General features: G+C 43.8%; 4 protein-coding genes across 11 annotated transcripts; 1 reads left to right on the top strand and 3 right to left on the bottom strand.

The window, feature by feature from the left end:
- Positions 1-9390: 9390 nt before the first annotated feature.
- LOC111065375 (innexin shaking-B) lies at positions 9391-69895 on the bottom strand. Of its 6 annotated transcripts, XM_022353505.2 has the most exons (10): positions 69778-69891; positions 66668-67591; positions 44038-44197; positions 28390-28523; positions 28126-28315; positions 12680-12834; positions 12226-12290; positions 10099-10265; positions 9840-10018; positions 9391-9682 (listed from the first exon to the last, which is right to left on the bottom strand). In XM_022353505.2, exons 2-10 carry the CDS (start codon positions 67012-67014, stop codon positions 9490-9492), a joined length of 1590 nt encoding a protein of 529 aa, XP_022209197.1. In that variant the 5' UTR covers positions 67015-67591; positions 69778-69891; the 3' UTR covers positions 9391-9489. The 6 variants fall into 6 exon arrangements, with proteins under 6 accessions (XP_022209197.1, XP_022209198.1, XP_022209200.1 ...); XM_022353506.2 differs by lacking the exon at positions 66668-67591 and having other exon boundaries at positions 69236-69893; XM_022353508.2 differs by lacking the exons at positions 44038-44197; positions 66668-67591; positions 69778-69891 and adding an exon at positions 40668-41401.
- Positions 62387-66218, top strand: LOC111065376 (glycerol-3-phosphate acyltransferase 4). 3 transcript variants are annotated; one of them, XM_041595592.1, is made up of 3 exons: positions 62387-62609; positions 62689-62831; positions 64887-66218. In XM_041595592.1, exon 3 carries the CDS (start codon positions 64896-64898, stop codon positions 66147-66149), a length of 1254 nt encoding a protein of 417 aa, XP_041451526.1. In that variant the 5' UTR covers positions 62387-62609; positions 62689-62831; positions 64887-64895; the 3' UTR covers positions 66150-66218. The 3 variants fall into 3 exon arrangements, with proteins under 3 accessions (XP_041451526.1, XP_041451527.1, XP_022209204.1); XM_041595593.1 differs by lacking the exon at positions 62689-62831; XM_022353512.2 differs by having other exon boundaries at positions 62387-62831.
- Positions 69896-112993: 43098 nt separating the features above from the next.
- Positions 112994-115054, bottom strand: LOC111065374. Its single transcript, XM_022353504.2, has one exon. It carries the CDS (start codon positions 114727-114729, stop codon positions 113023-113025), a length of 1707 nt encoding a protein of 568 aa, XP_022209196.2. The 5' UTR covers positions 114730-115054; the 3' UTR covers positions 112994-113022.
- Positions 115055-128125: 13071 nt separating this feature from the next.
- On the bottom strand, positions 128126-129144 carry LOC111065377. The gene has a single exon (XM_022353513.2). It carries the CDS (start codon positions 129029-129031, stop codon positions 128222-128224), a length of 810 nt encoding a protein of 269 aa, XP_022209205.2. The 5' UTR covers positions 129032-129144; the 3' UTR covers positions 128126-128221.
- Between the last annotated feature and the right edge of the window lie 1832 nt (positions 129145-130976).

Raw genomic sequence — 130976 nt, 5'->3', positions numbered from 1 at the left:
GTACCTGTATGTGTGGGCATGCCCGACCTATCCTGCATTCCTACCAATCGATTTCTCGATCCCATTCCTCTTATTCGATCTCCGTTACCCATTCCCGTTTCCGTTGCCGTTTCCGGTTCCGTTTTGCTATCGTTAAATAACTATAATCGTAATATACTCATACTTATATGGGGCCTTAGACTTAAGTGCTGCTTATGTGTTCGCTTCTCCTATCTGTTTCTGTTTCAAGTTTTCGTGTCGCTCATTTTGCAAATTTATAGACTGAGGACGTTTTTCCTTGCTTCATTCTGTGTAGATGTGTTTGTGTGTGTGTCATGTGTGTGTGTTTATGTATATATATAAATGGGCGTATATATATATACCTATATAGCTTCAAATTAAAGCTTTATTAACCATGCTCGCGTTTTGTTTTCGTATTAACAAAATTAAACGTTCCATAATAATCGTACTCAAGACTCAATAATCGATAATCATAAATTTACGATAACTGCACGTTATAACTAGTTAAATTTCCATTATCATTATCATTATAATTATCATTATAATTATCATTAGAATTATCATTAGAATTACCATTACAATACAGTACAAAAAAAAGATGGATCTAATCCAGCCTCGGTTTCGCCTCGGCCTCCTCCTCTGGCTAGTTGTATGCGTATTGAGTTACCGTAAGTTGTATATCTGTATAATTATGCTATGTTATGTATATATATATATGTATGTATATTTTTATGTGTATATATAAGAGATACAAACTAGATGTATGTACGCTTAACGCCTAAAAGTACGCTCTAGATTCGAGTTACTCATCTCCTCTGCAGCTCCTGTGGTTCTGTGCTTCTCCTCTGTGGTTGTGCATTTGTGGCTGTGGGTGTGATTGTGGTTCTGGTTGTGGCTGTCTGGTTGTGGGGCTCACTAGTGGGGTTTAGTCTCAATGAGTCGGTTGGGGGGATGTGGATGTGGACTTGGAGAGGGAGTTGGAAATGGACAGTTGAATTTCAAAATGGTAATCGTCTTTTATTTGGATATGTGCGAGTGTTTCTAGTTAACAAATCAAAGAAAGGATCTCGAGAGATATTTCGCGTGAAGTTAGAGTGGACCGACAGGACATCTCCCTACCCCCTACCGCCCCACCCCTCTACTAACTGTTGCTGTTCCCATTCCCTGGCTGCGTCTCGAATATGGAATCTGTAGAGGGGGGGATGCTGTGCCTGTGCCCATGGTCGGTTCGGTTCTTCGAGGTCTGTTTAGTCTAATATTGCGTGTATAATTTGCGTACTCTTTATTCGGGTCTTTAGTGTACAAATACGAATGCTTGGTTTGTTTTTGGTTTTTGTTTTTGTTTTTGGTTTGTTTGTTTTATTTGTTTGCCATTTGTTACTGCTTTAAAATCTTTGTTTTTACTTCAGTTCTTTTTGAATTTCATTTTTGTGTAGATTTGTTCTCTGTCGGCTTCGTTTTTCCCTTTTACTTTTCCTTTATCTTTTTTTGCTGTTTTTGTTTTTATTTCCGTTTCTGTTTTTAACCGCTTTCCCATCTGCTTTTGTATTCCCTTACTTTGTTGAAATATTCAATGCATTTTTTTGTTTTATTTAATAATAATTATAGTTATTGTTTAGTAATTATAATTATTATTATTTATCATAATTATTCGTTATTCGTTATCAAGTTTAATCAAAATTCCTCTAGTTGAAGGCAATCGGCGAATATATTTAAAATTATTTATGCAATTATTTTACATACGTTTCGTTTCGTTTTCGTTCGTTTCTTGTGTGTGTGTGTGTGTGTGTGTGTTTGTGTGTGTTTTTCTTTTGGTTTTTTATCTTTACATTACGATTACGCTAGTTGACTAAACTTAGGATCTCCTGGAAAACAAGTCGAAATACAAAAAGCTCTTCCTCCTACTCCTACGCCTACACCTACTCCTACGGCTACTCCTCCCTCCTCTTTTTCTGCACTCTTCCTACATCCATTTGTCTAACTTTTGTCCAGCCTTTTACAGCCCTTTTGCAGCTCGAAGGATTCAATTCTTTCGATTCTGTGTGTGTGTGTTGTGTGTGTGTTTCGGTTTAAAAGTCATCTGAATGTGGAAAACTTAGATGTAATTTTGCTAAAGACGTTCGCTTTCGCTTGCCATCTGATTTACCATCTAATCTTTGCTTTGATTCGTTATAAAACTTTTCTATCTGTATATCTGTATATATGTATAATTATTTTTATATAATTATGCTTGTATATGTATATATGTATATAGTATGTTTTTGCATGTGTATATATACGCGCGTGTGTGTGTGTGGGTGTGGGTGTTGGTGTGTTTGTGTTTTCCCTCTATTTACAGCTTAGTTGTTAGTCGTTTAAAAGATAGGCTTACTCGTAGATACGTAGCTAGGTTTGGTTGTTAGTACAAAAAAAAAAAAATGGTCTCCTCCTGCATTCTGTATTTCCGTACTCCGTGCTTCATCGTTCCTCGTCATCCGCTAAGGGGGTGGGCACTATGTACAGGGTTGCATTTTGTTGTTCACTTGAAAATCACTTTAAGGCAGTTTTTCCTACACGTTCTCGAAATTAATTTGTCCCCTTTCTGCTCCTGCTTCTGCTTTCCCTGGCTGCTACGAAACAAAACGATTTGATCTGAAGGGGGGGAACTTGTGGAGATCATCTTGAGAAATTCTGCCACCCATAAGGGACGCCAAGTGATCAAAGAGGAGATGGGGGCTAGTTGTGGTAACTGAAAGTCTACGATATATTGCTTACGATATTCGAATGCCGCGTTTAGGAACTACATCTGCCAAAACTGAACAAAAACCCGCTAAAAACGAACTGAACAATTATGCTAGACTGGCCTTAAATTGGAAGACAACAAATCTGCTCCGCCATCGCTCTTCACTCGCCACCAGTTTCTCGTCCTCCTAACGCCGCTATCCTGAGCCTCAGCCTCAGCCAGAGCCAGAGCTTCAGCCTCCACCCAATTCCGTTCCATTGATCCCCTGTGCAGTGTGTGCCCGGACAAAAGCCAGATGTTATACACACACAGTACCATATGTGATATTGCCATTGGGTTTCAGTGACTTCGCTTCCTCCTCCATGCGCCGTACGTCCACTAATTATTGTCTGCTATTTGTTCACACACACAAAAATTGATATACGCTAAATGCCTAAAGTAAACCTGAAACTGCATCTGCATCCGAAACTGAATCCTTAATCCTGAATCTGTAATTCTGTAAATCTGTGAATTTGTGAATTTGTGAATTTGCGATTTAAATTTTGAGTACACTTTGGGTAGAGCAAAAGTCAAACAATTGAATTGGTTCGATTTGGGGTTCGTTCCAACGGAAGGTCAAAAAATATTTATGGTCATGTCGAGTTGATTTGATTTGATTGGACTTGACTTGGCTCGACTTGAGTTAAGTTCAGGTCGAGTCGAATGTTAAATACAATCAGTACATTGTATAATTGGGATTTTCCTCTCAGTTTCGTCGAAATATATTCAGCAATTTTCTCTTTTTTCTTTTTGGTTTCTTTTCTTACACAGTACACAGACGCATTGTATATTTGCCTACTATTATTATTATTTTAATGCTCGATTTGGTTTAGCTTCTTAAAACTCTGTCTGAGAATGTGAATTGGCAGTTTCAATTTGTATGCAATTTGCTTTTCAGCTTTTCCTTTTCCTTCCTTTTTACAATTTGGATTCGATTAGTATACAATTAAAAAATGTTTATTCTGTCTAATAAAAAGTTCTCACTATTCGATTTGCTAGGGAATTTCAACTAAATTGTATTTTATCGTTACCATTGCGCTAATCACTCATTAATTCGATTTAAAATATAAGTTACGAGTATTTCACCAATATGCTTCACTAATTGTTTCATTTAGTTCGTTTCGTTTCATTTCATTTCGTTACGTTTAGCTTTGAGTTTCGATTTCGTTTTTTTTTGTTTTGTTTCGTTTTCGTTTTTGCTGTGAATGCTGAGAAATTGACTTTCATTTTTTGTGTGCGAGCGTTGTGAGAAATATAAGAATATTAGGATAGGAATAGGAATGGGGATGGGGATTGGGATGGGAAAAATTAAAATTGGAAGAAGTAGTGTTGGAAAGTGCTGGACAGCAGGGTTGCCTCATATAGCCTCGTTCTGATCTCAAGCTATGATCCAGATCCAAACAAAAAGAAAAAGAATAAAACCCAATAAACAATAAACAATGATATGTATACAAGTTTCGTTTTTATTGCCGTTGCCGAAAGAACAAATGAATGAGAAAGTATGTGTGGTAGAAGATACAAAACTAAAACCTTAACTTAGCCACCGAACACTGAAGACACACAAAAGCCCAAACTCAGTCCCAGAACAAACAAACAAACAACTGAGCAAAAATAAAGAAAATAAAACCACAAACTGTGTAGGCAGAGTCTCCAAAGAGTCCTGGCTGAGGTTCGTGAAGGAAAGAAAAAGAGAAAGAGTGGAAGGATGGGTAGAAAGCAACCAAGAAACTGAAAGAAGTGGGCAAACGGAATTGATTCGCTTTTGCTGTGGTGAAATGTGGACTGACCGAATTGACCGGAGGTGAAACGGGGGTGAAAAGTCTACGTACAATATATCGCCTGTTTTTGCTTTACCTTTGCCCGCCTGCTTTGCCTGCATTGCCTGCTGCTTATTGCTTTTCGAGTTGCGTCTATGAAATGTTCTCTGCTTCTCTTTCTTCCGTCTTCTTCTTCTTCTTCTTCTTACAGCTAGATTCAGCTATTACAATTCGTATTTTCTTTTAGGTATAGTTTGTATGTATGCATGTATGTATGTAGTATATTGTGTATATATTGCGGCAAATACTTTGAAAAATAAAGTCTTGCTTCACCGTCGACTTGTTTTTGTTTGCTGGTTCGTTTGTTCAATTTGAATTTCGATGAACCGATTAACCGATTCATTGATTAACGGCTTTGTTGCGATCCGATGCGATTCAATTTTGGGCTTTGAATCTCTGTGAATCCCGGGCACACGCCCGATGTTACGATATTTTACAATTGCTTTTAGTTGGAGTTACGAGCTACGAGAGATTCATTCCTTTGACTTGATTGAGCTAAACTAAGTGTTTCCCGGACAGAGTTCTATGCTGTTCTGTCCGCGGCCCTATAACCCTATCCATTATGTACTCGTATGAGAGTGCGTTGATCATACAATACATATCGCTTTTAACACTATCGACTAATGGCAATTTCCTTGTAATATGCTTACGTTTTGGTATGGTATTCCTTCGCTTCCTCCACTATAATTACATAGATGTATACGAGTAAGTAACCCTTTAGCTTACGATCTCCCCACGATATTTATACAAGTACATTCTCTTTGCTTTTGCTTTTGCTTTTCGTTTATCTTTTCAGTGTGTGAGTTTATTGTAGTACGGTTGTTCGGTTCTGTGTGTGTGTATGTGTTTGTGTGTGTGTGCTTATTATCTAATACTAATCCTCGAGGACCACCAAAAAAAAAGAAGATATGATTAAAAAAAAACGTTCTTTCCCTCTTCCCTTCAGTTGATTTACATATGTTCAGTTTCGAACTACAATTACAAATATGTGTACACTTACGTTGGCTATAAGCTGTTAAAAAAAATACGCTAAAATTACTTATTACCATTTATTGTTATAATTATTGTTTTTTTTTGCATCGACTACATGCTCTCCTGCTCCTACTCCTTCTCCTGCTCCTGCTCCTCCCCCTGCTCATGATCCACATCTCTACTTTGAGTTTCATAGGGACTCGGATACTTCTACTTCGTGTCCCCACCACGACCGACCATCATTCTGCCTGTCCCTTACATTTCCATTGGCTAAAATCTAATGCGTCTTTGAGTATGCTGTATGATGCTGTATGATTAGAAAAAAAAACAACAACAACAAACCAACAAAAACAAAGAACAAACAAAAATTTGTTTACTAGATGAATAAGTTGCCAGAATATTAAAAAAAAAACTGTGAGCGGATTAATTCCTTGTGAGAACATTCATCGGCAATTCCTAATTCTGAGTTCGAATTCGAGACAAGGAACATTATGTATTTTTGTTTGGGGCCAATTCCTGTATATATAAAGCATTGCAGCATGCCCTGTCCCCCCGTACATCCCCGCCCTTGCCATCCCTTCCCTTCCCCAATTTCTTAGCCACCCTGTGCGTTAACTATTTTAATTTGATTGTTTGAATTATTTTTGTTTGGCAGTGACATTTTGCATAATTGGCTTGGCTTTGTCTGGCTGTGTCTGTGGTTCGTCATTGGTCGTCCTTTTCAGAGAGATTTCAGAGAGAATAGTGATGATGGATAGATAGTTATGGGGAGAGATCTGTGGAGCAAATGGATAGCTTGTGAGGCATTTGTGACTTTGATTTGGTCCTTTTCACTTTGGTATTTGGTTTAATTGGTAAACGCAAGGCTAACAGCAAGTAAGAAATGAAAAATCGAAGAGAGATGATAGAGAAGATTGCCTAAACATAAAGGGTGCGCTTCAAAAAGGTTTCTTGGACGGATATTACAATTTGCAGCACATTTTGAAATCGATTCGAGTCGAGTTCTATGTGGAGTGGATGAATCTACGCGTACGAATGTATATGCGGCTGATGGGTTGATCTAAGGCTCTATGGCTACATAAGTATGTTTGGTTTCTGGGGAAGGGCTTGATAGATCTGGATGGGGGTGGGTAGCTGGAGCTGCTGCAATGCCCTTTGACTTTGTGTGAGGGAGGAATTGTCGAAATTAAGTCTGAACTATTATCCATACTATTATTATTATTAATTATATTATCATTATGATTACAATTGATTTATGTGGCAAAGCATTATCATTTTCTTTGTATTTGTTTTTGTTTTGTTTTTGGTTTTTTTGTTTCTTGTGGTTGTGTGGTTGAGTATTAGGCATATTTTCATAGAGAGAGAGAGAGAGAGAGAATTATCTGAGTATGCTCTATTTATTAGTTGAGTTAATTGATTTATGCTGTGAATGTTTTGCTGCTCTCTTTCTTTATGCTGAATGATCGATAATAATAATATATAATTTATATACTATGTATATATACGTTATATATATATATGTTTGTGTGTGTGTGTTGTGTCTGTGTGTGTTTGTGTGTGTGTGTGTGGTTGTATGCATGAACATCTTTTGTCTTCTTTTATAAGTTGAAAATATTACTCCATGAGTGTCTCCGTCTGATGTCTGGTGTCTGGTATCTGTATTCGAGTTTCTGTCTGTCTGTTTGTTCTTTCGGTTATATGTATGTTTGTTTGTTGGTTGTATGTATGTATGTATAATGATGCGCGCTAAAGTCTCGATCTAATTAAATTATGTAAGTGTATTTTTTGGTTTTCTTTTCTTTTCATTTTTCGTGTTGTTCGTTTTGTTTCGGTATTAATGCTTATTTCATGGTATTTTCTCCGCTTTTTTCCCATCATCTTCATCTTCTTCTTCCTCTTCGCCCCTTTCCACTTTCCACTTGCTCTGAACTCTTTCTTGATATTTACTGATATTTTTTGTTCGTTTGGTTTATCTTTTATCTGCTCATTGTTTTTTTTTTTGTGTGTGTGTGTGTGTGTTTTTTTTTCTGTTTTCACCCCATTTGTATACAAAAAATTCTGTTTTCGGTTTTCATTTTTTCAGTATTTTTTTTTTTTTTTTTTTTTTGGTAGGTTTTCTTTTTTTTGTTTTCCATTTGTTTGTGGTTTTGTTTTTGTTGTTCATTTGTTTAGCGGGTAATACAAATGCTTAGAGTTAGAAAAAAAAAATTATTATCTATATATATATATATATATATATATATATATATATGTGGATTCATATACATATGTATAGAATTATTTGTATGCTTGACTTAGTTAACCTACATTCGAATACATGAACACTTCAAGATATCATTGTAATAAGTAATTTAATTGAATTGAATTTAATTTAATTAAACTTTTACTTCTGACGCATCCGCTTCCGCTTCCTCTTTTATTCCGCTTCGTACGAGTATTCCGCCGCCTGTTCTCATCTCTGCTCCTGCTGCCTGCCATTCATTCCACTTGTATGTTGCGGTATGTATGCTGCTGCTCTGCTGAGATTCTCGTTCATTCTCCGCTAGAGATTCACTTTCTCTGCCTCCTCCTCGTTTTTGTGTTGTTGTTACAGTATTTTGCGCATCGTTGGTGACTTTGTTGTTGGTTTGTTGATTGGTGTTTCTTCGATGCTGATGTTTTGTTTTGTTTTGTTTTGTTTTTCGGAGCTACTATTATTCTCTCCTCTTAATTTATATTGGGGTTAATACAGAAATGCAATTTTCCGCGGGTGTCGTCTCGACTTTTTTGATGTTTGGTTTAGTTACTGCTGCATGACAAGCAAAGTGCGATGTGCTGGTGTGTGTATGTGTGTGTGTGTGTCCGTGAGTGTATTTGTGTGTGTGTGTGACTCGTTCTACGGGGCGTATGATTGATGCCGTGATGTCTGTATGTGCTCTGTGCGTGTGTGTGTGTGTCTGTGTGGGTGAGTTTTGAGATGCTCTGAGTGAGAGAGACAGAGCGAGAGCACTGTGCTAACACCCCATTTTCCCCAATTTGCTCGTCTGTCCATGTCCTTGGCCGCACACCACTTGTACTTGTCCTTTGGGGCAACTTTTCTATTTAATCGCGCGCCAACTTGTTCGCTGTTCGCTGTTCGCGCGCTCTTTGTGACTTGTATCCATGTGACACGCGCCCGGACGCAGGCGCTACGTGCATCCGGTTGCATTGTCCGGCCCGGGGCAACCGCCCAGTGGCAGTTCCCCGATTCACTTTTCCTCCATGGCTGCTTTTATGCAATGGCATCCATTCATTATTTACTGACTGACTGACTGACTGACCGATCACCGAATCTCTGACGATCTGGCGACGGTCTGCTTTCTGTTGTTGTTGCTTTGCTTTTGGTTTTCATTCCATTGTTCTCTGTACCCTTTTGTTGCTATTCCTCTTTGAATGTTCCGCTGCTGCCTTTGCTCGCACTTTTTGGTACAGTTGCGTCCGCTTCGCTTCCTTGTGGTTGTATGGTATGGTTCGCTGGTTCTTATAGTAATCGCTTATTGGTGTGCTATCGACTATCGTTAGTTCCGTTCCGCGTTCCGCGTTCTGCTCCGTCCTGCTGCTCAGCTTCTTTTCTGGCTGATCCGATCTGATATCTGATGTGAGAGTTGAAATGTATGACTGCGTTTGCGACTGCGCTGACGATAGTTTTTTTGGTTGTATTTTTTGAAGATACGATTTTTTAAGTATTTTTTTTTTAATATATTTTTTGAACTTTTTTCATGAAGCGGCTGCTGCTGTGATCGTTGGTTGTACTTGCTGTGTGGCTGCTGCTGTGGGTGTTCTTTTTTTCTTGTGTGTTTTCTTGTGGTTTTTTTTGCAGTTGTTGTTTGTTTGTTTGTTTGTTTTTTTATTAGTTACTTTTGATGGTTTTTAGTTGGAGACGACAAATTGCATTTTGTATTGTTTCTAATACTCCCAATATCATGCATCCTGTATTTCACCTTTCAATCCAGGCACCCTGTGGTGTTGGTTATGTCCTAAACGATTCGCTAAGTCCTGTACAACATCACGAAATATAACTGTATCTATGTTTTCACCTAGTAAATACAACAAAAACCAATCGCCCATCTTCGAACGACGAACGATTATTTCAATAGCGTCACGACGCACTAACCTGGAATAGCAACAAGAAAAAAACAAACAAAGAAAAGAAAAGAAGAGAAGAGAAGAAAAGGGGAAATCATAAGTAAAGAAGAACGACACATCGACATATCCCCAATGGATATGGCTGGATATGTGGGTGGTGGGGGGGCCATACACGGTGCACTCACCTAAATCGCATACGAAATAAGTAGACCCTCATTCGAGGCGAGAATATAATAACCACCCTGTATATTAGCGTTAACATTGTGAGAAACGTTAATAAGATAAACCAAAACCAAAGGAAAATGTAAATCTTCTCATTAACAACATTTAATGGTAAAATGCAAATGGCGTCGTGTTTCTCCACCTGTAAAGATAGACAGAGATTACAATGCCAAACATTAATAGCCGCAAAATGGGGGGTCATAACCAATTTTCGCGACTCACCTCCCCACTTGAACCATATTTAAAAAATGTACATTTGGTCATTCTGGGAAAAATGTAAATCATAGGATCCATGCGGTCTTCTTGATCGGTCTCCATATAATCTATCACATCCAGGCCAAATGTCATAAATTCGCCATCGAAAAATCGATTCATAAGAAACATTTGACCTGCAAAGAAACACAAACAGAATTTAGATCCCATTCTTCTAACACTCTTCGTTCAGCTCAGTTCGGTTCAGTTTTAGCCATCGGACACGACCCCACCCAACCACCCAACCCATCCACCCGGCCCTCGGACTTTCTGGGTAATTGATGATTGGGGTTCATTGCTGCTGCTGCTGCTGCTGCCTCCGATTTTCACCCACCCGCCCCGTACGCATGTGGATGCTTTTGGGTGTTAATTCTCAGTGTTAACAATTTGTAAATTATGTGATCTGACGCGCTTGATTTCGATTTCGATTTCGATTGCGGCTGTGGTTTCGGCACGTGGTGCCAGAGGCCCCGACCACGAACCGGAGCGGAGCGAATCGTTCGGCTGATGGATCAGCGATTCTGAACGACTCGTAACTGAATCAATATACTTCAACTTTACGCTACCCCTGGCCATCCCCACTCCCGTGTATGCGGCTCAATTAATTACGAATGCAACGGATTTTTTGGGGGCAATGGCGATACATCAACTGTTCGATTTAATTGGGGGCCTATTCGCGGAAAGGTGGCTGCACTCGAGGGGAGTTCAATGCACAAACAACTCTCTGTGTGGCTTCTATGTGAATACTTATGTATTCGGAATTTAAATCGCAATCGAGAATTTACTGGCATAGCTTTGCCGGTCGAAGCAAAAGCATTGGAGAAATGTGTATTGGGAAAAACATTTTTAATTGCTCCATGCACTTGAGTGGCACATTTCGGGAATTTTAATGGCATTCTAAAATAAATACATTTTAGTTATTCGCAGCCATTCTTCAGTTGTGTATTTACCAGCAAGGAAAATGCTACCCAGCAGAAAATTTGCATCTGGCATTGAATTTGGGTTTCCTTGGGTTACCCCCACAGAGCTGTTCATGGGTGCTGCTGCCTGATACCCTATAAATTCCTCCCCTACTTGCTACTGTGGCTAATTGGCCAGCTAGAGTCCAACCCACCCTAGTCGTTTGTGGCTGATCCATCACGCTCTCTCATCCCATAGCCGTCACATCACAGACCAATTAGGCAGTGCGTCCGCGGCGGCCCCCTTGTCGATGGGCGATGTCAGCCATTTTGTGTGGCTTTCTGGGGATGTGGGAGGGGTATTTGGGCAGGGGGTAACCCGCATTATCCGCATTATTATTGTTTATTTCCCATGTTTTCTGACAGTTCATTATTTTGTCAGATTTCGAGGCGCTCCGTGAACAGTACGAAGTACGAAGAGGGGGGCAGAGCTCTGTGCACTGTATTTGTATTTGTGTTTATTTTGATTTGCGGTCAGTCGATAAAAATTCGTCATTGACTTTTTTTTTTTTTCGGCAGAATATCGAAATCGAAACGGTACAAGCGGCAGGGGGAGAGAGAGGGATAGCAGTCGGTCGCTGTAGTCTTAACCCCGAAAACATTTTGTTTACTAAAAGTTGCCATCGGGCATCGGGAATCGTGCATCGGGCACCTGGCATCCCCCCAAAACGAGATCAGATCAGGTCAAACGAGAGCAGTCAGATTCATTGGAACATCGTCACCCCATTCGGTAAGCTAATTAGTTCTGATTGTGAATGAGACAGAGACTGGACTGGTTCGGAGATCGGAGGCAGCCACACTCGGGCATGCTGTGGTGTGGCAACGGACAAACGAGAGAGCAGATTAGATCTGAATAAATCTACTCAATTTAGACATATGAGTAGGTCTAGGCAGATCAGTGGCGTGTGAATAGTTATAGTAGACAGATCAGAGGCATTGGAACATCCATCAGACACACACATTGGCGGACCCAATCAGATCTGGTCCAAAATAAGACAATAGATCAGATCTGAATGGGTCTAAGTAGTCGATCCCTCCAGTAGATCATCTCATCTCATCTGCATCCATCCATCCATCCATCCATCCAGTTCATTTCTGGTGCTGCTGTGGCTGCTGCTGCTGCACTGACACTACTCACCTATCACATTTATAAGGGCGAGCAGCTCACACACGTAATATCTGTACGCCCACCAATTGTGATATCTGTCGGTGGCGTGGGCGGGGCGGGGCGGGGCGGAAGAAACAAGGGTTAAACGATTAGACAATTAAAAGTGAATCAGAATGGATTTTTGTTGTTTTCTCAGTAATTAGTAAATAAATATATCCGAATGCCAAAATGTTGTTTAAGTTTCCTTTGTCTTTTGTATGCTGATTCACCCTCGAATCGGGCAGAATAATTTCCAGGAATTGAAACATTTAAATGGCAACGAAAGTGCTGATCAGGCGAAATGTCAGCAGATATATATTTGAATTTCGTGGAATTTAACAATCAACATTTAAATGCATTTAGCAAAAGAAAACTTGAGCAACATTTTTCCCGTTTAATTTTGTGTCTAAATAAATACATTTACAGCTTTTTGGTTGGTACTCACCTTAAATTTTCCCACAAATAATCTAAAAGTAATTTCTTTTTTTGTTTTTTCTCGGCTTCGGAACAAATGCCTATGTCTAAGTCCATGATGAGCGCATGAATCTTGCCACCCTCCCAAGATTTCCACAGCCATCTTGGTGTATAAAATAAGATTGCCTGCAAAAAAAAAAACACACACACACAGAGAGAGTGAGAGAAAGATATAAAACAAACGGAAGATATAGAAGATGTACGATGTATGTATATACACACATATTGCACACAAGTATGAACGTATGTACGTATGGGTGAGTGAGTGAGAATAGATCTGCAAAGGTGAGTTGCCCCGTGGGCGTGTTGTCGCATTGGAACTGTCGTAAAAACTAAAAATCCCCCTGACAAGTGACATTTGCCAGCTGTTGTGTGGGGAACGAAAGACGCGAGAGAGAGAGAGAAAGAGAGTGAGAGTGAGAGAGAGTTGGTTGGGGACCATAGTCCGCGTCCAGTTAAACAATGCCAAAGGCATTAGTTAGTCGCAGACGATGACCTTCCCTTTAGACTCTTTATTGTCTTTATTGTCTTTGCTAATTCCATTGCGTGCCCCCCCTATTTATAGGCATGTCAATTAGCCATGAGCCATTAAGAGCAGTCAGTTAGACAGGGGGGTTTACCTACCACAATATCAGGCCACATCACAACACCAGCAGCAGCAGCAGCAGCGAGACAACAGCCGATAGACAACAGCAGACATGCCGACAAGAATTCTTTCTTAATTATAAGTCCGTCCGTCCGTCCATCCGTCTGTCTGTCGTTTGGGGATCTAGCTTTTGTTTGTTCAACTGGGAAATGGATGCCCCCGACCCGATGACAAATTAATAATAACTTGTATCGTAAATTAGCCGCAGATTCGGAGATTCAGTGATCCCCGACTATTGCGTAAATTGTGTGTCTCTCTGTCTGTCTTCTGTTTGCTTTGGCACATCCCCATGTCGCCCAATCGCATTCACATCTGGGAGAGATCTTCTGCGCTGGCAGGTGGTAATCCCCCTGGATCTGTTTGTCTGGCCAGAGTCCATTCCATTCCATTCCTTTCGTCGGCAGCTTAGCGAGCCTTGGAGCATGAGAGGTGAGAGTTCAGTTTGTTTAGTGGGCGTCCGACTGGCGGGCAGCATTTGGCCAAAGCCTACAAAAATATCCCCGCATGACAGCAGCAGCAGGAGAGGTCTGTCCTGGCCTGGCCCCCGCCTTCCACTTTGCATTCATTTCCGCCTAATGGCGGGGAGCTGTGCTCCTTCACTTACGAGCCTGCGAACGGAATTGCAACAATAGAAAATTCCAAATTATTTGCCATTGTCGTTCGGCATTCGAACGGCATTCGGCGGGTCTAATTGGTTGGCAGGCACCAAACATCTGCGGCACTTTGCAGCGCTTCCCAATGACGGCATTGTATCGTGCCACTCACGCGCCCTGCCCCCGCTGCGCCTTGCCGGAAGTCAAATGATGCGTTTGATTTTCTTTGGCCTCCATCAACATATCATCGTTGCCTTTGCCATCATCTGCGTTTGCGTTTGCGTCTGGGATCATCAGGCGTCGTCTGCCCTTTTCGTACGTTTCGTTCGTTCGTTCTTCTGGGAAATTGCATTTCCCCGACGACAGACCGAACAAATTGAGGAAAAGAAAACGCCAGAGCAAAAGGGTGGCAGCCATATCCCTCGGCTTCGTCCTCGCGCCCTCTGCCGCCCATGTGCCCGTGCCCGTGCCCGTGCCCGTGTGCGTGTGTGGAAAGCAATTTGGCAAGCGTTCAAATTGCCATAAAAGCATCTCATAAATGCAACAGCACAGCGGCAGCAGTGCCAGCAGTGGCTGCAGATGCAACAGCCCACAATCAGAGCAAAAAAAACCAAAACGAAAAAAAATGCACAAGTCCAGAGAAAGTCCATGGCATAACAGAAGCCATTCCAGGCACAGTGGGTAACAGATTTGATTGCAAATATGCATATAATAATGGCAAAAAAGCAACAAATGTTATTTAATTGATGGAATTAAATTTATGCAATTTAAATATTTATTTATTGCATTAATTTGCACGAATTTTCGAGGGAAAAGACACCAAAAAAAAGGATACCAGAATAGATTGTGGATAAACAAAAGAAATGCTTTCCAATGATGCAAAAATGATTGCTCTCAGGAAGTGTCTCCTCTTTCCATGTGTCGTACATTTTACACATTTATGGAGCAAATATTTCTAATAGAGAAACTTCTCTAAAGGTAGATAATTTTTAATAATTTAATTTATTTATAGAGCAAATATTTCTAATAGAGAAACTTTCCTAAAGGTAAAGGAATATTTCTGCCAGATAATTATAATAATTTATAACAATTTAATTTATTTATAGAGCAAATCTCTCTGATACAGATACTCCCTTAAAGGTAAAGGTAGGGCCAGATAATTTATAATAATTTAATTTATTTTATTTATTTAAATTTATAATCTACAGATATTAAAAGTAGTCTAGAAATGATCAATTTCCTTGGTTTTTTTTTAGCACTATTTTTACAATCCTTGACCACTGTACCTGGCAATGACTGACGTGTCGAAGCAAACAAACAAACAAAAACATAAACGTCTAGGAAGTGTGTTTGATCCCGTCTGATTCGAGGCTGTCACTGCGTCTGCGCCGCCAACTGAACGAACTCCCCCAATTGAATGCAGGCATAGCTGCAGCCCCCTCCTGCCCCTCAACAGACCCCAGGGAGGGACAAAAATACACGCACATAAGTCAAATATAAACAGGCCGGGCTGGACCGACCCCCAACTCTGATGCTCAAATGGGACGACGTGCGTCTGACTTTATCCTCCATATGCCACCCCACCAATTTTGAAAGTTTCATTCCCGCTTGCTATATTGCCTTTGGATGGATGTGCCCGTTCCCGTTCCCATTCCCGTTGCCGTTCCCGATCGCAGTCCCATAGACATCCCCATTCCTGTTAGCATATCCATGGCTTTTTGTTTCAGCATTTCCCTGGCATCTGGCCAGAAATATTATTTCACTTTTATGTTTGTCTGCGCCTTTTCAATAAATATCTAGACGTACCGTCCCGTACCGTCCCATCCCGTCCCGGCAAGCAGCAGAAACAGAAGGCAGTAAGCAGCAGCAGGCAGGCAGGCTGGCAGTCAGGCAGGCGGGAGGGCAGGCAGCCAGGCAGGAGGAGGCGCTGGCATCGTGGAGGAGAAATGCCAATTTTTGACATATCTGAGGGAAAATGCCTGATCGATGGGCATGGGATCGGTTCGGTTCGATTCGGATTGGATCGAAATGTATGGGGAATGGAAATTGATGGCTAAGGCTTTTACATTTTATGGCTGCATTGTCCAACTTAATGATGGATCTGGCCATTAGCTGATCGATGCTCATCCACAGGTCCACCCACTGCTATCGCGCTCCGCCCCCCCCCCAATTCGATCCTCTGGCACGATAATTGATCCAGGTGCTCTCTGGCATCGTTTCTACATACAATACATACACACATACATATGTACATATATGATGATTGTTTCATATGATTAAATCATATGAGGTGTTCTCCCTCTGCTCCCCTCCTTCAGTGATCGACGATCGGCGGCATTTTTTATTCGTTTTTGTTATAAATAAATTGCATGTGAACAGAGCAGAGCAGAGCAGAGCGGAGCAGGGCAGGGCAACAGAGAAAATTAGGGCTAGGGGGGAATTGTGTAAATTATAGAAACGCGTCTACGCGTCATTAAGCAGGGAGAATACCATAATAAATGTATTTATAGGAATTTGGGTGACTAGAACGTCTCTATAATCGCTCTGTGACACTAACCGAGAAACGTAGCCGCCACCCCGCCCGCCCGCTCCACACTCCACCATACTCCCCACCAACCCCATGAGGGCGGGGCAGGGGGGGAACACGCTCGACAAAGTGTGATAAAAATATACATTTAATATTTGTACATTGTTAGCGGGAAGATATATTGTGTAATCGTCGCACAGCACAGCACAGGCAGCACAGGCAGCATGGCATCGCATCAACATACATACATATTTACATGTGTATATGTATATTTTCCATCTATATATACACGTACCCAAGCCACGTACCCATAGATGCCATATGGGCTGAAGCGACGTCACCGTTGTCGGACGATGGGAATGGGAATGGGAATGGCTAAAATGGCATCCATGACACAATCAATCTCCTTTAAGCGGTGCCAGCAATTAGCGATGACAGTTTTGGGCATACAAGAGCACATGGGACAGGTGCAAAAGGGGTGGGGAGTGTTTGCTAGAGGAGAGGGAACAGGCAGCGACTAAGAATCCCGAAGCTTATTTAATTAATTATTAATTATTTATTATTATTAAATTGTGATAGTGGATAAATGTCATAAGTCGCGCTTTGATGGAACAACAAAAAGAATATTAATGGAAAAGAATAAAACAATTATTTCCTGCCAAATAAAAGCCCAACATTGGAACTCGTTTCTCGTGCTGCTCGTAAATTCTCTTAGAATTCTCTTTTTCAATAGCGTTTCTTTCTGTAGAAGGGCTGTTGCTGCTGTTCATATTGGCCATCGATATTCAATAAATTAATGGACATTCATCTCTCTCACTTGCCTCCTTGCGGCAGCATCTACATACGTCACGGCCTCGGCACTATCATGGGGTTCCATGCTGATGCTGATGCTGATGTTGATGCTGATGCTGATGTGGATGCTGTTGCCGTTGGCCTTGTGCTTCTGTCTGCCCCAAGTGAGATGTTCGGCAACAATAACAAAAATGAAAATACAATACTTAAACATTTTCGTTTGGCCCACAAAATTGTTTGGCCGTTTCAAAAGGCCAAAACCGCAAAACACACAAGAAAAAAAGTGGAACAAATATTTGGAAATTGAAATGTTGTATTGAAAAGAAATACGTATCCATGTGTGGGAGCAAATACATATATATATTTGTATATATATCTATGGGTATATATATAGATACAACTCAATGGGTCGCTCTCAGTGAAAAATCGCTTAATTACTTAATCCATCAAATCATTCAACGCCCCAAATAACTGTACCCTGATTTGTGGCACCGCGAGGCAAGTGGTTCGGCGCGCAGGCGCACGCGCAGCCTGTGCTAGAGACTCTTGTGCATTAATTATCGCATCGTTGAGGCATATTTTCTATTCAACTAATAAATATATTAAATTGTTAATTAATGAGCATTTCTTACAGACATTTTACAGACATATTTAGCTGGCTTTTAGCTGAAGTTAAATTAATTATTTGAAGCCATTTTTGTGGCTGCTTAAAATTACTGCTAAAAGCATCTCCTATTAGCTGACTTATTAGACTTTCTATGAGTAGCTGGATAAGCTCGTGTTACCTTTGACTGAAGTGAACCCAAAAAAGCCCAAAACGTTTGCTCACCTGAAAGAATAGGCAAAAGCACACCCACTGATAGTATTTGTAGTGCTTTTTATCGGATGCATCGCCATCGGAGTTGCCAATGCCCGGATAGGGCACGGAGATGCCCTGCTTTTTGAGGAACAGACTCTTGAGCGTATACGTGGACTGGATCCAGCAGTAGGTGTTGAGCACATCCTCTGGAATATCTTTGGTGTGTACACAATCGATGGGGTTGCCCACATACTGGCGTGTGGTTATAATTAGCGAGAATGACATCAGAATCATCACAGATATTGAGTAGTGCAGGCGGAATACTATCGAATCGGTTTTAACGTGACTGACCTTTACAAGGTTTTTCAATCCACGAAATATATCTAACATGGTTTGTGGGGGGCAGGCTAGCGATCGCGGATTGTTCTCACTCTCCTCTCGCTACGCTTCGCTTTGATTTGCTTTGCTTACGCTTACGCTTTGCTTACGCTTACGCTTCTCTTGATGCTCCTTTTTTGCTGCTCTGCTCTGGATTCGATATCAGAGTATCGCTATCGTTGTTATCGTTTGCGTTTGCGTCTTGCTATCGACTGGCTGTGCACTGTGTTTCTGGCTTGTGTTCTTTCTCTTTCGCGGCAGGCCCATTATCGGCTCAGCAGCTGAGATCCAGGTCCGAGTCGCTGTGGCTGTGGCACTTGATAGCGATATCGATCCACTACTAGCATCCAAAGTAGCAGCTCCAGCCGTGTCTGATTCGAGCCGGAACCGATAGTGGAACTGGTACTGCAACTGGTACTGCAACTGCAACTGAAACTGTTCGGTCGGAGACGTGTTCGTTATGCGCTTCACTGTCACAGAACTGAGCATCTTTGGATCCGATCCGTTCCGTTTGCCTTTTCCTGTTATCCGTTCAGCCTCCTCCTCCGTTTGGCCCTGATATCAGTTTAAATTTTCTGCTTATCTCGATTCTCGTCAGCATCAACTGCACCAGAAAAATTTGGGTGGTTAACAATGGGGAAAAGGGGCAAACGGATTAACCCCCCTTCCCGCCCTGTTGGGCGTGGCGCGCACATTTTTCCATATTTTCACAAAATCTTTCACCTATTAATATTATTGGGCAAAAGCAAAGTGTAAACCGATTTCGCAGACGTTTCTTTTACTGCCACATTTAGCCTGGGATTTTGCCGGGATGGGCCAATATATATATATATATATATGTATTTTTTTTTTTTATGCTCGGACAGCATTGAAATTTCGTAAGAGAACAAAACAAATAAAAACACGCTTGGAGCATATAAATAAAATGTGGCATTAAATGGCCCCTGCCTCATGCCCCATGCCCCATGCCTAGTGCCCCCTTGCGTGCCCCTACCCCACCCCACCCCAATGCCACATATGTTAATAAACTTATGCTGACTGACGTAGAGGCGAAAAATACTCGAAATACACGTACAACAACAACAGAAAGTTGGAGCAGGAGAACGAACAGTTTCCAAATGAACTGTAAATTTTAAAATTGCAATGTTTATAAACAAATTTCCCCGCCGAGTTGCCGATAATAAAATGGAGGAAAGAAAAAAAAAAAAAACGAAAAACGAAAACGAAAACCATCATCGAAAGCGAAAAGAAAAATCGAGGAAACATGAAGGAAGTCTGTCCTCAGGGGCCGAAGCATCTAATACACTTTCCAATGGAACGATATGATCGCTCCCTTCGAACTTGCATAGTAATTTTGTGTAATGCAAAACAAAGGGACGCAGACGTGGACCTTCTCCCAACTGAGCTACAGAATATACTCGTATTCAGATACATTTTCTTCTATGGGGTTGCAAACGTCTGCTCAAAAGCACAAAATCCTCTGCAAATAGTAGGGCAACATTAAGTCGAAGATGGTGAAGAAGCTGGCCAAAAATTGCGTATACGCAAACGTTGCCCCTAGCAGTCAGCGAGAGTCAAAGGCGAAGGCTGACCAGCAGCACCAGCAGCAGCAGCAGCAGAAGCACCAAAAAGATCTCACTGCTTCGCGGGCCAAGGCAAGAAAAAATCGTTAATCTATTTCGTAATCCAGACCGGTCTCAGATTTGTTTATAAAAAACATACACACATACACGCGGAGTACGCTGAATACTATTCCCCATGCCTCTGCCCCCCCTGCCCGTGCCCGTGCCTCTGCCTTCCTGCCTGCACTTGACATTTCAACGAAAATATTTGGTTGTTCGGCATTGTGAAATATGCCAGGCATGCTCTAGAGATAATAGCCCCCGAACAAGCGGGCAAGCGATGCATTCTAGAGGATGGGGCGGAGTGGATAGGGGGAAAAACCCAGAAAACTTTTCATTTGTTTTCCCAGCGCGTGCCCCGAGTAAGACCACACACACAAACAAACAAACACACACACCTCATACTCCTCACCCCATACCACCCCACCCCACCGATCCCATCCCATCCGATCCCTGGCTAATTTTATAATTTTGTTGTTGTCTATAATTATTCTGTGGGATTTTTTTTGTGTGTTGACAAAATATTAAAATAAAATCAGGAGAAAGTTAAGCAAAGAGATGGAGATCGAGCATCATCTGCTGCTGCTGGGGATGCTGTTGGGAGGAAATGACTAATTGGGTTTTCCTCGCCGGGCAATGAGCAATGGAACAATAAACCCACAAGACATACACACGGAAATACCACAATGAAAATCACCCAAGCTGATGGCTGGCAAAAAAAAAAAATCAGTAAAAGTTCAGCGGGGATCGAGGGGGAGCGTGCAGCAATTTAACAACAATTTGAATGTTGCTCAAATCCAAATCGAATTCGAATTCGAATTCACTTTCCAATGCAGGCAGACCGGTACGTATTGCGGCTAACAAAAACATTCTCCCCTTTCCAGAAACGATCAAAAGAGGCCACAACACACTTTGAAGTCCCTGCTGGCAACCGCCCCCCCCCAAAAAAAGGGGGAATCAAAATCAAAATTTCCAAGATCCCGACCCAAACCAAATCAAATTCAATTTAATTTCAATATTTTCAGAGTCAATAGCGCAAGGAACTCAAATGTTCAATTCACTTTTGATAGTAAAAGATCTTCGGCTTGTTATTTGTTTCATCTCCACATGAAGTTGTCATTGCAAAAGTATTACAAAATATATTTCCAAATTAATGAATATTTAATATATTGAGCTGAAGGGATCGTGCACTGATGGGCCAAGAGATCAATAGGAAATCCCCATTTCATGGTTGCACATTCTGCGGTGAGGTGACTTAAAAGTTGCCCAACTCACAAAATGCTAGCATTCTTTGGTTATTTATTCAGATAAATATGGCTGAAATGCTGTAGAAAGAAGAATCCCCTAAGACTTTGGGATCAATCAATATTGGAGGGCTTTACTATTTGTGATTTAAATAGCTTTAGTCTACAAGCTGACAAAGCTGGCCTAGAAGGCCGAAGATTTCTGAAGATTAAATGATGTAAATTTCCCAACCGAATCGAACATAAGAAGCATCCGCTAAGATCCGGATATATTATCCATTCTTCCAAAAATTAAAAATATAAAACTCTTTCCAGTTACTGAATCCCATATCTATGGGCATTCAATCCATAAATTCAGGTAAATTATTCCAATTCTTTTCATTCAGTTCATTCACACTGTTACCTCCAGTTTCTCCATTCAGTTATTTGATTAAGATATTTCCCATCAATCGTTTCCATTTATTGATCCATTAGGATCGCTTTCACTCAACTCTGCTTCTGTGCTTCGCCCTTCATCTCCTTGGGAAGCACAAATAAATGAATAAATAAATAAATGGAAAGTGGAGGGAAAGAAGAAAATAGAAAATAGAGCGGGAACGAAACACTCGCGATGCTACTACAAACAAGGGGGAATAAAACTTAATATTTCATTCCAAACAATGTGTGAATGATATAAAACTACGAAAATCTCTGTTCGTTTTTTTGGCAGAGACGCCGACCGAGACGCCAACGGGCAACGGCCAACGGGCCAACGGGCTGAGCGTTGTATAAAATATAAAAATAAAATGAAAAATTAAAATTCGTGTACGTAAAAACACGATTCTTTTTTCCGCATTTTCTGCGTTTTCGTATTTCTTTGGAGAGGAAAACACACAAACACACAGAGAGAGAGAGAGAGAGAGACTCGTGAGTTGTGGGCTGTGAGGAGGATGTAGTAGGCGTGGCCAGGTCTAGGACCGTGTGATGATTGCGGGTGATTGAACAGTCAGAAATGTTCAGTCCTCCCCCCGCCACCGTTCCATCCATTAATATTTTGCAAATTTTAATTGTACAATTTTCTCAGATGTGTTGCTGCCCTGTCAGAACGGATCGGATCGGATCGGATCGTATTCGTTTCGGTTCGGTTTCTTTCGTGCCTCTTCTGAGTACTGAACACATGGCCCCCGGGGAGGGTGGGCAGCAGGCAGTGCCATTCGACTGGGGTTCGCTTTTAGTTTATTTACTTTGTAAAAGTTAATTATGATGAAGCGGTGGCCACATATACACCTACAGTTGTGTGCATAAATATATACATAGATGCTATTTTGCATTCACATATAAATACTGAGCGAGCGTATGAATTCGGTTTGTGGGCATGTGGCTGGGGCATTAAATTAAACAAAAATCGCATTCGCTGCCCTCTTGAATGCAGTGCACTCTGATCGAATCGGACTGATCTTCTGTGGCGTGGCTATTGATTATGTGAAAATATGGAAAAACACTTGCACTGAGGCCGCACGATGGCGGGGCCCTTACGGTTTCACTTGTTCTGTGTGTTGGCTATTGTTGGTGGGTATCGCGCGGGACAGGCGCGTGTCACGTGTCCGACATGGTCGAGCACTCCCTCATCCGTACTCCGGGACTGCTGCTGCTCACATCTTTCGTTACAACACAGGCACAAAAAAATAAATAAAAAACAGTTTTGTTTTCCACTCGTTCAAGGGGAAACTCTCTATGATCCCGGATCAAATTATGACTTGAATGCCTGCCTATCGGGGGGGGGGTGCTGCCTATATTCCCGACAACCGTTTCGTTTCTTTCGGCTGGTTTTTAAATTTGTTTGGAGATCAACGGAGAAAGCAGGCAGTCGCGTAGCCGTAGCCGTAGCTGGAGACGGAGACGGAGCAGCAACGGTGAACGGTGAACGGTGGGAGCAGAACAGGAGGAACAGGAGAGACGCGCGCGTGTTCACTTTGCCAACGCAACAGACACTGGCGGGCAGCCGGCAAGAAGCCAGGCCCGCGACCATGGAACAGGCCTGGCCAGGCCAGAACCGAGCAGAGCAGAGCAGAGAGCGAACAGATAGATAGAGAGAGAGAGAGAGAGAGCACACACTTCTGCAGAGATCTCGGCGCTGCCAACAAATTTTGTTGTTTTTTCTTTTTTTTTGGGCAGCACAGCGTCGCAGCAGAAGTGGCAGCCAGCAGCAGCAGCAGCCAGCAGCAGCAGTTCCTCCCATTCTCTCTGGCGTTGGGGCCTGCTCTGTCTCGCTGCTCGCTCGCTCGCTTGCTTGCTGCCCCACTCGCTCGCGAGACACACGCACACTTCCGGTGGGCGGGGGGTGTTGGGGGAGCTCTGTGCTGCCACTCCACGGCTGCATTCGGCGGCCGTAAACAACAATGGACGTGGCTGGCGAGACGCTCGCGCTTGCTGTGTGGCAGTTGCAACAATCTGTGGCCAGCCCCAAAAGAGCACCAACAATGGGCCCAGTTCCAGTACAGTACTAGTGCCCCATCCCTCCCCCCCCAACCACATTCCCATCTCTATGCCACTCCAGCAGCAGCAGCGGCAGCGGCAGCGGCAGCATAACCCATCAGTATGGGACTTCGGCCTCATCAAAACATTGCTTGGGCCCAAGGCACAGTGGCACAGATCAATAGGGAAGAAGCTAAACAAATATGATCAAATAATGGAACAAATAAGAGAAAAGAGAAGAAAATAATTCTCATATCGAATTAATGGCAGAGGGAAAGCATTCCCAATAGAAATAAATAATACTATTTATTCATAGAGGATTTCCCCAAATCAATTGCCGTGCAACTCTTTTGCTCACATCCAGAAACCAATGGGCCACGTGCCAATGTGCATTTGGGCAAACTATTTACATACTCGGCATTTATTTCTCGCACGCTCACGAGCGTCGAAGAAGCCACGAAGCGGCGACAACGACAACGACAAGAGCAGCCCGACCAAGACCCGATACCCAATGATTTGAAGCGACAACAGACTGAACGGACAACAGCTGAAGAAGGAGTCGGCAGCCAGCCACAGAGAAGTAGTTGGAGGAGCTGAGGCTGGACCTGCAGCTGGAACTGGAACTGAAACTGGAACTGGAGGATGACTTGGAGCAGAGTAAATGAAATGGACAGCATACGCGGTGGGTGTGGAGTGGCGTGACGTGGCGTGACGTGGCGTGGCGCAGGGCTTCCGCCCACTTGTATTGTTGTGCCAGTATGTGGCTGCTTGGCGCGTTGTTATTTGTGCGATTTCCGCTCATTATTGCTGCAATCAGGCAGACAGAGCTCTTTGTCCTGTCCAGGACATGAGCCATTGGACATGTAACATTGGACATGCAACATGCGACATGGCAGTATGGAGATGGAATTTATGCGTATTTTGATTTTGCGCCTAGACATCATGCGGGGCATATCAATTGGAGTTTTATGGCGGGCATTGTCACAGCTGGAGTTATGGAAATAAAAACTGTCTGTCTGTCTGTCTGTCTGCCATATCCGTTTGCCGATTTGATTAAGTTGTCAGCGGCATCTCCAGCTCTAACTCCCTCAATCTGCATGATGTACAGCTGCCGCCCGCAGACACCACACAATGGCAGTGGCAGCTGGGACGGGGTAGCGGGGAAAATGCTCAATTTGAGTATGGCAAATGGAGGATAGCCATCAAAATTCAATTGGTTTGAGGCACTACGTGAGACGCCTAGCATAGTCTTCGCCTTCGTCGTCGTCGTCGTTGTCGTCGTCGTCTTGAGACAATGGCCGAGCAGATCCCTCTGCATAATTCGGCCATTAAGAGATGTTTTCTTGGCCCTGGCTTAGAGCAGACAGTCGCTATTGCTGTCGCTGTTTCTTTTTTGCCATTTCTGCTGCTGGCTGAGACAATGTCCGGAAAGGCCTTGCCTCATTAATGCACACTGTAAACATTACCCGGATATGACAGTCGAATAGACAGACGAATAAAACAAAATGCATGGGCCCAGCGCCAAATGTTGCATTAAAATCCGAGAGCAAGACACCACAGAATGAAAAGGGTCCAAGGTACAGCCCCAGCCCAGTGTACAAAAGCATTTCAATTAGTCACGGGTCTCCCCCTCCTTCTCCTCCTCTCGAGTAGCCTCCAATGTGTAGCCTTCGATCTGCACTTAAAGCTAAAGCCAAACTTAAGCCTCATTTGAAGACACTTCAGCGAGAAGTTTGACAGTGAAAAATGCGTATTTAAATTGAGAATTCTCAGAGGGAAAATCAATTGCTAAATTTCGTAGTTTCTGTAATAGAGGAAGCGTCCAACAAGAGTCTGCCTGCCACTCGTAAAGCATCCCTCGCTGGCAAGTCTTTCGAGTTTCTTGGTTTATTAGACAAAATTCTGTGATCTACCGCAGAGGGCAGTAATTTTGTCACTTTAATGTAGTTTCATGTTGCAGACCCAACCGACAAAAAAGAAAAGAGAAAACACTTTGATGAACTAGTTGGTGGTGGCATGTTGCCGTTGTTGTTCTTGTTGTTGTTGTTGTTGTTCTGGGCCACTGCCACCCACCGTCCATCGGCACCTCTGCCTCGTTATGATTTTATGATCCGACCGAAGGAACCGCACACGCAGATTTTATGAGCGATGTCAAATGGTTGCGTCAGTTCTTGTTGCGATCGAAAAGAAATATGATTTGTAAAATTGTATATCACACAAATTTAACGAGACGCCGCGGCTCATGGGCATGGGCATGGACATGGGCATGGGTATGGGCTCATTGGGTATTCCCCAGGGGACCCACACATGGGGATGGGATGATGGCCACACTCAGAACATAAATTATAATTTTTTCAGCACCCTCAAACGCCGCGGGATAGCAGCGTAAATAAATAAAATTAATCGAAATAACAGGCAAACACTGCGCATAAAATTGATAAAAGACGTTCGCATTAAGGAGAAACCTGCCAGAATCCCAGAGAAAACGCAGAACCGCTTGCCATCCAATCAATTGGGAGCCATAGGCATTGCCCGATCCCATCGGTGAGGTTTAAACGGGGTCAAGCGATTGCATTCCCATTCCTCCCATGCCTTCGTATTCCCCCCGGTTTCTTCTTTTTTTTTTTTTGGTTTTTTTTAACAAAAATAGCGCAGACAACGGCATCGAAAATATAATAACAGCCAGAGAGACGGGGCGCGACGGAGAACTGGAGAAAGAGTCCAAAAATAGTTGCCCACACTTCTCTGGATTTGGTGCTCCGGATGCTGCACATGGAACATCATCATTATGCACAAAAATGCAGCCCAGAGCAGGAGTTGGGCGTCGGTGGAGCAGTGTGTTGTGCTCGGTGTGGTATGGGAGGTACTGCTACTGGTTGCTGTGGCAACTGCAGCGTCTGTGTCGCATTAATCTATCATCGTCATCATCGTCATCAGCCGCAGAATTTTATGATGGCAAACAAAAGGCCGCGACAACGCCTAGCACCGTGCGAAAGGTCATTGTTGATGATGACAAAACGCGATTCCCATGCGGTTGGCTAGACGGCGGCTCACACAACCCCACACACACACACACACACACACACAGACACACACAGACACCCCTCATCCGCATCCTCCATTCATGGCTCAGCTGCAAAAAACCCCAGTTTCCCCAGTAAGCAATGCAGATCTCACTGCGAGCGTAATTCGAATAGATATTTAAAAGGTAAAAATGTTGAGGCATTAATTAATAAATTAATTAATTTATAAATGAAATATATGTATATTAATAACAGATATAAGTTGTTCCTTAAAATTAATGAACTTATTTAAATCGAAATTCGATTATAATCACTCAAAAAAAGCCCAACAAACTATTCGGTTTTCAGTTTTAGTTTTCTCAAATATGCTGCGAAACAATATCAGAGCTTGTAGCTGGCATGAAAGCAAAGGCACAAAAGATTTGCATTGTTATTGGCTGGGGGGTAGATGGGGCGTGGGATCTGTAAAAAGTAAAATGTTGTAGTTGTACAAACAGGGGGCTAAGTGACCCCCACACTTCAAGAGATCAGCTGTCAAGCATGTTGCACAGCTTGAGCACTGCTTGATAAGCGCGTTTGACGGAGTGGGAGAGGGTGAGGGAGAACCGATTTGCAGAGCTTTAGCTGCGTTTTTACAGCAGCTGCAGCTGGCACTTGGACAAACATTGCCAGTTCCTGGGGGTACCGCCTCTTATCAGGACTCCACACTGACTTTTCTTTCTTTTGCAAAGAAAGAATCCCTTTCATTGGGGCATGAGCATTCCCCCTGCCAGCCTATTATTTAGGGAATATTATATAACGAATTGTTCAGAATATGTTAGTGTTCCCATGCTTTGTTCTGTTCTTTGCTTTCTTCATTTCTTTCTTCATATATTTTTCATTGTTTCCTTACTCATTGGCGACATGTGTGGAAGATCTGGCTAACCTTCGTCGTGGGTCGTAGTCGGACCACACCTACATCCGAGTAGATCCATCACATGAAATAATCATCGACAAAGCGAGCTTCGTTTTGTACGAGAGTAATTTATAGATTGACACGGACCCAAAAAATAATCCCCAAAATCATCAGCTGTTAGCTTTTTACCGTTAATTCGAAATAAACAGCAAAGTTCACAATCCAAATGTTCAAACAACCCAAAAGCTTTCAAAGCTTCCACAGATAGATAGTGCACAAAATATGCCAGACAAAAGTTCGCGGCAAAGCACAAAGCTTAAAGCAGCTTTTAGACAGTTCCAAAGCCACGGGGAAAGCATTTCCAGTGAAAGCTGAATGCTTTGAAGCTTTTAGCGTTATGAGTAAGAGAGAAAGAAAAAATAAATTTGGATGATATTAACTTACCTGAAAAAATAGTGTAAACGCTACCCATTGATAATATTTTGTGTGCTTTATTGTTAGAGGGCCACGCCCCTGTGAATTGTGAACTCCGGGAAAAGGCACCTCGGAACCTTGCTTCTTCATAAACGCATCGACCACTGTATACGTTGAGTGTATCCAACAATATGTGTTGAGAACATCTTCGGGAATGTCTCTGTGTGCCAAAAATGAATAAATATACATATTAGAGTGGATTGATTAAAGGATATTCGGCTGATTCAGACTCACCTTGTGTGTACACAGTCTATGGGATTTCCTACGTACTGCCGCGTCGTCACAGCAATCGAGAATGTGATCAGTAATATAACCGTTGCGTTGGTGTGCAGGCGAAAAACAGGTGAATCGATTTTGACATGAGACACCTGTTATCGAGCCATCGTTATCGATATCGCAGAGTTGTGTTTTATGTTGTGTGTGAATTGATTTTTGGTTTATATTTTTATTTTTTTTTGTGGTTTGGTTTGGTTTGGATTGGGCGAAGAGAAAGAACATTATTATTGACGGTCGTGACAGTGGCTCAAGTAAATCGATCGAAAGTAAAAACGAAACGAAAAAAATCAAACTGATGATGAGAAACTTTTCTGGAACGCAAAACTTTTGCTATGTCTGTTCTGAATATGAAGTCGAGGACTATGGTCGATTAGTACTCGGGTGCTTTTCATATCTGGGGGGTTATCTGGTTATATACATACACGTACATAATGTATATATAGTAGATATAGATTGGTACGTAATTCAACTCGTTTCAACCATTTCTGTTCTGTTCAGTTTTTTTTTTTTTTCTGTTTTAGGGGCCTTACAAATATCTAGTTAACTCTCGCTTACAAATTAATATGAGGGGCGGGTGGGGTTGGGTGGTAAATACTTGCTCCAGACACAGTACAAAGTTTTTTTTTTCCAGATTGGATGCCCGTTGCCGTTCCGCTTTCAAGCTGAACTCTGAACGTATGGCTGTGATCGATCTTCCATCTGTTCAACTTGAAGGCGGAGCAGAGAGCAGAGCCTTGTTTGTGGGTATTAAAATTAATGCGAAATAAATACAATTTGCATTTTGAGTATTCTCGAATTCAGGTCGGCTTTAATCGGCTTACTTTTTTCTTTTTCTTTTTTTCTTTTGGTTATTCTAAGCAAGTAAGTATAGTAAGGTGTCACAGCAATTGTTTCGACTGGTTGGTTCTTCATTAGCCCTTTATTTATAACACAAAAACAAAAAGGAAAAACAACTAAAAAAAAGAAACAAAGATTTGTGTGTATGTGAAACAGATAGAGAGATAGATATATATATATATATATAGAGAGAGAGAGAGAGCGAGATTGAGAGGTTGAGAGAGGTGTGAGAGAAACGAAAAGTGATTGAACTGTCTGGGAATGCAAATTTCGAGATTCGATTGCATTTGAATGGGGGGGCACTGAAGTGATTAATTGAATATTAAATTGAAAATGTGAAGAGAAATGAGAGATTGAGAGTGGATTTCTACCGCTTCTACTTGTGGTTTGTTTTAGGTTAACCAATAGAACTTTGCTTCAAATTTAGCTATTGAATTTTCTTGATTTCTAACGATGACCACTTAATTGATATTTTTCCAAATGTTAACTGACTGATTCGATTTTCTGACTGACTAACTGACTAGTTATGTTTGAAATTGGTTAACAAATAAGGCAAACCAAAAACTTGGAATACACAGAGAGCGAGAGACAGAGATTGAGACTGAGATTGAGAGATTGAGATAGAGAATGTGAGAAGAGAGACCTGTGAAATTTCGATAATGGCTTCAGAATTTGAGAATTGAATCGGAATTGAATGCATATAATTGGTTGAGTGATTCGGTGGTTCAGAGTGAGTGGTTGAGAGTTTGTTGGTTTCTGGAATCGGTTTTCTTGATCGGTTTTGGTGTTGGAAAACGAATTGGAATTTGGATTTGGATTTGATTTGTGGTTCTTTGTATCGTTTCGGCTTTGGTGGCAAAGGTGAGTTGAGTTCTTGTTAGTTAATACTTTAAGTGGTGAATACTGAGTCTGAAATTATTGCTGCAGTGGTGAGAGCAGTGAAGTGATCGGTCAGTGATCGGTGATCTGTGATCTGTGATCGGTGGTGATCATTATTTATCTGTTGTGATTTGTGGGGTGAGAGAGAAACATTTTGTGCAACAGCCACAAAGCTGCGCTTGTTCGTGAGTTGTGGTGACAGTGACCGTGATCGAGATCGCGGTCTTATCGTGATCGTGATCGTGATATTGGTGAGTGAGTTTCTTGTGATAGGCTGTGATCGTGATCGTGATCGGTGGTGTTGGTGTTGGTGAATTGGTGGGTGTTTGGTGAACTTTCGTGTGTGTGATCGCGAAAGACAGAGAGAGAGATAGAGAGTGATAGAGAGTTCGAAACAGAGAGATATAGAGTGAAGTGATCGAGTGAGTGAGGGTACAATATAGAAATTAATTAAATATATAGTTGAATGTTAATTGAATTAGGTATTATAGGTGGTGAAAAATCTATGTGAGCTGGAGATTGAATTTAATTGAATGTGGCGAAAATGTACGAGAGAGAACTGCTTATATAAAATGTTTAAAAATTTGTTTACGTTTATTCTAATAAAATCAAACACAATACACAAGTTAGAGTGAGACAAACAGACATAGAGAGCGATATAGAGAGATACATATATATATTATATATACTGAGATAGATAGAGAGAGAGAGAGAGATATATATATTTATATTTAGTGAGCGTGTGGTATAGGTAGAGACAGATAGCGCTGCAAAAGCTTGGGTTCTAAGGCTCAGTGGGCTGGGCGCTGTGTTCGGTTTGGTTTTGGTTTTGGTTTGGTTCGTTTTGATTTCTTGCTTAAAGATCGAAGTGTGTGTTCAGTTACCGATCGATACATGTATTTGCATACGAGTATATTCGGTTCCCCTGACACGCATCGATCTAAGCATTTGCAAACAATAATTGCTCAATGGTTTATTTCGCTCTATCTTTGGTTTTCTTAGCTTTACTATTTCGGTTAAGCAGGTTCTTCGTTATCCATTTTTGTTTTGTTTCATTATTATTTTGTTGTGTCTGAGTGTTGACTGTAGTATATATCTCTTGTTGTTTTATTTGTTGTAGTTTGTTTTTGTGGTTAATTTCGAAAACTAAAATCAAAACTTTCTCAATTACATCTGGGATAGTTATAAAGAAACAGACAGAGAGAGAGAGAGAGACAGAGAGAGTATATTGCTAGCTATTGTTTATGGTATAAAGATCTAGATATGGTATATAGTTGTTGTTTGTTTCGGATCTCTGTTTTGTTTATTTTGTTCTTTGTTTCTTGTTACTGTTGCTGTTGTTGTTTCTTTGGCTGTAGTAGTAGGTTGTGTGTGCTGCTGGCCATTTTGGAGTTTGGAGTTTGGAGTTTGGAGTTTTGTTGTCTGGAGCTGACTTGACTTGAGTTTTGTGGTTTGGTTTGGTTTTGTTTCTGGTTCTGGTTGCGTTTAGCTTTAGTTTTGTTTCTTTTGCTGGTTTACTTCTTTTTCATATACTTAAAGCTGACAGAGATACATACATACATGTAGATAGATATATATATATATAGTAAGTGTCTGGTTTTATCATTTATAGCTGCTTTATTGGTTTTTTGGTTTCGGTTTTTGGTTTGGTTTTTGGTTTGGTTTTGGTATTGGTTACGCTTGCTTTTCTTTTGCTTAGCTGGTTTTCTTTTGCTTATCTTTTTTTCTGGTGAGGTGGAGGGTAAGGTGAGAGTCGTGATATTGCGTGAGAGAGAGAGAGAGACAAATTCGAGTGAGGTTGTTTTTTGGTGAGTAAGTGATTTCGTGATTGAGTGATTGAATAGAGAGAGAGATAGATAGCTAGTGAGTGATTTTACATAGTTATTTATTCAATTATCTTTAAGTTTTATTTTCGGCTTCTTCTTTTTACGTGTATAGATTTAATTGTCTTGTTGTTTAATTTCGATTTAGCTTTGTTTTTCTGTATTAAGTGTTGGTGAGAGACAAGTATACTTATTCTTAAAGAGAGAGAGGGGGAGATAGATAGATAGATAGAGAGTGGTACGGTACAGTTGAGCTTGGCTTATCCTAGCAGTCGAAGACACGGGGCGGGGTGGGTTTCTTAGCTTCGTTAGCGTCGAGTGAGTGAGTAGTACTTGACTTGGCCATTCCAAAGAGTGAGAGTGAGTGAGTGAGCTGGTGTGACCAGGTGAGAGCGAGCTAACGTGTGACAGAGAGCGGCGTGATACGTGAGAAAGAGAGAGAGAGACAGAGCTTGATTGTGGCAGAGTGTGTTCAACGAAAGACAAAGCAGGACAAGGACAGAAAGAGAGAGAGAGCAAGTTAAATCATACAGGATGTGTGTAACGGATTGGGATGGATGGGGAAGAGGGTTCTTTAACCGAGTGTCTTGCTGGAGTGGCTGGGTGATTGCTGGGGAAGCTTTCGTGTTCGACTAAGTTGCTGCTCGGCTTATGGCATTCGCTGATTCGTGACTTTTGGTGACTTTTGGTGAGTCGTGACTCGTGAGTGATTCGTGAACTCGTGACTTTCGTGTTTGGTTTTTTTTGTTTTTGGTTCTGGTGACTCGTGTCCTGTGCTTGGCGTGTTTCACATTTAGCTGTTTTTTTGTTTGTCTTTTGTAATTGTTTAAATGTTTTTTGTTTCTTGTTTTTGTTTTGTTTTTTATTTTGCATTGCATCGATTCGATTGTTTCTTTGTGATTTTTGGTGAGAGGCAGAGAGGCATATTTTGGCATTACTTTCGTCACAATTTTCACAGCGTATTTTTTTTTTTTTTTTTTTTTGGATTAGATTTTGCGTGAGTTCTGGAATGATGGTGGGTTCGAATTGGCTTTTTGTTTTTGGTTTTTAAACTTGAGTTAGTTAATCAATCGTTTAGCAGAGACTACAATGTTTAGGTGAGGCGTTTACTTTGGTTTCTGGTTTCTGGTTTGTCTTTCTTGTAATAGGCACTTTCCAGGGTCTTGTCTGGGTTCTAGACTTTGGGATAAACACACACTAGACAAAAAAACATATTAAATATAAACGACAGAGAGAGAGAGAGAGAGAGTGATAGAGGGAGAGAGAGACAGACATAGAGAGTGGGGCACAATAAGGTAGAGAGTGAAAATAGGGAGAGTTGTAGGAAAATGAGACATAGAGACGGATGATCATTGAAAGGCGTAAATCAAAACATAACTAAAACAGTAAACCGAAAATGTCTACGAAACGAAATCCAAACGAAAGCAAAGCAAGAATAGGGGCCTTGAAGCGGAAGCCAATGGAAACAGGAAACAGGAAGACGGTCGGACGGTGAACACGACTGCGGCATACCCTGTACATAGCCTGCAAGCAGAACCTAAAAACTGATACCCGCGATAATTTAATATTTTAGTTGCTGCTTTTGATTTTTCACCCACAAAAAATTGTATCTGTCTTGGACTTTTGGCACGCACTGTGGCAAACAGCGGATAGCAGTTCCCTCCTGTCTCTGCCCACGGCTATCCCTCTTGACCAAACCAATCTACCCAAATGCACCCTTGGGCTATAATGAAATTCAGCCCAAGTGGATGAACAATGACTTTTTCCTATCCACATCCCTATCTCTATCCTTACACCCATTCACATATTATTTACCCGTCCCGTGCCGTGCCGCGCCGCGCCGTGCCCTGCCGGACTGACTTGAGTGTGTAAGTAGCTTGTGTAATAAGTATCATGTGCGCTGGACTGGCTTACTTGGGGCTGATTAACAAAATGTGTAGATAGGCTGAAGGAGGGAGGTCCCATGTAGTCATAGTTGACGACGACGATGACGGCGACGGCGACTCCAGCGATTTCTATGTGCGAGTGACTGACTTATGCCCAGTAACCATAACAATGAATTTTATGCCCAGTTCCATTCCTTATCCCATTCCCATACCATCCAATGATGCCTCCAGACTGCCAGTGCCAGTGCCACTGACTGTTACTGCCACTGCCGCCTGCCGCCTGCCGCCTGATGCCACTGCTGACTGCTAGGCAATGACTGGGAGCTCGTTTCTGCTATTAGAACAACATTGGCAATATATTTTGGGCAATAAAAATAAGCTTTGCTACAAGGAGGCAGGCGACTTGCACAGGCTCTTGCTTGGGCTTGTGCTTGAGCTGTGCCATGCTGTTATTGTTATGGGCCTTGCCGCAGTGCTTGCCACTTACGCTTCATTAGGATGCGTCTGAGAACTCTTGCAGCAAAGTCAATAATAAATTGAAGGCACCAGAAGAGCCAAGAGGAGCCTTAGCCCTTAGCCCTTAGCCCAGTGCCAAGAGGCAGGAGGCAAGAGCCGAGGGGGACCAGCGAACAGCCAAGTGCCAAGTGCCTGGTGGCAATAAACAAGCAACCAACAAGGACAGATGCCCATCAGTGACTGTCTGCCTGTCCCGCCCCCTCCCACTGACTCCACGACTACTTACTCGGCTACAGATCATTGGAGTTGACTTTAAATTGTCGACTTAAACGAACAATGGTTAGAAATTTCAGCAAAAATCAAACTCAAAAGGGAGAAAATGTGAAAACAAACAACATTCTCGGATGGGCGAAGGCTGGACAGGGGGGGGGGGACGTTGGTGGTAGCAACCTTTTGCAGATTAGTGTGTGTGTGGGCTGCAAGTGTACAAGTAAGTGTATCTATTATCTATGTTTGTATGTTCGTGTGAGAGGTAGAAAATTCTGTTTTTATTAGGGTTTTTTCAGGCAGACTTGATGCTTCTCTTATGCAATATACAAATACGTTGGATTATAGATACGATATTTTGTGTGTGGCTATGTGTCTGTGTGTGTGTGTATTTATTTAGTATATAGGTATAGGTGTTCGGTGTGTGTGTGTGTGTCTGGTGGTCTGTGTGTGTCTTAGTCAAACCGTTTTGCAATTGAATTATATTTTACTCATACTTCAGTTAGACTTTGTTTCTGTTTAAAGGGGGTTTTTTTTGTTTGTTTTCTCAATAAAATACTTGGGGGGCTTATTTACACATGTCAAGGCCGGAGGGTGCCAGTGCCTGTGCCTGGGCCTCAGATCTCACTCAGGCAAAGTTTCGACAAAAGGCAAGACAAAACTTACATACAACAAATTATAAACTTTAATTACGTGCCACAAAAAAGTTGTCAGTAGAAATGAAAATATCTTGAGTTACGTGCAATTGAGTGAAAGAATTTCATTTGTTTTTTTTTTTTGGGGACGGGCGTTGGGTCTTTGCTTTCAGAGAAATACACAGAGAGCGGAGCAAAAAGTGTAGGCATGCTTCCCTCATACAGTATAGATTAGAGTAGTGTTTGTGGGCGGGTTTCAGGGGGTGGCGGGGATTGGAATCGTGTAAGCCAGGGTTGCCAAAGCTGTCCAACAAAATGCAAACAACAAAGTTAAGCAAGGGCAATTTGCAGCAAAGCGGCAATCGAAATTGCTCGCCTTTCAGTATTCAACTTACTTATAGTATTTTGTACAATAGATGGATAGATAGATAGTCATCTATATAGCAGATTGATAGATACATATAGTAGCGTGTAAGTGTGTGGTTTTGTGTGGATTGGTCTATCATACAAGATATGCAATAAATATGTTGGTTTTTTTGGTGTGTGGATTAAAAAATCATTTTGCTTCAGAGTGTCGTTCTACTTGGTGTTTTTTTTTTGCGGCTGGTGTCGTTTGTGTCTCTGTGGCTCAAGTTGCACATCGAACAGGTATATAGATAGTACTTGGTTTAGCATTAGTTCGAGTATAGTATAGTTGATAGTTTAGTTGGGGAGTAAATAGTTTGTTTCGGTTAGTATATGGGGGTATATTTGGTAGTATATGGCATAGGTAGGTATAGTTGGTATAATATGTTCATGTTTTACTGTAGGGTTTGCATTTGTTTTATTTTTGGTTTGGTTTTGTTTTGTTCTTTCTTTTTACACTTTGGTGATTCTTCATTTTTGGTTTTTCTGTTATTCTCGTTTATCGAAATTTCAAAATTAAAACAAAAAACAAATCTTTATATCTCTGAACTAAACTAAAACTATTATCTTATGTGAGGGGAGAGATATACACAGATCGATATATTTTGAGAGAGAGAGAGCAAGAGAGAGAGAGAGAGCGAGGGAGTGAGACGCAGTGAGACAGAGTTTGTTAGAGAGAGAGAGAGAGAGAGAGTGGGCTAGAGACAGAGATACGTTGATGATTCTACACAGAAATTGCTCGATTGCCAACATATATGCTGCCTGTCCGCTTAGCAGTTGGTATTTTTTTTTTCCTTTTTTTTTCGTATATTTTTTTTTTTTTTTTTCTTTAATATCAATTGTCGGTTTTATATAAGTAGTACGTATATATCGCTTTTTTCGTTTAGTTAATAACCAAATTTAATACAATTGAATTTACACACACAAGCGCACGCTACACACGCACACACACAAAAACATTGAAATTAGCATTATTTTTTTTTTCTTGAGTGAGAGACAGACAAGAGACATAGAGAGAGAGCGAGATTGACAAAGAGAGAGAGAGAGAGAGAGAGAGAAATTTGTTTGGTATTTTTCTAGAAGGACTTTTTGTTCTTTGGTGGTGTGGTTGGTTCGGTTTTGTGAGGGGAGTTACGATTACGGTGATAAGTACCGGTATAGAATTGCCACCTCTGCTTCATCGTCTTCATCATATTGCTGGTATTATTTTCTTTTCTCAAAAACAAAGTGTTCGCAAAAAACGCCAGCGCAAAAAGAATACTGCTGCATACTTTTTGGCTTTCGAACCGGCCTCTATTTGTTTATACTTGATTATGGTATTATTATGTATACAGTTACAGTTTTTCTTTTGTTTTTGGCATTCGTCAAAAAAATGGATTTGTTTACAGTTTGCTGCTCTGGTACTTAGTTTTGGTATTTGTTTTTTTTTTTGCGTTTTCAATCAATTAAAATTGCACATTTTCAACAACATCAACAACGACAACTACTTTTTGGTATTATGAATAATATTTATTGTATTGTAATTTTTTGTTTTGTTTGGTTTGGTTTTTGTATGTTCTTTTAGATAGATATATAGATATATATGTAGAGATATATATATGTATATTTATATGTATATGTGTATGTATGTTTGTATATAGAGTATGGCTATAGATATATTTAGTTTGAGTACGAGTAGATAGTAGTATATATAGTAGATATGTATATATAGATGGTGTTGAGTACGATAGTTGTTGCTTCTCTTCGATTCTGTTCCATCATCAGCGTTGCATCGTCGAATCGACAGCTCGCTGCACTGCTCATTATAATTATAATAATAATATGTAATAAAATTAGGAAACGAAACGCAAAAGACGCAAACGATTACAAAACCAAGGGCGATATCGATTACGATTGCGATTATTATTAATTGGAAACTAAACAATAAATTCGTTTTTGCTCGGTGCAATCAGTTGAAAAGAAATCATTAGTCGATTTTTATTTGAAGGCAAAAAAAAGAACTCAACTCAAATTAAACAAATCTACACCGATATACGTACGTACAACTGATTACACATACACATACAGACAAGCATACACATACACAATGCGACATACTTATGTTTGGATGCGTACACACATACATTCACGCATACATACATACATACATACATGCATACGTAGCGATCTAGTACAATCGATTGTGATGGCATTCGAGAAATTTTATCGGACTTAATCGAAATATCTGTAATCGCGAGAAATAAATTCTGATAATTGTGTGCTTATTTATTTTTTTTTTTTGAAAGAGTTGTAATGAAAATTAATAAATTCAATTTAAACCCGATTCGATAGACATCTGAATTCTCATGCACGCGAAAGCGACTGTACTTCCACATGTATTTATGTATGTATGCTGGCATATTTCTTGCTTAGTTGGTAAGTATTTAGTAGATAAGGATTTGCACTTGATAATACGATTACGGATACGGATACAATACCACAAATGCCGCAATACGAGTAGTAGATATTGATTGATTACGATACGTTTACGATATATGGTAAGGTACGTTTGGTTTTGGTTTTGATTTGTTTTGTTGATCTGCTGATTGAAACATTTCCGTGTACGTTACGCTACTACAAGGATCCGACAAACAATACAGCAAATGATACAGTTGGGTACAGTAGTAGCATATAGATATAGATATGGTATGCATATTATAGAACACAAGAGACTGCAATTGATTGAGTTGTTAGTTACGGCTTAAGACACGTGCAATTTGTTATTGGGGGGGTTTGGGTTTGGGTTTGTTTTTTTTTTTTTTTGGTTTTTGGCATTGTTTTGGTTTTTGGATTGGTTGGTTTTAACTACTTTTGGGTGGGGGTGGGGGGTCGGACAGGGGAGCTTGTTGGAATAAGAAAAGAGGTGTGTGTGTTTGTGTGTACAAAAACAAAACAAACAAAAAATATATTCTCAAATTAATAAATTTTCTTTCCAAATGTGTGGGTGGGCTTGGGGATCTGCAGGGGTGTGCGCGGTGTGGGGGTGGAATCAAAGTGGAATCATAGCTATATTTTTTTCTTTTTTATTTGTTCCTTTTTTTGTTTTACTTTTTTTCTGGTATCGAATTTAAAGAAAAGTTTTGTTTCAAGGTTTTATTTATCTATAGTTCAGGTTAAGGTTTTCAGGCTTCTGGACTGAGAGAGTAAGAGACAGAGAGAGAGAGAATAAGAGAGAGAGACAGAGAGAGAGCGACAAAGAGTGAGAGAGAGTGAGAGAGAGAGAGAGGGGGGTTTGATTTATTTTGTTGGTTCTTGGCGATAGTTCCATATGAGGAGGTTGTTTTTTTTTTTTTGCTCAATTTCAAGTTTGCTTTTATGTGTTTTTGGTTTCGTCTTTTGGATGGATCGTCGCATTCGATTTTTTTTTTTAGGCAAAATATATATATTTACACAGAACACCATATACGCGGCAATAGAGCTATTTTAGGGCTACCTTTAGTTCTCAGATATCGGCTGCCCGTCTCGTATGTAAGCAAGTTTGGCTTTGGCTGTTTTATCGGTTTTGCTTGGCATTAGGGCCAGACCTACTTAATTTCGATTTGGATTTACTTAGTTAGATACGCATAAATAGTCATCGTTATTGATAGATGTGGAAAATCATAATTGAAATCAAATGAAAATTAACTTTGGCTGAGTTTAGCTTAAGCTTTCGTTCAGTTCAGTTCAAATCCGTTCCGATAAGTTCCACTAATCGGGATGTGATCGTTATCGGTTATCGCCGCACATCGGCAACACTTTACTATACTTTTACAAATCTGTAGAGATTACTGAATTCTGTCTGTGCGTGTGTGTGTGTTTGTAAGTGTTTGTGTGCTCAGATCAGAGTCAATTATATAGTTAAAGTTATAGGTTTGAATGGGGCAGAGAGACAGAGAGAGAGAAAGAGAGATACAACTATACATACGAGTATCTAGAGTATCGAGAGTGTGTATTAGAGAGAGGTTTATAGGGTGACAAATAGAGATACACGCTGGGTTTTTTTTTTCTCACAAGCATCATTTTGTATTAAATTTGATTTGGTTTTCAGGTTGGTTTCATTTGAGTAACTATTAATTTTTGTAATTTTTATTTCATTGATTATTTTGTTTAAATATTTATTTTGTGATTCTTTATATCAGTGCGGTTTTCGCTTTTGCGGTTTTCTTTTCAATCGCTGACGTTGACAGCATATTTTGTGGTAGCAGGCGAGCAATCTGTTGTCGTTGGGTTATGTTTCATGTTGGCTTTAGCTGGTGGGTGTCCTACGCGGTACGGTGCGGCTGCATTTTTTTGATAAAATATCGATAGACGATTATTGAATTTGCATCCCCTTGCTTTGTTCTGTTCTGTTCTGTTTTTTGTAACAGTTTTTCAGTTGTGTGGTTCTGGTTCCTGGATATCGCGGGCTCTACTCGAGTTAAACACAATCAAACAAAATCACTGAACAAGAGAGTGAGAGAAGATAGAGAGAGAGAGAGAGATAGGAGAGACAGATTGAATCGAAATTCGACAAAAAGCCAAAGCAAAGTTAATGATAATAACCAAAGGTTTTTGGGCCGCCAGTTGGCGTCCCGTGCAGCTAGTGGGAAATGGGGGGAGACTCGTAAGATGAACCAAAAATTAAAAATAAATAAGCGTAATTTGAGCTAATAATAATCTACGATACGTATATGCAATATTTATAAGGCAAAAATAACGCATAGATCAGGTGTGTAAAACAAAGTGTAACAGACAGATAGACAGATAGAGAGAGAGAGAGAATAGAGAGAGAGAGAGAGAGGGGTTTTTCGGGTGGGACATTCGAGAGACTCTTCTTTTTTGATTTGATTTGGATTGGGCAACCTTCAGATAGATAGATCAATGGGGTGGGGGGGAGAATCGAAACTGAGCTGAACTTGATTATGGGGTTTCGTTTCGTTTCGTTTTGTTGGGTGTGGAGTGGTAAATAGGGGTAGAGAGGTGGAGGTGTGAGGTTTTTGTGGGGTTAGTTTTAGTGGTAAATGAACTAGAATTGCTTGTTTTGTAATTACCATTTTCTATCACTTTGCGTTAGCGGGGTGGGGGGATGGGCGCCCCCGCGTGGGCACACCACACACACACACACGCACCACCAACCCTTCGGGGGTGCAGAGCAGTTGTGGAGCAGCTGTTCTCGATTCTGGCTTGGAAGGCCTTCTCGTTGCAGTTCTTTTTCTGGTATCGGTTTCTGGTTTTCTGTTTCTGGTTTCGGTTTCTGGTTTTCTGTTTCGCTTTTTCGATTATTTTTGTGTTAGATAAATATTTTTTGATTGCACGTTCTATCGTTGATCGTTGCTCGATTATTGCTTATCGCTTATTGGTTATCCGGTTATCCGGCTATCGGTTTTTATTGACTTATCGTTTGATCGATTTTGATTTCATTCCTAAATCTCAGTCACACAATCTAAGGCCACCTATTGATAGTTGCCCTGTTTTCTTTGATTTTACTTTATGTGAGTTTTTGTTTTATTTTAGAGTGCTAAATTATCGATATCGTCATCGTTACCTTTATTGTGTCACGATTTATCGTTTGATTTGATTTTAATTTTGTTTTGTTTTTGTTTTTGGTTTTACTGCTTGCAAGTTCATATGTAAATAATTGTTATACATGGATATACGTGGCTATATATACATACGAGTTATCACATTCGTTAGCATTATTCATTCATTCGTGTTCGTTCGCTATTCATATTGTTCTTCCCGACATAGTTCTCGCTTGATTAACGCTGGCATCGATGGCCCACATTTTTGCCGCACTCTCAACTGTCTACAGTTCCTGTTGCTGCTGTTGCTGTGGCTGCTGCTTTTGCTGCTGCTGTTGTCTGGACGACCTGGCGACTCTGGGCAGGACTTGTGGTCTTGGATTTTGTCTGCTGCAAGGGCGCTTGGCCAGGCCATGTGGCGGCAGCCTCCTCGGCCGTTGCTGTTGTGGCCGCTGTTGCCTCTGTCTCCCTTATTGTCCTGATTGCGCTGTTCGCAGTTCTCGCTGATCTTCTGGATGAGATCGTCGCCGGCTCGTCGCTGCTTGGCAGGGTTGTTGCCTCATAACCGCTGAAGCCGCTGGCTTCACCGTTTCCGTTTTCGTACGTTCCGCTTACGTTGCTGCTGCTGCTGTTGCTGTAGTCAACCTTTATTGAGGTTTCAGTTTCGATTCGATTCGATTCGGTTTTGGTTTATTGGGTTCGTTTGAGTGTTTTTCGGTTGATATATATATATATAGAGAATAAAGCATTTGTTTTAAATTATATGTTACCTTTCTTAGACAGAGAAAGGTATGTATGTAGATACTATATGGATTAGAGAAAGATTAGGGCCAGGGGGACAGGGACTTGGACACGGCGGAGACCGGCGCTCCGGTTGGGGCTGGGCTGAGGCTGAATGTGTCTGAGTGTGTGCCTTGTGTGTGGGGAAATCATAAGCCTAGTAGACACGCGCACACAGAAAACAAAGAGTTCTAGAGCTAAACTTATAAGAACTGTTAAAAATCGTACAATAATTTTTGTTGCCAACAAAATTTGTTCAATACACACAAACAGCGAGAACAGAGACAGACATAGAGACATAGATATAGATACAGCTATAGATATAATTATAGTTGTAGATTTTAGCTAAGCATATCAATCAATCAATTACACAGCCAATTACAATCAAAAATCAAACTGAACATAGACAAAAATATATAGAGAGAGAGAGAGAGACAGTGAGAGAGAGGGAGACAGACAGAGACAGAGACTTGTGTTGCCTTTAGTGTGTGTGTGTGTGTATGTGTTTGTGTATGGTGTGTGGGTGTGTGTTTTTTCTGTATATTCTGTTGGGAGAAAGAGAGAGCTGAGCCCCGAAAGAGCTCAGACAGAGTGAGAGAGAGATAGAGAGAGAGAGAGAGATGGGTATGTCGGATGGCTGGGCAATGGTTATAATGGACAATGGGCAAGAAATGGGTTTGTTATGGCGCTGCCAGCTCTCTGCCCTGCACAGCCGAGCCTTGCACCCGGCCGCAGCCGAGACTGAATGTGGGAGTGAGAGTGAGAGCGGGCAAGAGAGTGGCAAGGAGAGGGCGAGAGAGAGATGGATGCTTTGTTCTTGGCCATCATTTTCTTAAGGATTGTCCTTTGTGGGTTTTCCTTTCTTTTCGTTTCGTTTCGTTTTTTTAAGGGGTTTTTTTCTGTCTCTGTTTTTTTTCTTTTTTTTTGTTCTTTGTCTGTTGTTATTTGCATGTTCTAAATCCTACTTGATGAATGCTTTGCATATTAATTTCATTTTTTTTTCGTACTCTTTTTTCTCTTTTTTTTTTTTGTTTGCATTTTATGTGAATGTTCATTTGTTTGTTTGCTTTTGTTCTGTGATCTGCTGAAAATGTTCGCTCAGAATGTTAAGTCTCACGGTAAGTATATTATTATTATTATTATTATTATTATTATCATTATGTATTATTCATATTACTTTCGTTTTTTTGTTTTTGTTTTTTCTTATTCATTCCCTGTTGGTATTATTATCAGCTATGGCTTTCGGTTATGGAATGTGGCAATGGTTGGAAAGTCACGGCCTCCAAACTCAAACGCAAACAACAGAAAAAACATGGCGGGAGTAAAAAGAAAAACGAGAGAATGGAATGGTTTTTCTTTTTTTTTTTCTTTTGGGGGTGGATGGGTCAGCTCGTACGGATGAGGATAGTTCTGGAAGGACATTTACTGCTGTCCGTCCACTGATGGTAGCGTTCAGCTGTTGCATTATTATTATTTGATTGGTGATATATATATATATATTTGTGATTTGTGATTACTTGTGATTCAGTTTGATATTGAGATTGTGCTCCACAGGCTGGTTAGGCTTCTCTCACATGGATTTCACGACGAATTAGATTTTTTTTGTGGCTTTGTACATGATGTACAGGATGTACTTGGTACTCTAGGGTTTCTTTTGTTGGGTGGGGGGGCAGTACAGTGTAATTTTAAACTTATTTCATTATTTTTATGTTTGGTATTTTCTGGTATTTATCTGGTATTATCTGGTATTTATCTGGTATTTTTGTTCGATACTTTGTAACGCTTACAAAAGTGGTGGTAGTAGTAGTAGTAATAGGTATGTAGTAGTAAGTAGTAGTAACATATTCGATTTGTTTTTTGCTTTTTAAGCATACATTTTTTTGGTATTTTTTTTTTGTTTGGCTTTGGTTTTGCTTTTACTCGATTTAAACTCAATTTGTATTTGTTTTGGTTTTGGTTTTCGGTTTTTGGGATTGAGATTGAGGTTGAGGTTGAGATTGAGTAGTAGTAGAGTAGAGTATGGTATGGTATAATCATTCAATGAACCAAAGGCGGTATAAAAATAGAGCAAGTTCATATGGATTAGTACAGTTGTTAAAAGGAAACAGTTGACACTCACCGATGATCTACTCACTTGCATAAACGCATAGACGCCGCGTAAAAACTCCATGTTATTTTGTTGCTCTTGGGTACCCTTTTTGGTTGTGCGTTGGGCCCGACTTATATACTGCTTAACGGTGTCCGCAACAAGATGTGGCTTTAGTTTGCGTGATAGAACCCTGCAACGAAATAACGCGAAATAACATCAGTTACAAGTACAAACTAGTCTGAGTGAGAGAGAGATGCTCTTATATGTACATATGTATGCTATGTGGACTGGGACTTATCCTCAGTCGAGGTCATCTGGCACTTGACTTGGCCCTCGCATCTAAATTTAAACGTTAAGCAAATTGTCACTCGAGAGGTGCTCGCCTTTCTCATCTTTTAAACGGAAACACTTTCCTCTGCCTTTGTGCTAATTGGCCGCACTTAGTGGGTCCACACAGCAGCCCACTCCACCTCCACCTCCACCGCAGGCATCCACTTGTCCGTATGTGTGTGTGTTTGTGTGTGTGATGTTCATGAAATATGCGCAAAGGCCACAGCCACACACAGCCACACACACACCCACATCTGCACAGTGGATACATAGTTAGATAGTGGAAAGGGGCGGGTGAAATTTTTGCGTTCCCTAATTGAAATCCTCCTCGACTGACGACTTTACGCATTTTGTGTGAATTGACAACGTAGATTAAGCTTATCGTTTAATTGCCTCGAGCAACAGCTCCAGCTCCAGCTTCAGCTGCGATTTCATTTCCGGTTCCATCTACATATCGCCCATCCGCATGCCTCGTGCCTCATGCCCGTTCCGGCACACACTCACGCATAATTCCCGTTTTTATTAGCCAAGCTTTTAAGCTCTGACTAACCAAAAGACGCGGATAGACAGACCGTCACTCCCATTTGTACACCAAGAGAAAATAGTTGTCTTATCATAGTACCGAGCAGTAGTATATTTCTCTCCCATTTCTCGCTGTGCATCATTCAGCAAAAGCGATGCCAGTTTGACTGATAAAGACCAAGACTTCATTTACTACTCTATTGACTCAAGCATCTAGCTGCGAGGGAGATTTTCTGTGATTTTCTGCGCTTTTCTGTGGATTAGCAGCGCATTTAATTGGATTCCCATGTGAGCACACAGACGAAACGAGCAAACGAAAAACAAGCAGAGAAAAAAAAACAACCATCAGCAAGCGAAAAGAAACTGGTGGAAAATCTGTGGAATTTAATTCGAGAAAAATGCAAAAATGGAATCCTCCTAATGTTGCATATTCCCTGAACGAAAACTAATAAAGTTTCCCCTGTTCTGGGTGCTGGATCCTGGCTACTGGCTACTGGGCTGGCTGCCAACGCGCATTTCCGTTTCCGGTGTGCGCCTAATTTATTATTAATGAAAAAAAAAAAAAAAAATGAGAACGAAGCGGCTACAGCCGCCTGGGGGTCTATGGGCGGTGGAGGCTAACTGCTTGCTGATTACTTTCGAGAGCAACATACACAAATTTCCACAAAAAATTTCCACAGCCTCTCGGACCTTGGACTCTGTGCATATTGACTTTAGCTCTGCATTCTCTGTGCCACTTGCCACGCCTCCCTGTTGCCTCCCAGTGGCCGGCAGAAGCCAAATAAATTCGAGTACAAAGCAAATTGCGACGGGCGGGGGCCCACAGCCACAGCCAAGTTCCATTTTGAAGAAACGAAATTGAAAATACTTAAAAAGCATCGGCAACATTACTTGTACTTTCAGCAAGTCTTTCGGCTACCAAGCAGAGTGTGTCCTTTTCTAGTTAACAATTTGGAGAAAGCTTTGACGATTATTTTCGGTATTTGGGGGAGCTCCAGCAACTGTATTTGCTGATCAGTTGGGCTTATCTTTATCCTTCGATAACTTCTTTCCCCTACAATCATTTCTGTCTACTTTGTTTGCCTCTCCTCTTCAGTTATAAGCAGTGTCCTTCAAGCTATGTATTTTTTTATTTTCCTCCTCTTAGTGTTGGCTTCTTCTGCCAACAGACGCTGCTGCCCGTAGGGTATGCCCAAGTCCGTATCCATTAACGCTTTTCCCTTCAACTTGTTTGCGGCATTTCATTATGACTCCAGTAGATGGGAGCGGGGCGGGGCGGGGCGGTGTACTTGCCGGGTAGGCGTGTCAGCTTGCAGAGGTCTTGTTTTCGGTCGCGTCGCCCTTTCTCTTACTTTTTGTTGTCTTATTGAAATTATTTGACCTTTCGGCTGGAGGGGCACAAGCTTTTAATTTATTATTATTTTCTTAACCGCATTCACCTTCCGCGTCGGCGTCTGGCCTGAATCTGGGGCCACAGCTCCAGCTCCAGCTCCAGCTCCAGCGATTTCTGGAGGGTTGACTGCCTCAGGACTTGCTCGTTACTTCTGCCTGGGAAATATTTCGGCGGTTTTGCTTTGTTTTGTTTCACTTTGGGATTTTTGTTTTGCTTTGTTTTGTTTTATTTGTCGGTTGACAGGCGTAACAGAAATGTTAAATTGCAAAAAATAAATCTCGAAATTGACTTTGTGCAGGGCTCTGCGGTTCCGTTCCTTGCGGTTCCTTGCGGTTCGCTTGTCGCCTGGGCCACCTTTTTACTTTTTTTGTGTGTTTATTTATTTTTCGTTTTCTTTGCTTTTTTTTTTGCTTCTTTTACAAACTGTCGCCTTTTTGAGTTGCTGCTGACAGCGTGAAAATCGAGATAAATGTGTTTTTTTCCTTTTCCGCAACACTTCGCATCCCATTGCTGCCAAGAGAACAGTTTATTTAATTTGAGCACGAAAAGTAGAGAAAAGGCAGTGAAATGGCCTTGGCAGCGAGTGCGAACATTTGTATTTAAAGATCGAAATCAGTGAGAGGCCCTGAAAAGTCTCAGGTAAAGATGCCATCAGATGAATATATTTTTAACAACTTTTGTGGGTGGCACTCCTCAAGGAATGTGTGTCAAGGGTGTGTCAACACAGAAAAAGGCATCCCATGTCATATTATTGTATCTTTTCGCATTAACCAAGCCATTGAGCACATTGATTTATGTCACCCACACTCTGCCATATATACTCACTCGTATATTCACCACCCCAGTGTCTACTGTAGCCGTACTAAATGTTCTGTGTGCTCCTTGCAGCTTGCTATATAAACATCAACAAAATTTGGATAGATTTTGCATTTTAACTAAATGATTTTGCATCCTGTGGCATGCAGACAGACTGTCTATTCTGTTTTGTACGAGAATATCTGACATTCGCATGCCCCACACAGAATCATTTCGCTGTCACTGCATAATGCAACAGCAACATCAGCCCTGGCAGCAGCTGGTAATGTGGCTCCGACCTGCGCCGACCTCCTTCAACAAGTAATTGCAGATGTCTTGTAGCTGGTACACTTAATGTCTGACGGATCTGACTGCTCATTCTCTGTCTTGCTCGTATTGCCGGGGGAATTCTCAGGATTTCCCTGCAAATATAATTTTCCTTTGGGCAATTTCTCCACTCGAATGATCACAAAATGCTTTGCAAACAAAAAAAAAACTTTTCCACTCACTGCGGCACTCGACAAAAGTCTGTCTATAAGTGAAGGGACATCGCCTTCACTCTGACATCTCGTGTCTCTAGTGGCGATGCGGCGACAACTGAGGCACAGTCACAGGCGGCGCCGCTGCAGTGGCTGCTGCAACAGTTAATGGAGGGCTGTAAGGCCCCTGAGAGCACGGAATCATAGGAATCAAAAGCCAGCCACATGAGCCACCATGTGGATGCCGCTGACAGCGCACAAGGCGAGAGCAGATAGCCATGAAATTATTATTTATTTTCTTTATGTCATATGAAGACAAAGCCATCAGAATTTTTATTTCATTGCTACTGTTTTCATTTATTTGATTTTCCTTGATTTGCTTTGCTTTCCTTTCGCTGCTGTTTCTCCTTGGCTTCTCGGCGTAATAAGCCCAATTAACAAGAGAAAGTGGGCCAAGAAAGAAGCCCAAATACACTGAAAGAAACTCGGTATGCACATCCATCCAGGGCAGGTATTTTAGTTAGCTAACCATCGACTAGCAAACTCAATCTGGGAGAAATACCACACACACACTGGAATTCCCCATTTATGTTAATTAAAAGCAGTTCTGGGCGTCTCTAATCAATCGGTAAAATTCCCAAATATGAGTAATTGCATTTCATTTGCCTTCGCCAATGAATTTCATAATGAATTTCCCTTCAGAGCTGCATAACTTGCTCTCGGAAAATTCCAATTGCTTTGACAAATTTGTCAAGCATAATTATGAAATTCCCTGGCCAATCCGCAAGAGGCATTATTTTTTTTTTTTTTTTTTTTCTTATTTCCTTCGACAAGAAAGTTTCTTATAAATTAGCCTAGTCACAAACATGAAACGTTAAAGGAATAATTTTTGTTTGGGGTTAGCGATATGATTAACCTACTTAGCCTATTTATATTTTTATGTTATTTTTTTTTTATTTATTTAATTGTAGTTTTATTATATTTATTTTATTACTGTTTTTATTATTTTTACTTATTTATTATAGTTTTTTAAGTATAAATTAATTTTTAATTTAATTTAATTCAGTTGCTGTTGACGGGTGCTGATGCCATTTGATCCATCCATCAACTATCCGGTGTCAGAGGACTAATAAAGGAGTATCCATTGCATTCGATTCGATTCCAATCCTTTCCAGGCCTTGACAACCCTGAGCGAAAGAGAGAGAGAGCGTGAGAGAGGGAGGGGCTGTTGCTGCCTGTCCCCCCACTTAATTGCCTAGCCACAATTTGCTCAATTTGCTTTGGTGTCCTTTGTCCATTGTCTTTTGTTGCGGCGAGTCCTTCAAGATTGCCTTCTTGTTGTCCTGTAATTGACGTTGCTGCTGCCCCTGCTGAGCCGCTTAAATTGCATGGAAACAAATCGAGCCCGAGCCCAAGCCCGAGCCCGGACCCGGGGCAGAGGTTGGAAAATCCCCAATGCCAAAATAATTGCGCATAATTCCGTTTTCCATTTTCCAGCCCGAACGTACGAACGAGCAACGACCGCAAAATGCATTTCAAATAATGGCCAGCGTATATTGAGTATACGAATATACATGGCACACAAACGAGTATATGTACATACATATGTATGTGGTTTATAGTCGCTGCTCCCTCACGTCCTGTAGCCTTTGGCTGTGGTTACCACAGGACGAGTACCTAGCACTCGCACTCCCACTCGTTACTGTTAGCTTTGCCATAAGTTGGCGCGTAAATCTATATCGATACATCGGTTAATATATGGATAGCCCAGCCATCAGTAGCATATTTGATGTACGTTCGAAAAACTTCAGTCACTGCCAAGGAAGCAAGGAAGCCTCTGCTGCTGCCTGTCTCCCCCCCACTTTATGCGAGTGTCGTGTGTATTTTGTAATTTTCCCTTATGATTTTCAATTGATGCGCTTGATGTTGCTTGCCATTGTTTGCCTGTTAATTGGCCTCACAACCTGTCAATCTAACAGCACCGCTCTTTGTGGCTGTGTTTGCGGTGCGGTGGCTCATCGGCGGCTCTGCGGTAGCGAGTGTTTTGCCCATTTATTGCTGGCAATTTTGAAATTTAAATCTTCAAGCATGATAGCTCTAGAGACACAGCAACCGTTCGCCCATTTTGTGGGGAATTTTCGTATTGTCTTTGCGGGATTTGTGGATCTGTGCATCAAATGAGGACAACGCACTCCGCACTCAATTCCATTTAAGTGCTGCACATGACACACACAGATATGCACGCACACTGCCAGACATAGAGAGCGTGTAGAAAGCTATACAGCGAGGGTTGCCTCAAAAGTAGAAGATGCCACGGAAAATTACGCGTTTTTTTTTTTAATTAAATTAAAGCACCAAAATTTTGCTATAATAATTTTTAAGTCAATGCTGATCGATAGACTGTGAATGCCTGCAATTTTTCCTGCCGTGTGCTGGATGCGGACACTTCATACCGACTATTATAGATCCCTCAATCTACCGCTTTTTTCCCTGATTTGTAGCAGAGGAATGTGCTGGCAATGTGCTTGGCTCTTTCCCTACTCTTGTATTTTTTGCCTGTGCTCCTCCTTAGCTTTCCCTTTTTCTCAGCTCTCCCTGCTCTTCGGCTCTCCCTTCCACGCACACTCTCGCACCAAATATGCGACACATGAAAGTTATTACACTTATTATATGAAGAAAATAATTTGATGTGCGTGTGTGTGGGCCACAGCGAAACGCGACGGAAGGCGCGACTGTGGAGACTGTGTGCCCCCCCACACAGAGCAAAAGATATGGAGATGGAGAAAAAAAATTAAAAGCGAAGACTTCATTTGTGCGGCTTGCAGCATGTTGATAAGAGGCAGCAACTGAGACTGTGGCAGGGGCGTGCCACGTGTGTGCGCTGTCGCTGTGTGGCTGTGTGGCTCTGTGGCTGTCTGCGTGCAAGTGTGAATTATATGCGGGTGGCATTATATTATATATTAATGTGTAATAATGATTATATACTCGCACTGCCAACGACGGCCATGGAACGAGAAACGAGGCCGAAGGATGCCACCAAGCGGGGGGGGAGATATAAGCAATCAGGGGGTCTGGTTGGAGTGCTCCGTGCTCCCCCAGCCACAAATTGGCGCAGATTTCTGCTGCCACTTATTCGGCTTTCCTTTTTTGGTTTTTCTCTGCTTTGTATTGATTTTCCACCCACCAAAGTGAAACTAATTTTCGGCATCTTCCTTGCGTGTCGCTGCTTTGCCGCTGCTTTGCATTCTCTTTGGCTTGCCTTCATCTTCAGCCAGCTCTAATCGGTCCTTTCTTCGCTCCGATTGATACTTCATTCAGCGGCTCTTTTTCCAATTCCCATATTTCACTGGTTTTTTTTTTTTGGGTTTTTTTAATGAGCTCCCAAAGTTTCTTCTCGCCGTTTTAGATTTCTGTTCGAGCCAGTCAACGAGAGTACTCGCTGCTTTTCAGCGAGTGATGAGACAAAACGCGTTGAATTTTATTTTTCTTTGAAGGATTATTATTTGCACACAGCAATCTAAGGTTCTAAGATCTAAGGGTTATATAATTATATATTTGGAATTTCCTTGCACACTTTCTAAGAGAATATTTTGTATGCTAGTTTGTTGCTGACACTCACAGTAAAATTCAGGCTTTAATACAAACATTGGGAAATTAAATAGAATTCACCAATATTTAAATTTAAATGTGTTAAAGCAGCCTATATTTAATCCTAATATAAAACACTTCCAAATAAATATTATAAATTTAATTTGCGGGAAATATATGTAAAATGAATATGAAAATATTTAATCTGACTACGAAATATATTTATTTTAAATATAAAATATATTTAAATCGAATGTTTTAATTTAAATATTATTCTCTTGGCATTTTTCACTCTCTGAGCAAATCGATTGGCATACAAACCAAAATCAAGGTGTAAATATGCGATGCTCAGGGCCTTTTTGCTCAGTGCGTAAGTGCTGGCTGCTGCTTACATATATGTACGACTTATACGTATGTATATTTCCGTTTCGCAGTTGTGCTGGCGCAGCTTCTGATGCCTTTTGCCATAGTTTAAAAATTCACAACGCGCTCGACAAATAAATAATTCCAAGTGGCGAAAACAACAACGAACCACCCGACAACCAACCAACAAAAAACAAGAAACAAACAACCAGAAACAACAAACAACAAGAAACAAGAAAACAACGAAAAAAAAAGAGGCAATGGCAAATATTTTTTAATGTGCACTTTATCATCATCATGTCAGGCTAAGCGAGAGGCCGGCCGGCCGGGCCTCCTTCCCCTGGCCATGCCAGGCCAGGCCACTGCCTCCTGCCTCCTGACTCCACATCCACATCCACAGACGCAAATGACATTTATATAGACACGCCCCAGCGCCCCCGCCAGAACCTGAACCAGCAGCAGGAGCAGAAGCAGAAGCAGGACCAGTTCCCGAAATACCCCACCCCGCCAATCCACACTCCTCGTTCGCTCCTTTGGCATTGTGCAAATGCTGTCCCATTTGTCAGCTGGCACAAATTTGCATAAGCGCACTCTGGCAAGCGGTCGGATGACTTATGGTTGTCCTGCCTAGCCCCCTCCCCCACCATACCAGACCCAGATCCAGATCAAGCCCCAGTTCCAGTAGTCCCAGCGCCAGAGCGCCGCCCACCCCCGCCCTGGCGACCGCCCTAATCTCACGATCCAAAAATTTCTCGTTGAAATTAGCTGTGAAATGCCAACAGCAGCAGCAGCAGCAGCAGCGATGAAGAAAAGCAACGGAAATGACATAGAAATGAAACAGAGAGGAGAAACAATGGACGGTCCGTTCCGTAGAAGGGGTGCGGCTGCGGGCCTGCAGGGGGGGGGCACACAATGGCAGACGGCGGACAGCGGACAGCGGCCACCTCTCACCGCAAAGGTTTTGGGCCAAAAACATACAATGGCCAAGTCATTTGGCCGCCGTCGACTCTGACGACTGCGACGACAATGATGATGATGACGACAACGACAACGGCAACGACAGTGGCACGAATACAGTCCCGTGTCCCCATGTTCCAAATCCCTGTGAGCCACCGAACAGAAAGTCTAACCCATATATGCATGTGGGGTCACAGCAGTTCCCTGTATTCCCTCTGTTCCCTGCACACTGATGCGGAAAATTATGTGGCAGTAAAAGTGCAAAAAGAAAAATCCCCAGGCACAAAGTTTGGGTACAATAAATTGATCAGACAACGGAGAACTTTTGCGCAGCCACAAAGATCATTTACAAGGAAATATTTTTGTTGTTTTTGCCAAAAAGAATTGCCCGAGTTTCATTTATTTTTTGCACCCTTCACGATGATCATTGGAATGTTGAGCAAGGGCAGGAGAATATTTCTACGTTGCACTGTGCCTGCTCGGGGAAGCTCTTTGGGGACTAAGCTGACGTGGTCAGCACCAAGTGGACGAGGGTAGTGGAGCTGCGGAGCTGCGGAGCTGTGGAGCTGTGGAGCTGTAGAGCGCTGCTCGACACAAATCACGTCACACTTCAGACCCAAAAGCAGTTGCCAAAGCCGGGAATCCCGGCCCGCTGTGGACTTCTGTCAGAAGCGTCCAGAACTTGGCGCTAAGAACAAGTCTAAAATGTGAAGCGGGGTGGCGGCTGGGAGTAGAAAAAGGAGAAGCAGCAGAAAAAAGAAAACGAAAAAAAATAGGAGAAAGCAGAAGAGAGAGCATGAAAATGAAAATAAAATAAAGAGCAGCGCGAATGGGGCAGGGCAGACAGTGGGACAGGGACAGCGGACAGCGGCTAAAGAAAAATGTTTGCTGAAAAGCAGAAGAGAAATGTTGGAAAAATGGCAGCATCATCATCAGCCAGGAGATGGAATGGAACTGGAGGGGACGGAGTGACGGAGTCAGTGGAATGGGCAAATTTCTTCTTGCTCATCTCCTGCTTGTCGTCGTCATTGTCGTCGTCATTATAAGCATAATCTTTAATAAACGAGTGAACACCAGGGACACCAACAGAAGCTGCTCCGCTCCCACCAGCCTCATCGCCATCGACTGGGGAAGTCCCCGGGGCCGCGGGCAACGCAACTCTCGAGCGGCCACAAATGGACGGCAAGAGGATGCCTCTCTTAGATGCCAGCAGGAGCTGCTACCCCAGTCCCAGCAGCGCGATTTTTCAAGTGAACGAACTTTTTAAATTAATTTAGACATAAGCAGCTCTTTAAACTTCTGCCTCAGACCCGGCTAAGCGGTTCGTGTTTTTTTTTTTTGTTTTCTAGCTTTTCTTTTGCCATACTTCTCCCCCCCCCCAAACCACCACTCCACTGGCGCTGTCACCGCTCTGCCCACCTCCCCCTCTGTCTATTTCTTAAGGGTTTTTCTCTTTTTCTTTATTTTGTTGAAAAGTTGGTAATGTGTCTACCCAGCTCAGCCGCAGTCTTCCACTCTCCCACTCTCTCTCTCTCTCTCTCTCTCTCTGGGTTGGCCTGGCCAAAAGGAAACGTAATGTACACTAAATGGATATTTAATTACACTTTCCCAGAGCGATGGTGGAGCGCCAGAGGAGCACCGGAGGAGCAGCAGGATCTGATGGAGGCCACTGTACATGTATATGTAGCCATAGCTATAGCTATAGCCTTAGCTATATACACATCCACGAGCATGTACATACATACATATAGACGTGGAGCTGCACCTGGGTAAGCTTTTGAGTGCTGGGCGGGCACCTGAATGGGCCAATTTGGGTGTTGGGGGCGCGGAGGTATGGTTTGGCTCCGGACTTAAGTGCAGGCCAAAGAAGATGGCCCGGGCAATGATGGGGCGCCAACCGGAGAGAGTGGAAAGTGGAGAGCTTTGGGGTGGAGTAGCCAGTAGCCATAAGATGGGATGAGCAGGCTTGGTCTGCGTCTGAGTCTGAGGTGGAGCCCAATCATTTGCCGTATGAATTTCGCATATTTAATTGACCGACTCGCATAGCGATTAGAGGCTGACGGGCAATCGGTGCACTATAAATAATCGATAGGCATAACGAGGAGATCCTCCAACTATATTTAAAATTTTATTTATATTAGGAAATAATTAACTTCAGAAAATATTTTAATTGAGTTTTATATCTGTTAGACATGCCTTCATTAAGTCATTCATTAACCTGTAATTCCAATGGACATAAACGGACACAAACGTTGAGTAAATTCCAACACATTTAATCAATCAAAAGGTTTGTGTACTTGCAGAACCTTTTGCACATTGGCAGCGCCGTGTGAAGGTTTTGCCCTGACAACAATCGAGTTGGGCCATAATTATTCGCAATAATAACAGCCCCTTCAGCAGACATTCTGCGTACAATTATCTGGCAGGACAAGGGACATTCGTTGGCTTGTTCGAGGTGCATTCGCATTCACAACAGTCCTGCCTTCGATTGGTTTTAATTGATTGAGTAATCAAATAATCGATTTGCCATCCTCCTCCACCTCGTACTCGCATATGCACAAACGCAGATGAAATTATTTCGTGTCTTAGAGTGAAATTTTATCCATTATTCAAATGCATTTCAGAGGCATTACCATAATTCCCTTGGAGCACTCCACTTGCTGCTGCACTTGTGCTGGAACATTCCATGCTCAATTTTGTTGAATTATTTTCTTAATTGTTGGCTTTCCACTGCACTGCATTTCTCTTGAAGAACCCTTGGCATGACCTCGTCGTGTGTCCCCCCTTCACTGCCACTCTCTCGAGTAAATTATGAATTTATTCCGTATTCAATATTTATAGGTGTATAATTAATTTGCATTGTTGCCCGCCCTTCAGCCGTGGGCTGTGAAATTGAAGCAAAAGGCCACCCGTGCGTATGCGTATGCGTATGCGTATTATTGTGAGAGTCGCTGTGGCAGTGTGTGCATGCATACATTTTTGTATGGCTCGACGAGAGTTGAGTTCATTGTCTTCAGGCGAATATATTTTGCAAGCTAACGCAGCCATCGATATGGCAGATAACTGCCAAACATATTCCTTATTGATTTATGCACACACTCTCGCCACTTCACTTCACTTCACTACCACTCCTCGTCTGCTCGTCTTGCAGTTGAGTTTTAATATTTTAATTCTCTTCATATGTTTATTTTATTGCCAAAGGACACACCAGCCATGGACAAGAGTAAATAAATTGCCAACTCCCAAAGACAATCATGTATATGTATGTATATCGACAGAATGTATGTATATGTGTGGTGTACACACAAATCAAAGTGCTCAATAGGTGGGCGGTGGGTCGGGTTGAGGCGACAGAGCCACAGCTCAGCTTCTGTCTGACTCACAATGAAATTTGCATAAAGCGGTAAACAAGTGAAAGCCATTGCGATATTAAAAATCCCAGCAGGATATTATGAAATGTGCAATGCTGCCAACGGATCGATCGATTCAGTCCAGAGCCCAGAGCCCAGAGCATAAGTCTCCGCTTTGTGTGCGAGAGACAGAGGGAAGCGGAGAGAAAGACCCGACCCGACCCGACCAGACCAAACCGCATACATGTTTTTCCCGTGGGCGATAAATCGGAAAAGCCTTGCCCCCCACCCCCCACTCACTCTCTATCTCTCTCTCAAAAGCGAACGAACAGCTCTTATTTAAAACTCAATTTTAATATACTCGGTACATGCTGCGAAAAAGCATTGCAGCTGGCAAAAACTGGCAAAACTGTTAACTATATGTCAGTCTCTGGCAGTGCGGCCCATTCCCAAGGCCTGCTGAAATTATCCGGCTGCCTTCGGGCGGCGTGGGGTGAATAACAAGCGACAAGCAGGGCAGGTGGAAACTTGTGAGATTTAAATATTGAAGCGGCGTACATTATGGGAACGCAACAGCCGAACCCAATTTGGCCGCCATCATCGTTTGTACATCTGATATGTCCAATTAGTTTTTCCTTTGATGGATTAGAGCACAAGAGTTGTGTCAGTGTCGTTCATTCAATTCGTGGCCATTCAATATTCATGACTGCTGTGACCCGTCGTCGAGAACGAACTGACTGACTGACTGACTGACCGCTGGACAAAGTGCCAAACTGATGGACTGCACTGAAAAGTCAGCAGCACATTGGAAAGTTCAATGCTTCGATGTTTTTCCAATAGAATTGCCGATTGAAAGACACAAGGGACTTAGCATTTTATTTTGTAGGTTTAATGACGCTTGAGTATAATATTTTTATTTTTTTATTTTGCAGCAGCAGCATAAGAAACAGAGTGCTAGGATGATGACTTGCCACTCATCCATTTTGCTAGGCATTTATGCTAATGTTGCTGACTCTTGCTCTGCTCTGCTCTCTGTGTTTTCTTTTTTTTGCTGCCAGAAGTGAGGATCCGTCGGTGCGAGTAAGTTTTGCTCGGAGCACAAACAGAGGCAGCAATTTCTATATTTTTGTTTGCCAGACTACACTCCACACTCTACACAGGCACACAGCACATGATGGCACAGGATGGCTGCAACGGCAGGCTCATGCTTAAATTTTAAATTTCTTTTTAAATTTAAATTCTTCTTTTGCTATTAATATTTCTTCGCAAGACGAGAAAAATTAAATGAAATAAAATAAATAAATGCGAGGCTACCACCACACAGAAAAGTTTTTAGCAGCAAGTGCTGTCCCCAAAAAGTATGCTACGAAAAATTTCAACGAGCAAAGAGAGCCTCAAAGAGCGCGCCAGAACGTCAGTGAAGGAGTTTCGAAGCAGAGCGATAGAGAGTTTTGATTCAGAGTTAGTTTTGGAACAACTTACTATTCAAACAGCCCTCGTCGTCACGCATCTGTCGCTCCTACTCTGCTGCTGCTGCTGCTGCTGCTGCTTCTCCTGCTTTTCCATTATTTTCTCTCACTCTACTCTGCCGCATTGTGTCAGGGCAAAGTTATGCATGTCAGTCCGTGTATCAGTGTCTAACTGGTGTGTGTGCATTTGTGTGTGTGTGTGTGGGCACTGGTATTTACATGCTTGCATTTCATACAAGAAGCATAAGAAAATATTTGCAGTTGTACTCGCATGTATATTTTGCTGCACTCACAGAGGGTAGCCAGATTTTTGCCAAGCACATGATCGAAGGAACATATCGCACAGCTGGGATAAATCTTTGAATTTGGAACTGCTTTCAGAACAAATAATTAATTATAGTTAAACTAAAGATGCCAGAAATAAAGCATCAACAGACAGACAAACACTTGGAATCAAACTAATTTTAAATTCATCGAAAAGTCAACGAGTAGCTGAGATTTGTATCTGCCAGAGTGTATCCAGAAATTCGATCTTTGTGGCTGAAGTTTCATGTCATCGTCTATTTTTTGTTGTATTCTGCAGGGTTCCCTTTCTTCTATGCTCTGCTCAACTTTTCTGTGTGCTTTTGTTTGGTTTTCCTTTCGCCTTTCCGGGATTCCCTGCTCCAACTGGTGTAGCCTGCTGTAGTCGGTGCCGAGTTACACGCGTTTACTTTGCAAGTAATATTTTGACGAGAAATTTGAATTTGCATAGCCAGGGGAGGGGGATGCAGAAGCAGCTCACACAAAGAGAGCTTCGATGTGAAAGATGTGAGAGCAAAGGGAAATCCAAGCTTTAAGCTGGTCCCACAGACTGTCAAGCTAATTGAGGCACTGCCAGAGATATGCCCTGGAAAGATTTCAGTTTCAGTTTTTTCCCCAAAGCGGATTCCCATTTAATGATAACAATAGAAAAAGATTATGGGGAGGGGGGAAATCAATACAAGGAGTGCAAGGGACAAATTGGCTCAAGGCTGAGAAGTATGCAAAAATATTTAATATAATAAAGGGAAGGGAAGGGAGTCTCACCGCTGGGAGAAGGGACCCTTGAAGGCATTGACTTCCTGTATTTACATGCCATGCATATTTAAGTTCATTTCCATTTATGTTTCAATTTATTTGTTACGCTGATTTCATTCCCCTATTCCTTCGCCCCCCCCAGCCCCGGCACGCCCCTTGGTACGAATATTTGCATTTGGGGAGAGCAGAGCTAATACAATTTTCAGTGCATGCAACGCTTGCATATCAAATACAATTAACAAATTGCCCAAAAACCAAACAAATAGTTGGGGTGGTGCAAGAAAAAACCAGCACACTAAACACACAAAAACCCCCCTTCCGACCCCATTCCGAGCCCATTGCGACCCCCCTGGCCACCCCCGCCAATCCCTCAAGCCAAAAATATTGCATTCAAAATCAATAAATGTGCAGTTGAAGCTCAGCCGAAATGGAAAATTGCAAATGGCAGGAAATGAAATGAAATAAAGTGGGTGGAATGGTGGGGATGTTGAGGGGAGGTGGGGAGTGCAGGGTGCAGGGTGCAGTGTGAAGGATAAACGAGAGTTCAGTTACCTGAATGTTTTACAGCGAAGAGGTGCTTAGATTTGAGTGCATTCACATTCAATTGGTGAACAAGTGCGATCGATTAAAATTGCTGGTTGAGTGTGGGCCACGATTTGAATTTTGGGTGATTAATAAAAAAGGATTTAAAGCGCCACGGGAGAGATTTTAGATGGTGGCAGATTGGGGGCATTGAGTGGCTGAATTATACGATTAAAAGTGCTATGCAAGTGTGCCAAAAATTAAAATAGAATCAGCTACGAAAAGCACTGAATTCGGGCGCACTTTGCTCTGCCTTAAGAAAACCAAATTCCGGCACAAAACTCGTTAAGATTTTGCTTAGCTGCAGCGAATAGTACAGGACATATGCAAAGAAAAGTTACCCCAATGGGGAGGAGGGGGCATAAATGGACACTGCGAATAATTTCTTGTAAAAAACTTCCGCCCACTTTATTGACTGAGTCACGTGAGCGCGGATTTCGTGAGTCACGTTCTCTCAAGTTTTTGGTTTTCGTTGCATATTGTTTTTGTTGCTGCTGTTGTTGCTGTGCTTTTTTATGGTCGAATTTTACCTTTCAACTTTAATGATAAAAGTTTTTGCAGCTCCAGGTCGAGGGGAGAAACCATCCAACCATCCAACTCTAAGCCATAAAAGACTTATTGCAGCGGCCTAACAAGGCAGGCGATGGCGGAGTGGCATGGAGTGGCTTGTGGGGTGCTGGGGGTGCTGCTCTGCTGCTGTCCATGTGCATTGGGCAAGCCATTCGTTATAGCCCAGGGCTTGGACGTTTTTCGAAATTTATTACATTGCACCGACAAGTTTCGCGTGTTTCGCCTTTGCGCCTACACTTCACTTAACACGGCAACAAACCAACCGATGGGAGTCCACCATGCCCAGACAACCAGCCAACCAGCCAGCCAGCCACTGGAACACACTCCGCCCATCGACTGCTGCATCAGCCTGCCTGCCACGCCATCCCACCCATCGGATGCGAGTAAAGGGTGTGGGGTGTGGGTGCTGCTACTCCAGCAACAGCAAAGTGCAACTTTTTGCACCTAAGAAAATGTTCAGGCTTCAGTTTTTCGGTGGTGGAGGGTCACAGAAATGTTCAGTAATAAGTTGGCAGCACCTCCTCCAGGATGGCGCGTTGACAAGCCCCAAAAATGCCGCGGCTCAAAACGTAAACATCGGCGAACAGCAAACGGCGAATCGTCTGACTGGCTGCATCTCCATCCTCCACCCAATCGTACAGCCAGCCCCTGGGGCGGGTGCATTGACCCTCGGGTTTCCCACTGCTGCATCATGCTGCAGCTTGGGCGAATGGGTGAGTGGGTGAGTGGGCGGCGTTGGGCTGGGTGGAGAGGAGAAAAGGTCGAAAAATTCAGCCAGAACAGAGAGTGGGCGGGCGGACAGGGCAGCACTGCTCGCTCGTATATCCTGTGCTGCTGGCGTTAACATTCTTTAAAGATTTATGTTGAAACATTTCAGCGCTTGTAGCTTTGAATGCTCTTCACACTGTGCGCGAGTCGCTGGACTTTTGGCCCAAAAAGTATAGCCCAGCACAAGCTATAGAATTAGTCAAGACAAGGGTTCCATTTCAGTGTTGCAAAGCGCGTTCCATTCCGCTGTTTTAGCTATAAAATGGACCAGAAGTGGGAGATGTAATTTATCAGCTTTTGGCAGCCTAGAATATTGTTCCGATTCCATCGTTTTTTTTACATAAATAAAATCTAAATCTTATGTTCCATGTTCCCACTCTCAGTTGGTTCCATTTACACGATTTAAATTTATTTTTTAGCGTCAGATCTGAGTGCATTTCCGCATTCGATGGGTGAACTTTTGCTTATTACAAGTACGACAGCAGTTTTGTCGGTTCTTAGTCAAAAAATAAATACCGATGGCCCCATGGCCCCATGGCCCATACAACTAGCATCCACCCTGCCTGCCCCGCCCTGCTCTGGCACACTCAATTCGTGCATTTTCCAAGAGCTTTTCATGTGCGTTCAGACGCAAAAGTCAAAATGTTTGGTTCAATGAACGTTGAGTGCTCCGTCGGCACTCGGCTTTCAACTCTCTCTCTCTCTGCCTCTCTGCCTCTCTTTGTAGACTTTAATGCGCTTTAAGAGGGGTCCTTAGAAGTGGACTAAGGACTGTGGAGCTGGGTCTGGGTCTGGGTTTGGTCCGGGCATAAGTGATAAATCTTTATCACTTATTCAACAAAAACCGCGCTGGCCAAATTGATTAATTGCCGCAAATAAACGCACAACGAGAACAAACCTATAAAGTAAAATGGCACAGCGAAGGGGCGAATGGGATGAATGGCTGCTGCCGGATGAATGAATGGATGGATGGTAAACTCCTTAACGTGGCCGCAAATCAAAAACGTTTTGCACTGCCTCCCCTCGCTGCCTCCTATGCCACCACTGCCCTCCCTTCTCCGACGGTAGGGTAGGGCACTTCCTTGGTCTGACAACTTTCGTCACGTAGCGTCCATCAAAACAGGAAATAATTTATCAAAGCGGACTTATATTAAATAATGACTTGATGACACCAAAAACAGCGAGAAACCACCAGCAGCATCCCCCCCCAGCCATTGTCCAGCCCACCCCAGCCCAGCCCACCAGCCCCGCACATAATTAGGCAATGGGTCGACGCTCTGCCCCTGCCCCTGCCACAGCCCCAGCCAGCACTGATCTCATTTCCGGGGCCCTGGATCCTGGGTCTCAGGCTAATTAAAATGCTCCGCAAGCAAGAAACAAAAAGTAAAAAAATTATAAATCACATTTCTTGTTTTTGATTCCCCGGTTCTGGTTAGTACTCGTCCTGGTACTCGTCCTGGTCTTGGTCCTGGTGCTGGTGCTGGTGCTCGTCTCTGTTTCTGTTTCTGTTTCTGGTTCATTCCCATTATGCAAATGTTGGCTGTGGGTAAACAAGCCAAGTAAATGGCATAAACCAATTACGAGCGGCTGGGGTTGGGCGGGTTTGGGTGCGCTCTCCGGGATCGGAGCCATCGAGTGTCAAAGGGATTTATGTCGCAGCATCATTTGAGTCCACTGCCCGCTGAGGGTCAAAGCCAAATGGAAACACTTTTTTAATTAACTTGGCAGGGAGTGGGCGACCGAAAAGGGATAAAAATCACAAGGAAATTATACGTTTCTCTTTGTTGTTGCTGCTGTACCCAAAAAAAAAAAACGTATGCAAATAATTACCCCGACAAAATGCTGCTAATGTCTTCGCTTAAGAGATTGTCTAAAAAGGGGATTTATCTCTGGCATATGCATATCGAAGGAAGATTTCTTTTTAATATTTTATTATGGAAGAGTAAGGAAAACTGCGCTTTTTTTTGGCTCAAATAAATAATAAAAACCAAATTGTATTCCAACTTCAATTTACCAGAAATAAATAGTAGAATGAATTTACGTTTCGTGCCGCTGTTCCCACTGAACCGATTATGTTTGTCGATTGTTTCCCAACACTTTATTTTGCGCCTAGTCAGCCAGGCATTTGCCAACACTTTATTTTGCGCTTAGTCAGCCAGGCATTGTCTGACATTCCGTCGCAAATTTCACTAGTAATTTCATTCTACTTTTCGTGTTGTTTTAACTTAACCCAGCATCGAGTTTTCTTGATTTTCTTTGCACAAATAAAACTCCAATTTGAGCGCGATTCTGCTGAACCACAGTGCTAGCTGCCCAACAGTAGACAACACCATCAACGAGCTGCACCAGTCCGACAGGAGGCAGTAGGAGCGGAGTGGTGAGTCACTTGTGCTAACCCGCGCACGTAGCCAGTCGTCGGTGAAACGTCAGAGTCAATAAACAAAAGTTGCCGGTAGCTGGAAGCGATTTCTGGAAGCGAGTCTGTGCAGGGTGTGCGGCGGGCCATAATACAATCAGGCGGATCAGACAGACGACGACAGCGACAACGACAACGACAACGACATCGACATCGACTACGGAACGTGTCAGCGTCAACCAGGTGAGTGTTGGTGCACACACACACACACACTGATGCAGATACAACCATTCTGCCCCCTCTCTATACACACGCAACTCGCATTACGCGCAACTTTTTTAAAAGACAGGCAGAAAAATGTTTTTTAAACGCTAAATTACTTTTGAATGGCAGGTGGGCGTAGTACCCGTAGTCACGTGGGGGCGTGGGGGCCAGCGTCACAATTTCATTTTGTGCTTCCTCATTTACCTACCACCCCCCCTGCCACCAGCGACAGGCGCTTTGTCACTAGGGCGCTTTTTTCGTGTTACGTCTGAAGAGCGGAAATGCTTATCCCAACACTCGAGCGTCACGTGCTGCCGCCGACACCGTGGAGATTTTAGCAACAACAACAGCGGCAAAGACACGGACACCAACACCGACACCGATACGAGCTATACACTACACTCTGCATGCTATATGCATGACTCTGCCTTGCATATGTTGCAGATGTTTTTTTCACGTCTACAGTGTGCCCTTTTGGCACTCTGAAATATCACAAATTCCAACGAGAACTCTCTGTGCACTTGCAGCTGCAGAAACCCAGCCAGAAAGTGTTGCAACGCAGCTTGATGGATAATGGCACTGCCCTAATGCCTTTGCCAAGCGTTAGAGTATCTAAATCTGTCCGGTTTCTGACTTGCCCAACTGTGCCACACAGACAGACACACAGACAGAGGCAGTGGCAGAGACAGAGCAAGGCAGAGGCGGAGGCGCAGACGGAGGCGTCTCCGCAGACTCAGCCGCAAGCGCCTAAGGTCGTTGTCGCTGGCAAGTGGAAAAGTCGTTGATGGGTCGGCGATGGCAGTGGGAGTCAGGTAAATGCGGATGGGATGCGGTGTGGTGCGGGGCGGCGCACCCTGTAGGTGTTTTGAATGTTTAGCTCAAGTGGCTTTTTAGAACACATTCTATGCTAATTAAGGGGCCTGGGCCTGAGCCTAAATGAGTTGTCGTTGCCGTTGTCGTTGTCGTCGTTGCCGTTGCCGTTGCCGTTGCCGTTGCCCTTGCCATTCCCGCTCATCGTTCGATGGTGCCTGTCTGCCTGTCTGACAGTTGTTTGCATTTGATAAGCAAAGATTGTTGCCACCCAATGTAATCAATGGAAGGAAAGGCAGCTTAAGGGCTGGCTGCCCACCCGCCCCTCTGGCGACTCTCATCATCATCGTTCATTGCGTAATCCTTAAAGTTATTTTTTTATTTTTTTCCCAAGCTCTTCTGTTTACAAGCTGTCATCGGGGGGTAGGCACGCAGGCAGGCAGCCAGGCCCATTTAATTAACGAATTAACAAAGCCAGAAGTTTTTGTGGTTTTTAAGTGATTTTGGGTCAGAGAATGCCCGAGAACTCCCAGCCCAGCCCAGTCCAGCGGCTTTTGTGGGGTGGGCTGGGGGGTTAGAGCCTGCAGCAAACATTTTGCGGCCTTGTTATGGCATAATTGAATTATTGCCATATGAAAAAACAAACAAAAAAAGAGCCCAAACCGAACCCCAGCCAAAGGAGTACACGACGAAGACGACGGCAAAGTTTTCTTCTCTTTTTCTGCTTTGCCTTCTGCTCCCTTTTCTTGTTTTTTTTTTTTTGCTTTCATTTTTTTTTTTACTTGCTTTTGGCTAAATAAATCAAAAGTCTTTTGGGGCGCTTAACAAAGAAGGCGCAGCATGGGGACAGCAATAACTGTGGGGCAGGGGGGCAAGAGCGAAGCAAAAAGCACAAAAAAAGTCGACGCCAAATTGAATTAGGGAATTTAATTGGGAAATTTGTGGGCGCAAATGCTTTTCTTTGTGGATGGGCGGGGGATGGCAGCGAATAAATAAAGAGATTTGTCCTTTCAAGCTTCATCGCCATGCGAACACTTAAAAATTAAAATGCAACACTTTCCAATACTGCTGTAGTCGATTGAGTGTGTGTTTTCCAACACTGAAACGACACAAGGCATGGCCACACTGGCTGTGACTCAGCTGTGAAAACACAAAGCTGACATTTAGCTGTGCTGTCGTAACTCATTCGTAACTCATTCAGTTTTCATTTCAAACGTTTTTCAGAATTCTACCATGTGGCTGCTACTGTTGTGCTTTGGCCTGATCTTCAGCTACGGCCTGGTCGCATTTCAAGCATTTTACCTGGGCCTGCTGGATCGCATCTTCATCTGGACTTCGCGCTATCTGACCGAGGAGATACTGGCCAATGAGCGCAAGGAACTGCAGAAGTTGGGCAAGGACTGGAAACGGAACCCAAAGGCTAAGGGCCAGCAGAAGTCGAAGCAGAACAAACGCAAGAGAAACAAAAAACAGTTGCTGCGACCGGTGAGGGGTGTTCTGTGCGAGCAGATGCAGATGTGCTGCGACATGATAGCCGAGGGCATGGGCCTGGTAATGGAGGACGAAGTGGCCCCGCGATTTGTGTCGGCCCCCCTGCCGCCGGGCAAGTGGAATCTGCTCACCCGTGACCTGAACGTGCCATTGGGGATGCTCAGCTTGCGCCTGAAACTGGTCTGGCTGCTGGCACTGCTCTTTCGCTACGTACTGCTGATGCCGCTGCGTACGGTGACCTGTCTGAGCTGCCTGCTGGTGGTGCCAACGACCACCGCCGTGATTGGTGTGCTGTGCAAATTGCCGTGCAATCGCCGCGCGTCCAGGTGGCTGCTGCGCCAGTGCCTCAACATGACCGCAAACTTTGTGCCGATACTGCGTCGCTACCACAATCCCGAGAATCGCCCCACCAAGGGCATCTGCGTGTGCAACCACACCAATCCACTGGACGTGCTCATCCTCTCGTGCGATGTGCACTACTCGCTGACCGGCCAGCGGCACGACGGCATTCTCGGTGTATTCCAGCGCTCGTTGTCGCGCGTCTCGCCGCACATGTGGTTCGACCGCCGGGAGCCCGAGGAACGTGAGGCTCTCGGCGAGGCACTGCGCAAGCATGTGCAGTGCCCGGACAAACCGCCCATTCTGCTGTTCCCCGAGGGCACGTGCATCAACAACAGCGCCGTAATGCAATTCAGGAAGGGCAGCTTCTCCGTCAGCGACATCGTCTACCCGATTGCCATACGCTACGGCCGCCGCTACGGCGAGGCCTACTGGGACAGCACCCGCTACTCGATGTTCCGCTACATGCTGATGCTGGTCACCGCCTGGTGCCTCAGCTGTGACATTTGGTATCTGCCGCCAGTGGCCCGTCTGCCCAACGAGTCGCCCGTGAACTTTGCCCATCGCGTCAAGGGCATGATAGCCGACCAGGCAGGCCTCGACAATCTGCCCTGGGATGGCAATCTGAAGCGCGTCATAACCGATCGCGACTGGTAATAATTGTAATAATTGTATTTAAATAATCGCCAAATAAATGGCATTTGCATGAGGCTGCCACTAAGATTGGTGCCCGCAATTCGGAGACATTTTTAATGCTAGCAACCCCGTTGACAGCTGTCAAAGTTGCTGGTAATGGAGAGCTGCTAAATGGATTTTATTTGGCATCAGTTGAGTGTCCATATGTATGAGAATTATTATTTATTAGCTGATTATTCTCTGTCATTGAGCGTAGCGAGAACCACACTCGCTCGCATGAACTCGCTCTCGCTCACACAGGGTTGATAATGCGATCAAACACAGACTGGTCACACTATGCGCGCGCAATTCAAAGAACAATCCCCTATAATTAATTGTTCTCCGACATACATATATGAGGAGCTGCCAGCAGGCACTTAAAATAGTTGAATGAGTGGAATTCTTACCAGATTTAATTGTGATCTGCAGCCCCCATTCTAAGACACTACCGGGATGGTGGTGGTGGATTGGTGAGTAAGTAGTTTGGGTATCGCACCTACCGTTTCGGTTGGACAATCTTTCGCTCGTTGTGGCGTATGGAGGCGTTTGCGCCGTATCGCCCCAAGAGGGCGCTCTGCGACTGCGATAGGCCGCCGGCTGCTGAGGCGCTGGCCGCTGTGATTGCTGCAATGCCACTGCGCAGTGAGGTGCCTAATTCGCGATGATGGCCAAGACCGCCCAGTGCCGATTGCGAGTGGATGGCATAGTCGAGGCCGGGCAGTTCCAGCGATGCGATCGGATGGATGCGGGTCAGCGAGAGTGTGCTCTCCAGCACCGTGCTCAGTAGGGGGGCGCTGCGCAGGGATCTCAGACTGCCGCGGCGCGTAAGGGTGTCCGGTTTATACATCTAGCCGGGCGTGGGCGTGGGAGTGGGTGGGGTTGGGGGTTTGGCTACACTTCCGGGTGAATTTCCGCCCGGTGGCTGGTTGGGGGTTGTGGTGGAGGGTCTAATTGTTTCGTGCCACCTGCCCTTACCCGTTACAACACACGCACTACAAATCACTTCTCGGGAGGGGGCGTTGCCCCGCTTCAGCTGCTGCTGCTGCTGCCGCTGCTGCTGCTGGTCGGTCGTATAATTGCTATAAACGGTTAGTTATCGTCACTCTCTCCCAACTCCCTGGACTCCAGCTCCAGCTCCTGCTCCTGCTCCTGCTCCTGCTCCGGCTCCTTGCCCGTGCTGCGTTATGAGCAATTACGTTGTTTATTGTGCAAAACTCGCGGGTCACGCGACCTACCACTGCAAGTGCAGGAGGTGGGGCGGGGAGGTTGGCAGCTCTCCTCCTTCTTCGTTGCTCACACGCTTGCGTTTTGTTTGCGCAAATGTTTGTACAAATTGCTTGGCGCCTGACTCGGCTTCGTGGCTCTCTGGTTGTTCCCCTCCGCTGCTGCCGTTGCTCCTGCCGTTGCTGCTGCCGTTGCCGTTACTGTTTTGCATACAAGATTTGATTTGTCAGATTGCAGATTGCAATTGTGATTGTGATTGAGAGTGGACACGAGGGAGTGGCTTGCCCCTTGCGTCGCGACGCCTCTCCGCTACCATCTACAGCGAATATCGTATGGGGAAAACTAAGGTGCCGCCTGAGGGTGGGTACAGGGTGTAGGTTGGGTTGGGTTGGGTTGGGTTGGGTTTGGGGTCTGGTCTGCTAGTCGCAATTAGTGCACAACTAATTGATGGATCGAATCGGTATGCGAATATCGTGGTGGTCGTTGTCCGGTTAAGGTGGCGACAACTGGCCTGGCCCGGCCCGGCCCGGCCCGGCCCAGCCCGCTCATTGCCTAACGGGCCAATGCTAATGTGTATGTGTACGCTGTCGGGTCGTGTGGGGTCGCCTCGTTTCGGGTGCCGTCGTTTAAGTGATTTAATGAGAGCCACTTTGCGTCCCCCCCTTCCGTCGTGACTGCCTCAAATGGCAGCAATTCACGCAATTGCAGATCTCTGACAGTTCGATTGATGCTGACACCCAAGCTCACACCCAGATCGAATCTGTGACGTGCTAAGTAGCAGCAAGGACTATAGAATATGAGGATATTTAATCGGCAAGAAATTCCATTTAAATGTAGCAAAAGTATATTTATTTTTTTTGCTACTTTGGCACCGAAAAGTAAGCCTGGCCTGGGCGTAAAGAAATTCATTCACATAAAGTAAACCTTTGGAATGAAGAATTACTTGAGCTACTCTTGAATTCGAGTTTATTATTAATTAATTAATTAGTATTATTATTAATTAATTAATTAAGTATTATTAATTATTTAATTAATTATTATTAATTATCAACACGGCACCCTTTGATTAGCATTTATTTTTGAAAGATTTACCAAATGGTTGCCACTCTTTTTTAACTGATATTCAAAAATTTAAAACATCTTTATAGAATTATAATTTGATTAATGTTTTCATCACTGGATGATTGCTTTTAGCTATCAATTGAATTTCGTCACTTGCCTTACGCAAAGAATAATGATTATTTTTTAAGCTATAAAGTATAACTCAAAATGAATCATTATGTTGTGATTGAGTCAATAAAACTTGAAAATTTTTAAATCTTGGTGGAAATGCATAGATTATCATTTTAGATGAATATTGGTATATTTATCGCTGTCTTAAAGTTTCTTTAATTAAATGATTTTTTTTTTTTACTAATAAAAAAACAAACAATCATTAGTTGCAGTCCCTGATTTTTCGCCCTCGTAGATGTACGAGTATGACAGCTAATTGTTATTAAAGAGATGATTTATTTACAGTGTATACAATTATCATAATAATTATTATTATAAGTCGCATTTCTATGGGTTCCCAAATAGATAAAGATTGATAGGGAGAGAGCCAACTAATAACTTTTGCATTTAATTGCAAATGTTAACTATTAATCTTCCCTTGGCCCCTTTGGTATTCCCATTTGTAGATGTATGAAAACTAATTCCTATATATAAGAGAGGATTTATATACAGTTCACATACTTATAGTTAGCAGATCTATTGAATGATAGAAATATATATAATATATATATGTATATGTATATAGAGTATGGATAATGAAATATATTAGTTAGGTTTCGATCTAAACTCACTTGTGTCAAATCTAAACGAACGATGATGAGCGAACGTTGGTCTGGATAATGGCAATGGCATTGGCAGTGTTTGGGGGCGTTATGCTGTTGTTGTTCTGGTTCTGATTTGTCTCGTTTTTTGGGTATTTAGTGGCTGGCTGCCCCAGACTGTGGCTGGAGCCACCCGCAGCATGCGCCGCCCTATCACCTCTTGGGGGGGCACTTTCTCTTCTGCTCCTCTGCTGTCGTTGATTCGTTGTGGTTGTTGTTGTTGTTGTTATTTTTGGTTGGAAATATACACTGGAATACACTTCACTCTTTTGGTTGGTTGATTGTTCGTTCGTTCGGTTTTATGAGACTAGTAATAAGTATCTGCGTTTTTATTTACATTAATGTGGCATGTCTTAATCGCTTGCTACTTTAGTTAATCTCTGCGGTTTGTTGGATGATGTTGGGTGTGACAAACACTGACGACTGATTGACTGACTGACTGAGTGGGTGACTGACTGACTGACTGACTGATTGACTGATCTGTCTGTTCTGATTGATTTGATTGAACCTACTGATGAAGCCTCGACTCGACTCGACTCGAATCAAATGTGCAACAGCCGATGGCTGTGCCGTGTCTCACAATCGCAATCGTTGCTGCCACTCCGTGTGTTGTTGCTCTTGCTGTTGCTGCTGCTGCTGCTGCTGCTGGTGCTGCTACTGCCAGCTCCTTCTCTGGCCTGTTGCCACCGAGTCCAATCCATGGTCCAGGTCCAGCGTTCAGCTGCTGCCACCTTCTGCCTACACGCAGCTTCGCCTCCTCACTTCACTTCCTTCTCTTCTCTCACCAACGGCTCGACTCTGCTTCACCGCTCACCGCCGCTCACACACACACACACATCCGTCTGCTGCCTGCTCTGCTGCCTGCTCTGCTGCCTGCTCTGCTATCTCCTGCCCGTCCGTGTCCGTGTGAGGGTGTGGTGCAGGCAGTTGGAGCCCAAAAAAAAAAAACAAAAAACTTTGCTGTTCTCCTCATAGACGCACAACACTAAGAGTTCTGCAATTAAAATAAAGAAAAAAGAGAAGGAAATTATATTTTATTTCATATTTATAATCTTTTGCAGGATTAAAAAAGTTTGCTTATATTTTAAGGATTATCATAGGCAGCACAAAAAGACAAGAACAGAGAGAATAAATCTCTTTTAAAAATATAATTAAAATATCTCATAATGTTCAGCATTTGAGGGTTCAGTTTTGGCTATATCTGAATAAAAATAAAATACATACAAAATTTGTAGAGAAAAAGCCACTGGAAAAAGGCAAAATGTATTCCCCATTTTATAGATTTCCGCCAATATTTCCATTTGTTTTTTTTCCCCCCCGCTACCCAAAATTCTTGTTATTATTATTTTTTTGCTTTTTGGTTTTTGTGTAATTTTTTCGTGTCATATCTGAAATCAGTCCGTGGAGGAGGATCTGCGTGGCAGCGCTTCAATGAAGAGGCAGCCACCCATTTTTGGCTTTAAGCAAAACAAATTGCCGCATGGCTCTGAGATGACACGCCCCCCCCCCCCGGACCCGGACTCCCACAAATGCCGCTTATGCTGTTCACGTTTGGTCATCTATAAGTGGGATTCCCCGGCTACCAGGCCACCCTCTGCACTCCACTCCATCGCATCTTATTACACTTAGGCTGCTCAAGCATTTGCCACTGTGGGCGTGCACCACAAAATGTTTTGAGCCACTCAAATGTGTCTGTGTGTGTGTGTGTGTGTGTGATTACAGTAAAGCCAGTGACGGAAGAGGAGAGGAGGCAAAGAAAATTGTATGCCCAACAGCAAAAATAATGAAAGTATTTGCTTTGCCAAGCACAAAAATATGTCAAAGTAAATTTCACTTCATTTTCTTCTTTTTCCTACTTTGCCTGTTGTATCCTTTTCACTCACTCCTCTCTCTCTCTCTCTCTCTCTCTCTTTCTGTATGTTTGTGTGTTTCCTCTATTTATGTGCTCTGTATAGGAGTAGGAGTGGCATTGCTACTGCCACTGCCACTGCCACTGAGGCTAGGAGGTCGTTTAGGTCGCGTTGGTTGCGTTAAAATGCGTTGCACGTAGCCATGTAGCAGATTTTCTTTTTAATATTTATACGTCCCCGTGCCACCAGCAGCAGCTCAAAGCCAGCCGAGCTGCAGCAGTTAGATATTGCCACAGTGCCACACTGCCACTGGCACAGCCACTGCGCCCGGGGCACTGCTTACAGCTTGAACTTCATTTTGGGTTTGGGTTTGGGTTTGGGTTGCCTGCTTACTCCGTATACCCTGGGCCCGCGGGGCATAATGAACCTACAGCCAGCAGCTGACTCCAGTAAAGAAGGGAATTACAGACATTACATAGAATTATGTGCCCTTGGACTGTGTATTTTGCGGAGTATTAGGATTAATTCAAAATTCGAATAAAATTCAAATATCGATAGTTTTTGCACTGCACTTTGTAGCAGATAATCTCACCATTAAATATACTTCATAACCCGCACAAAATCCTTTCAATTACCATTCCCATTCCCAGGCAACATGTGCCAGGAGAGACCTTTCCAGAGTATTTTTTTTGCCCCGTTTAGTGTAACTTTGACTTCCTTTCTTGGTTTCTATTTTTTCTCTGCTTTTGCTTTTTTTTTTTTTTGCCTCGTTTAGGCTTAATGCGAACTCGTTGCGGCAGTTAAAGTTGCAGCAGCAGCAGCAGCAGAAGCGCTGACTGCCGAGGCAATTGTAATTAACTTTTAGATGGCTTTTCTGAGTTCTCCTCGGCTAGTTGTGGCTCCCAGGCAGAGTGTGCTCCGGGGCTGTGCTGTTGGGGTGGAGGAGGGGGAGGGGGAGGGGGCTGCAAATGAAATGCGTATTCTTGTCCTGCAGAACGCTGGCTTGGGGGCCTTTTGCCTTCGCTGCTTTTGCAATTGTAATGAGAGTCAAGCAACACGCAGCACACAAATGGCACGAGGAGGAACGGGCCGGAGAGGAATGGGAGACGTTGGTTGGGAGATTCTGAAGCCACTTCAAATGGGATTTTGCAGACATTCAAGCAAGTTTATTAGATCATCTTGGCATGTGGAATGTGAAATGTGTCCGGGACAAAAAATTATTCAACATTTTTTTTTTGTATGCGAAATAATTCTGCATGGCAGAAGAGTTTTTTTTCTTGCTGCCTTTTGCTGGAACTTTAATACATTTCAATGGGCAAATTTCATATATTTAAGGAACATAGAAATGGTATAAAAATGTATACAGAAATTAGTTGAATCAAGTGGGTGGAATGTTGCTTCATATTTGGCATCGAAACCACAATTTTTTCTGATTCGAATAGAAAATCTCAATATTTTGCTTTCAACTTAAGGGGCGGGTGCTGGTATACTGACTGATCTATCAGCTTCGATATGCTCTCCCTATTTTTGGAGTAACATTTATCGTTCCCCCCATTCCCCTGTCACTCGCTTCTTTAAGCATTATTTATGCATACTCGTATTTTCATCTTCTCAAATTTAACCCCATCAGGAAGCGTTTTGTCTTGTCGCCAATTGCCTGGCCCCGAGTGTTTGGCTCCTGGGCCAATGATTGACTATGATTTATGCATGTACATATGTCCCTGCTGATACTGTTATGTTCTTTGAGAGACACACACACACACACACACACTCTAGACGATGATGACTTTAAAATTTATTCCATGAATGCCCCACGGCAGCTGTCAGAAAATAAAAGAGCGCAAAACGAGAGAAATAAAGTTGAGTTGAATCAAGTAAAAGTAAAATCGAAGCAAAATCGTTTTGAGAAACTTTTGAGTGCAAAAAAAAAATATATATATAAAAAAAAAATACCCATATCATGCCCGTGCGTCCTGCTCCTGCTTCTACCGCTTGTATCCGCACGGATACGATATGATATATCACGATTACTGATGACTATTGCTTATTTCGAAATCTCGTCGTGTGTGGGGCGGCTAACGCCACTCCGCCATTCCACATTCTTGTTGTGGCTTGACGGGTAAACAAGCGAATCCATCAATCAACCGCACGCAGAACCCACACAAAAGTGACAATGTGGGTGGCCCCCATCCCCAATCCCATTCCCATTCCCATCCCCATCAAACCCTAAATGTAACCCTAAAAAAAGGAAAGTAAGAAAAGAAAGCGAATTCGATATGCATGCTTCGTGCTGTGCTCTGCGGCAGGGCTGGTCAGGGGCAGGGGCAAGGCGGGCTTTTCACGTAAACCGAAATGAAATTTCAGACAACACAAGCGACAGCCCACAACAATGGAGGAGGAGGCCCGGCCCGGCCCAGCCCGGCCCTTCTTCTTCCCTGCACTCCAGTCGCTCGAATCCTTTCTGCGAAAATGTACATCTACACGTGTTTCAGTATATGCGTAATAAAAATCAGCTTAAGTATATAATAAACGAACAGTTTGTTTGTTTGCCTCCCAATTGTTCAATGCCTATTCATTTTTTGGAAAGCGATCTACTGAATACGAAATTGCAGGGGCAGGAGACTTATTCCAATAAAGGATTTAAATATTAACCGAGATGGATGGATAAATGGACATAGCTTTAAATAGGGCCAATAGGGAGGGCCAATAAATATTTAGTTGCAAATTGCAAAATTTTCTTGAAACTGCGGAAACTATACTGAAAAGTGTAACATTAATTGTTGGCATAGCTCTTGAAATAGACAAAAAAAAAAATATTACAATTTTATAATTTTTTTCTCCGCCACCACATACAAATTCAAGTTCCATTTTCTAGTGGATCGCATACTCAAACAGCCAAAAAGCCAAAAAGCCATAGCCGGACCAGTGCCAACATCCAGCTCCAAATGACGCCATGCCATGGAAACCATAGCGCCATAGAACGGCCAGGCCAACCTTATATACACCAACTAACTTTTTACTTCAATCTACGCAGCCTACACCAGGAATCGAACCTGGGACCAGACATGCGGCGCAAGGGGTCAGTCAACCCCCTGCTCCACAGCCGGCGGCGCAGAAAAAGTGTTACCCAAGCTGCTGCTGACGATTTTACTGTATTGTACTTTACTGCACACACGTATGCACACATATGCACACGTACTTGGGCTCTGTGTGCCTGTGTGTTCGTTTTGCACAGCGCTTTCGAAATTTTCCCTTTACTTAGATATTTCGACACCTTTTGCAGATGCTTGCCCAACACCACCCAATACTAATATTTTGCGTATCATTTAATTAATTTATTACCTGCTTTTATTATAATAAATGACAGCGTGCGACGCGTTTAATGTTTAAGTATGTGTGTATGTGTGTGCAGCGTGAACATCGGTAAGGCTGTGGTTCGGCAATGCAGTGCATCGGCTAAGTAGTTTTTCATCGGTTAAGCTGTGCTACATCGGCCAAGAAGTGTTCCAAGTGTTCAAAAAGCAGTTCTGCAGTTGGAAGTTTGAATCGCAAATTATAAAACTTGGATGCCGCCATTTTCAATCGATCGTCTACCGTGTGCCCTCCGTTGCCTAGTTCCCTGCATCATCAGCTGATCGCAGTCTAGCTGCTTCTGTGTGGCGTTCTGCGACGCATTCGTTTAAGACTCACGTCATTTGAGTGATTCAATTAAGTCGTTCTCAAACCAAATTCCCCCGACAACTTGCAATGCTAACTGCGCAAAACAAACGGCGGATCATCAGCCGGAAATTTCAGAGCCCACTGATATCTCCTTTAGCCCGCCCGCTCCACCCATGGCTAGCAGCGATTTGTCAAGACTGAAGCTTCGGATTATTGGGGGTTTTTTTTTTTTGTTATGGGCATATGTATATGTATGTATGTATAAGCATCGTCATCAATATTAAGTTACAGGGCAGAAAAAAAAAAAAAGATAAAATACATGATTTCCGCTACTTTTGACGGATACACTCCATTGTACAACTTTATTATGGCTCTTCCATTCCATTCCATTCCATTTGGAGTTGCTTCTACATATCCGTGTACTACTCCACTCTGTGGGGCTGCTTCCTCAGACGATTCCTCTGCTGGTTAGTACTTCTCTTTTGTGTAGTTTGTTTGGAGAAACAAGCGAGAAACTTTTTCCTGCTCGTAAATTTTATGAAATAAAATGGCAATAAAACAAGCCTAAAAATATGTGCAAACATACATACATATATACACGTATTCATATGTGTGTGTGTGTGTGTGTGTGTTTGTGTGTGTCTGAGTTTGTTGCTTTTTGTGTATATTCTGCAATTATTTGATTACTTTTGCTCCGAAAATTTATTAGCTAAACAAACATGGAAATTCACACACAGCGCTGAAAAAGCGGACGAACTGGCAAAACTTTTGCCAAGGCACGTCGCACGTCGCACACACAGAAGAAGCAGAGCCACAGAATGAGTGGCGGAGTGGGGCCATCAACCATCAACCATCTACCATATACCACCATATACCGTTTAGTACAGTGCAAATATTGAATTAATCAAATTTCATTCTCGCTCCCGCTCTCTCTTGTGTGTAATTATTCGTGAGATTATAGCCGCAAAACTCGGTATTATTTGAACAGAGACAGAGGCAGAGGCAGTGGCAGAGTGCACACACACATACTCCGTGTAGGTGTGCCACTGAATGATGAGCTCTTATTAAATTAAGACAAAGTTGAAAGCCCAAAGTGGGACATGGAGCTGTACATGTAGCTCCAAGGAGCAGCACAGCACAAGTTTTATGACTTTAAAATTTCTGCGCCGCACAACCGAACGGATCGGTTCGGCCCACCCCACCTTCTCTCCTTCCCATAAACACATGCTAATCCTGTCGGAAACTATCCTAAGTCCTTGGCCAAACAGTCTACAACAAGCATGTGTGTGTGTGTGTTTGTGTGTGTGTGTGTGTGTGTGTGTGTGCTCTCCTTTCTAGTTTATCCCTTGAAATGACAGACAGACAGACAGGCTTTTGTCAGCAGGCGAAAAAATGGAGAATGGAAAAATTTGTCAATTGGACTTAAGCTACTTAGCGGGTATCCTCCTCCGCATCCCACCCTATGGGATGTTTCCCTCCCCCCCCACAACAGTCTTTGATGCGTCGATAATGCGATTTCAATGAGCATATGCGTTTATCATATTAAAAGACAATTTGGCATATTAAAAGAGGAGTCCCAAATGCGGATCAAACGCATTTAAGGACACCCAATCCTTTTCCCAGCTAGATTAGGACGTTGGGGGGGAGGGGAGGGCGACAGAAGGCGAAGTGAAAAAGTTCTGAAGAAGGACGACACTAACACACACACACACAATCACAGACACACAGACACATCACAGACAGCAGTTCCCAGGCAAGGCAAATTGGAATTGGCATTGGCATTGGTCGCCAGCGTCTGCCAAGAAAAAGGGCCGGACCGAGCCGGGCCAGCAGCCGCGAATCGAATCGAATCGAATCAATAAAATTCAAATTAGTTTTGGGCAATCAACAGAAGAGGCTGAGCCTATTCCCTGTTCGGATCCCCCTGGCTGGCATTGTGTTCATCCCCTCCTTCCCTTCCTGTTGGTTCAATCATTTAGCCATTGGGCAGAGGGCAAAAAAGGATTCGAAGCCGCCACCAGCCGGAAAGCAGGAAAACAGGAAAACTTTCGGCCAGACTGTTTGTCCGCCTCTAAGCCACTTGAAACAAAAGGAAATCATTTTCTCTCTGTCTCTCTGAGGACAAGGACAAGGATGAGGATGAGGATGAGGAGCTGTTGCTAAGAACCGAAGCAAAGCAAAGCGAAGCTGAGTGGTTATCTGGGCAAATCAAATCAGAATCAAGTAATTTGCTATGATTCCTAGGCGTTTTGACCGCAAGCTCAATTAAATTACGCAAAATCCAGAGACGACGACGACGACGACGATAGAAGGCAGCAAGGATGGAAGCAGCTTCGTGGTCGAATGTGGTGATGCTCTTGCATAGGGGGAGGTCTTAGCATTAACCCAGCCAGCAGCGTATCTGAGCACTCACTGGACCATAGGATACGGCAGAACAAGGTGCTAATCCCCAATCCCAACCTTTTGGAACTCTGTGCAAAGGGATCCTTATCCGCATGTTGCCTTTGTATCAGATATCAGAAAAGGCATTAAATACATATATTTTTAGGGGCAATCTCCATTCCAATTTCTAATAATTATATTTCCTTAAGCAGAGTTTCCTGCTCCAGCAAAACATCTAATTTAAATCTAGCTTAGCCCTTTCTTGCTCCTTGAGCATTTTGTTGCCAGAATTCATGGGGCAGTCAATCGAACCGATGTGCGTCAAAGTGTGCGGCCACAAACAAGCTGCAAAAGAAATCCCATCCCATTCCACCCCCCAACCGAAATGGTTGCCATGGATTTTGTGGCACATTAGTGCGAGTCTTTCGATGGGGTCTCCCCTCTCTGGGGCTGGGGATAGATGTATCCCTGACCCCTTCTGTGGCGTGGAACGCGCTTTGCACGCCTTGACGCTTCGTTGATTTTCGGCGATTTGCATCCCTCGTGTCCTCGTGTCCTCTGACACTGTTTCCTTTGCCCAGCGCACCCGGCACCCGGCTGCCCTGCCCTGCCCTGCCCTGTTCTCTTGGGGCTCGCTCTCCAACTCCATCCGCAACTTCCGCTACCAGCTCACACAGCTCACACAGCACATTCGGGCAATCCCTCAGCTAGTTTGTGGGTCATGGTTGGTGCGGCCAAGGCGTTAAGTGTCTTGGATTTATTATTAGATTTGTCGGAGTGTGCGTTGGGGTGTGCGTCGGCTTGTGTGTGTGTGTGTGTGTGTGTGTGTGCCAAAGGATGTGTGTTATGTCTTCCTGTTGTTGCTACTGCTACTGCTTCTGCTGCTCCTGCTGCTCCTGCTCCTGCTGCTCTTGATGAGGCTTCTGCCTCTGCTTGTGGGTGGTGTGTTGTTCCGTGTTCGGTATGTGTGCCAAATCTCAACAAATATGCGTGGCAACTTTAGTTAAAGTTCGCTCTCTGGTGTGGGTCTGTTCTGGTGTGGCATGGCCATTCCCATTCCCATTCCCATGCTCACACAGCATTCCTTCATCCTGCCCATTCCCATGGCCAACGCTAATGTGGTTTGTTAGTTTTTCCCGGCAGCCATTAAAAGGCTTTGTTATGGGATTTGTGTACGTGTTGAAATTTACAAAGTTTCTCTTACACTGTCTCGCTCTCTCGCTCTCGCTCTCTCCCTCTCTCGTATTTTGTATACCCTACCTAGAGCATTCGCTCAGTCTCTGCTGTGGAATTTATACCTATAAATGTATTACTCGATCGGCTAGGGTATGCCAAACTTCGTTATCCTCTTGCCAGAATTACCAAGCTTGTTTTTTCCCTTCCTGACTGGCGGCGTGCTGTATAATAATCAATTTAGGTGAAATTTTGGGCAAACAGCTTAAAGCCCATAAAACGTTTCCCTCTCTCTCCCTTTCCCGTACTTTCTCCACTCTCTTTTGGAGTGTGCCCTTGCGTGTGTGTTTGTGTGTGTGCCTGTTGTACGAGTATCCTGGCAAAACCGATTATGAGCATCTTAAGAGCAACAAATTTGCTACGCTACGCTTTATGGCCCAAGAACTTGACTCAGTCGTTCTGCTTCCTTCCCGGCCTCCTGTCATCACAGAAAATGGGGTAAAATGGCGGCAAGGAGAGGCTGTGTGCGGGCTCCCGGTCCCCACTTGTGCTGCACTTAAAGTCTTGCTGAATATTTAATGGTCGCCAAAGAAAAAGGGACACCGAACCCCGAACCGCGAACCCACACCATTCCACAGCTGAGTTCCATCATAATCTAATTGGTTCGTAGGGAGCAGAGAGCAGAGCAGAGCAGACAGGCCGTGCCTGTGTTTGGTCTTGTTTGTCATGACAGCCATCGGATATAGCTGACCGATTCCCACCAAAAGAAGCTTTCGCTGTTAATCAAATATGAGACTGATATGAGACTGATATGAGACTGAGACTGTTTTTGTTCAGGCTCGTTGCGCCTGTCTGGAGCTGTGCAGAAAAGGTTCGCCAGAGGCAGGATTTATTCTGATGCAGAAAATAACTTATGGATTTGCGAAAAAACTCCCAGAGCCTGGCTCAGTGGAGAGACAGATCGCCTCTGAGACTAGTGACGCGGGCTCGAATGCCGCGCTAGGCTTTTGGATGTGCACAAATATTTTTATTTTGTCCCTTCAAAATTAATCCAGCTACTAAGTTAGAGCGCAGTAACGATTCCTTGGTATTTTAGTTCATTTCAGGGACGTGAGTGAGCGAGGGTGGATGGTCCCCACGACACCGGACGACGCGTCGTCACTTTATTGATAATTTAATCTTGCATTGAATTTTTTAAAGTTTCGCTGCCTACGAATTCCCAATTCGTTCAAGCAGCCACAGAGTGAAGAGGTAAAGTGATCGAATCCCAGCAAAGGCGGCTGCAGCCATGTCCCGCGAAGAGGCGGCTGAGACCGAGAGGTCTAATTTTTGTTTTCAATTTTTGGCAGTGCCTGGCGACTGTACCTACGGTTGCCGGGCCATGAGAAATACATTTCACGAAAATAACTCCAACGGGAGAAGAACAGTTCTCGCTGCTTGTCTGAACATGAACGGACATGTTTGATTCTGTTTGGGATCAGACAAAAAAAAAAACACAAGTGTGTGTGAATATAGGTGTGAACGCATACAGTCAAATCGCAGCAGCAGCTTAAGGAGCACTTTTGCTGCCCTCTTTTCGCCGCCTGCTGTGGAGCAGGGGGGTTGACTGCCCCCTTGCGACGCATGTCTGGTCCCAGGTTCGATTCCTGGTGTAGGCTGCGTAGATTGATGAAGTGTAAGGTTTTAATTAGAATCTAGATAATCATTCCGGGTACTGCCTGCTCTGCTATACTCCGCCTCTCGCTCGCTCAACGCGAGCCCCCTGCCCCCCGCCCAACTCTGTGTGAACTGCTTCTGCGATATTTGTGGTAGAAGGAGGAATTGGTAAAACGTCCAGTGTCGTCAAGTGTCAAGTCAGAATATCAAGATGAAAGAAGAAGAAAAACGAAATTTCCCTGCGCCCGCTGGAGACAAAGAAAAATACAAAAAAATAGAAAAATGAAACTGTAAAACCGAAAAATGTAAAAAAAATAGTAAAATTGGAAGGAACAATAAAAAAACCCAAAAAAATATTTTGGTTTTTTTTTCAAGAATTATTCCAACTATTGCACTTTATTTTTGAGTATAATTTTCATCATTTATTGAACGCACAAAGAAGACTTTCCAAGGGATTTCCTTTCCTTGCTGAAACTGATTGGAAAATGATTTCCATTGGACGAAATGTATTTTCTTTCGATCTGCTACTCCAAAGATAATGTCGGATGCGGTTTGGGTTGTACTCCCACTTGGAGTTCTTGTTGTGGATCAACTGTTTGCTGAACTGATTCCCACAGCGCTTTATTTCGTTTATTTCGTTTATTTATCGTTGAGTCTTGGAGGAGTAGCATAGCCCTCTGGGCGCTATTATTATGTCGTACTGTGTACGCGCTCAGCTCACAACAAATTGTAAATTGGAGCTAAGCCCGCCAGGGGCTGGCTTCACTTCTCACTTTGCAGTGGGTTTTGCGTTTGCTGCCGCGAAGAACTTGCAGAAATACTTAGACGAAGATTTGTAATGACAAACTGGGCTCTCGCAGCCAGTCCTTGTTTACCCCGAGACGAGCCCCAGCCCCAGTTTCGCTGTCTTGGCTTTTCTTTGGTTTCCTTTGGCCTCCTGCCTGTAATTTTCTCTGGCTGTTTTCCTTCAATTTTCCTTGCCTCGCCATTTCTTTTCGGCTTTTTGGCATCGGTTTATTTTTATAGTTATTACACTTTGCCTTTGTCGTGGGATCTGGGCTCTGGGCTCTGGGCTCTGGTTGTTGCTCCGTCCTGTCCTGTCCTGTCCTGTCCTGGGCTGTCTTGGCCTGTCTTTATTGTGTCACGCTGTCGCGTCAACTCTTTGCCTTTGCCAAGGGCGGCCGCTCCTCCACAGTCAACCCATTCCCACTCCCATTCCCATTCCCATTTCCATCCATCGACCAATCCTTGTGGATCCTCTCAAGCACCTTATTGTTCTCATCGCCCATCATCCATCGTCGTCGATTTCTTTGCTTTCCTTCGTACTTTTTGCTGCTTTGCGGTTTACTTCTCTGTGTGTTGTTGTTGTTGTTGCTGTTGTTGCTTCCTTCTGCTTTTATGCGGTCTCAGTTTTAAAAGGATTAAGCTGTCGTTAGGTTTTTGTTCGCCTCGAATATCGCCCCCTCCTGCACGCCAAAACCCAGCCACCCAGCCACCCAGCCACCAGTGGGTTCCTCTGTCCTTCTCTCTCTCTCTCTTCTGTCTCTCTTCGGTCTTTCTCCTCTCCTCTGTTCTGTCTGTTTCCCTTTGAGTGCGTCTCGACTTTAAGCATCGATTATCCATAAAAAGCTGCAGGCACCGCAGAATCCGACTGCGAACGAGGGCACAGCTGAGGTCCTGCTGCTCGCTGCTGGTCACTGGATGACATGTGGCCAACGCCAAGGAGACAGTCAGCGAAAGAGTTGCAGAAGGAGCGTGTGTGGGGGGGGGGGGGATTCGGAACTGCCAAATGGTCTGCTGCCGCTGCTGCTGCTGTTGTGTGGCTTCAGCCCAAGATGCAGCTTCAGCTTAAATCCTTTATTGATTCCAGATGCAAAATAGATTGCAGCCAAAGGCAGTCAGCACTCGTCCAGCACTTGGGATGCGGGAGTTATCATTCAATTGAATTTTGATCAAGGTATATACATACATACCATACATATACATATGTACATATATACTCTTAGACCCCATATGTCTAAAGGCTCAGCCATTGGCTGTAAAATTTACAAAATCTGAGAGCAGAGATACAGTTAATTTCCACACAGGAAAAGGCTACATTTTCCTCTATAGATTTCTGTAGCTATTAATTTTTGAGTGCCACCGGATTGATATAGCCATTGCAATTCTCTCAAATAAACCCCCCACCCATTTGTCTGTCCAAGCGAAAATATATTCATCAATGCCCCAGCCATGCCCCACTCATACCCATTCACCAAGAAATAATTAAGTAAATATTACACCTGCCAGCGCCACTTTCTCCACGCCCCACCCGCCACTCCACCCACTGCTCATGCCACTCTCCAGCTCCCTTTCCCTAGGCACACTCATGCATGAATTTATTCGAGTTGCTTAACTTTTTCTGGTAATCTGAGTTACCTGTCAACGTGGGCGGCCTCTCTCGGCCCACTCGCGACGCACACAGAAGGCGCGAAGCAAGAAAGACAAAGAGAGAAACGCAAACCAAAGGAAAATCCTCTTTCCATCTTTCCCGCTTTCAGAGAGGCAGAGAGAGAGAGAGAGACAGGGAGAGAGAGAGAGAGGGAGGAGGATGGAGAGTCCACACACAATGTGGCCAGTAAGTCGAAAAGGTGTCCGAATGTAAAACAAAAAAAAAACTGAAGAAATGCCGAGAAACAAGCAAAGAAAAGGACATAACCGACGAAACCCCAAAGACAAAAGGCGGCAATAAACCTGCTTGGTGCGGGGGCAGTTCTCTCCAGGAGCGGGTGTGTGGGGTGTGGGGGTGTGGGTAGGCAGCTCCTCCTGTACCGAAAGGTGTTGCCGATATTTTGCTGTTTCCAGTCACCCAGCCAGCCAGGCGAAAGGGTTAGGCGTGCATGAAGCGAGGCAAGAAAAATCATATCCCAGAAACCCCAGCAACGAATGCCCCAGCAGATGTTGCCACTAAAAGATACCCATTGATCGGCTTAGAGCTTAGTAAAGAACCGAAAAAGGGACACCAGATCGAAATACAATCATAGAATAAAACCTCAACCAAAAATGTTGCTCGTTTCTGTCGCTTTTCAGGCAAAGCAGCGTACCCTACCGCTGCACAAATTACAGGGTACTAAATAAAAACAACAAAAAATGTCCATAGCGATAAAAAATAATAAAATTTAAAATGTAAAGGGCAGACTGGTCAGGTGGAGGCCCAGAGGTGACATGCTGCGGGGGGTTGGAGCTGGGGCTGCCACTGGCACTGGGACGGGGACCGGGACCAGGACGGGGGACTGAGGCGTAGCTTTAGCATATTGTGTCGCTGCTCGTTTTGCGGCTGGTTTCTGTGTGTGTTCCCTTTATTTTTTATATTTTTTTTCATTTTTTTGGGTTCTCCTTTTTTCCGCTTCTGCTTTTTATGAGCACGTTTGATCGGACCTCTCTCAGACCCGGACTCCGAGCCGTACCCTTGCCCACGTGTGTGTGTGTGTGTGTTTTGTGTGTGTGGCCAAATTAAATGCCGCAAGAAAAAACGATTTGGAGACTGAGTGGAATTTTTGGGATGTACCTTTTTTTTTTGGCTGTTTTTTTGTTTTTTAGCTTTGCAGCGAGGTCAGCGCGACAGGTGAGGCAAGTGACATTGGACAGATTGGGTTAGCAGGTGTCTGCGTGTGTGTGCTCCAGAGTTGAGAGATCATGATGACAGAGAAATGAATAGGCAAATTTCAGCTGTGCTCAGAGCTCGCTTAAAGGTAGCCAAAAATGTGTACGGGGCCATGAACTTCCGCCATGCATAAATCTGGAGCTGGAGTTGGAGAAAAAACCTAATTTAGAACTGCTTTAAAGGCAGTCGAAGCGAAGGAAAGGCAGCGTATGAAATTCTGACTGCTGATGGGCTGCATTTAAATCCACTTAAGGTTCGCTTTAGGCAGAGCTTACAGGGGAGGGGGTACATTGAATAGCCAAAAAATGTGTGTAATAACCAGAGGTTAGAATTTTGCAAATTCTTGAAAAATACACAAAAATAGTTTGTTATTTTTATTTTTTATTTGCTGTAATTTTACCAATTTTATTACATTTAACTTGTAGCTGCAGCTGCAGCTTCATTCAAATTATTTACATGCATATTGCATATTTGGGACTTTTGTTTATTTACTGGGGTATCATCTAGAATTTATGCATTTTTCAGTGAAAAGTTGAATTAAGTTTTAGTTTCCGAATCTTTGAGAGAGAAAATAACAAATCCCAGCAGAACTTCTGCTTAGTTTCCGCTAAGATTAATTTAGTTTAAGCCTAGTTCTAGGGTTTCTTTCTCAAGTTTCTTCTATTTTTTTTGTCCCCGTTTCGAGGGGAAGTCGCATCTCCCCCACCACCACACCACACCATAATCATCATTAGCAGCAGGCTAATCAGGCCTGGCAGACACAGTCACACTCACATTCACATTGCATATCTATAATCCAGCCAGATCTCGGCCAAGTGCAATCACACTTAATGCAAATTGGTCAGTGGCCCAGTGCTCCTGCTTCCTTTTTGCTAGAACATATCACCCATCAGCCCAGGCTGTGGCTGTGGCTGTGGCTGTATCTGTGGCACTTCTGCATCCAGCCTTTTCAATTGTGGCACTGGCACTGGCACTCATCTTGGCTTTCATTCACCTGGTCTGGCCTTATCACGACCTTTCAGCTCTGCTCCCCATGCTCTCCATGCTCTGCTCTCTCTCTCTCTCTATCTCTCTGCTTTAGCGGTCGGTCCCCTGCAATGATTTAGGCACGTAGGCGTGCTCAAGCGAGCGACTGGCAAGGCTCGGGGAACGGCTCTGGAACCCGCCCGAAGGAACACGTTAAAGTTGAAACCTTTAACCAGGGTCCCGCACTCTGATTCGGACTCACTGCTATATCTGCTATGGCTCCTTTATTTACACCCTCGATGTGGGCTACACTGCCAGTCCCCACTCCCCACTCCCCACTCTCCCCCTCCACGCTGCTCACTCACTCACTCCCTTCTGCTCATTTCAGACTCGACTCGTGCTTAACCCTTTTTGCCAGCCTTCTTTTATTGCCACGGCCTATGTGCGTGTGTGTGTGCGTGTGTGTGTGCGAATTATAAACTATTGTTTACACAAAGCGGAAGTCGCTTGCCAGTCCAGCGACTGCCTGCCCTGCCTGCCTGCCCTGCCTGCCTGCCTGCCATATATGCTTCATTAAATTATGCTTTATTAGCCTTTCGGGACTTGAATATGAAGTAGTGCCCGGGACTGGCAGTCCGACTGACCCCCAGCCCCCACCCACAACCTCTCACCTCTGCCACAACCGCCAGAGTCATAAAAGAGTCAGCGCATGCCCCTGGCCATATGTTGTGACAGTGGTTGGGTTGGGTTGCTGCTGGGGTCACCCCACTCCCCACTCCCCCCCCACCAAAGGGGCAACGTGAAATTTATGTTTTTGTCAAGTGATAAAATTTTTAGCTTACACGAGCAGTTAACCAACAAAACAAGAGGGGGAGAGAGAGAAAGACAGACAGGGAGAGAGAGAGAGAGAGAGGGAGAGAGAGAGAGAGAGATAGTGAAACCATAAATGGAAAATTCAATTTCTTCAAATGTGAACCTCACCTGACCCAACTCCACCCTGCTCCCTGCACCCCACTCGAACCTTCTTTAAGGCATCAACCAGCAGCCCCAGCAGCCCCAGCAGCCCCTGCAGAGACCTCCTTCAATTTACGATTTGTTTGGGTTAGCACAAAAATCTTTTGGCAGGCAGCTGACCCTTACGCCTTTTTTTCTTTTGTCTGTTTGCATATTGGAAGGTCAGAGCCGGAGTCAGAGCCGGAGTCAGAGCCGAGTCAGAACCAGAACCAGAGCCACAGCCAGAGAGCTGTTGAATCTTTTGCTCAGGGTTTGTTTAGGGCCTAAGGGCCCATGTCCAGCAGCATTGGCTCTCCGCACGTAATTGGCGTCTGTGAAATGCAAATTGATCATTTTCAGCTGCCGCACTAATTAGTCAAAGTGCCCCCACAAGGACGTGGCAGGCAGGCAGGCTGGCAGGCTGGCAGGCAGGACCCAAGGGTTAAATCAACACTGGAGAGGAGCGAGCGAGCCATCGCTCATCATTGGCATTGTCGCCAGCATCATCATCATCATCATCATCATTATCCTCATCATCAGCTGATTAGACGGGCACTGTGCATAGATAAACACGCGCGGCATCGGCAACGGCAACGGCATCCTTTCCTTTGCCACATCTCAGATTTTATGCAGCGACATCAAAAGGAATTTTCTGCTGACTGGACAGCAGCCCTGCCCCCATTTGTGCAGGCAGGCAGATCAAGGTGGAGAAGGAAACCTCTACCTTGAGACAAGTTGCTTTGCCTCTGACTGCCGCCTGCCGCCTGCCGCCTTGATTGATGTTCTCGTCTCGTGGCACTCACCTCAAGCAGAGCAGAACTGCACAGCGGCAGAGCCTGTGCAGAACTGCTGACTGCTTGCAAAATGCCAACGAAAATGGATTGGGGAACCACAACCCAGCAACCCAGCAGCCCAGCAGCCCAGACCCACCCAGCAGCACTGCCCTTTTTTTTTGTGTTCTAATTAAAATCAAAACTTAGCAGCGACCTTCGGACTCAAAGGAGGAGGGGGATGGGATGGGATGTGCTGCTGCCACAATGACAAACTTATTGAACAATCGACTGGAAGGCAGGCAGGCGCCTGCCTTTGAAGTGTGCGGCTCTGAGGATTCTGAGGTGGTCCTGGAAGGGGGCCAAGTGCAGCCGAGTGATGGCTTAATCAATTCAATGTCAATTGGCCCCAGCTGCAAGTGCTAATCAAGATTGAGGGAAAGTGCTCGACAGAAATGCTTGCCAAACGTCCACAGAAAGGTAAGCCAATGAAAATCCAACAGAGAGACAGGAGCAGGGAGCAGGGAGCAGGGAAAGCGGTTGAATATTACGAGTGGAAAATGTGGGTAGGAGAGCAGCAGCAGCAGCAGCAAAAGATAAATGTTAAGTGGGCCCAGAGCTGCTGCCTGGGAATGTGGCAAAGAAATTGCCCATAAAATATGGAGCATAATAACGCGTGGCAAAGAAGGCAATAAGCGAAAAGGGGGAATTGGCTTCACAAACAAAACAAAACAAAAACAGAAAAAAACACAGAAAAGAACAGATTCCACTTTCCGCCGTGAGATTATAGATCACTCGGCCCACTCCCACTCCCACCCCCAGTGCCAAACCGTGCACAAAAGTCCATACAAATATTTTGTAAATCCCAAAACAACTAAATCAGTTTTAAGTTATTCCACGCAACAAAAGCAAAAATAAACAACAAAAACAACAAAAATACACACCAAAGCCAGAACCAGAACCAGAACCAGAACCAAATAGCCATTTAGAGACACAAAAAACACACACATACATACATACATATATTTATATATATATATATATGTGTATATATGTATATATGTATAGATAGAGAGAGGGTGAGTGTGAGATATATGGCTGTAGCAGGGGTAGGGCAGTGGCAAAGCATTTCCATTGAATGCGCTTGCAAATAAATTTCGATGGAGCGCAGCAGAGTGAGAGAATAAAAGCCATTGGATCTCCACTTCCGCAGCCACACTTCCCTTACATGCATACATATATACATATACTACATATATGTATATGTGTACATTCTATATGTATCTGAATTCCTAATCGATTTGCCAGCTTCCCGCTCAAATTGCGCGAATAAAAAGAGAAACGGAGAGGAGCGAGCAACAGAAACCAAAATCAAATTAAATGAATTATTTAATGAAACACAAAACACAAACACACAGTGTGGGTGTGGGTGTGGGTGTGGGTATGGGTATGGGTAGGGAGGGGCAGGCGGTAAAACATGCAACAAGATTACAAGATTATGTGAGTTACGGTCAAGAATGTTTTATGAATGTTTATGGGCGCGTAAAATCTATTACGTCACTGGCACTGGAGAGGCTGAGTGGCAGAGAGTGGGTGAGTGGCTGAGAGTGGGTGAGAGTGGCAGAGAGTGGCTGAGAGTGGGTGACTGTGGGTGGCAGCATTTGGGGGCGCTGGGCCTCAGTTTATTGTCGCAGAGGTCGTAACTTAAAGGACTCCGCTACGCCGCTACGCCGCGACTCCCACCGGCTGCTGTTCGTTTTCCCTCTCACCTAATAAACTGCAGTTGCTCGCTCATACCCTATCCTCGCTTTGCTTTGTGGGGTATTTTTTTTTCTATATTTTCTACGCGCTTTGCCCTGCTCAAATTCTTACCTAAGCGCAAACTCTCCTCGCCAAAGAGCATTCCCAGGCAGAGCAGACTCTACTTTGATTTCGGCGGCGCCTCCTTGGTTCTCCTACAGCTTTGTGGGTGTGGCTGGGGTGCATAAAGTAAGGATGACTTTCATGTGCCTGCCATGCATATAAATGATGGAATTGATGTTCCCGTACTGCCCAGGCGCTCGTTCTCCTTTCCCGGCAGCTGTGTGGCGTAGCCTTACATGTCCTGCGAGCCACTGGGACTAAAGCAAAAAGCAAAAAGCAGAAGCAGAAGCAGAACCTAATGGCATGCTTAAGTTTCAATTATTGCTAATAGAATTGCCCTGAAATCGAAATGATTTTGCTCTTTTTCGCTTGCCAATGGAAATGGAAATGGAAATGGGAAATCTGCTAGCTGGCTGGGAGGGTGGGGTGGTGGTGTGGTGGCGTGGTGGCATGGTGGGGTCCTGGCTAATTAGGAATTTGTGGGTGTGGGTGTGGGCGTGTAGTAGCGTATTTGTTAACTGGCTTGTGGACACACATCAATCTCTGTCGTTGATTGATGCTTTTGAGACACAAGTCTGCCGCTGTCGCTGCCCCTTGCCCCTGCCCCTTGCCACTGCCACTGCTGCTGAAAGCCAAAAATTAAATAAATACTTCCAGAGAGAATTCTGCTGCATTTTTCTCTGTTTTCTTGGTTCCCGGGCGATTTCTTTAGATTTGTCAGCTTTTCTACGCCCCCCCCCCCAACACATACTTTAACCCTGACAGATGAATGGCGCTGAGGGGCCAACAGGGCGGGGGGCGAGCAGCCGCTAAGGCAGCTGGAAGCTCTGCTGGAACTTTCAGCCGGCGAGTGTTGATGCTCCGCGGCTCAGCTCAAGCTCAAGCCCAAGCTCAATGATGCAACTTTGCCACATTGCCACCAAACTAACAAAATAAGAAAAATAGAAAAATAAAACGGGGTGCCAACTAATCTATACCCTGCAATCGAGAGGCGAGTAAACTTCAAGCTGAAATTCCTCCACGCTTGGGACAAAGTTCTGCTGCAGCGTTAGCTGCCACACCTGCTGAGACTCCCCCCCAATATGCCCCTTGAGCTGTCTTGGGAGTCTAGCTGTAGGGCATACCATAAAGAAGCACCCAAGGAGCAGCAGCAGCAGCAGCAGCAGCAGCAGCTGAAGTCGCATTTAAATTTTAGCCGCTCTGTGGCATGGGGAAAACCCCCTCCGGCAGGTTGGGTCGTGTCATGGAATTGAAAGAGTTTTCGTTTAATTTTCTTTTTTGTTTTTTCGGTTGACGCTGCACGTTGCACGTTGCATGGAGCTGGATCTGGGTCTGGGCCTCGACCTGCGCCTGGAGGGGGCATGGAGCATGCAGCATGGTGCATGGGGTCCAAGACTCTGTTTGGGTAAGGTGGCAAATGCCAGAAATAATGGCGCTGCCAGCTCAAGAAAAATTGCAAGCGAAAAGTTTTGTTTTTTTTTATCTACGTTTGGCCAAAGGGGCTGGTGGGGGGGGGGGCATGGCTGGGTTGCGTGTAATTTGGTGGCAAGCTTAAGGAATGCTTTTGGCCCAGTTTTAATGCCAGTCGAAGCAGGTAAAATAAAGACAAGTTGGCTTGGCCTCTCGCACCCGACACGCCCCGCTGCTGCCCGCCTCCCGCTGATGCGGTGTCCTGCGGCTCCTGTGGCTCCTGTGGCTAGCAGCTGAATGTGTGTGCGTTTTGTAATTACAGCCGCGCGAACGGAAAATGTGAATTTGGATGCCAGCGAAGGGGCAGAGGTGCCTCTCTTGCAGTCACTTAGAATGCAATTTCGGCTACAGCTTCATTTCCGCATTCGGAGCGCACTTGAAGCACTCCCCCCCCCCCCCCCATGCAAGTGCAAATTGGTCTTGCAGCGCAGTCTTTGCTGTCGCTCCGTTGCCAGTGTTCACTGTGCAAAAATGTTCAATTTCTGGCATCATTTTTGCATTTCTGCCGGCAAATTACTTCGTGTGTTTTTGGGCAGAATGCTGGCGACGAGCTTTTCTTAAGAAAATATCTCAGCTATGCGCCCCCCCCCTGCCTTTTTTCCACCCAGAGTTTTGGAAATAGTTAAGGCGCAGTGCGGCCCTCCCCCCCCGTCGGTTAGCGCGTTGAAAAGTTGAGGAACGCTGACAATTTTCTTGGCTTGTTTTATCCCAAGGAATTTGATTATGCAACAATAAATCCTTTGGTCCATTTGCCAGGAGTGCAGAGAGCCTGGGATTATGGTTGTGTGTGTGGGGGGGCACTGAGCTTAGCTTTTCGCTGGGGGTAGTGGGGAGGGTGGCAGCAGGGTGGGGATGGGATGGGATGGCTTGGCATGGGATGGAATGGGATGGAGGGTTTTTGTAGGCAAACAAAGTTTCGTTTGCCTTTTTGGTATTTGGGCCGCCTCTCACGTGAAATTAGCATGTGAAAATATTTGTCAAAGATTTGAGCAAAATTATGCGCAGTGTTTGCCCAAACACACACACACACACACACACACACACACACACGGAGAGAGAGAGCGAGAGCGAGCGAGGAACAAGGCAAACTTTGCAGAATTTTAATTTGAAATTTTCGACGAGCTTTATGTGTGTGTGTGTGTGTGTGTGTGCGTCTGTGTGTTCGTGTGTGGCCAAAAAAGTTTTGGCTGCCTGTGCAAAATATTTGGCCAAAAAAAAATCAACCAAAAGAAAAGAACCAAAAATTATGCAAAAATAAATAAAAAAAAAAAAAAAATGTTTGGAAAAGAGAAAAGACGAAATTATGTTCCAACATAAACTAAAGCGCAAAATCGCTTCAAAACTTGTTTGCCAAGTGCTCTCTATCTCTTTCCACACACAATTGGATAAGCTATTTACATAAGCCCCCCACACCCCACCGCACCAGCACTCTCCATAACTAAAAACCAAAAACCGAAATTAAAGATGGATTTTTCATGGCATGGCAGAGTACAGGCAGCTGCAGCTGCTGGCACAAAGAAGGGGCCAGAGCGGTCGGCAATCATGAAATGGAAACTACGAGTATATTAAACGATACTCATTAAGCAGTAAGACCCATCTAGTGGATCGCAAAAGTGCCAAAAAGATCAAAACAAAATTTATAAATAAAAAATATAAAAATTCAAAAAAATATTTTCAGCATTTTGACGGTGAGTTAATTTGATATACTTCACAGAAACTTCCCTCCATGCTCAAGCATCGAACTGCTTGAACGTTTCTACTTGCAAAATTTGCAGCGATTAAATATTAATTTAATATAATTAATAATTATATTATCATTAATATTAATATTAATCTTAATATTCAAACTGGTTTCAAAGTTGCACAAAAATATTCCTTCCAAGATCATAGCCACAGGAAAAATGTAACCATACAAAAATAATCATACTACTCTTACTTAAGAAACAATTTGTTAATCGAAATTCAAGTAATTTTCGTACAATTTTCTTGGCAGCGATCGTCCTGCAACGGTTTGGTAGAGAGCCGAAGGTGGGAGAGCCTTTTACTCTCTGATTTATATCTTGTGGTTTTATTTGTGTGTGTTTTTATTTGCTCTTTTCTGCTTTCGTGTAAAAGTTTATTCCGCTTGTTTCTTGCTGTTCGGTTCCGGCTCTGGTTGGGGCATAAGCCTCGCCAGGTTGGGCCTCTGCGGGTCTAGCAATTGTTCGGGGCTGGGCCCTCTCGGGGATGTTTCATTTTCTTTTTCCTTTTTTTTTTTTTTTTTGCCCTGCCGCCCCTGTGGGCTGTGTGGGCTTTGGGAGTGGGACACTTGCCAAGTGAGGAGCATAAAATGCGCGAAGGATTAGCGGACAACAAGCGTGCAAAGCTCCGTGGGGGGGCGGGGACAGAACAGCTCTGGCAGGGGGCGGAAGGCTGGGAGGTGGTCGGTCTCCCCATGGTGTAGCTGTGTGTTGCGGCGGCGGCGGCGGCGATTCCCTTTTGTATGGACACGCTCAATGGACGCTTTTAATGGCATTGAAAATGGTCGGAGCAAGATCCGATGATGACCAAATGCCCAGCCTTTGGGAGGGGGGGGCTGTGGGTGGCGTTGGCACAGGAACTGGGGGGGCTGTGGGCCGGGGGCAGGGGCAGCGATGGTGTCCAATTACGTCGCATAAACAATGCGTTTTTTATGGCGCTTGCGATTATGGGAAAAACAGAAGCCGAAGCCGAAGCAGTGGCATAAAGGAGAACGGCAGGGGTGCAGCGGGCCAAAAAGCAGATAAGCCTCAACGACGCCAGCGGCCAGCGCTGACGTATACGTGATTTTTTGATGCCTTCTGGCCTCAATACCATACATTATATAATACACACAGACACAGACACATACATATGTATGTATACATATACTTACAGCTGTGTGTGTGTGTGTGTGTGTGTGGGCTAAGGCAACAAACGAACATGCGACCAAGCGAAGGATGTCGCATCGTAAATGAATACCCTTTATGCGAGAGCGAACCTCACGCGAGAGCGAGCATAAGGTAATTGAGGGGCATGCTACATTTGATTGATTAACCAATGACTCAAGGAACGAAATGCCAACGAGATAGATGGGAATTATGGGCAGAGAGTTAATTCAGTCAATAAAAGAGAAATAGGTTGTTTATTTATTTATATTATTTATTATTTATTTTATTTTTATTTATTTTATTTTTATTTAATTATATATATTGATTCATTATGCATCTGGAATGGTATTTCTCTCCGTGGATTAAGCCATGGATTATCTATAAAAACTATCTGGGCAGCAGCTTGAAGCATGTTGTGTGTACATTTCCCTACACTCCCCTGCCCTACAATCCCCTTACCCAAAACCCGCACACAGTGTTGTGAGTGTGTGGTTTTTGGGGTCTGTCCGCGTCATTTTTGCGTATCGATGACGTCGACACAATTTTCTTTATATTATTTCTGGCATTGTTTGATGGTCACACACACACACACACACACACTGACACACACACACACATGGATAACTGGCTTTCTTGCTGTTTCATGTTGGCTGTGTTGGTTTTCTGCTTTCGTTTCCCTTCCCTTCCTTTCCTTCCCTTTTGTGTTTGTATTTTGTTTGCCCTGCTCGGGCATTCGCTTCCCTTTTATAGGGCTGCCCTTTGTCTTTCTTTATTTCCGCTTCTGCTGCATTTTCCACCCACCCCCCATCCAGCCCTTGTCCAGAACTTGATTCCATTTTGTGTTCTCTTGCCAATTGACAGTGAAAACTAACGATACGGAAAAGTAAACGCACTGTGAGTAATATTAGTTTGTAATTTGATTTTATGCTTCTGTTTTCCACTCCCCCAAAACAAAAACAAAAACAAAAACAAAATCTTTATAGACCGGAATATGGGCGGAGGTTATGGTGGGCTGTGGTGGGTGGCCGGGGGACTTCTAACAACAATTGCAGGCAATTGTAGACATGGCAATCCCAAATATCCCAAAAAAAAAACACAACCAAAAAATAAACCCCAGCAGAACCCAGAAAGCAATCCACAGAACACATGGAAATGGAAATGGATTTGCGCGTCGAGCGAGTCTCGACTCTGCTCGTTTCCGTTTCCTGTCTGCCATTGTCGCCAATCTCTTTGCCCGCTGCTCGCTCGCTGGCCCTCTTGCCACGTTGTGTACTTGACATTAATGCACTGACAATTGCTTAGAGAGGAGCGAGTAAGCCACTTAAATTAATTTAATAGTCCCTCTTTGACTCCGCGTCTGGGCTTGCCTTTCGCGGTTGGCGAAATGGGGAAATTATGCCATGAACTGAACTCACTTCACTTCAATTTTTTATTTGTATTTTATTTTATTTCGGGCGGAAGTGTCACTGCTCCAAGGAGGCTGGGTTGGGGGCTGGCAATCTAACTACAGCTGCATGAATTTATTCTGTAAATATCTGCTATGAATTTTTCATATTTCAACAAATTTCAAATTTAAAATTCCGTCCAAATGTTATTTGCTGTTGTTGTTGTGGATTTTAGTAGTTTTTAGGTTTTATGTACGTTGTTGTTGTTGTTTTTGTTTTTGTTTTTGGTTTGTTGTTGCTTTTAGCTGCGTTTTAATGTGGCTTAAATTTCATATCGACTTGTGGCCATCGCTGTCTAACTATGCAAATGATATGCCATTTTGTGTTTATGTCGGTGTGTCAGTGTTCGTGTGTTTGTGTGTGTGTGGCTATATAAAACTGATATCTGGATCACTAATCTCAGATACAAACAATATATTCAAAAAGCGACCTAGATCCTTGCTTAACGTTCAAACAACAACGAGTGAGCTCCCACAAACAACAAGGCTGGCGATAATAATAACAATGCTAAAAGTGAATGCCAAAGGGGCAAGAGAGCGAAGGCAACATAGAGAGGGAGAGAGAGAGAGAGTGAGTGAGGGTGGGCCTGATGAGCGAAAGAGAAAGCGGGCTTAAAAGGGGAACAAGGAACGGGGACGGACCACACAGCCATGCAAGCCATGGGAAATGGCTTCACTGCTATCCCAAGCCATCTCTCCCATCACCCACCTCACCCACTCTCTCTAGCACACTTCCATCCTATCCTATACCCACCCATTCTCACCCCCCCACCGCCACCACTGACTCAACGAATATTTCAAAAAATTACACTCGAAATGAAATGTGGCCAACAATTGCACATTGCACACATAAAGCCCCCCCAACCGAAAAGGAAAATTCAGCAGCAACAGCACACAAAAAAAAAAAAACAACCAGAGAAAAATGTCACTGAAAATGGGAATGACAATGGGAATTAAGGGGTGGACTGGGTTGGGTTGGTGTGGTTAAAGGGAGGAGGACAAGTGCATGGCATACAAAAGTGACACACAAATGTGCTTAACCCTCTACTTCCTGATCCATCCATTAACCCATTTGGCAAAAATGGCAAAAAGGGAATTCAGCTGAAGAAAGGACCTAAAAACAATAGAAAACAGGAGCCCCTTCCCTCCCCTCTATCATCTACATATCTTACTCTGTGTGTCTACTTCTCTCTCTGGCTGCATGAAAAGTTGTTGCCTGGGATAATGTTTGATATCTGAGAGTTTAATGAGCTGTGCAGAGGTATTTCATGCTACACACAAGTTGTAGATCAGCAGCAACATAACGAAGTGTTCAGACAATTCCTCCTCCAAGTCTTAATGACTCAAGGGAATCAGAAAATTCAGCAAACAGCTGATCAACATTAGAACTGCAAGTCTTAACCACATCCGACATTATCTTTGGAGTAGCAGATCGAAAGAAAATACATTTCGTTTAATGGAAATCATTTTCCAATCAGTTTCAGCAAGGAAAGGAAATCCCTTGGAAAGTCTTCTTTATGCGTTTAATAAATGATGAAATGGATCCTAAAAAATAAAGTGCAACTAATAGTTGGAATAATTCTTGAAAAAAAACCAAAATATTTTTTTGGGTTTTTTTATTGTTCCTTCCAATTTTACTATTTTTTTTTACATTTTTCGGTTTTACAGTTTCATTTTTCTATTTTTTTGTATTTTTCTTTGTCTCCAGCGGGCGCAGGGAAATTTCGTTTTTCTTCTTCTTCTTTCATCTTGATATTCTGACTTGACACTTGACGACACTGGACGTTTTACCAATTCCTCCTTCTACCACAAATATCGCAGAAGCAGTTCACACAGAGTTGGGCGGGGGGCAGGGGGCTCGCGTTGAGCGAGCGAGAGGCGGAGTATAGCAGAGCAGGCAGTACCCGGAATGATTATCTAGATTCTAATTAAAACCTTACACTTCATCAATCTACGCAGCCTACACCAGGAATCGAACCTGGGACCAGACATGCGTCGCAAGGGGGCAGTCAACCCCCTGCTCCACAGCAGGCGGCGAAAAGAGGGCAGCAAAAGTGCTCCTTAAGCTGCTGCTGCGATTTGACTGTATGCGTTCACACCTATATTCACACACACTTGTGTTTTTTTTTGTCTGATCCCAAACAGAATCAAACATGTCCGTTCATGTTCAGACAAGCAGCGAGAACCGATGTTCTCCTGTTGGAGTTCAGTTGGAGTTTCTTGAAATGTATTTCTCATGGCCCGGCAACCGTAGGTACAGTCGCCAGGCACTGCCAAAAATTGAAAACAAAAATTAGACCTCTCGGTCTCAGCCGCCTCTTCGCGGGACATGGCTGCAGCCGCCTTTGCTGGGATTCGATCACTGGAGCGCAAGACTTTTCAGTCTGTGAAGCGCAACGTGGACATCTTATCCTCCGTTTTCTTTGCCTCCTCACTCTGTGGCTGCTTGAACGAGTTGGGAATTCGTAGGCAGCGAAACTTTAAAAAAGTTCAATGCAAGGTATACACTGAAATAGGGTATGGCCAGTCCCGCCCAAGATGAATTTATTAGTAAAGTGACGACGCGTCGTCCGGTGTCGTGGGGACCATCCACCCTCGCTCACTCACGTCCCTGAAATGAACTAAAATACCAAGGAATCGTTACTGCGCTCTAACTTAGTAGCTGGATTAATCTTGAAGGGAACAAAATAAAAATATTTGTGCACATCCAAAAGCCTAGCGCGGCATTCGAGCCCGCGTCACTCGTCTCAGAGGCGATCTGTCTCTCCACTGAGCCAGGCTCTGGGAGTTTTTTCGCAAATCCAGAAGTTATTTTCTGCATCAGAACAAATCCTGCCTCTGGTAAATCTTTTCTGCACAGCTCCAGACAGGCGCAACGAGCCTGAACAAAAACAGTCTCAGTCTCATATCAGTCTCATATTTGATTAACAGCGAAAGCTTCTTTTGGTGGGAATCGGTCAGCTATATCCGATGGCTGTCATGACAAACAAGACCAAACACAGGCACGGCCTGTCTGCTCTGCTCTGCTCTCTGCTCCCTACGAACCAATTAGATTATGATGGAACTCAGCTGTGGCATGGTGTGGGTTCGCGGTTCGGGGTTCGGTGTCCCTTTTTCTTTGGCGACCATTAAATATTCAGCAAGACTTTAAGTGCAGCACAAGTGGGAACCTCGCTCACGCACGTCCCTGAAATGAATCAAGGAATCTGCTCTCTCAGGCTACCTAAGCTTATGATTTTGTATATCCTGCTGTTGTTATTCCTGTTCAATTCGTGTTGATTTTACAAACAAACAAAAATTTCCAATGTCGAAATTTGTTGGAAAATCATCAATTGGTACATGAAATACATTGCAAAAATTGTCTTGTAATTAAAAAGCAATTAAAATTGTTGAAATTATTTTTGAAAAAAAAAAAAAAAACAAAATATTATTTTATTTTACAATGGCATCGTATGTATCGCAATGTATATTCCAAAGTATTGCCATTTCCTCTTTAAACATACGCAGCCATCCACCGGGAATCGAACCCGGGACTAGGCATGTGCACAAGTAGGTCGGCGAACCATCTGTGCCATATCCAGCGGCGAGAGCTACGCGGCCACAGCGCTGCTTTCACATGAACGAGTAAGTATGTTTCCAAACCTAGCTTGCTGCTGTCGGCCCAGTGCTGTATAGTTAGAAGTGGGCAAATGAAAGACGAAAAGGAAAAGAAAAATCATAGAAGCAGATCGATCGCGTGAAAAATGGAATAAAAGATTTTCGTGGACTCTTCTCTGCCGCAGCCTACTTAGCATTCGAACTCTCAATCGCTCGTCCCGAACTCAAGCAGAACTTCAACGAGTACACGTGAATTTTGTGATAAATATTCGTTGCCTACTTTTATGGGCACAGCCTTGGACTGCATTTATCATGCCTTGCATGCAAATGTCTCTTCGCCCCGCAAGGGTGGGGGGGGGGGGGGTTAAACTCTCACAAAAAAAAAACAAAAAATATAGTGACAAAAAATGGGCTGAAATTACCATCAATTGAGGTCAAGGGCGGGTAGAGAAAAAAAAGGTAACTTAAACCAAGCGACATATGAGCCATAGCCCTCAGCCTTAACTCCAATGCCTCCCTCCTGCACTCGCCATTCTTGCCATTCTTTTTTCCAGTCACCCATGACATGACATGGGGCCAGGGCGTGGGACTGGGACTATATTGGAAGGGGTGAAGTGGGCTGGAACATGACAACGCATCAAGTGAAGCTTCGGTTTGGCTTCTGTTTTTACTCTGCTCTTTCCAATACCCTTGCAAAGGGTACTCTAGTTTTCGATGAGAAGATCTCTGTTGACTTCTTTGTCATGATTTTCTACCATATTTGAGTTGGATTTTTAAGCCAAGAATGCCACAAAAAAATCAACAATTTTCCAAAAATACTATCGTGTTGCTTTAAAAGATGTGTTTAACATCTGTAAAGGGGACGAATCATGAATATATAAATATTAAAGCGAAATAAAATTAATAGTCGATGCTGATTAAGTATACGCTGTTCCATAGATACTTTTTCCGAGTGCCAAAAGTGGTGTGAAAATAGGTTTAAATGTTTCAAAAAAATGGTTTCTTTTCCTGGAGAATGTTATTCAAAATAATAAAACCACTTTCAGACGCCTGCGTTGCGTTTTTCATAGGTGGGCCAGCAACTTACATAGATGCCAGCGCATATGCAAAAGATCCCTCATCAGGAGATCATTTGATTGAAATAAATTCTTGCTTTTCTGAAGATATTTCCAAGAAATCTCTGTGGCCTAGCCCAAAATTTCTATCTGAATCGAAGGAGTACCTACGAGTATATGGAGACCCAAAGCTAACATTCTTTCTCCAGCTTTCTCTGTTCTCTGTTTTCTTTGCCTGGTTTTTACCCTGACTTGGCTTGGTGCTAATAAAATGCCAAATGCGGCAGCAAAACGTGCAGCCGAAAAAAAATCAAGCGGCATTATTGATTAGGGGTAGCCCTTGTCGTGGATCCTCTGCTTCGGCGCTTATGACCCGCTTCAGTTAACTGATTATTGCTGAAGGAGAAGTTTTTTTGTTTGCTTGAAAAGAGCGAAAGAGGGGAGAAAGCGAGTGCGAAGGAAACGGGGAGACGGTGAAAAACTGCAATTGGAAAAATTGTCAACGTGACTGCAGCACAAGACGAAAATGCTGACAAGGTCGATGCAGCAGCAGAAGCAGCAGCAGGACGAGCAGGAGCTGCAGGTGGGGACGGTTTGGTTGGTTGCTCTGTGGCAATATTCTTGTTTTGCAATAATTGCCACTGTGACAACAACAACAGCAAACAGCAAACAATTGCCGATGACGTCGTCATTCGGCTTCCCATTTTCCGTTTTCCATTTTTCGTTTGTTTTATTGCGGCTTCTTTTGCTTAACAGCAATGTGGGGTGGAATGCGGTGGTCTGGGCTGGGCTGTGCTGGTCTGTGCTGTGGAATGAGAAAAACCTAACATTGCTCATTTATATTGAGGAGACCCCCAGTCCCCATTCCCCAGCCCCTGCTCCTGCTGTTGGTGCTGCCCCAACCATTGCCATCTACCTAGGGCCAGCCAGCAATTTGTGTGTGCCTGCAGTGACCCAGTAACATGGAAAAGCGCCGCAGCCGCAGTCGCAGCCGCAGTCGTAGGCCCAAGCCATGTATCCTCTTAGTCCTGGGTGGAGCACAGCCCACCCTCCGCCCGTCTTCTGGCACTTCTCTGGCGAACCCCTTAGCGGGGTGTCTTCCGCACAAATGCCTCCATTTGACCCACTTAAATGGCGTAATTTATGATTTTATAGTGTGAATTCTTTTTGCCTTTTTCTTCGTTTTTGCCTTTTAAAGTGGTGGCGGCGGTGGCGCCCCCTGGCGGCGTTCGACTCAAGTGTACAAACAGCCACAGAGCAGCAGGAGGGGGTGCAGGGCGCAGGGTGCAGGGGTGCAGAAAGAGTAATGGCCCCCGGTCTGAATGTCGAAGTTTCCTTTTGAGCCTGAGGAATATTCGCATTCGAATGGATTATGTGGTGCGAGTACTGGAAAGTATTGGAAAGGGGAATAAGGTTTGGAATATACTCGTACTTAATTGAACTAGTCCAATGTACAGCAGATCTGGATCCATACAGAGAGTGCAGCAAGTAATGATGGCTCAAAAGATGTTAATGGAATGCACATATTCCATTTATAATAATTCATGGCACGCAGCTAAAACAGTTTAAAGCGACCTACACAATTATTTAGAATTTTAAACAAATCTTTAAACAAATCTTAAGCCATCAATAGAAATTTTAAAGCCAAAACAGAAAATTAAATGCAGCAAATGGCCAGCAAAAATATTACTCAATGTGTCAGGCAGCCACTGCATTTCTCTCTCTCTCTCTCTACAAATATGGCAGACACTGTATGTAATTGTGTGTGTGTGTGTGTGTGTGTGTCTGATTGTGTATCATGCAAAGTGCCTTGGCACGATTTATGTTTTGTTAATTTTCTTGCCAAACTCCACTCGGAACACACGAGATGGCAAGAGCCAGAAAGATGGTTAGAGTTATGGTTTTTGGGGGCACGAGCAGAAAGAGTAGAGTGAGTCACATATGTATGTATGACTTATGTGGCATTAGTCGAACAAAGTTCCAGTGTCCATGTTTATCTGCCACTTCTTCTGTGTAGAGGGGCAGGGGAGGGTGTCCCATCTGAGACTTTGTACTCGGATTGTTTTGCCTCGAAAACTCTCGTATCTTATTATGTAAATGGATTTTTGGCTTACATTCAACAAAAGTCTCGAGTGGTGGCGAGTCGAGACGAGTCCGCGGGGTGGTGGGGTGGAATTTACCTGCAACGACAAGAGCCAAAAAGGAAGTGAAATTTATGAAGTTGTTGGCCAAAGATTTCAGTTGTTGGATAAGTGTGCAAACAGCACACAAAACGAAAAAAGAAAAAAAAAACGCACAAAAGGTAAAAAAAGATTTCATATTAAATGCTGACAAGTATGTAGATAGAGATAAAGTATGAGCCAGATATGAGCCAGGATGCTGGCAGAATATGGCAGACAATTTGCACATTTGTCCGCATAATTCATGCATGTCAGGAGGAGGATAAGCTCCGCTCCTGGCAGCAGGATTGTTCAATTTTACATTGATTTTGCCAGCTGCCTAATGCTGCGAGTATTTGCTACGCATTTTTTCTCGAATTTTAATAATCTGTGCTTACTTTTGTTGCCACTTAAATCCAGCTCCATCGAAGGGCCACATCCCCACGAAATTCACAAATTTCCGAATTCCGAATTGCCAATCTCAGATGCCACCTACCACCCTCCCACCCCATCCACAGCAGCAGCTGTCGAAGCCATTAAATTTGCCGCAAAGACCCCAAAAATAAATCTGCAATAATTTATATACATAACTCTCTCGCTATATGCATGTTAATACATATACATATATACTGCTATGTACATGGCGTATCCTGTAGGCGCTTGTCTCGATTAAAAGTGGCTTAATCGGCATAAAGTACAGGCAGGGCCCCCCCCGTTCCCATCCGCATCTCCGTCGCCGTCTCTCTGGGCATTCGAAATGAGCGACGGCAATTTGTAGGCCATAAATTTTAAAATGAATTAATGGCAGATTGGAGATCCAAATGGCCTTAGACACACAGCCCATACAGCACCCCACACACACCCACTGGCAAAAGCGCGACATTGTGGCGCTCAATGGTAATGGGGTTGGCTGGCTGTAAGGGGTGGCTGTGGGGGCTCTGGGACTGTGACTGTGACTGGGTATGGGGCGTGGTTTTGGGCTGGGCTGGGTGTGATCCGTGCGTAGAGAATGAAACGAAATCAATTGAATTAATTATTGGCGCTTAATTGATTGAAACGAAGCGAGAGTTCTCGCTCTCTCCATCCCTCCATCCCTCCATCACTTCTTCAGTTAGCCCCATTCATAGCACCCTGTGCTCCACTTACAGCCACCCACCCGCAGCCCCCGTACACCCCCCCACAGCCAGCCAACCACTCAGCCTGCTAGCCCCAATTTCCATCTGCTGCATTGTTGTTGCCAAATAGAGCGTATTTTAGCCATTTCATTTACAGGCAAAAACACGACAGGAACCACAGCAAACAGCAAGCAGCAACTACAATGCTTTGGACCATATGATACCCTCTTTAGTGCAGCAAATGTGTGCAGCACTCCCGGACATGTGGCACGCAGGAACTTCATTTGATTCTTTTGCCTATTGGCAGGTGCAGTGAAATTCGAACTAAAAACCTCCACTTCTGCCCTCCCCTCCCTCTTCATAGCTCTACCTATTTTGGTCTGCACTTTTGTGCAATTCTGTTGTTGATTTTTGTCTTAAACGTTTTTCATTAGCATGCAATTTTGTGCCAGTTTGCCTGTCACTTCCTTTGGCTATCTGCAGCCATTCTACTTCTCGTTTACTCATTCCATTATAAGATTTGTATGAATAAATATTCTACCCATTAACACGGAGAGAGAGAGAGAGAACTGCATTTAAGTCGAAAATGAGTTGATTTGCTGGGGGGAAAATGGGCTGCCAGAGTGGCACGAGGCAGGAGGCTGAAAGTGTGGAAGAGGCCTAAATAAACGGAATTATATATGAATGCAGTTGCAAGCAGAAGATGATAGAAAGATAGATGGATAGGTATATAGATAGATAGCTAGTACTTTCCCCACCCCTACCCTCATTCATTTAGCCATTCAGTTCACACCGATTTACCAGACATTTACCAGAGGGAATTTTTAGCTGCAATTTAGCTCCAAAACTGATTCATCCCAGAGTTTGTGAAATTATTTAACCAAATATTGTGCAGCTTACTAGTAGATTTTGTGCCAGAAAATTGGTAAACACAATAATGATTCTCAGAGCGACAACGAATGAGAAGTGAAGATTTTCGTAGGCACACCGATTGGTGTGTCTAATTGGAAACTATCTTTACATTATATTTTATTCCTATTCCTTATTGTTTCTTATATTTTGATATTTGGTTTATTTATAATTTAAATATAATATATATTAATGTATATAAAATATAATTTATATTATAATACTAGCAGATCTGCGCGCTTCACTGCTTACTAAATGCATTTAATGTTTAGGAATTCATCGAAATTAAACAATGATAAAAATGAAATCTATCATAAAATGTTCTATTCTACAGAATGACACAAAATAAAATGAAATTAAATATTTTTTTGGATTAATTTTTAGTTTTAGAAGAACCTAATTATAGAAAAAGTATAAATTTGTTTGCGTAAACCATGCGACATTCTCTGGCTATCATTTAAAAAAAAACAGCATGCAATTTGGTGCACGCGTTGCGGAGATAGCCGCTTACACACAGGTTTTGTTTTACAAATTTATAGTATACTATAGATATAATATTATTTGACTGCACTATTCCCGCCAAAGTTTAAATAATTTAAAATATTCTGCTCTAACTAATTCAAAAGGAATATTTGACAATTATTAATAATAATGTATGCAGAAGCCGAAGTCTTCTATGCTAGCGCTCCACATAATTAATTTTAATTTTAATTTTACTAAAGTTAATTTGAATAAATAAATATTTTATTTATTTTTTATTTCTGTTATATTTTAATTTACATTTAATTTGGTACTTTTAAGTCAATAAAATCATTTGAAGTCCTGAGTATCATTGCGTGTTGAATTCTTTTCTGCAAAGTGCACGCACATTTTGCCCTTTCCCTTGCTGCCACTCCCCTGTGTTCCCTGTGGTGGTGCCTGTGCCCATTTTCTTCCGTTATTCTCTGATTTATCACTTCTCACCGCCCCCACCCCCCTCCTGGTTGTCTTCTTTACTTGTTCCCAATTTTCATCGCATTTCAATGATGCACCTCGACCGTAGCCTTTCCCTTTCCTTCTTTCTTCCCTTCATCACTTCCCCTCTTTGCTTCTTTGCTTCTTTGCTTTTCTGCTGTGATGGGATGTACCTGTAGCTTTGATATAGGGGCTGCCACCCCAGTTCCTCCCTCGTGCTATATTCTCTGATACTCTTTGATACTCTTTCCCCCCTTTCGCGCTCTCTCTCTCTGTCAATGTGGGTGTGTGTGTGTGTGTGTGTGTGTGTGTGTGTGTTCCCCCAAATGTGTTTTAGGTCGCCTTCTGCTAAACGTTTGCAATTGCAAAAACACAGCACAAACAAAAAACAAGAATCAAAAGGAACTGACTGCAGTTCCTTCTCTTTCTGCCTCTTCCACTCGTTCTTTATCAATCTATGTGCACCCCACCGTCCCACCCCACACACCCTTTTTGGTCTGAGAACACTTCCTCTCGGGCTTCCCCTTTGGCTCATCCTCATCCTCAACTCACTCTCTCTCTCTCTCGCTCTCGCTCTCTCTTGAGGTGCTGCTTCGCTCAGTCGAAATGTGCCAAATGGCAACGTGGCAGCAAACAAGCGGCACAGACACTCATTCGCCCTCGTTCGTACCCCATACCCCCCCCCCCCCACCACACCCACACCCACACCCATCATACAAGTTCCTCTCCCATCAAACCTCTGCCATCATTCAGTCATGCGGTTGCCGCAGTGTTGCAAACTTTCCGGCATTGCTGCTGCTGTTGCTGCTGCTGTGCCTCCTACTAAATGGGACGCCCTGTCTCTGGCTCAGTCTCTGCCTGCCCCAACTTCCACCCCTGCTGCCACTGCTGCTGCTGCTGCTGCATGGAGGGGTGCATGCCGCTGCCGTCACTTCTGACTGACGTCGTTTGGCGGTGGCGGCGGCGGCGGCGGCGGCCAGCGCACGTTGACCTTATTTGCATGTGCGCGAATCAATTCTTGGCAACACAGGCGGCTCAAACATACACACACACACACACACACACACACACACACCCTATGCCCCCCCTCCTGTGTGGTTGAAGAGGGCGGTGGGGGCTGGACTGGCACAGGCAACAAATTGAAACGAATTCTCGTATTGGAGTTCGAATTGCAATTGAAATTGGTTGCACCACTGCAGTGTGAGGCCTGCAACCGGAAAATGGTGTGTGGCGGTGGGGAGAGGGGTTATTCTCGCTTTTATTGCGGCCAAAGTTTTCTCTCTGTTCGCTCTGTGTTCTGTTCTGTTCTGTTCTGTTGATTATTGTTGGCGGTGGCGGCGGCGGTGGTGGCTCCTCCGGAGGCTTCGGCGGCGTTGATTTAATGCAAAAAGCCGACAGCCGGCGGCAGAAACAGCGCAGCTTGCGTCGACTTGCCATTAAAACGTTGCAGCAGCAGCAGCAGCAGCAGCAGTCGGCAGTCGGCAGTGCAGGAGAAGAGGAAGCAACAGTAGTGTGGCATAAGAAGCAGTGCAACAGCAGTGGCAGTGGCAGCAGCAGCAGCAGCAGCATTGAAACGTTGCAATAGCACTGTGGCAGTGTGGCTGTGGCAGCAATGGCAGCAAAGTAGAAAAAAAAAAAAATAGTTAAAAGGCGCTTCTAAGTAAATAACTGGGCTTATGGGTCGATTGGGTGCACCAAATCGTGAGCAAAAACCCGACAGCGAACACATGCAGAGAGCCCAGAAATGGATGAGTAAACGAGATAGCAGCAAAGAAATATAAAGCGAAAGACAAAGACAAACACACAGACACAGTCACAGAGAGGCCCGGCGAGAGAGCTGTAACAATTGTGCCATTAAATGGGAATACAAATTGATGAATAAATTCGTACAACAATTTTTACTTGACTTTAAGCAATCAAAGGGTGGCAATAAGAAAAAAATGGATAAGTATGAAATTATGGTATGTGTGGGAAGAGTTAGAGATACACTCGGTATCTGATATGGGTACTCGATGCTAGCTGATTGTCAGCAATTTTTTGTGGAAATTAGTTCAAGAATTGAGCTCCTCCAGCCAGTCTCCAGCTAAGAACCAAGAAGATTCCGATGGCAGATCAAAAGATATCAGACTAAAGCTTCCCTCAATGTTATTACTCCCAAGAAATTTAGTATGCGCTCAGCTTTAAATATTCATTAGCCATAACGATGGAAATCACCAACTGTTTTATTTGCCAGAGCCACAGATGTTTATGGCAATTTATTTTTCAATTATAGTTCTATGGCTGCCAGGCAATTTGTTTAGATGAAATATAAAAAAAAATAAATTGCGTGCAGCACTTTCCAATAAAATGAAGAAAGAAGTGGAGCAGGAGCAGGAGCAGGATGGGAATGTGATGAAGGATGAGGTTGGGGCTGTGGCTGTGGCCGGGTAGGAGTAGCAGCATATGTGGGTAAATTTGTGCTGCGAAATGGAATTAGTAATGAAGTTTTAGCAATGCTTTATATGGCATCCGTCCGCCATGGCCCTCTCTCTCTCCGCCTCGTTCTCTGGGCAACGCACTGGGAAAGTCATGTAATTGCGTTCGGGCCGCGCTTCTCTGATTTCTCTCTGCTGATTTCTGCGAGTGGTTCGCGGATCGACGAGTGCATTTTCAAGTGAAATTGAAATGGAATGCCAAGAGGGTTTGGCTGCCAGTGGCACCCAGGACGCCGTGCATGGCCCCCATGGCAACCCAATGGATGAAATTGGAAATAAAACATTTCATTTAACAGCGCTAAAAAGTATGAGAAAAACGCAATAAATGTTAAAAGCAACAACCGCACAATGCCCCCGATAGCAAAGCATATCATATATACATACATATATATACACCTTTGAACCTGCATAATACTGGGAGCGGGAAAGGATCCCCTGCTCCTGGCCTGGTCGCAGCGGCGGCATGCGAGCAAATTAAATTCAATTTATTGGAGCTCGCTTTCATGGCAACAGCAGAGAACTTCAGCTGCTAATTGCATCAAATGGAAATGCGCAAATTGAATTGAAGTCGAAAACAGGTTCGAAATTAAATATCAAATGGGATAATTGCAAAAGATAAAGCAGATATTTATGAAAGAGTGTTCTTCTTTTTTTTTTTGTTGTTAATGGGTGCATAACGTTTTTGCTGACACTTTTAATTCGAACTTTCATAGAGAAAAGAATACAAAGAAAAAATAACTGAGCATTGAATATGTATATTTGAATTAAAAACATACATACATAAATCAAAAGATTTACACCAAGCGTGTAAATTGTAAAAGGAAAAAGTTTTAACTTGCATTTTGAAATTAATGTGGAAATATTTGATTTAAATATATTTAATATTTAATTAACAATTGTGTAATAAATTTATATTAAATATTTTCACATTTATTTCAAATTACAAATATAATAATAATAAAATATAATATTATAATAATATATAATAGTACAATAATATAATTAATATTTAATACAACTATTGTAATTATTTGAATGTGTTTTTTTTTTCGATTAATTATGGACCGTATTAAACATACCTTTTAATTTATTATCTTTAAATTCAAAGTTCATTTAATTCCACTTAAATACAGAATATTTCTTTGTCTCTGTCTCTGCCTCTGCATTTCTCTCACTTCTCACTCAGATTCAATATGTAGCATTGAACCCCTTTTTATTGCAGTCTCACAATATTATTTGGCAGACGGAGGGACAGGGAGGGACATGATCTTTGGAAAAGTTTCGGGGAAATTGTGATTCAAATGCAACGCAATCAAAACTTGAGACATTTTTTTGTGAAATAAAAGTAAAGTTTTGTGCATTTGAATGTTGCATTTTCATTTTGTTTTTGACTTTGGCTTCGCTCGGTCATAAAACCAAGTTCAAAATGCGCGAAAATGGCTGCTGTGCGGGCAAGAAGACGATGAGTTGCTTGAGTTGAGTTGTTGGTTGGTTTGGTTGGTTGGTTGGTTGGGAATATGGCATGACCCGCTGCACTAATGTCACACACTCAAGCATACATACACACTCAAGTGCAAAGGCACACACACACACAGATACTACTATACATATATATATATATATATACAGACATATACAAATGGATTCAGGCAGTCTGCCAGACGACATCGTGGAGTATTTCTCAACTCAAGCAGCGCCAAATGCAAACAAACAAACAAAGTTAGCGCTTGCATGTATGTATGTATACATAATATGTATGTGTGTGTCAGATGTGTGTGTGTGTGTGTGTGTGCAAATGTAAAGCATAAGATAGACAATTACACTTTTGCCACTGCAGCTGCAGCTGCAGCTGAAGCAGCAGAGACCGAGACCGAGAGACCGAGAGGGTGCGAAGGGAGCAGCAACAGCATTTAGATAAACGCTAAAAGGTAAATGAACTTTATCAACCGAACAAGAAACGAGGTGTACACACACACACACACACAGATGCATGCATACATATGCATAGCATAACTGCAATTGCAGCTCATTGTGTGTGTGTGTGTGCCCCCCTGGTAGGTGTGCCCTTTTGGGCAGCCAGCCACCAGGTCTCGGTCTCTACTGCCTCTACGTTTTTGCTTATGAAATTGAATTGCATCTGCATCTGTAGCCCATGTGTGTGTGTGTGTTTGTGTGTGTGTGCGTGGGCTCCATTTAAATGTATGCGAATTTACTTGCAGATCTTTTGGGAACTTGTGGAGTGTTGAAAGCGCATATCTATACAATTTATAAATAAATAAGCGCCGTGCCCGTGAGCACAAAATGTTGCATCCATTTTTCATTGGTGCGAAAGTTGGCAATTAGAAGCGAGGCATAATCCAGTTCGTTTCTGGTGCAAATTAGGTGTATGCCACACGCTCTCTGGCACGCTCTTTGGCATTAAGTAGAGAAACCGAAGCTGTGGCATTAATTAACGTGAAGAGCAAAGTGCAACGATTTTCTAGCATTAAATAAAAAAAACATTTGAAACATTTTTAAAATTTAAGCAGAACTATCTTTGGCATTCAGTTTAAGCTGGGGGCATGGAGGAGCTTAATGCTGAAGGAAATTGGAGTGTTTGGAATTTCCAAAATATTTGCAAATTAAAGCAGCAGCAGCAGGATGGGCTGCACTGCCTTAAATTATTACATTTTCATTAAATCTTTATTTAAAGTTTATGAATTTTGTAAAAATATCTAGAAAATACCAACATTCCATTCCATTCCCTGCTGACATCCATTATTTGTTCCATTACAGTCCCCCCCAGTCGCCCTTAAATGCATATCTACTCCATTTCCAAGTCAACATTTCAGCATACGAGTACGAATACGAATACAAGTAGGAGTAGGAGTAGGAGTATATGCGGCTGCAGCAGCAGGCAAAAATGTCGGCAACAAATGGAAAAAATATATGCAAAAATACACAGAAAATATACAGAAAATACACAGAAAATATACAGAAGAAGAAAAAAGAAAGAAAGACTGAGTGGAAGTGGGAAGTTGGAAGTTGTAGTTGAACAAAAGACAAACAGAGCGAAATGCAGAAGGAGCTGGGAAACAGATTTTCCCTCCAACTGCAGTAATAAATGATAAACAAGTGCAAGCTGGCCAAATGGGCGTGACTCCTGGGCCTCTACGACTGGCATACTGAGGATACTGAGGTCTGGCTCTGCAAGGCTCTGATATTGAAAACTGCTGTTGCTGCTGCTGCTGCTACTCCTCTGTAATCCCCTTTGTCCTGTTTCTGTTTCTGGGCTCTGGTGCAAAGCTAAGCAAATGTTGCCTCTCTCTCTCTCTTTCTTCCTTTGCCTCCACATGTCTGCCTTTGTGTGTGTGTGTGTCTTTTCACACTTTTGCATTATTTATGCAGGGAACTAGGCATCTGTGTGTGTGGGTATGGGTGTGGGTGTGGCTGTGCCTTCTTGTACGTGCCTCGAAATGCAACGACAGCTGCTCCTGGTTCCTGGACCAAAAACCTCAGCCCAGCCCAGCCGAGCCCAGCCCAGCCTCAGCTGAAAATACATATATTTATTCCCTGTACATATTGTAAATGCCCCATGCCTCGTGTCAAACTTCTAATTAACCTCGTAATTCATGCAACCAAAGTGTGGCTGCCACACAGCGAGGTGCCGGGGTCGAGACTGTCGAGGCCCACAGTCAAGTCAAGTCGAGTCGAGTCGAGTCGAGTGACTGCTTGCCATTATTGTGCGTTCGTTCAGCTCTGGGAGACAAGAAGAGCCAGCCAAATAAGTGGAGAACGTGAGCTGGCAAATGACCCAGAAATTATCAACAATTTTTCATACACAAAATACTACAAATATTTCGCAAAAAATAAGTTCCAAAAAATTATTAAAAAATAAACGAAATAAAATATAAAATATACTTTAAGCCTCTTTCTACTAAGGACCGGTGGACTAAGGACTAAGAACCGGAGGAAAATAATGCCATCAAAGTGTAAGTACAACTGAAGGGTTTTAATTCTCTCTGGTTTCACCTTGGCATAGGCCTCACCTCTCTTGGACAGCGGAGTCAGTCCCTAAGTCCACTCAAAACGGATTCGCATTCCAGCTTTAAAATTTAATGTTGACGTGTGCCCCGAATGGTCTGTAGAATCATAAATCGTTCCAAAAATTGCCTAAATCGGAGCACAATATTTTCTATAGCTGCAAATGCAGCTGCTCTCTCTCTCCAGTGGAAGGTTTGGCAGTCATTGATGGATTATCACGCTCAAATAAATATAATAATGCTTAATTGTCTAGCTTTCCTAGTTTTGAGCACTATAAAACAAATCATTATTGCAAAAAAAAAAAAAACTCCACGCAATGAAAGCAAATAAACATAAATTGATTTAAATTTAGAGATTAATTGCGAGGCTTGGGGAGTAGGCCAAAGTGCAATAAACCAAACTACAGTTTGCTTAAACAATTATCGGAAAAGGTTGAGCGGAAACTATAATTTTAAGGCTGAAACAAAATTGTGGACCGTATCGGGGAGTATTTCGTAGTTTGTCAACAAAGTTGATTGGGTTCCAGAAACTTCTGCCTCTGCCTCTGTCTCTGTCTCTGATGGAATGTCAATCTTTGTAGCTGCTGTCGCAGCTGTGGCCCAATCAAACATTCAATTGCAATTTATTTTGCGGCTGCAACATCGACAACATCAAACCGCAGACAGCACTTAATTTTCTGGTAGTTCAAGAAGTTCAAACGACGACAAAAAAAAAAGAAAAAAAACAGAAAATATAAGCAAAGAAAAACCCAAACAAAAGAGTAACGAGAAAGGAACATAAAGCCATTGTCTTAGTTTTATTAAAACGCGTTTATTCTTTGTTAAATATCCAAAATATATAAATATCTCGAACGATAAATACCCTGTGTTAACAAATCTTCCAAGAAAAGTTTTATCTTGAGTAGGAACAAGGTGCAGCCCTGTTTTATTTGATTTAATCGGAAATCACAGTCATATTTTAATGAGTTATTCGGTTCTTAAATACAAAAATGGGTGAAATTAAATAATAATTCATTTATGTATTAAACGAAATATTAAAACACTTTAAAACAGATCAAATAGATTAAATTGGTTGGAAATATATTTAATTTAAATACGAAAGTATTTAAGTTAAATATGAAAATATTTAATTTGAATATAAAATATTAAAATACTTTAAAATAAATCCAATCTATCAAATTTGTTCTATATATATTTAATTTAAATATATATATTTTAATAAAATATAAATTAATTTAATTAATTTTTATAAAATATATTTCTCTGTGCAAATATATTTGTATTAATTTTAAATTCTTGTGAGATACCCCATAATACCCCTCTACTCTACTAGTAAAATGTGCAAATATCTGAACGAAAAATATACCCTCTATTTTTTTACGAGTGTAACAGAAGGCAAAACTTTTTACCCACACAGAAAAACTTGTCAAAGGCAACAGCCAAAAATGCGAATTCGTAGCACGGAAAAAAAGAGCGGACAAAAAAATCTGCCAATTTGTGTGCAATTTAAAGTGTCCGGAGGGAAGGGTGGGGCGGCTAGCAGATCCTAGAGAGGGACCGCCACCAACATACGTACTCCTTTTATATATACACGAAAAAAGTTAGCAACTATTTAGCTCTGGGGTTGCAGCAGCAGCAGCAGCAGCAGCAGCGCTACAAAACTTGGCAGACACAGGACTCGGACATGGGACACGGGACACGGGACACGGAACACAGATGAGCAGACCACAATGGAAGTGACCGCGTCGGGAGGGGGGATTGGGGGATAGGGATCGGAATGGCGTTGCAGCCATAAAGCGTTCAACAGCAGTCAGTGTGGGCAAGCGAGGCAAGCGAGGCAAGCTTCTGCATTAACGCTGACCGAAAAATCTCTGCAGCTGAAGTTGAACTCCCTCCATCGCTCCCTCTCTCCCTCTCCCTCTCTCATTTCGTATTTTTTTTTGCGCTCTTCCCAAAAAGTATTTCGCGGACAAAGCAGAGTTGCTCTTCGTCTTTTTCTACTCTCTCTCTCTCTCTCTCGCTCTTTTTGTTGCAACAATAACGCTACATTACAAGTGGCAGGCGAGCGCAGCGAGTTAGTTAGTTTGCCACCCATGCCCCATGCTGCATGGCCCATGCTGCATGCCCCATGCTTCTGCTGCATGCTTCATGCTTCCCGCAACTCGGGAGATCTGACAATTCTGTGGTCTTGTTAGTCCAGGGGCTGGCTGGCTGGCTGGCTGGCTGGCAAGTTGGTTAAAAAGTTGTTGATGCAGTTACACACCACCCCGCCCCAGCACCCTCCTGCCACTGCCCCTGCCCCTGCCCCTGGACACAGGACATTTGTGCTAATGGCTGCCAACGTTCTGTCAGGGGGTGGGGAGGGAGGTGTATCTGCTGGGTCTGAGGTCTGGCTGCAAACATGTTGCATACTCTGCGGCGTAAGCGAAAAATTTCCACCGAACCAAATTTTTGCCTTTTTTTTTGCCAAAAACTCCAAAAAAAAAAGAGGGAGAATAAAGTGAAGTTGTGGAAGGGGAGGGGGGATGGGGCAAAATAAATAAATTCAAACAAGGCAAAGCCCACACTTCTTGCAGATATTATATAATACAATCCTCCAAATAAATAATTGACAATGCGAAAAGGAAATGTTGCCCAAAGAAATGATCAAATTTTGTGCTCAGCCAGACGGGGGTAAGGGTAAGGGTAGGGTAAGGGTAAGGGTGGAGCCAATTCTAAGGGTCTTGCCCGTGCTGCGACTCCTCTTCCTCCAGCTCCAGCTCGTCCTCAGCTTCGAACTCCTCCACCAGCAGCAGCAAATCTTCGTTCTCGTCCTGCTCCTCCTGTGCCTCCTGATCCACGAGCGTTTGTTTTTGCTCCCCCGACTGGGAGGCGCTGTCCACACCCTGCTCGTGCCCATTTTCTGGCTGGTACTTGCCCGATTTATCCGCTGGCTGGGCGAGCGTTTCCTTCGCCGGCTGTGACTGTACCTTGTTCTGCTTGGCTGGCTCGTCTGATGGCAGTAAATCCACGAAGACGGGCTGGAAGTGTGGCTCCTCGGATGACAGGGACAGTTGCTCCTCGGATGGCCGCGACAGTGCCTCTTCGAAGACTTCCAGGTACTGTTCCTCCTCCGAGGGGCCGGACTGTGCCTCCTCGAAAACGTCCAGAGGCTGCAGCGGCTCGCAGACCTCCGGGGACTGTTCGTTCTGCAGGTCTGGCAGCGATTGCACCGCCTCCTCGCAGGCAGGCAGCGACACACACTGCTCCTCATGGCAGGTGGAAGGAGCCTGCACCTGCAGCTGCTCGCCGACTGACGCTGTTGCCTCAACGACCTGTCCGCACTGTGGCGACGGCGCATTTTCCGACTTGTAATCCGAATTTGGCGCAGTTTGAGTTTTGATTGCCGGCAGCTGGTCCGAGACTGAGGCTGAGTCGAGGCTTCTGAAGGAGCCCTGGCATGAGCCCTCCCGCAGCTCACGCTCCCGGATGGACTCCCGGATGGACTCGCGGATGGACGTGAAGGAGCCCTCGACGAAATTGCGCTGAATTGGCTTCAGCTTGATTTGCTTTGAAATGTTTGTGCGATTGAAATTGGTTGCCTGATCCTGCTGCCTCTCCCTGATCTGCTTCTGCACCAGACTCTGCAGATTCAATTGATTGAGCTGCTGACGCTGCTGCCGATCGTTGGCACTCTGCTCCTCGTGTATCGTCAGCTTCAGGTCGATGTCGGCCTTGAAATTGTTCGTGAGGAGCTTCATGTCGCGGTGTGTGAATCGCATGTAGAACTCGGTTTCCCGCTGCATTTCCCGATGACTGAGCAGCATCAGATCCGGCGAGGTGGGCACCAGCTGCTGTTTCACCTGCTGCTTGGCTCCTCCCGGCTCGGTGCTGATCTGCGACTCGGCCGAGACCAGCACCTGCAGCGAGGGATGCGCCTGGGGACAGAAGAGCCACAGATTGTACAAATGGGCGACCATCGGCCCGTTCCGCTGTGCATCCCACGATGTCTTCCACAGCAGCACCATCACGGCCAGCTGCTGCCTAAACTGGGCCTTGTTCGGCGGCAGGTGCTGGTTGTTGCCACACTGTTGGCCGCTCTCGAAGGCCAACATCCCAACGCACTGCTGACTCCCACAGGCAGCCAGCACCAGGGGCAGGCCCAGCCGCAGCGTCTCCGTCGTGTTGGGCCGCATCGGCAGCGTGGCCACCAGCGGATGCTCGATCAGGCAGTGCGACAGACAATTGGCGGAGTTCAGCAGCGTCTCACAGCTGGTCAGGGGACAGGTGAAGGCCAAGCGTTGCTGGCAATTCTTTTGCTCGCGATCCGCAGCACGACTCATCAGCTGCTGGGCACTCTGCGACTGGCCCTCCTCGCCGCCGCGCAGCGACACATTCGCCCCCTTGCGTGCTGCCACTGGGACCGGCTCTGGCTCTGGCATTGGCACTGCCACTGCCACTGCCACTGCCAATGCCACTGGGACCGGCACTCATGTCCAGATCCACGTAGAGGCGCGGCTTTTGCGGCTCCGCGCGGTAGCTCAGACGCGTGTGGGAGAGCACCACCTCGTCGGGCAGATCGTCGTCGGATAGATCGCCATGCGTGGGCTCTGGCAGGCACTGCTGCGAGATGATGGGCCCCACCAGCGGCGCGCACAGCGAAAACTCCGAGTGCGAGTAGCCGAGATTCAGGGAGACTGGACCGCTGCTCGTCGCGTATTCCGTATCGGCGGCAGAGTTGTTGCTGTTGCTGTTGCTGTTTTTGTTGCTGTTTTTGTTGTTTTGGCTGTTCATTTTGCTGTTGTTTTATTTGTTTTTGCCTTTAATTATATTGATATATGTATATATTTTGTAGTTGTATTTTATTTGTATTTGTGTGGAATTTTGATGTTGTCGAATGTTGAATTTGGCTTAGACTGAATAAAATCAAGTCTCCAAAACTGGAACTAACACTGGCAAGGAGGCAAGGACGACTTGATGCTGATCAGGGCAGATTGGTAGGTGTGGTGGGGGGAGGGAGGGCTTTGGCTAGGGGTGGCTGGGTTGGTGTTGGGTTTGTTCTCAAACTAAAAACTAAAACAATGCGACAAACAGTGCCGCAGAACATCTTGTTGCATTTGCAATTTCCGGTATCGCACACACACACACACACGCGTAAAAAAAAAAAAGAAAATGGAAGAAAATGTGTCAACCATAAGGCACAAAGCACAATACAAAAAACAACAAAACCCTCTCCCTCCCTCTCTCCCTCTCTCTCTCTCAACAGCAGCTCTGAAGGCGCCGCCGCTGCCGCCTGTGCCAAAGAGGAATGGAGACGACTCCAGACGCCGCACGCGGCGTTCCACCTGCGGGCTGCTGACTGCCACCCAGCGTACAGTGCCACTCAGCGCTGTAAGGCCAGTGTGGACGTGGCATTGCTGCTGCTGCTGCTGCTCCTTTTAGCTTATTGCTGGTGGATAATTTCCCAAATTTGTTTATTTAATTTAAATTAGGGGCCAAACTGGAATGCAGTATGTGGGCATACAGGTATGATACGCACTGTGGCTGCGGCAGCGCGCTTTTGAGTCACGTGCATGCGCCATTTGTTTATGGCTTTCTCTCTCCGCCAACTTTAGCTGGTGCTGCTTCAAGTTCTCCCTCTGCTGCTGCTGCTGCTTTTCCTTTTGCTGCTCCTTCTGCTCCTCCTCCTACTTCTCCTCCCTCTGCTGCTGCTACTTCTCCTCCCTCTGCTGCTGCTACTTCTCCCTCTGCTGCTGCAGCTTTCTCCAGCTCCATCCCAACACCGCCATCTCCTGAGCCATTGCTGCTCGTTGTTGCTTTTGAGCTGCAATTGTCAGTTGACAATGCAGCCAGCCAGCCAGCCAGCCAGCCAGCCAGCCAGCCACAAACAACACAAAACAGAGAGGCGTAGAGGGGAAGCAAAAGGAAAGCCATAAAGCTCAACAATCCAAGATTTGTTGACATCTTAAAGCCAGCCAGCAGCCCAGCAGCCCAGCAGCCTAGCAGCCCAGCACCCCGCACTTTAATTGAGTTCTCACACATTTTGACATTCTGACAGTTATCCCAAAGAGATATATAGACGTCTCAGCGCAGGTTGCACGCAGCCACTCACCTGCAAAGACAAAGCCAGAGAAAGAGAATGCGTTAGGAATAAATAAAATAGTGGCTCCAAGAAGGCTTCAGATAAAAATGCGACAAGGCAGAAATATGAACAAAAATCGATATAGCTATATGAGCAAGAGCCTGAGCAGGAGATACATATGTATGAGTACGAATTAGTAAGCCAAACTGGTAGTGGGGGGGAGAGGGAGTGGCAATCGTCTGTGGGGCAGACACAACACTCATTTCGAAAGGGTTAATTGAAGCAATTTTCAGTCAACTTGAGCTCAAGTGGGTGGCTCTACTAGCTGCTAGGACTACTCACACTACTGTCTCTCTCTCTCTCTCTCTCTCTCTCTCACTGTCTGTCTGTCTCTCTCTCACTTATCTGCAGCATAAAGTCCATAAACTTGTAAAATGGCGGCCTCATTGTTTGGGGCTTGGCATAAAGCAAACAATGACGAGAACAGAGACAGGCAAAGGCAAAGGCACTGCCACAGGAGGCGCACATAGACAAGAGGCCCAACCATTTCCCTTTTGGGCCATTTCCATCTGGCTGTGCCCGTGCCCATGCCTGTGCCTGTGCCGCTGCCTTCTGCTGTCTTAACAGCAACGACGTGTAAAACAATTGTGCTCTCGCAGTTAATTTGTGTGCAACAACAGGAGCCATTCGTAGCCATGGATGATACGAGTATTCCTGCCTGTGACACGACAATTGAAAAGGCAATGCACACACACAGAAGCACACTGGCATACACATACTGGCACACACTGGCACACACTGGCACACACAATGTGCCAAAGTTTATACGAAATTAATGTTAATTACAGCGCCATGGATACGAGACTCTGTGCCACATCTGCATCTGTGCACCAGCTGTGGGCACCGTGTCATGGGGGTGGGGGGTGGTGGAGCGGTGAAAATTCATATGCAGCCGAATGCAATTAACCGAAATGCATTTAACCAGCTGAGAAGGAAGAGCTCAAGGAGCAGCGCCGCTACCGATGACTCGACAAAATGTCTGGCGACAGGAAAAAAGGAGTGGAGAGGAGAGGAGAGGCGAGGCGAAAGACGCAGCACAGGCAAAGGGATGATTAATAACCATAATGGATGAGTGCTGTTTAAAAAGGAATACCATGGCTGCTGGCTGCTGGCTGGTGGCTGCTGCCGGGCGCTGAGTGCAATCGATAATTGCAATAAATCCATTAGTGATCTATCGAATGCAATCCAAATTAAAAGCAGATACTTCTACAAGGTATTCGATTCGATTCGCCCATTTAATGCTGCAGCAACACTGCAACAGAAATTATGTGCCACAGTCAACGGCTATTGGTGTGTTTCGGAGGGGCAACTATCACTGCCTCTGGCACAATTTATTAAGCGTTATATTAATTAATTAATGTTATAATTTTTTATATTTTTTATTATTAATTTTTTTTAAATTTATTTTTATTTTCTATTTATTTATTTTTTGTATTTATATTTTCGTATTTTCTATTTTTACACAGTCTTTGGCAGCGTGCAAAATTCAGCTCTAAAGAGCGCAAAAAAAATGCTGAAATTTGATGCACTATCCGCACTATGCCACCAGCGAATAAACTGAATAACAATAACTATATTTCTTGAGGCAGTAGCGCCCATGCCCCATGCGCCCCGTATTTTCTCCCAGACTTCTTCACCAATTTTCGCTTATTAAATGTAACACAAAATGCAGCCCTTAATAGTGTAATATTTTTAAATGTTGATTGATAATGCTTGAGGCACATTTCTGTCATATAATCCGCTGAGACAATCCACAATTTGCGCAATCATCGATCATCTCTCAGCGAGCAATCAATCGAGTTCACCTTTTCGGCCCCGCTTAAGCCGCTTGCCATGGCCCTGCCACAAGGAGAAAGAGAGAAAGAATTTCCCCTTTGCCAGTCGATTCTTTTATATTCGCTTCCCTTGGCTGATGTTGATTTGCTTTGTTTTGTTAGCGAATTGAACAACTTTTCCAGCTGTCTGGCAGCTTTCGGCATTCCCATGACCTCCCTCTCCCCCCCCCACTACCCCCTGAGCAGCAAGACCAAGCGCGCATCTTCCATGCCATTCCGTTCTATCCACTGCTGTGGCGCTCGAGGCACGGTCCATGGCATTCTCCATGATGTGGCACAAATGGCAATGCGCTTAACGTGTTTCGTGTTCCGTGTTGCTGCTGCTGCTGCTGCTCCTGTAGTTGCTGCTCCTGTTGTTGCTGTTGTCATGCATTGTGTGGCGCTGACACTGCAGCAATCGACAGGCAGGAACAACAAAGCCCCACAGAGAATGGGGCATGGAGCAGGGAGCAGGGAGCAGGGAGCATGGAGCAGGGAGCACGGAGCAGGGAGCGTCCTGGTGGGTTTGGTTTCTCGTGGATTGGAGTGAAGACACCTTGGCCCACGCACTGACAATTTATAAAAGCCACAACAAATGTCTGAGGCTGTAAACTTACCGTAAATCTTTGCAGCAATGTCTGCCAAAGGCAACGAGCAACGTGCAACGTGCACCGTGCGGCAGCGGGTGGTAATGCCAGCGTGTACGGCCACACAGAAAAGGCAATGGCAAGACAAGGACGATGACGATGACGTTGTCGTCGTCGTCGTCACGCGGATATGCCGGGCGCGACTCTGAAGGATTTTCATGGCTGGCAACAATTTTCTTTTGTTGTTGTTGCCGTGTTGCCGTTTTGCTGTTGCTGTTGCCGTGTTGCCGTCAGCATGTCAAAGCTCCAACACGTTTCACCACACACACACAGCCGTCAGAACACTCGTGAAACAACTCGTGTGGCAAGCTGCAGCCAAAAGAGCCAATGGGTAAATGCTCTTTAAATTATTTAAAGATTGTTTTTTACCCGACATTTATTTCTTTAATTAGTTTTACATTTATTTTATTAGATAGTCGCAAATTGTCAGGCAAATTGTGCTCATGGATAAAGCCTCCTGGCCACAGGCTGAGAGCATACCAGAGGCGACTCGCAACACACTCTCTCTGTCTTTGGTTTGTCAGCGTCTTGGCGGCGCCTCGTGACAGCATTTTGTACTGCCTGCCTGCCTGCTGCTACCCCCAGTCCCAAGCCCAAGCCCAGGCCCAACCATCAGCTGTTGTCTGTTGGTGCTGCTCCACCATTGTTATTGTTGCTGCATTTCTTTGCTTTCATTAGTCTAATCCAGACATGATCATGCATATATTGGTACCTGTGCCCTGCCCTGCCCTGTCCTACCTCTACCTATGCCTGAGGCTGCTCCTGCTAGTCCTCCTGCTGCTGCTCCTGCTGCTGCTGCTTAAGCGTTCATAACATTTTCATTTTTAATATACACAAACATGCATGTGCCTTCAGCTCGGCCGGCTGCTTGTTTTCCCTGCCTTCCTGTTTTTTTTTTTTTTTTTTTTTTTGTGCTTTTTGCATGACAAACTTTTTTATGTAAATTCCATGGCTGCTGCTGCTGATGCTGCTGCTGATGCTGCTGCTGATGCTGTCGCTTTTTGTTGTTTTACTTTCTGTTTGCCATTTGTGCACCTGTGTGCCCGTCCCCTACCGTCATAAGGCATAAGCCCAGGTAACACACACAGAGAGAGAGAGAGAGAGAGAGAGAGAGCGAGGGAGAGGGAGAAACTTTGCTATTCCTGGGAGTCATGCACAGCCTATGGACAGAATATTGTTGCGGCCTGGCCAAAGCCGAAAAACCATAAAGATTTCGGTTTTCATGTTCCACACAAAAATCTGACACAGGCTTTGCAGCCAAAAACAACAACAGAAGCAGCAGCAGAGGAGAGTGGAGGGGGGGGGGGGCCACATCTAATCGAATCAAATTTCCTTTAACATACTTTTCAGGTCACTTTTCAACTTTCCCATGGCCGAAAACACTTGACAATCTTTCTCTGGCCAAAAAGTTTCAATTGCCGGTTCAATTTTATACCCAAACCAACAAATTTCCAGCCTCAAAGGCAGAAGGCGGGCACAGAAGGCAGTGCCAGTAGCCTGCTGATGATCCAAGAATCAAATTGAACAAAACTTCTGCGAAACAAAAATTTGTTGTTGTGTGTGTGTGAACCTTCTTTCTATTTTGTGGCCATTGCAGATGGCTTGGGGTATAATCTGGGAAATTAATTGAAACCGAAGCATGTTGGGAAGCCATCAAATAGATGAATAATCGGACCGGAGCAAGTAGCTACGGAAACAAAAACACAAAAACGTAGTTAGGGGGCAGCATTAGAGAAGTTGCAGAAAATACCGCACAGCACAGCACAGAACAGGAGAAGGCCAATGATTGATTAAGCTCTAAGCCTTCTCTGAGAGGGCTTGGGGGGCAGCCAAGCCACGCCACAGAGCAGGCAACGCAGGGCAGGGCAAGAAAAGAGTCAAGAGTCGTCTCACATCGATTCAAAGTGGCGAGTCGTCGAAGCGTCAAGTCAAGTCGAGTCAAGAGTCAAGACCAGTCATCATCAAATGAGATTAGACAGTCAGCCGGCAGATTAGACATTTCCAACGACGCGACGACGCATTTCCCATAGACGAACGCAGAGGGACACAGACGGACTGACGGACAGTTGCAGACAGCCGGGCAGCTGTCATTGGGGCAGTTCCCCCCCCCCATATTGTACGAGTATTTTTTTGTCCGCTGTTGATTTTTCTTTTCAATCAGAAGACACCCCAGACCAGGAAGCAGACAAAAAGTGCAGCAAGGTATTTGCAACAGGAGATGGTCAGTGGGAATGAAAATCCTTGCAGCAGATCAAAAAGAAAATACAAGATTTTCATGGGCTTTCCGCTAGTATTTTAACCCTCAATCTCCCATCTCGAACTCAAGCAGAACTTCAACTAAATATTCGTTGCCTACTTTTATGGGCAGAGGAGCCTTGGCCTTTATGGTTTCCCATGCTGCGCTGTTTCTACAGTAATTTCCATAATATTTTTCATAATATAAGCAGATTAAAGCGTAAGCTTTGGGGTAATTCGCTGTGGATTATTCTTTATGGATAGTATTCAATATCTTCAGTCGAAATTGTACTGCCAATTTAATATTTCTCATGCAGCAGCAGGGAGCAGCTGCAGCCGCTGCTGCTTTGGCACGCAATTCCGAAATGCCAAATATTCGAAATAATTACAAGTAATCATAATAAACGGGCATACAAAATAAAAGAAGACAAGGCCAGAAGCAGTGGGCATGGCACCACCCCCACAACCCCCAAAGAGCCCAAGCGAGTATCACTCCGCTTACAGAAGACCCCATGACGGTCATAAATATGATGATAATTAAGTGTGTCTCGTACATATACTCAATTTAGCCTTATTAACCCAAAAAATGACACAGATATTAATTTTGCTCACACACATGCGAGCAGGAGGCAATACCACATATGCCGACACACACACACGGACACACACACACACACACACAGACAGCCAGCTAGCATGCAAGCAAGGAAGCAAGGAAGCATGGAACTCCCTTTGCAACCCTCGACGCCTTGGCATAAAGCCTAAACGTAAACGAGTAAATTGGCAGATTTAAGCAGTAAACAACAGAAAGGGCCAACAAAACAGGGCCCAAACAACACACTACCTCCCCACCCCCCCCTCCACCCCTCTCACACCATCTGTCACTCTGGTTCCCACTCTTTTTCTGTGTGTGTGTGTGTGTGTGTGTGTGGGGCTCTGTGTGTTAAGTAAAAAATGTCAAGAATCCATTGACAGCTGAGACTGTAACCGATTGTAAGGCAAAAGCGAAGTAGGCGTAGGCGCTGAGACAAATAGAAAGGGGAGGAGTACCAGAAGGAGCTGGAGCATGCGGAGAGTGTGGCAAGGGGGTAAGCAGGCCATCTGGCAAACAAAGACATAAGCGTCATCACACACACACACACAGTCGTAGTAGTAGTAGTCATAGGCGTGGCACATGGATTTTGACATCAATTTCAGTTTCGGTTGCATCTCATCTTGCACCATGAAAAAAGTGCAGTAGAAATCGAAACGGCAGGCGAAATGGGAGAGCTAGGGAACGCTGAAAAAGGACAAAAAAAAAATAATCGAAAATTCTAAGCCTAAACAGAAAATGGAAAATGCTTCAAAATTAACACAGAAATTGATCAAAATTTAGTCCATTTTAAATATTTAATCAAAGAAACGAAACAATTTCCATTTCTCTTTCACTTTCTTTCTTTCCCACTCTACGCCTACTTTCTGTTTTCTTCGCGCAAACTTCAAACGGAATCAACGACAAATTAAGGAAGAGCCGAAAAGGCAGAAGATCCGGAGGCTGGAGGATGTATTCCTAATTTAGATGTCAATAATTTTACCATCCTCAACGAACACACGCACACACACATGTGTCTCCGCCAGCTCCTGCTCTGCCTTCTCCACCCCCAAAAACCATTAGAAAATAAATAAAATATCCAAAAAAAAAAGAAAAAAAAAGGAATATATATTTTATATAATAATGCACGAGACACCACACCACTTGGTGAGACTGTGGGGAGACTGTGGTGACTACCCACGAGTAGTACTTGCAACCAGAGAGCACCATGTGTGCGCGATAATAACGACATCAAATTAAAATATTGTAATTCGTTTTTATGTCTTTTCGCGTGTGATTTTGTTCGTGTGCTCGTCTATATGTTTTTTGTTGCTTTGTTGTTTCTGGTTTTCTGCTCACTTTTTTTTGTCTGCCACTTTAGGATGCCCTTTAATTCCCATCATAGGGAGTATCACAGTATTGCATGAAGCATGACAGGGAAAGCAATTAGTCCACAGAGATGATGAATGGCGTTGAATACCAAGGTTGGGCACCATGATTTTTGATATATTCTTGCATGATTATAATCATTACAGCTATAAATATTCTTCCCATAATGGATCTATGATATGAGCTGAATAATTATCCAGATAAATTTATCAATGTACAGCTGATATGTAAAATATTAAAATTTTGAGAAATTCAACAATTTCTAGTTGCCCAGGATATCTGCTGGGTCTACATTGTTTTTGTTTTTGTTTTGCTCCTGCAACGTGCTCTATTTAAGCCCTCCCTTTCGGGTGCCAACCATCCCCACGGTCACGGTCCCCCACATATTTATGGCCTAATATATTATATATTTATGTGTCTGTCATTTAATAAATTTTGCTGATAATGTCATAGACATCATCAGCGTAAAAATGACCTACCCTTGCAGGGGAATGTGTATGTGAGTGTGTGTGCGAGTGTGTGTGTTGTGGCTGTTGTTTCTGGTGATTCACATGATTTGTGTTGGTCAAAACGGGGGTGAGTGGGGCTCTGACAACAGGGTTCAAACATCCCCCACTTATACGAGAGAAGTCAATTTTTATTGCTGTCTTTATTATTATATATTTGTGTTATCGGCTTTGCTTTCATGTCTTCCTTTTTCCTTGAGGAATTCTGGCCGGCATACTTTGCGTATGCGTAATGCGGATATACGGATAAAGTTCTCTTAATTACAGCAGATGTGTGCAGATTATTTTGTTTAACGGATTGGTGCAATATTCAAGAAGAGAATGCGATCAATGATGATGTGCTCATTGCGTATACGCAATGGTTTTAGGAGGCTCGATAGACCAGCTTAGGCCATTGAAATCTTTATCAAAAACTGCTGGAAATCTATGGAATCCCGAGCAGCAATGTATACGATTTGCCACGTGAATAAAATGAAAGTCCCTTCGGTTGCTTATTGTAAGGACTAATGCATTGACTTTTTTCCATACAAAATTGTTTACCGAAATGAATTGAAATTGTATTGTAACATTTTGTAGCATTTTGCGACCATCATCCTGCCATTTATGCAGCATTTTTTTTCGGGCGCTAAAAAATGTTTGCTGACTCAGCGCCAGGACCGCCCAACCCCAACCCCAAACCTGACTCAGAGCTGTCAATGCTTTTGCTACACTGTTGTCCTTATTCTGCTTTTTTTTTCCTCCCCCATTTGCATATCACTTTCACATCTCTTTTTTTTTGTTCGGTTCTGTTCTGTTCTCTGTGCGTTCTCAAGTGGGATTCATTTCGATGCTCAAAAATTGTTGAAGAGCCTTCAAAATGTGAGCCATAAATAAGAAGACAAAAAAGAAAAGAAAAATGCAGAAAGCAATAAGAAAATGGAGGCAGGGAGTATCGAGTATGACTACGTACAAAGAGCGGCCTGCCTTTCTGTGTGGTCTGAATGCTTTTGTACTTGAATCGATTGTTGGCAATGAAGTCAATTACATAAGCGATATGGAAAAGCATGAAAGAACAAGGCAAGTACCAAGGGAAAAGGTGCAAGAATGACGCGTACAAATTTGGGAGATAAATGTGGGAAAAAGCTGATGGAAGTTCTTTATTTTTGAGTCGAAGGAAGGATAGGAGATGACACAGATACCGAAAGATATAATAAGTAGCAATATATAGAATACAGAGCAAACAAACGACACAAAAGATAGGTGAAGATATCTAACGAGAACAATCAACGAGTAAAGCAACGAGTAAAGCAACGAGTAAAGAGCAAAAACTACCCATAGCTTGAGTCCTTGAGTACATATCACTCTCAGTCAACAGATTCAACACATGCCACGCCTACAGCCACCATTCTTTGACCCGCCGCGCCCCCTCTCTGACCAACTCTGACCCTTAATGCACCCTCTACCCTCTTTGGGCTGCCAATTTTCAACACCAGAGTGCGTCAAAGTGACGTGTCGTCTGCCTTCCATCATTCACAGTCCGCTCGGTTCCCTTGTTAACCATTTCCCCCCACCACACATTTTCACCCATTTCCATAAGTACCTTGACTTCCTTACCCTACCCGTTCCGCCATCTCTTTGAGGCCCTCCCTCTCTCGTTTGAGTCTCTTTTTTATTTTTATTTTTATTTTGTTGGCTGTGTGAAACATTTAAAAGTCACTTAAGTGGAAATTAAAAAGAAATTATTCACTTTGGCACATTTCACAACATTTACACACACACACACACAAAGACACACACACACAGAGAGACAGGGACAGAGTGTTTTCCACAGCTTTTCCTCAATTGCTTTTTTTATTTTTTCAGATTTGTTTGTTTGCTGTAATTGTTGTGGTTCGCCTCATTATTTGTGTCTGGGGCAGAGGAACCGAACCCAAGCGTAGAGTTTCTCCCATTCACATTCCCCATTCCCTTCCTACCTCCACCATCCGCGTTCCCCATTTCCCATTCACCATGCCCCATTCCCCATTTTAATTGTGGTTCATTTTGTGTCCTTCGAGTTTCGGTCCCTTTGCTTGTGGCCCATTTTACCCACATTTGACCACAATATTTTTGTGGAATTGCTCGCAAATTGTTTATTGCTGACCTCAAAGCTATTCTGGTGTTATGGCCAACAGGAGAGAATGAAACCCCCAGCCCCTGCGCCTGCCCCTTGGCATCATCGAGCTAAAATTTTAATTGCAGGTTGTGATTGAATTGAAGTCTAGGGATTTCCAAGTGAACTGTGTGAATACTGTGCATACCAAAGAGCTCTGGAGGACAGCTCTAAGATCTGTATATCTGGGTGTTATTTGTGGATTTAAGGGTGGGATAAACCGCAACCAATGAAAGGAGGGGTATCAGCATAAGGCACACATTTCGAGCTAATTTCGTTGGATTTTATGGGCTTAGACTTTAAGGTTATCTTTATTTCATGGTCTACAAGTGGCACTTGATTTGGTTTCTCGATAATATACAGGATGTGCGAGAGCTTTACGGCTTAGATGTTTTCCTTCAGCGACATTGTAGTTGAGATAATATAAAGCTAGTTGCTAAGTATAGGAACAAAATGTGATCTTTATTCAGAAGCTCAAAAACTCTTTCTAAAGACTTTTTCACTTGACATTTCGATGGGTGAAAGCCGTTCCGCTCCGCGCTGACCGAATCGACCGAAACTTAGTCATTCAAGGAGAAGGAAAAATTTTCCAAAGGCTATGCCCAGTGCCTGCGCCACACTTTTCATTGCATCCAAAAATTGAAACAGAGAAATGAGCAAATGGCAACAGCAACAGCAAAACACAAAAAAAAATGGAAAGTAAATAGTATGAAAGGCGGAGAAAACATTCAGCTTCGTTGACGTCGACCCATTGACCAAGTTAAAAAATGCCAACCATCCCAGCAGCCCCCCATGGCCCCCATCCATCACCCCGTACTCGTGGCACATATATGATATATGTGGCTGTGTGGTAGAACCAGAACCAGATGTAGTACATACACATATGAGTTATGCAAAATGTATCTGTATCTTTCTTCCCTCTGCCCACTCTTTTTTTGGCGTATTTTTTTTTTCTGCCTTTGGCTGCGGAGGCGAGCACTTCAAATGCGGTTTGGGGCCGCGGAATCAAGCGCCAAGAGACCTCATAAAAAACGACTAACGTGACTCTTACTTACACACACACACACACACACACACAATACATATGCACTCAGAGAAAAAGAACACACAGCCATAACAATAATATTAAATTTTTTTTTTTTGCTTAAAATTGTGAAATTAAGTAGAATAAAATTTTAATTTAAAAATCAAATTATTTAAAAGAATTTTTAATACACCCCTTAAATTTAAACATATATAATTTAAATATGAAATATATTTTTTTTAGGTATGAAATAGATTTAAATTAATTGTTTTCACTCTCGCTGAAAATCGATTGGCATAAATTTGTGAATCTTTTTGTAATTATTCGACTTCCAGTGTTTTTTTGTTCTCTCTGTGTGTACCGAAAAGGGTTCAAAGTTTGACATGAGGAAAAGAAACCAAAACAGAAAAATATTTCGCTCCATTTTGTTGCTGTGATTTTTTTGTTTGTTCGCCCTTTTTGCCAGGAATTGCATAACCTTCTCGACGTCATAGTCTCTGCCCCGCTGCTCATTGTGGTACAGCGCCGCAGCTTCATTTGGCCACCCGTTCGAAGTGCTGGCAACCGGATGGATATTTCTCTTGGATGCTACTGAAAAAAAAGGGGCACAACAAGAATGGCAGGAAGAGTGCTTAAAATGGAACTAAAACTAAAGGAAATACTTGGGGTTTTAAACCAGAAAAGAAAAAAAAATAGCATGTAGAATTTCATCAGCTGGAATTTGGGACTGCCATTGCGACACGAAAACCACATCAACCCATCAGCTGGAAATGGTGAGGAGTGGGGTTAACAAACTGCACAAATCCTGCCCCAATCCTGCCCCATATGGTGGTGCAACATCACTTCGCCACCGGGCCACCGAAATTTCTCACTCAATGAATGGAAAGAGCAGAGCAAGAGCCAGGCCAGAGACACAAAATGTTACGCAGGGATTGTGCCACACGACAACTGCAGACACGAGTGGCTTGACGCACGAGTAGAACGAGTAGGAGGAGGAGTAAGAGTAGGGATGGAGTCCTGCAGGAGGATGAACTGCATCCAGGCGAAATGTTCATTAATCTAGTTACAAGTTCGCGCAGACAGTTCGCATAATCAATCAATAGACACACGATGCGGGGTCCCAGGCACGGGTCTGGGATTGGTTGGATTCGACAGGATATCGCTATTGCAATACGTACGTATTGTAGGCGTGACTGTTCAAAAGGGGGCGTGTGCCAGTGCTTTTCTGCGGCTTCAGCCCCCGTGACTGAGTGACAGGAACAGGAAAGCATTTTGCAGCACGCTGCCCACCCCGTGGAAACTTTTGGAATGGCCTTGATGGAGCGAAAAAGTTGCAAAAGAAGACCGGAAAAAAAAAAGAGGAAAAAGCAATTGGGGGAAATCATTTGGGTTTAATTTTAAATTTCTTAAGATTGAAACAGAAGTCAAATTGCTGTTTGTTTTTGTTGTTTCTTGTTTTGTTTTTGTGGAGAAGACTAAGACAGTGTGTCCTCTCCACTCTGCTGTGGCTGCTGCTTTGCGGGGACTTCTGGCAACCCTGATAGGTCTGCCATCTCTTGGGACACCCCATCCTGATCATCAGCGGTCTGCGGAGCAGCTGGAAGACTCTGCTGCTGTTGCTGTTGCTGCTGCTGCACTTCTGGCAATGCTTGATCCTCTGACACCCCTGAAGTCGCTGACTCCTCTGACACCACACAAGTCTTTGGCTCCTCTGTGGCAGCCGCCCGAGTTTGACCTCCACAGCAGCCGCAACCACAGGCGGCCATCATCTTCTTCTGGCGATTGAGTGCCCGTACCTCGGGATGCCCGAAGCAGTGTTCGCACTCGTCATCCGTCTCGGAGGAGCTCTCGCCGAAGGGGTGCTGCTTGCGGTAGATGCAACAGCACTTGGACTTGCGACGATTCATGAACTCGTTGTCGACCACATCCACGTGAAAGTTAACACGTCGTGAGGCGGCGGCGGCGGGATGGCGCAAAACGAAGCGCAATGTGGGCATGGGCATCGGCATCGGCTCTGATGCAATTGTCTGATTAATGGTCGTAGAGATCGATGGGCTGGCAGCAGCGCTGACTGTGCTGCATGTCACTGTGCTGCCACCCATGAGGGCACTCGATTGGAAGGCACTGCTGGCATTGCCAGCCGGAGCCACAGCCGTGGCCGGCGGTACCTCTGAGTTGCCATTCTCAATGATGCGTACCTTTGGCTTGGCTCTGATCAGCATCGACGATGGGCCGGGCTCCTCTGCGTTTGTCTGCTCCATCTCGGAGTTCTCTTGCGGATCCATGCTGTGGTGAAAACTTTGTAAATAATTTATTCCGAAACGTTGTTATTAGTTTTAAGTGCTTCGAATATACAACTTGCTTGTATGCCTTGTACTGGTTTGTGCCTGGTTTCGCACATTTGACTTGAGTGTGGAAACCTACTCGGATTATTTTTATATATTATATATTATTAATTCAATTTCAACTCTCATTTATCGATCTTCATATCGATCAATTGGGTAAGTGTTACATGCACTTTCCCCTCTTTCAACAGCTCTCTTTTTGATCCATTTTGTACGTGTACAAATTCTTTTCGTTGCATTGTTTATCGATCACTTTGATGGCATCCCTGAAGTTTGCAAGTTTGCTGACCTTTCCACCATTTCCACCTCTCTCTCTATCTCTCCCTCTCTCACTCTGTCGCGTCTCCATGTCTTTAGCCGCAGTCATTTTGGCTGCCAAAACTTGCGCACGATTTACGTCAATTGGACAAGCGCCAGGACACGCCTTAACCCCGCAATGCCCACGCCCCAGCACACCCATTTAACCCGCAGCAGTACGTACTCTTCCACCTATCCCCCCACTCACACCCACACCCACTTTACAGGGCTCTGGCACTATGGGGCTCTATGTTTACCTAAAATGCAATTCTCCTTTGCCCGTTGCAGTTTTGCATTTATTATTGAGAGAGAGGCTGTTGGAGGGGGTATCGGTTGGATGACTGGATGATGCTGTGTGTGTGTGTGTGTGTGTGTGTGTGTGTGGGAAAAGCCATTTTCCATTTTACTTTACCACTTTTGCCTTTGAAAATTGCTGCTGCTCCCTCTATATAAATATATGTATGTACCTATATATATTTCTACTACTACTATTTCTTTTTTTTTTGTATTTTTTGTATTTTTTTTTTTATTTACGCATGGCAAATAAATGTTGGAAATAATATGATGGGAGGATGGGAGGTCTGGTGTGGTGCGGTTTGGTGTGGGAATAGAACTGTTACTGGGTGCACTGGGTGGTGGTGCCACACTCTGGGGTTAAGGAACTTTTTGCCCGTTTCGGCTTCGGTTTTCGGTTTTCGGTTTCGTCTTCGTTCGTTCAGTTCAGGCTCTTTTTCCGCCTCGCCTCCTTTTTTGGCTGTCGCTCTGGCCACCATGTATTTTACTTCATGTCTGCGTTTATCTGGCATTAGAAGCAAGAAAAATTATGTTTGCAGTTTGGACCACAGGCGGTCGGAATGGATACCACCAGATGGGGCGGCAAGGTCTGTGGGGTAGGGTAGGGTAGGGTAGGGTAGGTCTGTCTGCTCTGCTCTGCAGAAGATAATAAAAAAGAAGCCGCAGCGTCGCAGCACTTTTCGGAGCCAAAAACCAAAACCAAAAACCCCCACCAAGCCCAAGCCCAAGCCAACGACCCTGAATGAAAAATTATGCTCAATGCTGTTTGAATAGTTAAGTTTTGCTTCCCTCTGGGGAGGAGGTGCCTGCTGGTCGTTCGGTTCGGCTACGGTTCAAGAGCAAAGCTCAGGGCGTCACAGATAGCGCATCCTCTGTCTCTGTCTCTGTGTCTCTCGCTCTGCCTCTTTTCGGTGACAAATGTGTCGCCTGGCATGCAAATGTAACTTTAATTGATCGATAACTTTCGACCAACTGGCGATAAATAAGCCAAGCCAAGCCCAGCCCAGGCTGCGCTGCGCTTCCCTGAGTTATCGATGACGGGATGTATTTAGTGTTTAGTGTTGCCGGACAGCACAGACAAGTTGTCCTCTCCTGCCTTATTCCGTTTCATTTATTTCCATCTCGATGTGAGAGAGAAAGCTAGTCGCTTGGAAACATTCCAGTGAATGGCAGAGAACTATTCTCTTGCCTTCCATTCAGACTTGCATAAAGGGAAAACAGTGAGCTTCAAATTGAAGATTACTTATGGGTGGAGATTATTATTATTGCCAGCATCTATAATGATATATTTCTA

This window comes from Drosophila obscura, unplaced genomic scaffold (genome assembly GCF_018151105.1).
Source record: "Drosophila obscura isolate BZ-5 IFL unplaced genomic scaffold, ASM1815110v1 contig_73, whole genome shotgun sequence".
Lineage (NCBI taxonomy): Eukaryota > Metazoa > Arthropoda > Insecta > Diptera > Drosophilidae > Drosophila > Drosophila obscura.
Note: the sequence above shows the minus strand (reverse complement) of the source record. Positions and strands in the feature narration are given on the sequence as shown.

Coding starts and splice junctions, on each gene's coding strand:
- LOC111065374 (XM_022353504.2), bottom strand. CDS start 114,729: ATGCCAGAGCCAGAGCCGGTCCCAGTGGCAGCACGCAAGGGGGCGAAT.
- LOC111065377 (XM_022353513.2), bottom strand. CDS start 129,031: ATGGATCCGCAAGAGAACTCCGAGATGGAGCAGACAAACGCAGAGGAG.
- LOC111065376 (XM_041595593.1), top strand. CDS start 64,896: ATGTGGCTGCTACTGTTGTGCTTTGGCCTGATCTTCAGCTACGGCCTG.
- LOC111065375 (XM_022353505.2), bottom strand. CDS start 67,014: ATGTATAAACCGGACACCCTTACGCGCCGCGGCAGTCTGAGATCCCTG. Junction 44,198..66,667: donor AAGATTGTCCAACCGAAACG/GTAGGTGCGATA, acceptor ATTTCGTTGCAG/GGTTCTATCACGCAAACTAA. Junction 12,835..28,125: donor CGTTTACACTATTTTTTCAG/GTAAGTTAATAT, acceptor TTTTTTTTGCAG/GCAATCTTATTTTATACACC.